Source organism: Plecotus auritus (assembly GCF_963455305.1).
Source record: "Plecotus auritus genome assembly, chromosome: 5".
NCBI lineage: Eukaryota > Metazoa > Chordata > Mammalia > Chiroptera > Vespertilionidae > Plecotus > Plecotus auritus.
Genome location: NC_137776.1, coordinates 111,500,669 through 111,644,847, shown reverse-complemented (window position 1 = coordinate 111,644,847; position 144,179 = coordinate 111,500,669). Strand labels below are relative to the sequence as shown.

The 144,179-nt window shown below is 43.1% G+C and overlaps 1 protein-coding gene and 1 pseudogene across 5 annotated transcripts; one reads left to right on the top strand and one right to left on the bottom strand.

Moving 5' to 3' along the window:
• Positions 1-44,994: 44,994 nt before the first annotated feature.
• On the top strand, positions 44,995-117,488 carry ACO1 (aconitase 1). Of its 4 annotated transcripts, XM_080668769.1 has the most exons (23): positions 45,025-45,132; positions 60,720-60,879; positions 61,344-61,399; positions 66,535-66,653; positions 76,276-76,444; positions 77,501-77,638; positions 89,299-89,368; positions 89,496-89,679; positions 90,186-90,325; positions 92,216-92,387; positions 94,400-94,500; positions 96,018-96,134; positions 96,915-97,074; positions 98,323-98,458; positions 99,190-99,274; positions 100,086-100,242; positions 101,420-101,544; positions 103,103-103,207; positions 103,904-104,046; positions 105,776-105,923; positions 110,828-110,950; positions 113,842-114,027; positions 114,851-117,488. In XM_080668769.1, exons 4-23 carry the CDS (start codon positions 66,557-66,559, stop codon positions 114,962-114,964), a joined length of 2,670 nt encoding a protein of 889 aa, XP_080524895.1. In that variant the 5' UTR covers positions 45,025-45,132; positions 60,720-60,879; positions 61,344-61,399; positions 66,535-66,556; the 3' UTR covers positions 114,965-117,488. The 4 variants fall into 4 exon arrangements, with proteins under 4 accessions (XP_080524896.1, XP_080524893.1, XP_080524894.1 ...); XM_080668770.1 differs by lacking the exon at positions 61,344-61,399 and having other exon boundaries at positions 44,995-45,132; XM_080668768.1 differs by lacking the exon at positions 60,720-60,879 and having other exon boundaries at positions 44,999-45,132.
• An 11,572-nt stretch (positions 117,489-129,060) lies between these two features.
• Positions 129,061-132,114, bottom strand: LOC308248297 (procathepsin L-like; annotated as a pseudogene). Its single transcript has 6 exons — positions 131,989-132,114; positions 131,555-131,668; positions 131,334-131,456; positions 129,737-129,859; positions 129,508-129,637; positions 129,061-129,330 (listed from the first exon to the last, which is right to left on the bottom strand). The product of its transcript is annotated as a procathepsin L-like (transcript).
• Between the last annotated feature and the right edge of the window lie 12,065 nt (positions 132,115-144,179).

Below are 144,179 nucleotides of genomic sequence, written 5' to 3'. Positions count from 1 at the left end.
TGCAGCCAGGAGCCTCCGACTCCCTTCCACTAGGGAAAGCTTGTGGCAACCTCCGCAGCCTTTGTGCGCACTGACACGCGTGCGCCTTCAGACCTCTGCCTTCCCCAGCTCCCAAGTCTCCGCCCGAGAATCCAGACTCCCCCCGTAAGAGCGTGGGTCCCCAGGGGCTCGCCTGGAACTGGGGTTCAGTGCAGTCAGAACTGGGGTTCAGTGCGGTCAGGGGCTTCCTTCCCCCTTCTGCCAGAGAAAGTCAGCCAGGTTCTCAGCCGTCCTTCCTGTCTGCGCGCACAAAGCCCCTTTGCCGTACCTCCAATTCTCTGTGAGCTTTTCTCTTTCCTTCTAGTTGTAGAATTTTCACTCAGCCAGCTTTCCTGTGGTTCTGGATGGTGTCCATTCTGTCTTTTAGTTGTAGTTTTGAAATTGTTGTGCGAGGCAGCAGTTTAGGTGCTTACCTATGCTGCCATCTTGGTTTCTCCTCTGCCTCCACACTCTTTATCTTTTCTTCCAAACAGCAAGAGCAAGGTCGCTTTCCATATGAGAATAAATGAAATGCAGCAAGTTTCTCTTCTCTTCTCAGCTTCCCTCCCATCCCTCTGCCCTCTGTGCATGGACTACCTGCTCTCTGTGTCTCTCCAAGATGTGCTAGCTTGAGACTCTGTCCAGAACAGAGAGCAGTGAATCAAGTCCACTTCCAAAGCCACGCGGAAGACTGAAACCAAGTCAGATGACTGTGGATGACTGAGGACTGCCAGCCCATCAGATAAGGTAAGACTGACTGATGCCTTTCCGAGAAATGTCACATGGGTTTCATTTCTCAGCTTGACCCAGTACCCAACAGTTGGCTTTTTTCATGTATTTCTGACATTTATACATAGGAATAAAATGGATTGTTTGATCTTTCTGGATTTCCCTTTCAATGACTAACCAAGGAAAAAAAATTTTAAATACATAATTTTAAGCCACCGGTTGCAACTGCAAAGAATGATAAGAAATGAACAGACTCTATTCTTTAACCAGCCAACATGTGACCATTTACTATGTCTTATATGCTTAGCTGCATGCTCTCTGACCTCAAGCCTCATGGACTAGGGCAGGGTTTCTCAACATCAGCAACTCTGGCATTTGGGTGGGACAATCCTTTGTTCTGGGAGCTGCCCTGTCCATTGTACAATGTTATAATACCCATAGCCTCTACACACTAGATGTCAGTAGCACACCCCACCGCAGTGGTGCCAACCAAAAATATTTCCAAACATTACCAAGTGTCCCTTGGGGGATAAAATTGGCCCTGGTTGAGAACCACTGGGGTAGACAGAAATGTGAATAAATACCTATAATTAAGTGAGAAGGTGGTGAAAGGCAGAAACGTATCCCATGCTACAGTAAGAAAAGCTCACTCCACCAAGAAAATGAGGAAAACAGAAGAGATGACAAGTGAGCTAGATTTAAAGCCTTTGTTATCAGAAGTAACTCCTTATTTTGAACTCAAATTGGCCTGCTTACACAACTAATATTCTTTGCTCTAGACTCTCTCACCTGATGCTTTGAAGTTAATAAATATAAAAACTAGTTGTCGACACAAGTATTTCCTAGCTCACAAAATACCAGCTGACTTCACCACTCTGGACTCTAGCCATGAAGGAGAGAAGGTGGGGGACAAGAACACTAGCGGAGCCTCAGACACTGTCAAATAAGAGAGCAGGTCCCGGGAGAAAACGAGGAAACATAAATGGGTGGCGTATCACTAAGCATAAGAATCCAAGTTTACACAAAGAGCAAAAGTCTGGACAAGAACTTTAACAGTCTGATATATTTTTCTGCTGTGAAATGAAACAAAAGTGAGCTGTAGCCATGGAGTGGTTTGCATGCAACACTTACCCAGCAGCCCTCTGCATGTGACACCGCTGTTTGCTAGGGGTATTCCCCTGGCTCTCCTTCCAGGTTTTAACTGTTTGCTCCTCTCCAGGTAAAAGAGCAGGTGCTCAGCCCTGGCTGGTGTGGCTCAGTTGGTTGAGTGTTCTCCTGGGCACCAAAAGGTCGCCAGTTCAATTTCTGGTCAGGGCACATGCCCAGGTTGTGGACTCAGTCCCAGCAGCTGCTCAGACACTCACTGCTGCAGGCCATTCATGCAGGACAGCCAAATGGTGTCACTGTGCACTGTGTGCAGTTGTGTGAGTCCACAGGAGCCTATTTAATTCATTGACTTTTAATACTAATAAATGTACAAAGCATCAATAAAGGAATAGAAGCACTTGGAGAATGGTGGAGTAGAACCTCCAAAAACCCATTCCTCCATAAAAGCAATGAGAGCATTGGCCAGAAAAAGTCAATATTAATATTTTCAGAGCTCTATAAATTAACTAAGGGTACAATGATCCAAGAAGTATTTATTCAAGAAAAGTGGCTGATTCTCAGTAAAAAGGGTGCTCTTTGTGATGCCCAAACTTGACCTATTACCAGCCTGCTTTGAACAGAAAGTTTGCATCATTATTTGTTGAACACACGAGTGCAGTCTACTCTGATTGATTAAGCATCAATTGGTTTGTATGGTAAGTTCAGCTTACAAGCACCGTTAGGAATTTTTTATGTAATTTTTTTCTCATAAAAACCCCTTGTAATCAGGACACTTTTGGAGTTTCTTCCTGAATCTGTGCTCCCTTAATAGCACTTCTTTGATCCCAAATTAATGCTTGTTCCCTCTCATTTTACTTTTTAACTTCAGGTTAACATACCGAAAGATGCTTTTATCATCCTATCACTTAGAAAATTCCAAGTTTCAGAAGCTCTGTGCTAGGATTTGGGAGCAAAGATCGAACATATGTTTTTTATTATATCACAGTATCACAGAGGCACACCAATCCTTTCACTGAAGAGAGAAATTAAATTCCATGAAGGCAAACTGCACCTGGCCAGGTCACCCTGACTCTCTGCTCAGGGTTTGGTGCATAGTAGGCATGCAATGGATCTTTTATAGAGATTATCAATCAGTCAACACAGAGCACATTGAAAGAGCCTTTGCAAAAATCAAAGTGGAAAAACACTGAGTGGACAAACTGCTCATTGACCCCAATGGATATGCAAATGAATCAATGCAAATATTCTACATCAAATATATAATTCAAGGCTCCAGGCCCAAAGCCTCATGTATGGAAAGGTGTTCATTGGTACTAGCAATAAGTCATAGAGGAAATGAAGGTAGAGAGGTCATTTAATACCCAAAAGTATCCAACAACTGTTTATTCCTACCTTCAGTTTCCCTACCACCACCATACCTCTTAATAGAAACACTGATAAAGAAGGAACAAAACCAGGCCCTGACTCTCCTCTCCCCGCTCTGCTGCCTTCTGGGAGCCTCCAGAGTGAGCTGGCAATAGCAGAAGAAGAATGAGGAATAAAGGGAGTGAGTAATCGCTGTGCCTCAGCTTCCAGTTGTCATGCACTGTCAGTTTCTGACAAAAGATCAGAGTCATGCCCAAGGCTTAGGCAACATGGGGTGCCAGGATTCAGGATTCTGTATCCCCAGTCCTGGCCCCCTGCTCAGGAGGCGTCTCAATACAGGCTGCCTGTTCACCTAAGAACCAGGCGATCATGGGAGGTTGGGCCCAACTGTCATCCACCTGGACAGCTGCTGAACGTGACCCTGAGCATTAGGATGCAGAAACCAACCCATACTGCACTTTTCCATGGAAATGCTCCTGTTTGATCTGCTTCAGTGCAGACTGCCTTTCCTATGAGCCTGTCATGGCGTGTGATGCCTCTATTACATACACAGCCTCTGGCACCATGGACAAGGCTGAATCCCTGCCCAGCATCGAAACGTGCCAGAGCAGATCAAAATATGAAGCAGTGCTTAAGCTGAGGCGGAGAGCAACTCAAAGGCACGGAAACCTAATTCTTAACTCTTTCCCTGCTTCTATCCTTAATGTCCATTGTACTGTAGCAGCCTAACTGGATGCAACATCACCACCATCGTCCCTGCTTCTCAAAACCCTTATCATCACTACAGCTCACCCAGATTCCACGACATCCTACAGGGCTACCCATCGGATCCTAGCAGAGAGGCATTTCCAGAGTCCAGGGAAGGCATCGCTCCTCTGGCACTCCCAACTCTCCCCGGGTGGTTCACAGGCACACCCCTTGGAGAGGGCACTTTCCAGCCTACAGCAGCTGCTCCACGGAGCCACCTCAGAGGTTGCCTCAGCTAAAAGCCAAGGCGCATGACAATGCCCACAGATTAATAAAGCACGGGCAAAGAGACAACCCTCTTAGGAATTAGCCTTCCGATTGTAGATCTTGGAAAGTCATGCCTGATCCAAGCTTGCCTGCAAGTCTGGCTCCTTTAATGAGTACAGGTGTGAGCAAATAAGGTATGCTGTTACAAATGTTAGGTGCTTGCCCTAGCTGATTTGGCTCAGTGGATAGAGCATCAGCCTGCAGACTGAAGAGTCCTGGGTTCAATTCCAGTCAAGGTACATGCCTGGGTTGTAGGCTCGATCCCCAGTGCAGGGAGTGCAGGAGGCAGCCGGTCAATGATTCTCATCATTTATGTTTCCATCTCTCTCTCCCCTCACCCTTCCTCGCTGAAATAAATAAATTAAAAATGTTAAAAAAAAACACACAAAAACAAGAAGGTTAAGTGCCTTTCTTAAAGCACAGGTGAGAAGCACAGGAAAGTCACTTCTCCCTGCTCTTCCCTAAATGCGAGTGTACTTCTCTGTCCCAGCTGGGAGGCACCAGGGGGTGGCCATCAAAGCTCCCAACTAGAATGAACCCTCATCTGGGGAGAGGTAAGACCAAGGAGTAACGTTAGACTGTCTTGAATCCATACGTGAGGAAGCGTCAGAAAAAGGATTGATAATGGACCTTGTTGGCATTGATACTTGCAGCTGTTTAAAAAATAATGTGTTTCTTATTACAAAGTTATTAATGTTTACTGTAGAAATGCAGACAAGCATAGGAAGAAAAATAAATTAGCAATAATCCACTTACCAAAGGTAAATCACTTTTACTTTCCATTCATGCCTTTATGTGTGTATATTTTCTGTTGTGATACTATTCTATAACTTGTGTTTTTGCTTAATAAAACTTCTCGCCCTAGCTGGTTGGGCTCAGTGGATAGAGTGTCAGCCTGCAGACCAAAGGGTCCTGGGTTTGATTCCAGTCAAGAACAAGGACCTTGGTTGCAGGCTCCTCCCCAGCCTGGGCCCTGGTCAGGGCACATGCAGGGAGGCAATCAATCAATGTTTCTCTCTGTCTTTCCCTCTTTCTTATCAATGGAAAAATATCTCCCTAAAAATCAATGGAAGAACATCTGGGAAAGCAGAATGATGGTCCTTCAGACTACCCTTGCCTCGCTCTAAACTGCTCACAGTGTTCTGACTCTGAAGCCCAGTAAACCCCATGAAACAGGTCACCAGGCAGTTCTTCCAGGACCATCTCTGCCAGGGCAGAGCACATGTGCGGGCAACACAGACCTGGCTTGCTTCTCCGCCCTGCTCCCATGCAGTGTTGGACCTGGACTCATTTTCACTGTTCCTGTGGGTGACACACGGCACCATTTCCTGTACCGTGTTCCCTGCGTATCATGTTTAAGGCATGTTTCATGGCCTCTGCTTCAGTCTTGCCGGGACCAGAGCACATTCACCATGTTTTCTCTGTTTCTATCACCTCTTACTGAAGAAGGTGTTGAATTCCTCATCTCTCACCTTGAATTATTTGTCCTCCAGTTCTGTTCTCTCTCACCCTGATTTCGTTACTGCTGTGTCTTTGTACAACACAGTGCATTCCCCCTTTCTTTGTTCCCTTTGCTCACTGCACCTCTCCCCATCTCACCGGGCCCCTTCCACCAACTGCTGGTTCCCCACCTTCATTTTCTGTAGATATCACTCTGGTACAGAAGGGGCCCTTCTTTTTGCCCTCAGTCAAGCCTGCTCATTCAAGGCTGCTCTCGCCATATGGAGGAGCTGGTGGACAAATTCTCCTCCACAAAATGGACAAATCCCCCTCCACATAATAAAGAGAACGTGGGAAATCATCCTGTCCAGGAGAACCTGCCAGCTGCTGCCACACACAAGCATACTCCCCTGACCACGGGGAGTGAAAGCTGGGTCTGCATTCCAGCTCCCATTTGTTCCCCATACGACCAAAACCACTACGACATTGTTATGCTAAGGGTCTTTCCTGGAGCCTCTCCTCTCGGTCAGCATTTGGCTTCACCATGGGTTACACCTCACAAAAGCAAATGCAGGTAATGTGTGCAGGAAGGTTCCCATGCACCCTACAAGGGCCATCTGGAGTCAGCCCTGCTCTGCTTTCTGACAAAGGCCAAGGTTCTTTCGCTGCAGCCCATCCTGCTAGCTAGAAAGCAGGCTGCCCAATTTCCTGTGTCACCAATAACTCAGGCTTAGGAGTCAGAACACTGTGAGCAGTTTAGAGCGAGGCAGGGGTCGTCTGAAGGGCCATCATTCTGCTTTCCCAGCTGACTCTCCAGCAAGGCTTTAGGGAGCACTTCATTTTCTGTTTGATTATATTCTCTTCCCACTCCAGGGTCTCCAGCTCATACTGTCTCTTCTCTGTGATCCTGCCTAACCCTCCACCTACACACACACACACACACACACACACACACACACACACACACATGAAAATACATATACACCCAAGAGTACAAGGATTTTCAAAACATACTCACTGGTAGGAACCAAGAGCTGTTTATAACAGTTCTTTCGCTGTTGTTGCTTTTCATTTGTACCACATTAGAAAATAAAGAAGAGAATTAAGACAAGTAGAGCTCATTATGAGAACAGATCCCTACCGATCTGGTGAGACGTGACCACTGCAAGTCTCAGAGCGCTGGGCAGCCCGTGGAACTGGTCTCCACAGGCTCCTGCCTCAGTGTCTCCAGGTGTTGGCAACATCACCTGCAAATAATGAATGAACCAAGACTGCATGTTGTGGCTACTCACTGGGTTTGCTTTCTAGAAGTAAATCCAGTCCTGACCTGTCCTCCAGGGGTAACACTGGAGAGCTCTTTCACAGACACTAGTGCTTACAGTGAATGGTAAAAGGCTCCCATTTGGACAATATAAGATCAAAACAGTGGTGCTGCTTTATCTCCACACAGTCCGACTCGGAGCTAAATGGTGGTGGCGCAGCTCTGCTTTTCCCTGAGCTGGGAAAGAATCTGCATGATTTTCTCAAGGATGACAGGAACATGAAAAATAAGTCAGAATATAAATATCTCACGTAAGACCCAGGGAAGAGGATTAAGACAAAGTCTATGGAGAAATCAGAAAAAAGCATTGATCTGGGGAGATCTCAAGCAGTTAGGAGGCAAGGTTTTAAATAGCGACTGCTAGCTATAAAAACAAGGGAACTGTAAATTCTTCTGATTGTGGGTTTCCTAAAACAGCAGCGATAGAAATATTCCTAAAACTGAAATACAGGGAAAGTCACTGCAATACATACCTCTTAAGGGAATCGATGCATTAAGAGGAAGCGTTTGCAGACTAAAAGCCGCATAATACACAGAGGTTGCATCCTGACAGCTTACTTGTTAAAAGAATCCATTTGCGGCTCCAATATTTGGGGTCAGCCATTTCTCAGAAAAAGGTTAATGGAAACAAAATGGAACTCTGGCACATTCTCCCAATTGCTGTGCAGAAATATAAGCAAAAATACTCCCTTAGCATATCCTAAGGCTATAGAATGCAAAATTATTGCAACTTCTATTGAGTAGAATTTGCAGTCAGTACAATGGAGAAAAGAGGGAGGCTAGATGCAGGGAGGCATTTGTGTGGTGATTGGGCAGGTGGACTAAATGTCCGCTGGTCACCTCCAGCCTGGGGTGGCAATGCTTCCATGTTTGAAGGCAGAGAGTATGGAATAAGCCAAGTGGTGACTGGATGGAGCCATAGAAACTTTCTCAAGTCAGCTTCCAACCGAGAAGCTGCCCTGAAAATGTTTATAAATGTGTCACAGGCTCACAGATTTTAGGGAAAGTTGATAGGAAATGAAGTTGTAAAGCCTAATGGCTGTGGTCTAATCTTTCTGTCTGGGCAGCTGTTTTCTAGAAAGGTGGGGATCCGGCTTGGGTTGCAGCATCTAGAACATCTGTGCTCTCTGGAATGTCACCAACAGTGAAGGTCCCAACAGACGAAGAGAAGAATCAAGCAAGAGATGTTCAAGAGGCAGTCTAGAAACCCGAGGTGGACATAGGAGCCTTGTGCACAGAGGTTTGGAACAGGATGGATGAGCATGCATGAGGCTGGAGGGAATCCTCCCAGAGGGGATGTCAAGGCTATTCTAGTTCAAATGACTTATGGAAAATACACCACTGCCTTTAACCGGCCACACAGCTATCCACAGGAGGCAGCCACAACAGGTGTTTTGCATTCTTTAGCTGGGATTTGCATGATCCAGGCTGGTCATGAATGGCTTTTAGGGAGGCCTCACTACCTGCCAGGCTCAGGGCCTAGAGTTCTGCACGCAACACCTTGGTTAGTCTTCACAGCAACACTCCATCCTTATCAAACCACTCAGAGAAATCATATTTATTGAGGATTGATGGATTCTAAATTGTATTGTTCAATTAAATTACAAAATCATAAAGCTACACTACAGGAATGTTTTGGGGTATATGGTGCTTAGCCCTCTCCCCACCTCAAAATCCTTTAATTCTATGGTTTTCAATTGGTGTGCCACAATACCTATTTAGTCGGGGGCATTGAGCCCTTTTCCCTCACATTAAAAAATGACAAGAGCCAACACAATAGCCATCTGGTGTGACTGAATCAAAATGATACCTAATTGATTTTGTCAGATCAGCAATATAAATTTTTTGGTGTGCTGTAGAATTTTAATAATTAGTCTACGTGTGCCCTGAGATAAAGGTTGAAAATCACTACTTTAATTGAATAGTACTGTGGAATTACCCACTAGCTGATACAGTAAGAAGCAATCATGTGAAATGTCTCAACGTGTTTGATGTAAGGATATTATCTATTGCATTACATAGCATCCTCTTCATGAGTCCCCAAGAGACTTAACTCCTGATCTCAGCATAAGAATTATTATAGCTTTCCTAGCACCTGGCATGTTTTTAAATTATAGGTACCAGATCATGCAACTGATCCTCTTTCCCTCCTTACAATAGCTGCTAGCAAGTTCCAGGCCAGATTTGTGGCCCAACTCAGGACATGCTCTTACCTTGACTTCATTCCATTCTTTCTTACTCCATTTTTTCAATTTAGTTATGCTTTGTTCTTTTATCCTATAAAATTGTGCACATTGTTTAAAACCCTCTTTGTACAAGATCAGGTATAAACATGTACATCAATACAGTCATGTGTACAGATCTAAAAGTGCTATGGCCAAATTGCAAATACAGTGCGGGTAATAATGGTTTCATGTACATATAATGGAAATTAGTGAAATTCCTCTCCTCTGTTAAAATTATTTCTTGTTAATATTTATAAGTAACCCAGTTTTCCTGCTTTACATTCTTATTGAATAAAGCCATTTTCAACTTGCCAGAATCCTGAATTTCTTTATTACTCATGGAGGAGCCAAGTCTTCTGATTTATATGGAACAACTTCTCCATCTATTGGCACAATTTAATATTGCGAATGATATCTTTTTTTTTTTTTTTGCAAATAGTATCTTGAAATCAATGTTTCCTTATTACTCTGAAGATTTTTTCCTGTTTAAGTATCTTAGAAAGTTCCCACTATCAAATATTAAAAAGATCTCTGCTGCAGTAAGCTCTTTGCCTTCAGGGGTTAAAAATCCTATAGAAATTAAATTCATGGTATTACCACTGGGCTGAGAGGCCTCCTGGACCACAATCTCTACCTCCTAAAGGGAATCAAGCTAAAGTTTCCAAAATAAGAGATAAAAAGGAGAGAACCAAGATGGCGGCATAGGTAAATACCTAAACTGCTGCCTCGCATAACAATTTCAAAACTACAACTAAAAGACAAAATGTCTATCACCCAGAACCATGGGAAAGCTGGCTGAGTGGAAGTTCTACAACTAGAAGGAAAGAGAAAAGAGCATTGAGACGTGCACAAGTGCTGAAAAGCTGAGGTACAGAGGCACGTGAATCGGGCTGGCGGAGGGTGTCTCAGTGCGCTGCTTTTTTCAACCCGAAGGGAGACAAGCTCCTGATTACTCTGAACTCCAGTTTCTGGGGAGACGCTGGGGACCCAAACTCCTACGGGGAGAAGCTGGACTGTCTGCCATCGGGTCAGAAAGTGTGGGTGGCTTTCTTGCAGAGGTGTACGCAGCAATCATTGTTTACTGCGCTGGAGCGCGGGACGCAGGGACTTGGAAACACGGAGACGCAGAGACAGCTGACTGGCAGCCATCGCTGTTTGCCACACCCTAGCCTAGTGACTCCCTGAGACCCCGCCCCCCACAATCTACAAACCCACCCAAGCTCCATGCAGCAGCTTTTGCATATAAATTGTCTGCTCTATCGCAGCTTAACCTAACAAACTGCAGCTCTGGTTAGACAGTTCCAAAACCTTCAAACCCCAAGCAAAGAGGAGAAAACTGTAGTTCTCGCTGTAGCTCCTGCTGGGTGGCCTCAGACAGTAGCTGACCTGCACCCCATTGGAGATCCAGAAGCTAGTGTATCTAGTGGTCAGTGTGAGATGACACCAGATTTCAACTACTCACATCCATAAATGGCACATTCAAGAGGCAGACTCAGTGAGCACCAAAGCCGCACTGAAGCAAGTCCTGCCCCATATGCGTGTCTCCAGCACAGCAGTTCTTCCATTATAGACACAGCAGGTCCTCACCGCCAATTGGTCTGGAGGTCAATTCCTCCCAGTGTACCAATAGCAATCAAGGCTTAACTACACCAAGACTTTGCACTCAGCTCACAAAGGGGTGCACCAAGAGTGTCCACCTCAGGTGATAGGCTGAACCACTGGTCACCTACCACAGAAAACCACTCCATGAACACAGGGTAGCAGCAAAATGCGGAGACAAAGAAACATGTCACGAATGAAAGAAATGGAGGAAAACAAACTACTGGACATAGAGTTTAAAACCACATTTATAAGGTTACTCAAGAATCTTCTAAAAACCACCAAGAAACTTGATGAGACCTCCGAGGAGCTTAGTGATACCTTCAAGGATCTGAATGAGAATGCCAAAAAAATGGAAAAGGATTAGTCAGAAATTAAGCATACACTGTCTGAAATAAAGAATATACAGAAATTCAACTATAGATCAAAGGACCCCAAGAATCAAACCAAAGATCTGAAATATGAGAAAACAAAAAACACCCAACCAGAAAAACAAAAAGATAAAAGAATTGGGAGAGGGAATAATGGCGGCGGAATAGACAGACGTGTTCCGAGCCTTGTCCCGGAGCAGAAAGAAAGAACAGCTGAGGGTCGCACAAGGAGTGTTTGTTGGCTGGTTGGGAGACAGCTGAATTCCAGAAGGAGGTGGGGGACTGCTGAACGGGGTTCCCCTGACCTGGCAGCACCAACTGTGGCTGGGTCCCCTCCCGGAGCTGCGGGGTTGGACGCGGAGTCTGCGCCATCTTGATCCGGAAAGTGGAGCTTATCTGAAGCCTGAGAATCCACAACGGCGGCACCCCAGGAACAGCTGCGAGCCCCAGAACAACGCTCCCCAACTGGCGCAAGCACACGGGTTCAGAGGAGCTCTACACTCCACCACGGAAAGGTCAGATTTCGCCTGGGATAAGGTGAGGTCTCTGGTCCCGGCGGGAGAGAGGAACGCGCGTTTTGCGGGAGCTGGAGGACCAGGGAAGTCTGTGCCTAGAAAAATCCGTGGCTGTAGGGGCTGGCGTGATCTGTGATTGTGGAAAGGGGTCCTCAGAGCTGCTAAGAGAAGGGCACTCTAAAAAGCAACCCATTTTGATCTGAAGTGCAGGGACACCCTAAGAATTTCAGGCAGTCCAGACTTACGCGCAGCCCCTGCGTACCCTGGGTGCCTGGGCTTACGCGGAGTCCCGGAGTACGCACAACTGGGCTTTTTCCTCTTGAAATTCTTGCTTCTGATTACTAAGCCCAATACATAGGATCACCCAGTTGGGGACACCCTGGGAGACTGCAGGGGAAGGTTGTTTTTCTGGAACCTGGGGATCGGAGCGGGGAGTGACCATCAGAGAGTCAGCTCTGAGGCAGACCACTCCCACAGGCCGGTGACGAGTGCCACAGGGAAAGAAGGCTCTAACACTGCCTAGAGAGGCCATAGATAGACCCGGAAGTTAATCCAGAAACACTGCCACCCAGGGGCTGAATCACAAATCGACTCTTGTGTAATCAAAAATAAAGGAATACGAGAAATTAAGACACACCGCCTGCTTAAAATCAGGACTGGCTTACAACACCGAAGAGCAGTGGATCGCAGGGAACTGCAATACTGTCTGGACTGAGAAACAGGCGTGCCAAACAGAAAAACAGAGGAAGTGAATGACCTTCACTACTTCACATTTTATTTTTACCTTTTATTTTTTTATTTTTTTTATTTTTTTTTTATTTTCATTTTTTGCATCTTTTAATCAAGAAACTTTTTTTTCTTTTTTCATCACTTGATTTTACCTTTTTAATGATTACATTTTTATTTTCAATCCGTATTATTACTACTGCTATTTTATCTTTTTTTTTTTTTTAAAGTGTCATTTTATTTTCTCTTCATTTTATTTTGGGATTAGGGTTCTACATTCTATTTTTATCTTTCCTTTAGCATCGTTTTACTCTATCTCAACTCTACCTTTAGGCCATCACTCTCTTCCTAACCTCCCCCTTTTCAGTGTCCTGTTTATATTACCCTTTTACTGCTTTAGATTTTCCCTATTCTTTTTGTTTACCCCTTGTTAAAATTTCACCCTACTTACATATCTAATCTCCAATCCTCTGCTCCAAGTCCACATACACCTCTCCCTTCGCTGTCTGAGCTATCCATAAACTTGTCCTTCTCTCTGTCCTTTTGTTGTTGTTTGCTTGAATGTAGATTATATCCAATTTTTATGCTTTTTTGTGAGATTGTTTTGCTTATTCTTCTTTTGTTTATTTTTTTGTTTGTTTTGTGCTTCAGCTTTCCCTTGCCTCACTCCATATTAGTTGGTGTGGTAGTTTGTACTAATCCCCAGGCACTTGTTGCTGGCATTTGCTGGGATTAGTGATTGTTCTATTGGAGTTTTATCCCCAATATATATAGTATGTTCCCCTTTCTCTCTTAGTCACTTTCTTATCTCTCTTACTTTTTTTTTTCTTTCTCTTTACTTTCCCTTTTCCCAATTTCATTTTCTCACTCCTTTTTTCTTTTTTTCTTTCTTTCTTTCTTTCCTTTTTCCTCTTCTTCTTTCTCTCCTATCACCTAATTTGCCTTTCTCTGGTGGTCACCTTTATTGGAGGTTATTAATATCGTGAATACATTCCTGTTCAGTGCCTTGTGAGTTGTACCTGGTAGTGCTGTATTTTGTGCCTTTAAATCAACCCAGGAGAGAGAGAACTACATAACCAGACACCCAGAGAAGAGAGACCATGGGGAGACAAAGAAGCAGTCCGCATATGAAAGAAAAGCAGGCATCACCAGAAAAGGAAGTAAACGAAATGGAGGCAAGCAACCTTCCAGAAAAAGAATTCAGAGAAATGGTCATAAGGTGGCTGAAAAGAATGGAAGACAAATTCGACAATATGAGCAAGAACCAAGAGGAAATGAAGAAGAACCAAGAAGAAATGAAAAATGACATCGCTGCTGTAAAGAACTCAATAGAAAGCATCAAGAGTAGACTAGAAGAAGCAGAGGACCGCATCAGTGAGCTAGAAGACAAGATGGAAAAAAATACCCAAGAAAAGCAACTTCTAGAAAAAAAAATTAAAAGGCAGGAGGAGAGTCTAAGGGAACTTTGGGACAACACGAAACAAAACAACATCCGCATAATAGGGGTTCCAGAAGGAAAGGAAGCTGAGCAAGGAATAGAAAACCTCTTTGAAGAAATAATGACAGAAAATTTCCCAGATATAGGGAAGAAAAAACACACACAAATCCAAGAAGCTCACAGAGTCCCAAGCAAAATGAACCCCAAAAGACCGACACCAAGGCACATTATAATTAAATTGGCAAACACCAATGACAAAGTAAGAATCTTAAAAGCAGCAAGAGAGAGACAGAAAGTTACATACAAAGGAACCCCCATCAGACTAGCAACTGATTTCTCAACAGAAACTCATCAGGCCAGAAGGGAATGGAATGAAATATACAAAGTCATGCAAAGGAAGGGGCTGAATCCAAGAATACTGTACCCAGCAAGGCTGTCAATCAAAATTGAAGGTGAAATCAGGAGCTTCACAGACAAAAAAGGACTAAGGGAATTTATTACCACCAAACCAGCAATGCAAGAAATGCTAAAGGGTCTGCTGTAAAAAAAAAAAAAGAAAGAAAGAAAGAAACAGGAAGCGAAGAAGTAACACAGGGGTAAAGAATAGGAATGGCGACAAATAAGTACCTATCAATAATAACTTTAAATGTAAATGGATTAAATGCCCCAATCAAAAGACATAGGGTAACGGATTGGATAAGAAAACACGACCCATATATCTGCTGTCTACAAGAAACCCACCTCAGAAAAAAAGACACACACAGACTGAGGGTGAAGGGATGGAAAAAGGTTTTCCAGGCAAATGGAACTGAAAAAAAAGCTGGGGTAGCAATACTTAATTCTGACAAATTAGATCTCAAACTGAAGGACATAACAAGAGATAAGGAAGGCCATTTCATAATACTAAAGGGAGCAATCCAACAAGAAGAAATAACTCTGGTAAACATATATGCACCCAATACAGGAGCACCCAAATACATAAAAAACTCCTGGAGGATATCAAGGGAGAGATTGACAGCAATACAATCATAGTAGGGGACTTTAATACCCCACTATCACCATTGGACAAATCCTCTAAACAAAACATCAGCAAAGAAACATCAATCCTAAATGACTCACTAGACCAGATGGAATTAATTGACATCTTCAGAACATTTCACCCCAAAGCCACAGAATATACATTCTTCTCAAGTGCACATGGGTCATTTTCAAAGATAGACCATATGTTGGGACATAGGCAAAGTCTCTTCAAATTCAAGAAGATAGAAATCATATCAAGCATCTTCTCAGACCACAGTGGCATAAAACTGGAAATCAACTACAATAAAAACAACCCAAAGAAATCAAACACATGGAGACTAAACAACATGCTATTAAACCATGACTGGGTTACCAGAGAGATCAAAGAAGAAATAAAAAACATCATGACAACAAATGACAATGAAAACACTACAATCCAAAATCTATGGGACACAGCGAAAGCAGTCCTGAGAGGGAAGTTCATAGCTCTACAAGCCTACTGCAAAAAACAAGAAACAGGGGTAATAAATTACCTAACCCAACAACTCAAAGAGTTAGAAAAAGACCAACAAGAAAAGCCCAGTGTAAGCAGAAGGAAGGAAATAATAAAGATCAGAGCACAGATAAACGACATAGAGACCAAAGAAACAATACAAAAGATCAACAAAACCAAGAGCTGGTTCTTTGAAAGGATAAACAAGATTGATGAACCTCTAGCCAGGCTCACCAAGAAGCAAAGAGAGAGGACCCAAATAAACAAGATCAGAAATGAAAGAGGTGAAATAACAACAGATCCCGCCGAAATACAAAGGATTGTTAAAAAATACTACGAACAACTCTATTCCAACAAACTGGACAACCTGGAGGAAATGGACATATTCCTAGAAAAATATAACCTTCCAAAACTCAATCAGGAAGAAACTAAACAGCTCAACATGCCAGTAACTATGGAAGAAATTGAAGCAGTCATCAAAGAGCTTCCAGCAAACAAAAGCCCGGGGCCAGACGGCTTCACAGGAGAGTTCTACCAAACATTCAAGGAAGAACTAAAACCTATCCTCCTCAGACTATTCCAAAAAATTCAAGAGGAAGGAACACTTCCAAGCTCCTTCTATGAAGCCAGCATCACCCTAATACCAAAACCAGATAAAGACAACACAATGAAGGAGAATTACAGGCCAATATCCCTCATGAATGTAGATGCCAAAATCCTCAATAAAATTCTAGCAAATAGGATCCAGCAGTACATCAGAAAGATCATACACCATGACCAAGTAGGATTTATCCCAGGAATGCAAGGATGGTTCAATATCCGCAAATCAATAAATGTGATACATCACATAAACAAATTGAGAGATAAAAATCACATAGTCATATCAATTGATGCAGAAAAAGCATTTGACAAAATCCAACACCCTTTCTTGATAAAAACTCTCAACAAGGTGGGAATAGAAGGATCATACCTCAACATAATAAAAGCTATATATGATAAACCCACAGCTAACATCATACTCAATGGGCAAAAACTAAAACCATTTCCCCTAAGAACAGAAACAAGACAGGGATGCCCACTCTCACCACTCCTGTTTGACATAGTACTGGAAATATTAGCCACTGCAATTAGACAAGAAGAAGAAATAAAAGGCATCCAAATTGGAAAAGAAGAAGTAAAGCTGTCCTTATTTGCAGATGACATGATATTGTACATAAAAAACACGAAAGACTCCATCAAAAAACTAACAGACTTAATAAATGAATTTGGCAATGTAGCAGGATACAAAATTAACACCAAGAAATCTATGGCATTTCTATACACCAACAATGAACTTACAGAAAGAGAGACTAAAAAAGCAATCCCATTCTCCATCGCACCAAAAAAATTAAGATACTTAGGAATAAACCTAACCAAGGAGGTAAAAGACCTATATGCGGAAAACTACAGGACACTGAAAAAAGAGATAGAGGAAGATGTAAACAGATGGAAGAACATACCATGTTCATGGATTGGTAGAATCAACATCATTAAAATGTCCATACTACCCAAAGCAATCTATAGATTCAATGCACTCCCCATTAAAATACCAACGGCGTATTTCACAGACCTAGAAAGAACTCTCCAAAAATTCATCTGGAATAAAAAAAGACCCCGAATAGCCACAGCAATCCTGAGAAAGAAGAATAAAGTAGGAGGGATCTCAATACCAGATTTCAAGCTGTATTACAAAGCCACTGTCCTCAAAACAGCCTGGTACTGGCACAAGAACAGACATATAGATCAATGGAACAGAATAGAGAATCCAGATATCGACCCAAACCAATATGCGCATTTAATATTTGACAAAGGAGGCATGAGCATACAATGGAGTCAAGACAGTCTCTTTAATAAATGGTGTTGGGAAAATTGGACAGATACATGCAAAAAAATGAAACTAGATCACCAACTTACACCATACACAAAAATAAACTCAAAATGGGTACAGGACTTAAATATAAGACGGGAAACCATAAAAATACTAGAGGAATCCACAGGCAGCAAAATCTCAGACATATGCCAAAAGAACTTTTTCAGTGATACTGCCCCTAGGGCAATGGAAGCCAAACAGAAAATAAACAAATGGGACTACATCAAAATAAAAAGCTTTTGCACAGCAAAAGAAAACAACAAGAAACCCCACTGTATGGGAGAACATATTTGCAAATGGTATCACTGATAAAGGTTTAATTTCCAACATCTACAGGCAGCTTATACAACTTAATAAAAGGAAGATAAAGGATCCAATAAAAAAATGGGCAATGGACCTAAATAGAATCTTTTCGAAAGAAGACAGAAGGAAGGCCAAGAGACACATGAAAACATGCTCAAAATCACTAATTATCCGAGAGATGCAAATCAAAACAACAATGCGATACCATCTCACACCTGTCAGAATGGCTATCATCAACAAATCAACAAACGACAAGTGTTGGCGAGGATGCGGAGAAAAAGGAACCCTCGTGCACTGCTGGTGGGAATGCAGACTGGTGCAGCCACTGTGGAGAACAGTATGGAGTTTCCTCAAAAAACTGAAAATGGAACTCCCATTTGACCCAGTAATCCCACTCCTAGGAATATATCCTAAGAAACCAGAAACACCAATCAGAAAGGATATATGCACCCCTATGTTCATAGCAGCACAATTTACAATAGCTAAGATTTGGAAACAGCCTAGGTGCCCATCAGCAGATGACTGGATCAGAAAACTATGGTACATCTACACAATGGAATACTATGCTGCCGTAAAAAAGAAGGAATTACTACCATTTGTAGGCACTTGGATGGAATTAGAGAACATTATGCTAAGTGAAATAAGCCAGTCAATGAAAGAAAAATACCACATGATCCCACTCATTTGGGGATAATGAAAAACATTATAAACTGATGAACAAAAAGATAGTTACAGAGGCAGTAAAGCATCAAACAGACTGTCAAATTACAGGGGTAAGGTTAGGGAGAGGTGGGGGAAATAAGAAATCAACTGAAGGACTTATATGCATGTATATAAGAGTAACCAACGGATGCAAAACATTGGGGGGTGAGGGCATGTATGGGAGTGGGGTGGGGGTGGGGGGCAATGGTAAGATATGTACACATATAATACCTTAATAAAAATTTGAAAAAAAAAAAAAAAGATAAAAGAATCCAAAAATATGAAGATAGTGTAAGGAGCCTCTGGGACAACTTCAAGTGTACCAACATCCAAATTATTGGGGTGCCAGAAGAAGAGAGAGAGCAAAATATTGAAAACATATTAGAAGAAATAATGACAGAAAACTTTCCCTACCTGGTGAAAGAAATAGACTTACAAGTCCAGGAAGCGCACAGAACCCCAAACAAGAAGAATCCAAAGAGGACCACACCAAGACACATCAAAATTAAAATGCCAAGGGCAAAAGACAAAGAGAGAATCTTGAGAGCAGCAAGAGAAAAACAGTTAGTTACCTACAAGGGAGCACCCATACGACTGTCAGCTGATTTCTCAACAGAAACTATGCAGGCCAGAAGGGAGTGGCAAGAAATATTCAAAGTGATGGACAGCAAGAACCTACAACCAAGATTACTCTACCCAGCAAAGTTATCATTCAGAATTGAAGGTCAGATAAAGAGCTTCACAGACATTAAAAAGCTAAAGGAGTTCATCACCGCCAAACCAAGATTATATGAAATGCTGAAGGGTATTCTTTAAGAAGAGGAAGAAGAAGAAAAAGGTAAAGATAAAAATTATGAACAACAAAATGACAATAAATACATACCTACCAACAAGTGAATCTAAAAATCAAGTGAATAAAAAATCTGATGAACAGAATGGACTGATGAATATAATAGAATCAGGGACATAGAAAGGGAGTGGACTGACAATTCTCAGGGGAAAGGGGGTGTGGGAAGAGATTGGACAAAAATCTTACACCAATGGATGAAGACAGTGGCGGGAGGTAAGGGCATGGGGTGGGGGATCAGGTGGAGGGGAGCTATGGGGGGGGGGGGAGAGGAACACCTGTAATAATCTGAACAATAAAGATTTATTTAGAATGTAAAAAAAAAGAGAGATAAAAAATGAAGAGATACTAAGCATATATAATCTAAGTCAGGTTAAGATGTGATAATCATTTTTAAATCAGGTTTAAGGGCTGCGTAAAACATTGGACATGCCAACATTTCAATACTCATTGGGAATAGCTTATAAGTGATAAAACATATGGGCATTCAGAAGGACCAATCAATTGTATAAATATGTATCATAATATTAACTTTTGAGATGGATCCAGTCTTACCACTCCTCACCTACCAACAAAGCTCTATCCTTTTTTTTTTTTTTTTTTTTTTTGTAGTATTGGTTTAGTGATGGTGATCTCCTTCAGCATTTCTTGTCTGAGAATCTCTTTATCCCTCTTTCTATTCTAAACAATAGCCTTGCTGGGTAATCTTGGTTGTAGGCCCTTGCTCTTCATCATTTTAAGTATTTTGTGCCAATCTCTTCTGGCCTGCGAAAGTTTCTGTTAAGAAATCATCTGACGATCTGATGGTCTTTTTTTGTTGTTGTTGTTTAGTATTTTTTAATTAAATGTATTGGGGTGACATTGGTTAATAAAAGTATATAGGTTTCAAGTGTATGATTCTATGACACATCATCTGTATATTGCATTGTGTGCCCGCCACCCAAAGTCAAATCATCTGCTGTCGCCATATATTTGACTCCCTTTACCCCTTACTACCCCTACCCCTTCCTTCTGGTAACCACCAAAAAAAGAAAGAAATCAATTGATAGTCTTATGGAGCTCCCTTGTAGGTAACTAACTGCTTTCCTCTTGCTGTTTTTAAGATATCTCCCTTTTCCCCCCATTGACCTTTTCTAGCCTGCTCACACCCCCACTCCAGGCCTTCACCACACTAAGATTCTCTACTTTTGAGTAAAGCATTGCCTTTACCTGACTAGGAAATTCCAACTTCTTGTAAACAAAATACATCAGCTTTGAAGAGTTTAAAGGCATAAAATGTTCTCAAAATCCCTGTAATGTTGCAATCTCTATGTGATTCTGTATGTCTGCTGTGAATTTATTTATATGTACACCTCTTGAATTATTACCCTACAGATCTGAGCTTAAAACCCCTTTCTTCCATTAATACAAAGAGTACAGCCTTGAACAAGTTGCTTTTACCTTCAAAACCTTCTTTTCTTGTGTGGACATTAAAACAATACTGATTACCTTGTAGGACTGTAGTGAGCATTACATAGTATTTTTAAAAATATGTAGCACTGAGATGTCCAGGCAAGATGGTAACGTAGGTGCTCACCTCCTCCCACAACCACATTAAAATTACAACTAAACTACAAAACAGTCACCACTGAGAACTTCCTAAAGTCTAGCTGAACAGACTTCCTATAACTAAGAATGTGTGTGTTTTTTTAAAGCCACATTGAAACTGGTAGGAGGGGTAAGATGCTGAATGGGCTGATCCCACACCCACGTGTGGGGTTTAAAAATTGGGAAGACATCTCCACTACAGAGGTCTCCCCTGAGGAACAAGGGGTCCCAGCCCACAACAGGCTCCCTAGCCCAGTGTTCCAGTGCCAGGAAGAGAAGTCCCTATAACTTCTGACTGTGAATACCAGACAGGAAAAGGCAAATGGGAGAAGGAAAAAGTAAGAATTAAATCAGAAATCAATGAAATTAAAAATAGGAAATCAATAGAGAAAAATCAATAAAACACAAAGTTGGCTCTTTGGAAAAATTCAGTCTTTAAGCCTCTATCCAGGCTACCTACACTAAAAACAGAAGAGCCATGGAAATAAAAGAGATGAGAGGATATCACTATAGATCTCATGGGTATTAAAAGATAATAAAAGAATATTATGCCCAGAAATTTGTTAACCTCGGTGAAAGCAGCCAATTCCTTGAATGACACAATATGCCAAAATTCACACACATAAAAAATAGATTATCTGACTATGTCTATAGATGTTAAAGGAATTAAATTTAAAAATTGAATAACCTTCCAAGATAGAAAGCACTAGGTTCAGATGGGTCCACTGGTGAAATCCACTAAACATTTAAGAAAAAAATTTTACCAATCGTCTACAATCTCTTTCAGGAGATAGAAGTAGAGGGTATACTTCCTAACTTATTACATGAGGCCAGCATTCTCCTAACACCAAACCTAGACAAAGAAATTACAAGAAAACTATCAACCAATATCTCTCATGAACAAGATACAAAAATCCTCAACAAAATATTAGCAAATTGACTCCAACAAGTTATAAAGAGAATTATACACCATGACCAATTGGGATTTATCCCAGGTATGCAAAGTTGGTTCAACATTCTAAAATCAATTATATAATCCATCACATCAACAGGCTAAAGAAGAAAAATCACATGATTACAGGAATAGATGCAGACAAAGCATTTGACAAAATCCAACACCCATTTGTGATAAAACTCTCAGCAAATTAGGAATAAAGGGTAACTTCCTCAACTCAACAAATATCTACAGAAGAACCTCTAGCTAACAGCATACTTAATAATGAAGAGTTCAACACTTTTGCACTAAGGTTAGGAACAAGGCAAGGATGTAATCTCTCACCACGGTTTTAACATCTTACTGGAAGTTCTAGCTAATTCAATAAGACAAGAAAAGGAAATAAAAAGTATACAAATTGAGAAGGAAAAAATAAAAGTCTTTGTTTGCAAATGGCATGGCTGTCTACACAGAAAATCTGAAGGAATCAACAACAACAATAAACCATTCTGGAACTAATAAGTCATTGTAGCAAGGTTGCAGGGCACAGTTAATATATGAAAGTCAATCACTTTCCTATACACAAGCAAAGAACACGTGGAATTGGAAATTAAAAACATATTACCATTTGCATTAGCACTCGAAAAAATGAAATGCATAGGTAAAAATCTAACAAAATATGTGTAAGGCTTATATGAGGAAAACTATAAAACTCTTATGAAAGAAATTAAAGCAGTATATAAACAGAGAGATAGTCCATGTTCATAGATAGTAAGACTAAATATTGTCAAGGTTTCCATTTTTCCCAACTTGATTCACAGAATCCCAGCAAGTTATTTTGTGGGTGTCAACAAGCTGATTTTAAAGTTTATATGGAAAGGCAAAAGACCCAAATTAGCCAATTCAATATTAAAGGAGAAAAACAAATTCAGAGAACTGACTACTCTACTTTAAGACTTACTGTAGCTTACTATGAAGGTACAGTAATCTAGACAGTGATATTAATCAAAGAATAGACAAATAGGTCAATTGAACACAATGGAGAGCCCAGAGGAGACTCACATACAGTTAACTGATCTTTGACAAGAAAGCCAAGACAATACAATGAAGCAAAGATAGTCTTTTCAATAAACACTGCTGAAACAGCTGGACATCCACATGAAACAAAAATGAATCGAGACACAAACCTCACACCCTCCACAAAAATTAACTCCATAAGAATCATGGACCTAAATGTAAAATCAGAACTATAAAACTCATGAAAGACAGCATAGAAAAAACCTAAATAACTTCAAGTATGGCAATGATTCTTTTTTTTAATTAAATTTTATTAGGGTGACAGTCAACATAAACATATAGGTTTCAAGTGTGGATTACTAATTTACAAAATCTGTATATAGGATCATGTGCCCACCACCCAAAGGCAAATCTTCTCCTGTCATGGGGGAGAAAGGGGTTCTAATGTGAGCAATGACTCTTCAGATAGAACACCAAAGGCTTGATCCATGAAAGAAAAAAGCGATAAACTGGACTTTGTTAAATTAAAATGTCTGCTCTGTAAAGAAAATGTCAAGAGAATGAGAAAACAAACTAGGAGAAAATGATTGCAAAAAAAAAAAAACTTATCTGATAAAGGACTGTCATTCAAAATGTACAAAGAATACTTCAAATTCAACAATAAGAAAATGAACAGCCTGAATACACACCTTACCAAGGAAGATATACAAATGACAAGTAAGCACATGAAAAGATGTTCAGCATCATATGTCATTGGAGAATTAGAAATTGACACAGCAATGAGTTACCATGACCTGTTGTGCACTCTCCAGGTATTGAGACAGGACAGACTGATAGAACTAAACATATTAACAGTAATGTCATCCAGGGGTGGTAAGATTATGGGTAGTTTTTAATGGAGTGTGAATATGTGCATGTGTGTGTTAATATGCACACATGCATGCATAAACATGGGTATATTTTGATATTTTTGCAGTGACTGTGCTTTGCTTTTATAATAATAATGAAAGTGATGTAGAGAAATATTCTTAATGTCACCTCTGTTTAAAACCACTTTTTTATTTTGCTGCACAGCAATAAATGTCTCCTATAAGAATACTTCATTTTGCTCTCTCCCAAAGTTGCAAAAACAACTCTGATAATGAGTAGTTTATTTTCAGAAATAACATATTGGCTCTACTTAGGGAACTAGCTCACAGAACTTTTCCCTATGGCAAAACAGAAATGTCATACACAGAGTTATTACAGGGTTTATGCTAACTCTGGCATTTTACATGCTTAAGCTCATTATTATTCTAATTAATTTTATGACTATTAATAGCAATGCTATTTATAGGATGACTTAACCTTTACAGATTTCAATCAAAGATTTGAAAACTCATTGAAGGATGTGTCTAGAATGTAAGAGGATGTATTTCTGAGTGATTTTCCCTAGTGGGGAGCATCCTTTGATCCTCAATGTATTTAAATGATTGGATTGCCTAACCAGAGAAAAATCAAGAAATGATTATCAGTAAAGGTATAAAACTCATGAATGAATAATTGGTTTTCATAAGAATATGTATGAATGTCAAGTATGCATATGAAATGAAAATACCTATGGGGATATTTTTTAGATATTCCCTTTTATATATGTAATCTTAAACTAGGCAAGGCATAAGAACTTTTGAACAAGAGCCTTATTTTATAGCTAGAGCTGCTCTGGGATTAAATCTGAGCAGTTAAACTATAAAAATTCAGAGGGATAAAAATATAGAAAACACTCTATTTTAATCATGAAGAATACAGCAAGGACACCACTGTTCACTTTTGCCAACAGACAGTTTCAGCTCTCCAGCCCAGTCATTATATTCTTCATTATAGAGTTGTTCATTAGTCTGTGTCAGCTGTGTTTCTGCATAATTGTGAAGTGTTTTACAAGAATTTTTAAAGCCATAAAACCAATAAGGACTAACATATCTTCCATCATTTTATGAACTTCAGAACAGTTTATAAAGCATGACAATTACCTGTTGTTTAAAAGAACCATCTGATGGCAGAGACTTTAAGTTTGACAGGTCATCTTTTCTGGGGATGTGATGAAATAGCTGCAGTGGTACTCAGTGGTGGAAATGCCTAATAGTCATACCACACCCATGGAGATGGGACCCACAGAGATGATTAAAGTATGGTCTCTCCGCTCTAAATCTACCCACTTACACTCTGCTTCTTGATGCTGGGACCAAGACTCTCCAGCCACTCTTCTGTTTGTCAGGTGGCTCTAGGTTAGGATATGTCAACAGAGGCACCAGAGGGAGTCTGAGATGCTAGAGAAGGAGGGAGGGACTTGCTCCTTCCTGTCAGTTTCATGGAGGCTTCCTGTCTGTTTTCAGTTTTCCTCCTACTTGCAAACTCCTGTTCCCCACAGAGACATCACCTCCTTCTTCAAGATCTGGGTGGCAAGCCCACAGGGCTCCCCATTTCAAACTCAGAAACACCAGTCAGGCAGTACCATCTCCTCACATGTCTGAATTATAATTCCGTAAGACCCTTTCTCTAGGTTTTCTCCGCTGAGGGCTGATAGTCACTTCCTACATTTGCTGACTTTTTGATACCTTAAAAGCTCTCTTTTTTACCTTCTCATTGATTCATAACCCTAGTGAACAACTCTATCAGATTGTACTGATTCAAATAAATTGTGTGGTTTCTGTTTCCAATTTAAACCTTGACTTAGTTAGTTGGGCTGCTTTGACAAATTACCGTAGTCTGGGGGCTTAAAAATAAACATGCATTTCTCACAGTTTTGGAAGCGGGAAGTCCAAGATAAAGGTTCCAGCATGGCCAAGTTCTCATGAGGACCATCTTCTAGGTTGTAGACTCCTGATATTGCATCCTCACATGGCAGAAAGAGATCAAGCCAGCTCTCTACACTTTTAAAAAAGCACTAATCCCATTCATAAGAGCTCCACCTTCATGACCTAATCAACTTCCAAAGGCCACACCTCCCAAAACCATCACTTTAGGGGTCAGGATTTCAACATATGAATTTTGGGGGACATATTCAGTCCATTGCAGACCCTAACTGATACAAAAAAGAATTTGGCGATATCTAGCAAACATAACATGATTTTACCCTTCGACCCATCAATATCACGTCTAGTACTCTGGGCAAAAAGACCATATGGCCTAGCATTTTCCTTGAAGTGCTATTTATAAGAGTGATTATTGAAAACAAAAAAGTCTATAAATCATACATGCACATAACAGAGTATCATAAAGTTACAGAAAGGAATGGGACAAGGCTCTATATATTTCTATGGTGTGATCACTATGATATGTGGCTAGGAAAACAAAACACAAAAAGTAACAGGGAGAAAATATATGTAAGATGCTGCTATTTGTTTACAAAAGAATAAAGTAAGAGCATGTGCAGCCAGGGTAAAATAGACTGTTACCTCCTAAGGAACCCCATTAAATTATCATCAGATTTCTCAATAGAAACATTACAAGACAAGAGAGAGGCAAAGGAAATATTCAAAATACTGAAAGAGAAAAACCACTAACCAAGAGTAATATATCCAGCACAGTCACCCTTTAGCTATGAGGGAGTAATAAAGGCTTTCACACACACACACACACACACACACACACACACACACACACACAGCTGAGGAAATTAGCCACCACGACACCTGCATTACAACAGATGTTGAAAGGAGATCTCCATTGAGTAGGAAAATTAACTGACAGACAGAAGCAAGAAACCACAAATCTACTACAGAATAGGTTATTAAACACTTAATTATAACATTAATGTTAAAGGGATAAAAGAGGGCATTAAATATAACTACAGACCTGTTTCTCTGAAAAGATAGCAAAAATTGACAAACCTCTTAGTGCCTAGACACTCTAAGGAAAAAAAGAGAAAAGACAAACAAGTAAAATCAGAAATGAATGAAAAGTTACAACAGACACCACAGGGGGGAAAAAGGACAATGTAAGAATACTACAGAATACTATAGACCATCAAATTTCAGAATTTAGAGGAAATGGAAAAATTCTTAGAAATACATAACCTTTCTAGAGTGAACCATGAGGAACTAAAAAACTTAAACAGACCAATCACTGACAAGTAAATTGAAAGAGTAATCATAAACCTCCCAAAAAACAAAAGTCTTCTAAACATGCAAAGAAGCTTTAATACCCACTCTTCTCAAAATCTTCCAAAAAATAGAAGAAGAGGGGACACTTTCTAATTCATTTTTATGAGGCCAAATTACCCCTATACCAAAAACAGAAAAAGACAACATACACAAAAAAAAGAAAATTACAGGCCAATATCTCGGTAATTTACACACACACACACACACAAAAATACTAGCAAAGGAATACAACAATACATTAAAAGGATTACACATCACTGTCAAGTGGGGCTCATTCCAGGGATGCAAGGATGGTTCAGCATCTGCAAATCGATCAATGTGATACTACACATTGACAAAATAAAAGATAAAAATCATTGGATTATATCAATAGATGCAGAGAGAAGCATTTGACAATCTACAACATCAATTTAATATTTAAAAACATTCAACAAAATGGGTATAGAATGTAAGTACCTCAACTTAATAAAGACCATATATGACAAAACCTCAGCTGATGAAAAAGTCAGTGTTGAAAAACTGAAAGCTTTTCCTCTAATATCAGGAACAAGACAAAGATGCTTACTCTCCTCACTGTTATTCAAGATAGCACTGAAATCCTAGTCAGAACAATTAGACTCAAAAAAGAAATGAAAGATATCCAAACAGAGAATGAATAAGTCCCTATTTGCAGATGGCATGATTCTATATATATAAAACCCTAAAGACTACACTAAAGATTATTTGAAATAATTAACAAATACAATATAGTTGCAGGACACAAAATCAACAATCAAAAATCTTTTTTTTCCTATATAGAAACAACAAAATATCAGAAAAAAAATTGAGAAAACAGTCTCATTTACAATTTCAAGAAAAAAGATAAAATACCTAAGAATAAACATAACAAAGGAGATGAAGGACCTGTACACTGAAAGCTATAAGGTTTGTTGAAAGAAACTGAAAACATAAAGAATCAGAAAGATACTCCATGCGCATGGATTGGAAGAATTAACATTGTTAAAAAGACCATATTACCTAAAGCAATATACAGATTTACCGGTAATGCAACCCCCATCAAAAGCCCAATGACCTTTTTTCATGGAAATAGAAAAAAAAATCCTCAAATTCATATAGAACCAAAGACATACAACAGAATAGCCAAAGCAATCCTCAGAAAAAGAGCAAAGCTGTAGTATCACACTCCCAACTTCCAACTATACAAAGCCAGAATATCCAAAACAGTCTTGTATTGTCAGAAAGAGACACAGACCAATGGAACAGAATTGAGAGCCCAGAGATAAACCCACACATACTAGTATATGGGCAACCAATTTTCAATACAACAGAGAAAAGTATCTTCAATAAATGATGCTGGGAAAACCGGAAAGCCATATGAATGAAACGAGACTGATACCTGATACCATACACAAAAATTAACTCAAATTGAATTACAGATTTGAATTTAAGACTTGAAACAATAAAATACATAAAAGAAAACATATGCCCTAGCCGTTTTGGCTCAATGGATAGAGCATTGGCCTTTGGATCAAAGGGTCCCGGGTTCGATTCCAGCCAATGGCACGTACCTTGGTTGCAGGGTCCTCACTGGTTGGGCTCCTGCAGGAGGCAACAAATCGATGTGTTTCTCTCACATCGATGTTTCTCTGTCTTTCCTTCTCTCTTCTACTCTCTCTAAAAAATCAATGGAAAAATATCCTCCAGTGAGGACCAAAAGTTTCAATCCTCATCTCATGGTTGGCTGCTCTGGCAAACAGCCCCCATCCCAAGGTGCTTTCCAAAATCTCCTTCATTTAACAAAGATACCTTGATGGTACTTCATGATTCTCTTAGTACTCAGGAAATTCCAAGGGTTTTAGGAGCTTTGTGTCAGAAAAGGGAGGAAAACCAAATACGCATTTCCTATTACCAATCACAATATCACAACTTTGAAATAATGAAAAGAATTTACATAATCATTAATAAAATTAAAGTTTACAAACATATAAAAACTCTCTCCACTGACATTGTTTCTACAAATACCAGCCCAACAGCAGTGAGTGTCCAGATCACGTCTCTAAATACTGTTTACCACTAAGTTGAACCAGAACTCCTGTTATGAAATGGCAGGTATAGGTCTGGGGAAGAACATGTACAAAGTGAGTGAAGAACCTCTTGTTATACCAGAAAGCAAAGAAGCTATTAAGGACAGCTGGGCTATCTCAAAAGGAACCAAGAGCCAACCTGAAGAGACTCCATTAGAACATTTTCACTTGACTTATAATTGATGAGTCCAGGCAATGATCATCAGCACCTGGTCACATCACACCACACAAAAATGGCAACCAGATATTAGGTACCTCCTGGTAAAAGCAGACATCATCTACAAAGTATTCTTGTGCAAAACATGGAAACATAATCAAGCTTCAAGTAAAACGTGGAAACATAATCAAGCTTCAAGATATATGTATTGTCCCAGCCAGTTTGGCTCAGTGATTGAGCATCGACCTATGAACCAGAAAATCATGGTTCAATTCCTGGTTGTGGGCTCAATGCCCAATAAGGAGCATGCAAGAGGCAGCCAATCAATGATTCTCTCTCATCATTGATGTTTCTATCTCTCTCTCCCTCTCCCTCACTCAAATCAATAATATATATATATATATATATATATATATATATATATATATGTGTGTGTGTGTGTGTATATATATATATATATATATATATATATATATATTATTTTTTTTTTTTAAAGATACATGTACTGTACCTGAAAACAAAACCAGCAGCAGGCATTCAACGGGTGGAGTCAGACGCGACCTTGGTATAGCAACCTCAGTACTTAAGTTCTGGCTAATAAGGAATTCAGAGACAAGACTCAAACTATATAAGAGAATGTTTATTTAGAAAGTCACAGAACTAGAAGTGAGCTGAAATGGTCTCAGTGTTATCTGTGGAAGTGGGATGTCCACCAGTAGAAATGGGAGATCCCTTTCCCCACTGGGTGCTGGGGATCGGATTCTTATGATACCTTGAGAAAAAGAATTTTCTAAGACTAGAATGGGATAAGGAGTGATTTTTATTTGCATGGAGTCATAACCCTCTGTCTCAAAAGTCCCATTTCCCTTACACCAGTCCTGGAAAAGGCTCAGCTGGAGATTCAGCAGAGCTAAAAGCAAAGCCAGTGTCCAGAGTTGCAGTTCCATGGAGGAGCTGGGTCCAATGCAGCATCAGGCTAGTTTCAATCCATTAGTCCATTGTGTGGGGTCCACAGGGCCATGAGCAAAGTGGGCAAATGCAGGGGAGTGAGCCCCCTGCAATAAGAGAGCTAGGAGTGCGGGCAAGAAGAGTGCAATAGAGGGAACCCCTTTGTTCAGATGCTTAAATATAAAATCGCCCTGTGCTTGCAGTGACCACACCTACATGCCTCCTCTGGCCAATGCCCTGTTCCCAAGTATGACTGACAGGCAAGCACCCTCCATATGTCACCTAGACTTTTCTAGGCGTGCATCTATTCTTTCTTTGTCTAGTTCCCAACATGGGCACACACCCGCCCCCACAGGGAGCAATTTGATTTTTAAGGGGCCAGTTAGAGAATGAGTTATTAACAGTGAATTTTTTGTATTTCTTATGGTTCTAGGGGCCTCATATACAGTATATAAATATATATAGTGACATATTTATGCATTTCAGTTCTCTATTATATGTTTTGAAACTTTATTTGCTATTTTTTCATATCACTTCATATTATTATTATTTTTTAACCATTTCTTAGTAATTTATTCCACAGTACTTCAACTGTCCTTTCCTTCTTTTATTTTTCTCTTTTACGGATGCCATGTTCTTTGGAAGCTTGTTTAAACCAAGTTAATGGCCTTGTAGGCTTCCTCCACATGAATAGGAGTTCACTTTGTGAATAATAAGAATTCTATGTCAGGGGGTGGGGGGCGGCTGGGATCAGGATTTGAGAGACGCTTATGTGGGGCATGGCCAAGACACCGGTCTAGTCCCTTCCCCCAGGATCTGCAGGGAACAGACCTGGAGAGTGTTAAACTGCAGCTTCCTGGCACAAATGGCATGCCCATATTATCCAGCCCTCCCTTCACTCCTTTCCTGGTAATTACTTAATCACTGGGTATAATACAATGGTATCATCAGAAAACAGGTTCAGAGGCAAAAGAAGGGGCCCTTGAGCTTAGGAGGGAAAAGGATAAAGGTCACGTGCCTGGGGGAAAAGGACAGGGTGGGGAAAAGCGTGCAGTGCTCCCAGGAATAAGAGGCACTGGGTACTTGTCTTGAGGATATTCCTCTGGAGGTCTCAGGGGAGGATCCCAATAGATAATTCATCACCATTCCAGGCATGTCCTTTCAGGGTCAAGGTCTCTGTTGATTGGCTGGCACCAGGGCAGGGGGTCATTAGTCATTGCAGCTGGTCCCGATGTCAGCCAGGACATTGCTCATCTGGTTTTGCTGCTTTTCTGGGCCGGAAGCTAAACACACTTAGATGTTATCCTTAGGGGTGAATGCTGAAGGGATGGTCATGCAAGGGCCCATGAGGAGTTGCATGAGGCCACTTTTCGGCCCCTTGTACCTCCTACAGGGGGTCTACCCCAAGATTGGCAACATGACAGGGGAGGTAAGGTCAGGGGAGGGCCCGAGCAGAATGACCAGCGATACGAAAGGTCAGGGCCTCTAAACTGAATGACCAGTGATATGCTGGGGGAGGAAAGGTCACCCTGGGGTCAAGGTCCTTGTTTTCCCAGTTTTGCCCAATGTTCACCCTGGTGACCTTCTGTACCTGGCCCATCGTCCTACTCTGCTCATGTTTGTCTCCCTGCCTACCACATATCTATTTTGCAAGAACAGAGGAACATATTGTGACATCATGGAAATGCAATTAACAATACAGGTGTTGGGACATTATGGAACAAACAATTATTTCCCCAACAAATAAACTGCAAGAAAAAAATAGAGTGTACAGATCTGTAAATTAACAGCAAAAAGGTTATGGGCCTAAATTAAACAAACAAATTGTAAGACAACTGGAGAAATTTGAACACAGATGTGATATTTTATGACATTTGGGAATTATTTTTAACTTTCTTAATATGAAAATGATATTGTGGTTATATTTTTAAAACAAAATATATGATACATGAAATTGTATAAACTTGGGTATTTTCTTTGAAATTATCAGGTGTGGGGAAGAACTGAGTGAGGATATAGAAGAAATAATATTGTCCAAGACTTTATAATTGCAGAGTCTGGGTCATGAGTCCCAGGGGGGTTTATTATAGAATTCTTTTTCCTTTTTTATATGTTTATATTTTCATAATGAAAAGCCCACTTTTAAAAGTCAAAATCATCTGAGTTAGTGTTTTTGGATGTAATTATTTGATAACTTTTCCTATTACTTATGTTATTATTGCACTAGCCAAAATTCCATTTCTTCTAGAGCCAACTTTTGTTAATTATATGTAACTAGAGGCCCAGTGCACGAAATCGTGTGTGGCTATGGTCCCTACGCCTAGCCTGCGATCAGGGCCATCTTCTGCCCGCTCGCCTGTCCCCAGTCCTGTCCCCACCGCCACCCACCCTGGTTCCCTGTTCTCCATCCAGCAATCAGAACTTGTGGATAGGAGGCGGGGGAGAGGGGCCAAGAGGTGGTCAATGCAGCTCATAGCGACTGTTCGAGCAGTTGTTCTGGTCGTTACACTGTTATGGTCACTGGGCTTTTATTATATAGGATGCTGTGAAGAAACAATGTATTCATCAGACTTTTTCTTAGATAAAAAATAAATAAGTCCACTATCTATAGAATATTAGCAAACATGACTGTGGGAAAAACAATGCCTGATAAAATAAAAATTTTAAAATGAGAAATTTCTTGGCTATATCTGAAAGGAAATGAGAAGAAAGAGAGAGAGGGAGAGAGAGAGAAAGGGTGAGAAAGAGAAATATGGCTGCTGGCTATGCTATGTAATGAAACCATTCCCCATTACTCTTGAATTGAACAGAAATCATCCATATGAAATAAAAGGCTTGCTAATTCTATATAATAAAAGGCTAATATGCAAATCAACTGAACAGCAGAACGATGGGTCGCTATGATGCGCACTGACTACCAGGGGCAGATGCTTAATGCAGGAGCTGCCCCTGGTGGTCAGTGTGCTCCCACAGGGGGAGTGCCACTCAGCCAGAAGTCAGGCTCACAGCTGCCGAGTGCAGTGGTGGTGGCGGGAGCCCCTCCTGCCTCCATGGCAGCGCTAAGGATGTCCAACTGCCAGCTTAGGCCCACTATCGGACATCCCCCAAGGGCTCCTGGACTGCGAGATGGTTCAGGCCAGGCTGAGGGACCCCACAACTGCACAAATTTCATGCACCAGGCCTCTAGTTATACTAGTAGATAACATCTAGTGAGCATTTACAATAAGCTTTGCTAAGCACTGTATACACATTAGCTCATTCACTCTTCATCACAACTGTATGAGGTAAGAATCATTACCACTGTTTTCAAATGAGGAAACTGAGGCACCGAAAGGTGAAATATTTTTCCCATGTGACACAACCACAGCAGTAAAACGTGGAGTCAGGGCTAAAACCCAGGATGGAAGGCAAATGTCTTCAGGAACTTCATTCTTCAGCCTTTATACTGCAGGGCAGAGTTCAGAAAACTGTCCACAGGCCCAGCACAGCCAGGAGCCTATTTTAGTACCTTGTTCCAGTGTGGGGTGTGTGATGGCTGTTCTGCTTGGGGTTGTGGGGCTTACGGGGGTCCAGGGCCTGCTAGGCAGCCAGCGCCGCACAGCCAGCACTGCAGGACCAGGCCGCGCTGCTGGCTGTGTATCCAGGCGACAGAAGGGCCAGCTTTGCCCGCCGGTAGCTGTCAGATCCTCGGTGGGTGTCAGCTGTGGATGTCAGCTGCCTGCAGCGGGAGAAAGACCAGGAAGCCGCCCTGGCCTTGGAGGACAATGAGGAGGAGGAAGGAAAGGTGGTGCCCCCTGCGGAGCCTTTGCCCATGGGGAACCGGTGCGAATGCACAGCAAATGCCAGGGATGTGTACCTGTTCAGCACCTCGTCCCTCAGGGCAGCCTTCTATAACCTCAGCCCCACTTTTATTCTTGAGAGCTAAGAAAAGTTGTTACATTTTTAAAAGGTTGTAAAAAAGCATATGCTCCAACAAAACTTTAAAAAGCTGACCGGACGGTGCTCTAGTACCTTGCTAGAGTTTCCACGCGGAAAATGGAAAAGGGGAGCACATTGACGCCTACTTTGAGTTGCTGGAAGTTAAGGTCAGCCACAGGATGCGGGAGCATGGATGCTATGAAAAAGATGAACAAGTCACAGAATCTCGAAGCATGAGAAGGTCTTTGGATTGTCACAAGAAAATAGAAGAAGCATTTGAACCAAAATCAACCGAATCTCTGAGAGGTGAAAGCTACAGCAGATGTTGCTTGGATGGATGGATGGATGGATGGATGGATGAATGGATGGAAGACAGGTATTTGTCAGACTATTTGGTTTGGGTCAGGCACAGGCACCCAGGCAGTGTCACTGGGTGGCTCTAGCCGCCTTTTCCATTCACGGCATAACCTAAGACCTCTCAAGCCACAGAGATGCATATGCATTTGTAAGTCACCATGAAACAAGGTTGTGCTGGTCCATGTGTTTGCACCTGTTTAATGGGGGTCCTAGTTGGGAACTGCTATTGATGGCATCAGACAGAGCAGAATAATTCGGGTTCAGGCCACTGATGGTCGGGTGCAGTTCCTACTTGACAAGTGGCAGTGTTGGGTCTAGGCAACAAAGAGATTGCTAACTGTACATCTGGGGTAAGGTGTTCCCACCACAGGTGCCAGGGTTGTTAGTCTATCAGCCTACAGTCTTCCCAGCTGGACCAGATAGCAGGCCAGACAGCTATGTCATTGACAATATCCCAAGAATCAGTAAAAACATATATGCGTTTCATCATAGGGAGTATTGGCCAGAGTGATAAGAATGGCCTTGTGCCCACTGAGTGGACAGCCGCAGCAGTTTTCAGGGTGGCATCCCAGTAGGCACTGAGAGGTTTCAGCTCACTGAACTATCATTAACCAGGCCCAGGCGCTAAGGTGAACCTCTGTGAATGGGGCCCTATTGAGCCAGTGGCTTTATTGCAGGCGGCATAATGCAAATAAAGTTTCCCCTTTAGCTGCCACTTTTTCATATATACTGAGATGCTGCTGGGACCAGGCCACTGCATGCTTGAATATTCAATTTCCATTTGACAAGGGAGGTATATTGAGCCTTTTCCTTATTAGTTATCAAGTCTAAGTTGACACACCCCAAAACGGGGACATCAGACTGCAGTGCAGAGCTGGGTAAAGAGGTGTAGTTGGTGCCTAATTCCAGAAGGTGGCGGTGTTGTATTAGAAAATTGCCTCTGCGTTTTACAACATTACTAAAGCTCTGATTTTCATTTCTTCTCAGATTTTACTTATTTTCCCTAAACCGCTGGGAAGAGGGCCGAGGTTACCTCTCTACATGCCATAGTCCCTGAATGCAAGAAAACCTTCTGGACTTCACGAGCATTCACAGTACAAACACGTACAACGTAAGTATCGGTCATATATTCGGCGCTGACAGTCACAATGATACTGACTCTACCCAAAAGGTCCTCCCTACAAGGTCACTTTAACTTTCCTTTACCAGACACATCAGTTTCAATGTGGACCCGCCCCCCACAGCAGGGTGCTGAACCTCGGCATCAGAGACATTTGGGGCTGGATAACTATTTGCTCGTGGAAACATTCTGTTTACTCTAAAATGTTTAGCAGCATTCCTACTTCTACCCAATAAATGCCAGTAGTACACACATACACCCTCCAGTTGGGACAATTCAGGATGGATCCAGACATTGTCAAATGAGGGGGTTGGAGGGATTAAATTGGCCTGATTGAGAACCACTGCCTTTTGGGATCATGGACCAATGGACCAAGAAGTCTAACAGGCATATTAAGGGCTACAGCTGCTGAAAGTCCAGAAAGTAGAAGGGAAGATGATAGGCTGTGGAGGATGGCCTTTCTTTTTACATTCAATATTACTTCAATATAGCTTCAGGTGTACTGCACAGTGATCAGACAATTATACATTTCACAGAGTGTTCCCCTCCCTTGATCTTTCCAGTACCCACCTGGCACCACACACAGCTATTACAACATTATTGAATATACTAGGGGCCCCAGTGCACAAATTCGTGCACCTTGAAAGAAACTGTGGGCCCCTAATCAGTTTGGCTCAGTGGGTAGAGCATCGGCCTGCGGACTGAAGGGTCCCAGGTTTGATTCCGGTCAGGGGCATGTACCTTGGTTGCGGGCACATCCCCAGTAGGGGGTGTGCAGGAGGCAGCTGATCGATGTTTCTCTCTCATCAATGTTTCTAACTCTCTATCCCTCTCCCTTCCTTTCTAAAAAAAAAAAAAAAAAAAAAAAAAAAAAAAAAATCAATAAAATATATTTAAAAACCCTAGCCAGCTTGGCTCAGTGGATAGAGCATCAGCCTGCGGACTGAAGGGTCCCAGGTTCAATTCCAGCCAAGGGCACATGCCTGGGTTGTGGGCTTGATCCCCAGTTGAGGGTGTACAGGAGGCAGCCAATTAATGATTCTCTCTCATCATTGATGTTCCTATCTCTCTCTCCTTCTCCCTTCCTGAAATCAATAAAGAAATATGTTAAAAATATATAATTTTTTTAAAAAAAGAAAGAAAAGAAACTGTGGGCCGTGAGGCTGCAGTAGGCATAGGGGCAGGTCTCAGCCCATCCTCCCCGCCCTGGCCTGGCCCCTCCCGCTTTCCCTCTTTCCTCCTCACCACCCCCGTACCCCCCTCCCCATCCCTGTCCCCTGTCTGCCAGCAGCCCCACTGTGACTGCGCAGGTCCGCTTGCACCTGCTGGTTGCTGCCGCCCCAATCACCCCTTAGGAGCAGGGGGAGGTAGAGAAGCCCTCAGGGGCGATCAGGGCAGGCAGCCTCCGCTCACACCCACTGATGGCACCGAGTGATCGGGACCAGCGCCAGGCACCGGCAGCAGGTGTGAGCACCAGGCAGGACTGCAGCGCATGGGAGCAAATAATTTTCAGTAACCACCTGAGGCTTGCCCTGATGACAGCAACTGGCACTCTACCTTGATCTGACACCCCCACTCACCTGCTCCATCATCCCGCCTCAGCCAATGCCCGCCATGTTCCGCACACACCCCCTGGTAGTCAGCGCATGTCATAGCGACCGGTTGTTCAGTTGTTCACTTGTTCCCTTTGTTCTGCCATTCGGTCTATTTGCATATTAGCCTTTTATTATATAGGATTCCCTATACTGTACTTTACACACTGTGACTATTTTGTAATTATCAATTTGTACTCCTTAATCCTTTCACTTACTTCACCCAGTACCTTAACCCCCCAGGCAACCATCAGTCTGTTCTCTGTATCTATGAGTCTGTTTCAATTTTGTTTGTTTGTCTTTTTGTTTTGTCGATGGTTTCCTTTGCTATACACAAACTTTTTATAGAGGTAATTTGATATAGATTCATTGGTTTATTTTTTCTTTTGTTTCTCTTGCCCAAGGAGATATATCAGGAAAAAAAATATCACTAAGAGAAATGTCAGAGATTTCACTGCCTGTTTTTGGTTTTTTTTCTAGGAGTTTTATGGTTTCAAGTCTTGTATTTAAATCTTTAATCCATTTTTTGTATGTGGTGTAAGAAAGTGGTCTAGTTTCTCATTTGTGTTTATGTGTATCTGTCCAATGTCCCAACTGCAATTATTGAACAGACTACACCATTGTATATTCTTGCCTCCTTTTCAAATATGAATTGCTCATAGAGTTGTGTGTTTACTTCTGGGATCTCTATTTTGTTCCTTTGATCCATATGTCTGTTTTTATGCCAGTATCATGCTATTTTGATTACTATAGCCTTGTAGTACAGGTTGATATCAAGTAGCATGATGCCTCCAACTTTGTTCTTTCTCAAGATTGATGTGACAATTCAGGGTCATTTGTGGTTCCATATAAATTTTTGGATTATTCTAGTTCTGTGAAATATGCCATTGGTATTTTGATAGAAAGTGCATCAAGTATAAAAGTTGCTTTGGGTAATATGGACATTTTAATTATGTTAATTCTGCCTACTTGCTGGGGCTGACCGGCAGACCCTGAATGACAGATGAATGATTGACACATGTTTCTGTGAAAGAGAAGCTAAGGGACTACTTGGCTATAGCCACCAAGTAGCCCTGTTTGCCTGCCTCCTTAGGCTTTTATTGTAACAACAGCTTGAACTAAAATTAACTATTAGATACTATCAGCAGGGTAAGCATCCTTGAGAAAACACCTGCATCCACAGTGTCTTTCAAACAGGGATGTTTCGAAGTCTAAACATAAAGATTCTAGCATAACCCTCTGGGGGCTCAGACTTGTTTGGAAAAGTCAAGGCAGGTTCTGCCGCCTTCGGCAAGGTCCCCCAGAGGCCTCTGACCTTTCAGAGAATCCTCCTTACAGACTTTCCAACCAAGTCCCATGCTTCTCCACACCTACCCATTAACATGGTATATTAGTCCAGGACATGAGATTTCACTCTACAAAAGCTAACAATTTAACCTGTTACCATTTCATGGATGTTGGCAGAAGACATAAGATTCTTGGGTCAGAGATAAAGTGCTTTATTACTCATACACAACCAGTAGCATGAACATAATGTTGCATCCGTTCACAATAGGTACAACAGGTAGAGGCCCAGGTGGGTGCTATGCTTATAGTGAGTTTACCTTGGAGCTGAAGGAAAAAAAGCTCAGTGAATCCACTGCTTTCACAGTAAATGGAAGACAGGTCCCAGAATGAAGGACAAAGAGACTAAAGCGTGGGAAAGAGTCAAGAGAGCATATGAGACACAGATGCTATAGGGAGACTTTAAAAATTACACTAATATGCGAAAGCAGTCTCTTCATAAACTGGGGATGGAAATGAGCCCAGTAAGTGACAAATGTGCTATCTGTTTAAACTCTCATTTGTCAATGTTATCAAGTCATTGTCTGAAAAAAAAAAAAAAAAAAAAACTAGTGAGGAGCAGCAGCCTCTGAACAATGACATCACGGCATCCCAGGATGAGGAGCATTTGCCTGTGCACCTACAGGGCAGGGCTGCACTCTGCTGTGCTGTTATCAAGGAGAAGACATCCGCAATAAATGAATAAGGAATCCTAGACTCCATGACAGGCCAGAGTTTCCTCCCAGAACTTGCAAGTTCCTCTTCTTTCGTGCAGAGGCAAGTAATGTGTAACCTTAGGGTATACGGTGATTTCACTTCAATAAAATCACATGTGGTTGCAGAGAGGTTAAAAACACAAGCTCTGGAGTTGGAACAGCCTTTGTTCAAACCCCAGCATCACCATTTATAAGTTAAGTGACCGGAAGCAAATTATGTGAAGCAAGTTCCGAATCTCATTTGTGAAGTGGCAACAGTGTCACCAGCCTCAAAAGGTTGTTGTGAAGATGTCATCAGACATTTAGTCACACTTGGCTTTTATTATTAGCCAAGGTCAAGGGAGTGGCACTTAATTGTTAAGAAAGTGGTCAAATGACCCTGGTTTCCCAGAAAGGCAGCTCAGGACTTTAGGCACTTGGACAGTAAAAAAGAGAGTACAAAATTAAGACTATTACAGGTGTGGAGGGGGTGGCAATTACATATTTTGGGGGGTCAATATGAGCCTAAGAACTACCTTTTCTTATAGCACTTTTTTTGAGGAGCAAAACATTTATTTCAAACTTCCTCGGGTATGAGGCAGACATCATTCAGTGAGGAGCTTTGGTATTCTAGAGTCCCTTTACACAAACATTTCAGGAAAGACTACCTCATACTTCATGTATTGCCAAAAAGATATCTCCCTCTGTGTTATGAAAATACTGCACAGCACACAGGCCAACAGAGAGCAATAAAGGAGGGGGCAGAAGAAACTGGCTGTAAGTCAGTCAACAAACCAGTATTTAGCACCTACTATGTGCCAGGTTCCTGTTAGGGGTGAACAAACTGACATGGTCATGCTCTCATGGAGCGTGTATTTCCTGGTGCTGATCTTGGACATGCTAGAGCAGAGTCACCTACAGCACTTGTATTCCTCTGACTCAGTGCAATCCTGCCTGGCCAAATGAATCAGGGGTTCTAGGAGGTGGGGGACACAGGAGGCTGTATTTTCATGTTTTTTAAATCTGCCTCCAAGTATATGTTTTTATTGATCTGGGAGAGAGAGAGAGAGAGAAACATCCACTGGTTGCCTCACAATTGCACCCCAACCGGGGGTCGAACCCGAAACCTGGGTATGGAATTGAAACCGTGACCTTTCTCTAAGGCACAATGCTCCAACCGACTGAGACACACTGGCCAGGGCAAAGAGGCTATATTTTCAAACATATTTTTTATTGATGTCAGAGAGAGGAAGGAAGAGGGAGAGAGAGATAGAAACATCAATGATGAGAGGGAATCATTGATCAGCTGCTTCCTGCATGCCTCCTACTGGGGATCAAGCCTGCAACACGGACATGTGCCCTGACTGGGAATTGAACTGGTGACCTCCTGGTTCATGGGTCGATGCTCAACCACTGAGCTACACCGGCCAGAGAAGGAGGCTGTATTTTTAATAGGTGCCCCCTGGTGATTCTACGAAACACCCAGTCTGGGACCCACCACTGGTGTCTCTCAAAGGGTGGTCAGCCTCTCAAACGTGGTCTTTGTAAGAGTGCAGCATGGGATGTATGTTTCCAGGGCACCAAGAGGTTTGGGAACTGTTCCTCTCCAGCCGTGGGCAAACTACGGCCCGCGGGCCGGATCTGGCTTGTTCGGCTGTTCTATCCAGCCCGCGGAGCCGAAAGAGCGGAGGGTTCTCTTGCTCTCCCCTCCGCTCCTTTACTTTGAATTTATATTAGTTCACACAAACACTCCATCCATGCTTTTGTTCCGGCCCTCCAGTCCAGTTTAAGAACCCATTGTGGCCCTCAAGTCAAAAAGTTTGCCCACCCCTGCTCTAGACGGCCTTTCTCTTACATCACTTCCTTTCCATTAAGTAATATGTCTGAACGTGCATGATAAACTGCAAAGCTGTGGAGGGCAGATGGTTCCATGACGTGACCGCTGCTGGGACCCTCCAGCTGGACCTGGACCAAACAGAGATTGCTTACCAAGACCCCCCTAGACACTGTGTGATTGTAAACGATGTTCATTCTGACATACATCACCCATCGCCTGCCTCTGTCTATGCGCTGGTTCCTAGAACAGGCCATTATCCTAACCTGGCCCAGCCTGTGAAGCAATTTCCTGTACCTGGTAGCAGTCACAGACTAGTATCTCCGATGATCTCCATCCCCGTTCACCTGGTGTAATTCCCTGGCACCTGTCGAGCAGTGTGGAGTATCCACTTTGTCTTGCAGCTGCTCAAGATGCACCTGCTACATATGTTTCCCTTAATTGGCCCGCTACTTGCCAGACTCGAGTGGCCCACCTCTCTCTTCAGTCTTTTCCTGGCCTCCACTGACAGAGGCAGCTTTTCAGTCTCAGGGCTTTTCCCTGGGTCTGTGTGTAAAAACAAAAGCATGAAACAAAGTTAGCTGGGGCCAGTGTTTTGGATCCTTCTATAAACTGAGTCAGTCTCATTTACATAAGTAACTGAAGTCAGTTGGAGTGCAATGAGACATTCCTGGGATTGTAACGGGTCTCTGGCCAAATGCTCATGGTTCTTCCTACAGTAGCTGGAGCTCCTGGTGGTAAGGCAGCTAGAAAGAGCAATGCTGGTACCTCCTCCTGCCACTGGGCACAGATCTGTGGTGCATGAGCAGTCACCTCTCCCTGGTGGCTTCCTCTCAGAAGGTCCACGAAGCATATGCACTCCTCTGGGCCACATGCAGAATCTTTCATTATGACAGGAATATTTCTCAGGCAGACCCTGCATGAGCATATTAATATGACTCTGAACCCCTTAGACGTTTAGCTTTCTTAGCACACCGTGAGATCCCAGTTCAAAAGTGGTGTTCAGAACCAGGAAACAACTGCAGGGCTAGGAGGGACGGACAGGTAGTTAGAGGAGATATCGAAGTCCCACTTCACACGGGAAGGATGCCAGGTGCCTTTGGAAAATCTTGTTGCAGCCGATGCCCCACAAATGGCTGGAAATAAAGAGCATAGAGATCTGAAGGGAGTTAAGATCAAAGAAGGCGATGTAGCAGTTCAGTGACAGTGGCAGGAAGTTTGCCTTGGAGAGATGAAGAAAGCCCCTCCGTCTATGAAGTCACAGGAAAAGGGAGAGTACAGAGTGCAGTGAAGGAGCCGAAGGAAAAGTAAGCCAGGAGAACAGTGGGCTCTAAGGCCAACAGGAGGTTAACATTTCAAAGAAAGACTAGTCACTGGTATCAAATACCACAGAGCAGTCAGCAAGGCAGGCACAGAAGAGAGGCCATTGGAATCGCATGCAGTATGCAGGCCACTGGGACAGTCCCGAGGGCAGCAGGGTGGAATGATGTGGGAACGATTCCTTATGGTTTTGCCAGAGTGTTTCCTAATACATCTCAATTCCCTTTATAGTTCTGATCTAATTACTTCCTGTCAAGGATTACCAGTTATCATATTATATGTCTGTTATTATTAACATTAAGACATCTTGCTTTCTGAAGGGCTGCCTCCATAAGAATCAAAATTTAGCTGGAAAATGTTCTCTCCCTACCTCCCCGCCTCACCCTCCTGCTGTCCCCCTGCTCTCCCTGACTTCTACGGAGGGGGCTCTAGCATTATTTTTTCTGGGTTAGTCCTGAACCTCTGGCATACAGTGGACACTCAAGGAAAGTTTGTTCAATTAATGTTAATGGAAGGAATTTAGAAACTGGGTGAGAAGTCTTCTCCGATATAGGAAATATCACCTTTCGAAATTAAATATAATTCTTTATGTTGAAAAATTAAATGTAACTAGGGGATAACTGTACTCTGTGGTGTAGCATGATGAAAACCGTGTGGCCTTCAGAGTCAGATAGGCCTGAGGGCTGTATCCCGGCTATGGGACATTTCATATTTGCAAAATGGGGTGCTATTCCTCACTGCATAGGGCAGTCGGAAGAGTCGAAGCACATAACCTGTAAAGCTCCAACCATAGGGCTCTGCAGACTCCGAGCATAGTAACTGGTAGCAGTTGGCATTAGTATTAGCTATTATTCATCTTATCGCTGATTTATTCAGATACTCAAGACAGAAAACTACATTGTCTATGCGTGTTCGCCTGGAACTAATCCCATCTAATAAAGGAGTAATATGCTAATTAACCATATCTCCACTACACCCACAAGCCACACCCACCAGCCAATCAGGAGTGAGTATGCAAATTAACCCAACCAAGATGGCTGCAGCCACGGAGAGAGCAGGAGGCTTGGGTTTCCCAGGCAATGGAGGAAGCCAAGCTTTCCGCCTGCCCTGGCCTGCCTTGGCCTCCGCTCCAGGCTACAAAGTTTCAATTGTAGAAGATAAATAAATCCCAGATCCCAGGGTCTCCACTTGGGCCACTGGGGGGCGTGGCCAGCCTGCAAACCACCACAGGCCCCTCGCCCAGGCCACCCCACACTCCAAGGGAACCCCCACCCTGATCTGGGACACCCTTCAGGGCAAACCAGGCGGCCCCCACCTGTGCACCAGGCCTCTATCCTATCTAATCCTGTCTAATAAAAGAATAATATGCAAATTGACTGTCATTCCAACACACAAGATGGCTGCCCCCATGTGGTCAAAGATGACTGCCCCTATGTAGACACAAGATGACTGCCACAAGATGGCCAGCAGGGGAGGGAAGTTGGGAAGGACCAGGCCTGCAAGGGAGGGCAGTTGTGGGTGATCAGGCCAGCAGGGAAGGGAAGTTGGGAGGGACCAGGCCAGCAAGGAAGGGAAGTTGGGGGCAATCAAGCCTGCAGGGGAGGGCAGTTAGGAGTGACCAGGCCAGCAGAGGAGGGAAGTTGGGGGCAACCGGGCCTGTAGGGAAGGGCAGTTGAGGGGACCAGGCCTGCAGGGGAGGGCAGTTAGGGGTGACCAGGCCTGCAGGGGAAGGCAGTTAGGGGTGACCAGGCCTGCAGGGGAGGGTAGTTAGGGGCAAACAGGCTGGCAGGGGAGCAGTTAGTCATCAATCAGGCTGGCAGGGGAGTGATTAGGGGGTGATCAGGCTGGGAGGCAGAAGTGGTTAGGGGCAATCAGGAAGGCAGGCAGGCGAGCAGTTGGGAGCCAACAGTCCTGGATTGTGAGAGGGATGTCCGACTGCCCTTTTAGGCCCAGTCCTACCTGGACATTCCTTGAGGGGTCCCAGATTGGAGAGGGTGCAGGCTGGGCTGAGGGACACACACCCCCGTGCACGAATTTTGTGCACCGTGCCTCTAGTATAAAATAATATGGACAACTTTCCATCTAATTAGGCAGGAAAACCTCACCACTTTTCATCCAGAAGGATCTAATCATTTTGTTGGACTTACAATTGCCTGAGAGGGCAAAATTCCAACCAACATCCTGAAAGCAGGTCCGGTGGAGAAGGCCAGTGCCACTCTCAGCCACTTCTCCTGGGGCCCAGCCTGAGTTATAAAGTTTCCACACGTTTTTTAAAAAGTCACACCCAGAAACTTTGCGTTTGTAACCATGGAAACCTTGAAGTCTCCCTATCATTCAGCATGACCCCGAGGCCCACTTGGCATGCTTGGCAAGGAATTAAGGCGTGTGGGTGAGAGAGAGGCGGAGTGGGGTGGGGGACGGGGGAGGAGCGAGAAGATCACACCTACCCAGCAGCCAAATAATGGAGCCTTAGGGTGGCCTTGCAGCCAAATCTTTTTTAAAAGCTGCATTTCTGCCGCCCCCCCACCCCCTCGCCTGCCCCCCTTGGCTCACTTCCCAGCGCAAGCCTAGCAGTCGCCCTCCAGGCCCCAAAGTGACTAAAGTCGCCCTGGGCGCAGGCCCTGGGCACGCACGAGTGGACCCGGGCCCCAGGGACAGTGGGTCCCCAGCTGCGGCTGCCTATCAGCTACCCACTCCCAGGGCCAAGTCCCTCCCGCGGGGCGGGGCGGGGAGCCGGGCAGACTCCGGCCCGCCCCTCCGGCCCCGCTCGGACCACCCGGCCGCGCTCTGGCCCCGCCCCTACCCCGCCCCCTGGCGGCCGGCCGGGTGGCGCGGGGAGGGGCCCGGGGGAGGTGGCAACGGGTGGACCTGTGCAGCTCGCGGAAGCGCTCCCCGCAGGGCCCTGGAACGGTCCTGGAGCAGCGTGAGTCCGCCTGGCCCCCAAGCCCTCGGTGCAGCCCCGGTGAGTACCAACCGGGCCGGCCCGACGTTGCCAGCGGGAGCGCGGCCGCCCTGTCCCGGAGGAGCCGCGCGAGCTTCTTTCGCGGCGTCCGGGCCACGTTCCCGAGCGCGACTCGGAGCTGGGCGGCCCAGGGCGGGGAGAGTCCGAGAGGCCGCGGGGAGAATCGGGGACTAGTCCTCCTTGGAGACTAACCTCCTCACCTTGTCCCCAGCCCGTGCCGCGCGGGGAGCAGGGGTCGGGGCTGGAATGGCTCTCCTCGCCCCCGGTGCCTGGGTGCCTGGGTGTGCGTGCCGCCGGGGAATCCTCGCCGCGGTGCGGGCCTGGCTGGCGAGCCCTCCCCAGGCTACGCCGGCCGAGCTGGCAGTCCTGACTCCAAGGAGGGTGTGCGGGCCTCCCGGGTAGGCCTCGCCGGGCCCGGACTGGCCGGACCGGGAAATCCTCACTGGGTGCCGGCCGATCGGCAGTCCACACCAAAATGCAAGAGGAAAATGGGCGAGGGGAAAGCACCCCTCGGTGGAAGATGGAAGGGCTGGCACAGAGCACATCCTGATAGATTCAGAGACCAGGAGGGAGCATGGGCTGCCTTCCTAAGTCAGCCAGCACGTAGAATGGCATGTCTTCCTTCCTGCACCGTGCAGAACTCCTGGGGGTAAGGGCCGTGGGGCACAGCTTATGGGACAGCAGTTCTCAAACTTTTGGGGAGACTCAAAACCCCCTTTACACTGTTAAATACTAGTATGAGTGTACTAAGGAGCTTTTGTTTATATGGGTTATATCTTTCGATATTTACCATCTAGAACAGAAATTTTTACTTTATTTTAAAATAATAGTGGTCCCGTTATAGTTAGCCTAACATGTTTTTTGAAAGTAGCCATGTTGTCCAAAACAGAATGTTACTGAGAAGAGTGGCATGTTACATTTTTGCAAATCTCTTTTATGTCAGGTTTCATAGTAGGCAGCTGGATTCTTCTATCCGCTTCTGCATTCAGTCTGTTGCAATATCATGTGTCATGTAGCCTTGGAAAACTTCCCTGTGTGTACTCCTGAAAACGTGAGAGTGAAAAAGCAAATAGCCTCTTGGTGTTATTACAAAACTGGTGTTGACCTTGTGGATTCCTAGACTGCCCGGTTCCGCACCACACTCTGAGAACCACTGGTGTGGGAAATGCTTCCGAGGCTTCAATCATTGGCCCGGCTTCTTGTTTGCGATCCTTCCTCTGAATGCAATGCACGCCAGCCCATGCCATGGGCAGCATTAACTTCTGCTATTTGCCACCAAGTGCTGGGGCCCCACATCAGCGATGATGAGCCCTGCTGGCCTCCTGAAGACTCAGCAAGGCCCACAGGTGGCTCAAAACTTGGCCTTTGAGTATGGGAGGCAACTGATCGATGGTTCTCTCTCTCTCTTTCTCCCCCCCCCTCCTCCTTTCTCTCTAAAAGTCAATAAAAGCATATCGTTGGATGAGGATTAAAAAAAGAAAACAAAAAGAAAAACTCTCATTATATGTTATACACTGTAAATGTACATTGTGTGTATGTATGTGTATGTGGGCATTTGTGTGTCTATATATGTACCTAAGTCATATGGGTGTATGCTTACATATTCCATCTATTTTAAATTGCCTTATAGATGTTTGGGAGACAGTTACCGAACTATGAAAGTTATAGTGAGTGTGGAATGGGTGGAAGAAGACAATGGACTTTTACTTGGTTGTTTCTGTGCCTGCAGAGTGAGCTGTCTGCATCCAGATGGCAGCAGTCTGGGTCAGACAGGACCTGGGGTCCAGAGAAGAGCCCACCGGGAGCTTGTGTCGAGTGTGCAGGGGTCTGTGTGACTGTTATCAGAAGTTCTTTCTGAAAGAACAGGAATGCTCACGTGCTTTTGTCTTTCCTTTCTCCGTGTTCATTTCTGTTTGCCGTTGCATGGCCTTGAGTTTGTTGGAAACTCACTCCCCAGTCTCGGTGCTCTTGCACTTTCCACTTGCAGAGGTGTGTCCCTGAGTGGCCCTTCCTGCATCCTTCCTGGTGCGTGGTAGGTGGGACCCCTCTCTGGGTTACTTCCTCCACGTCAAATTCGGTCAGCACAAGTTCAGGTAGAAGTTCCATACATCATAGACAAGTAGTTCTCTAAGTCTGTCCTTCCTTCCGCTCCTGCATCCACAGGGCCTCTGTGCTCCATGCTGCAGCCTCCCCTTTGGAAATGTTGCAGGCACACCACGTGTTGCATCTGTAGTTACACTCTCCACAGATGGGAGCAGCCAGTGGATTCACCTCTGAGCGCCTGCTCTGTTCTTGGTATAAAGATATTTATTGACCTTCTTACCTTGCCCCAGCCCGTGCCCAGCTCTGCACTGGATACTGGAAAAAGTAGGAGCAAAAACAGATGTGGGCCCCGTCTTACCAGAGCTTCCTGTCTGGTGGTCCTTTAGGGAACTACTGGTTCATAGAGACAGAGTGTCCACATGAACCATGGTCCCGTGTGAAGAACAGTACCCCTTCCAGGTGTGTGCCTCAGAGCAGGTGCTGAGAAAGCCAGGCCCCGAACGGTGAAGATACTAATAAAACCAACGTTTATGGCCACGCGCCTAGCCAAGAACTTCCTTTGCCTTCCTTCCTCCACTCTTTTATGGAGGAAGTCACCCGCTATGAGGCAGCCAGACTGGACTAGTGACTGAGACCAGGCTGGAGCTCATTTCCTCGTCTCAGTCACTAGCCCAGTCCCGGTCAAGGCCCTTTCTCTCTCGGGCCTCAGTCCCCTCGCCTTTGAAGTGAGGGCTTGGGCCATTGGTGTCCCAGGTTGGGACCCTGCAGATTCTGGAGGAGCCAGTGTTTTGCTGGAGCTGGTTGGCACTAGTGTTTGTATGCATTTCTTCCAGTTCCGTTCCAGTGGCATCACATGTTTTAGCGTGCAGTATGCCATCATCTGTGTATTTACACCAGGGAAATCTGCTCTAAAGCCAGCGCTCCCCCACTCTGCAAGTTGTTAAAGGTTTACCAGCTCACGGTTGCTGTGTCAGAGCCGGGTGATTTTCCTCTGTATTTTAATAGAAACCAGACTCTTTAGCCAGGACAAAAACACTGGACATGGGGTGCATGGTTCAAGTTCTCCAAATTTTTGATAGGGAAAAAATAGTGTGGGTTCACTATATTCTAGAATACGGGTCAGCAGACTTTTCTGTAAAGGGTCAGATAGCATTTTACACTTTGTGGGCTCCCCTGTCTCTGTTGCAACTATTCAGCTCTGCTGTTGTAGTGTGAAAACAGCCAGAGACAATATGTGAATGAATGGCCACAGCTGAGTTCCAATAAAACTTTATTTATAAAAACAGGTGCTAAGCTTCAGTTTGCTGACCCCTGTGCTAGAATGCCGAAACAGGAGCCATGCTTCAAGGGGGTATTTTTATGAAAAAGGAAATTCTTTAGGACTTTATGCATGGATACTAGGGACTTGATATTCCAAGATAGACATGGCTAGAGTGACAACTGCAAAGGACTTGGAATCAAAGAAGAATCCACAATAGGTTATTTAAAGGGAGGCCAAGTATGTTCAAGTTTTGAGGACACAGCCATGGGTGGAGGAGGGAAGGGGGTGTCTTTGTTCCCAACTGTCTCTCTGGAGCCATCTTGGACATGCTGGGATGGTGGGACCTGCAGTGTAGTCCAGTGTGAGTTTTGGGTGTTCATTGGCTGGAGCATCATCCTGTACACCAAAAGGTTACAGGGGTTCGATTCCCAGCCAGGGCACATACCTAGGATGTGAGTTCGATCCCCATTCAGGACGCATGCGTATGGGAGTCAACTGATGGATGTTTCTCTCTCTCTCTCTCTTTCTCTCTCCCCCACTTCCTTTCTCTCTAAAAGTCAATAAAAGCATATCCTCGGGTGAGGATTAAAAAAGAAAACAAAAAGAAAAACTCTCGTTATATGTACATATGTTAGACACTGTAAATGTACATTGTGTGTATGTATGTGTATATGGGCATTTGTGTGTCTATATATGTACCTAAGTCATGGATGTGTGCTTACATATTCCATCTATTTAAAATTGTCTTATAGATGTTTGGGAGACAGATATACCGAACTATGAAAGTTATAGTGAGTGTGGAATGGGTGGAAGAAGACAGTGGGCTTTTACTTGTTGCATTTGGTGATACCATATGTCTGCCTGCCCTGCAGCATTCGTGTATTGCTTTTACAGCCTGAAAACAAAACTAAAAACGAAAATCCCAACAACCTGTATTTTAAAAAAGAAGATAATTATTTCTCTAGTAAAAATGTTACTGCAGCCTCCTCTCCCCTGATAAAGAAAATCATGTTAATTGTCACATCATGGTTCTGAACAAGTGTGTATGGTACGGGTATATATTAATGCAAAATAATCTTGAGAGACAGCCCTCTCAGATCGGAATATTTCGTTAAACAGCAATGTTAGATTTAAGCCCCTGATCAAAGTGTTCTTTACTGAACTATCGCGCAGCCTTCACAATGGTGTTGTAAAATGCTATTTCACGGAGTAGCCAGAAGTACAGTTTAATGAAAAAACGTATTACCCAAGAATATTTCCCTGTGATCCTGTTTTTCAGGGAGGGGAAGCATGTGCCTGTATGTGTGGGTGTGCACACGCATGGACTGAGGCAAAGGCTCTGCCACTCACCGAGGGCTTTTCTTTGCATTCTGGAGTACAGCTGGCTTTAAATTGTCTTCACTTTTCTTATCAATATTTTCTAGCTAGTATTAAAAAAGTATTAAATTTGATATGACAAGTATTAAATTGGACATGACCAAAAATACGCCCTATAGTTACTTGTACACCTAGTAGGAGAACAACCCGGTAGCCTTCATTTGTCTTAGACAGACTTACCACCCCTTTCTCCCAGTGGGAAGTGGGGAACAAGGGCTGAGTGACAGGCGTGGGGAACCAAAAACAGACCCGCTGCCAGGCCGCCGTCACGTTGTGCTGTTAACTTCCCCGTGGAGTGGGCTCCAACCTCGGCCCACCCTCTCCCTCCAGCTGACCCAGAAGTTGGGAAGTTCTTCATAAACACCATCATCTGAGAAGCCATCAGCTGACCATCTCCCTAGGTCGCCTGGCCTTTCTTTCTTGGCCATTTTTAATGGAAAATGTCAGACATAAGAAGTGGAGAGTTGCCAAAACCGGTTTGGCTCAGTGGATAGAGCGTTGGCCTGCGGACTGAAAGGTCCCGGGTTCGATTCCGGTCAAGGGCATGTACCTTGGTTGCGGGCACATCCTCAGTGGGAGGTGTGCAGGAGGCAGCTGATCGATGTTTCTCTCTCATCGATGTTTCTAGCTCTCTATCCCTCTCCCTTCCTCTCTGTGAAATATCAATAAAATATATTTAAAAAAAAAAAAAAAAGAAGTGGAGAGTAGAAACATCCAGCTTCAACCAATAGGAACGTTAACATTTGGCCAATCTTATTTCATATACACTGAGTTGCCAGATTATTATGATATCTGAACGCATAATAATCTGGCCACTCAGTGTATATCCTATATAATAAAAGGCTAATATGCAAATTGTCCCCTCGACCAGTAGTTCGACCAGCAGGCAGGCTGGCCAACCTCCCATGCCCCCTCCCCCTGGCCAGGACCTTACCCATGCACGAGTTCATGCACCGGGCCTCTAATATAAACACACACACACACACACACACACACACACACACACACACTCTGAGTGGCCAGATTATTATGCGTTCAGAGATCATAATAATCTGGCCACTCAGTATATACTCCTTTTTCTCTCTGACATCTTCATTTTCACCTGTATAAATTAACAAAAAATATTCTTCTTTGCTGTGTCTTTTTAGTAACAAGCATGGGCTGACTGCTGTAGCCAAATCTTTAAACTCCTCTGCCCCAGTGTCAGCACCGCTCAATCACCGAGTGGACCTTGAACACTTGCTATGCTGTCCCGCTCTCTGTGGCTGCGTTTGCTCTTCCGTGTAAATGTGTCTTTCCTCTTTCTTTCTCCACTTCTCTGCAAAGCCTTTCTCCCCTCGTTACAGCTGTCTCTCAGGTGACCTTTCTTATAATCCTTATCCTACTATAGTGATTTGTGTGCTGATCTTAGTCTCCTGGTTAGATTTATTTGTATAAAGCAAATAAGTGTTTTCCTTATCTTCTGTATTACTTAGCAATGCTTAATGCAAAGGAGATGCTCAAAGAATAGATGCTACATTAATTTGAATCAAGTTCACTGAAGGGAAAATTTTTTTTTTTTTAATTCTTACCCAAGGATATATTTTTTCCATTGATTTTTAGGGAGAGTGGAAAGGAGAGGGAGAGACAGAGAGAAACACTGATGTGAGAGAGACACATCGATTGGTTGCCTCCCGCATGCCCCTGACCAGGGCCAGGAGCTGGCAACCAAAGTATGAGCCCTTGACCAGAGTTGAACCAGGGACCCTTCAATCCTCAGGCCGATGCTCTATCCACTGAGCCAAACCAGCTAGGGTGGGAAATTTTTTATTATAAAAGAAATGCATCACATTGAAAGAAAAATTCACAGACCCTGCCTAGTACCAAGAACATTTAATGTCACCTGATTTTAAAACATTTTAAAGAATTGTGATGAAAAGACTTCAATTTGGTCTGTTACCATTTTTTCAAATACACATCCAGAGCCTTTAGGTCTTTTCTGATTTTATAATTTCCCCCCCAGTAGATAAGAATGGCTCTGGCTAGATTTTAGAGTATCCATCGTGTTTTAAAATGTAGATTTAAATCTTCAGTAAAGGCCATATTTAGAATCCCCCTGTCCCATGAAGTAAGTGGAGAGCAATCTCATGAATAATGGTAAGTCACAGGTATAGAGTTCCCAGCGTGCACTGTGCTTCCCTCTGTTGCCTTGTTTCGTTACACAGCAGCCACTGTGAGCTGGGCAGAGCAGTGCAGGCCAGGTATCATTACCTTAAATCTGCAAAGAAGTAACTGAGGTTTAGGGAGGTAAGTGAATCTTGAATACTTACCTCCAGAAAATGGCAGTCTGATTTTTGGTGTTGATTGGAAACCAGAGGGCTTTGAGATTATATGTTGCAAACATGCAAAGACAGGGAACTATCTTTCTGAGCATTGTACGTCTTTGGGAGACATACCCGGCTCTTGAGGTAAGTAAGTATGTGTCCCTTAATGCCATCAAACTACTAAAGGGATATCACACTCTCTGAGCCAATCGTTTCTCAGATTCCTTGTGTTCTGCTTTAGTCTTTGCTTTAAAAGTTATCCACCTTCTGATGAGTTAGCAAGGCCAGTGCATGAGTGCTGTTGTGAGTCTCATTCTGTTCTTGACCTAAGATGACTCTGGGCAAGCCCATGTTTGCATAATGTGATTTGCTCAAGCAGATGTTTACGGAGCACTTAATTATTCCTTATCCTCATCATTCTTTTAAGACAATTATTGTGACATTACAAAGCACAGTTCACGCCATGGCATCGTTCACAAAGAAGCTGTGTCAGTGTAAGACAGTGCCCTCCTACCTAATCGCCAGGTTTGAATTTTTAGTTGGGGAGGGGTGAAAATCACTGATGACCGTCTGTTATATGCAAGAGCTGTGCCAGGGCAGATGTACCGAAAGTACAGTTGTGCAATAGTGGTGGGGCCTGACCTGCCTCAGGGTTAGTCTTCAGGATGCTGTTTTATAAAACCCCTGTTTGCTCAGGTAAGGAATGAGTTGCTTTATTTGTGCTGGTGACACCTATACTTTTAAGGGGTGTGTTGCTGTCAACAACCCACCCTTTAAAAGTTATCTATTATATAAATGTTGCCAAAGTTAAGGGTATTTTATGGGAAATTGAGGTGACTAGCTAGTCCTCACATGTGTACCTTTGAGTTTGAAGATTGTTGTAATGTGAAATTTAATTTTTTAAATCCATTTGGTTAATTTGAGTCCTTATGTGAAGAGTGACTATAAAATGCTGTCACTTGTGCAGCCCTGGCACCAGGGGGCCTAGGTCTGACTCCCAGCTTGGCCAGGTACCAGTCACAAGACCTTGGCAAGTTACTGAACCCCTCTGATCCTCAGTAACGTGGGATGGTGATGCCTTTCTCACGCAGTTGTTGAGAGACCACATTACACAATGTGGGTGAGGTGTCTGGCACCCCACAGGCACCCAGCACATGCCATCGGGCCCAGTGCTGGTGGAATGATGTGGCGCTCATGGCATAATGCCTGGTGATTGCTGCTGTTCTTCTGAATTTCCGTTCCAGCCCAGAGCTCCTGAGCTCCAGGCACAGGTATGCAGCTGCCTGCTGGATGTCATCACCCCAAATCCACCCCAACATCCTGGTTCCCATGTTAGTCATTGGTCCTGCCAGCGTGCCCAAGTGAGGGACATAGGTGCTCTCCCAGACTGCTCTGTCTTCAGTGCTCACCCTGTGTCCATCCTGCTTTCCTCACTCTTCCTGGGATTCTTGAACTTGTCTAACTCAAAAAGAGAGCCTCTGGCCCTAGCTGCTTTGGCTCAGTGTATAGCGCATCAGCCTGGGGACAAAAGGGTCCTGGGTTTGATTCCAGTCAAGGGCACACACCCCGGGTTGCGGGCTCAGATCCTTATTGGGGGGCGTGCAGGAGGCAATCAATAATGCTCTCTCATCATTGATGTTTCTCTCTCTCTCCCTTCCTCTCTGAAATTAGCAGAAATATTTTTTAAAAGAGAAAGAGAGAGGGCCTCTGTTCTTTTTTCCTGATGTGACTGTAGTAGCACCATAACCTGGCTTCCTGCCACCTGGCCCTGAGTCAGTCCCCACCACTACCAGGCTGATCTCTGACAGTCACATCAGGTCTTGGAGACTCCAGCTTAGAATCCTTTACTGTGCATCCTTGTCTTCCGGATGAATCTGAACTGTCTGTGAAGTCCCTTGTGATGTGGACCCTGCCCTCCTTTTCCTCTCCACCCTGCCCAGCATGCACCCTATAGGACTCCCACAGGGGCCCACCTCCGGGGCCTATGCATGTACTGTTTTCTGCCCGCAGTTTCTCTTCCTGACTCCGTCCCGCTGTGTCCTTCTGGAAGGCTCCTGCAAGGTGTTTCCTGTACCTAGAGACCTTCCTCACACCTCCCATGCAGGTTAAGGTCTCCCTGGAGGCTTCTTTGTCACCCTCCATCTGCCACTAACTACCTCCCGACCAGTCTGTGTGTGACCGAAGCGCGAGGGGTCTTTTATCCCTTTATCCTGGTGGTCCATAAATGTCCTCATTAAGCTCATGAATCTACACCAGTCCCTTCTCTTGAACAGTTCAGCTACCAGATGTGTCATGGCCTAATGCCACTCTATTACTTGTCACATCATTGACCCAATGAAGTGGCCTCTGCATGTGGATATCATGCCTCTGTGTGGTGTGTACACTGAGATGGACCAGAGCACAGTGCTTAAGAGCTGGGCCTTAGAGTCGGGTGGACTTGGCTTTGAGTTCCATTCTCCCTGCAGCACGCCTGCACTCTGGTTCCGATCTCAGCTCCTGACCACACAGCTACGCTGCTGTGGGCCAGCAAGTGTGGGTCAGAAGCCAGGAGCATCGGGTGCTCCCGGCAGCTGCCTTTCTTCTGGAAAACCAATAAACATACGGGTTTATACCTCAAGCTTCTGGGAGCTTGACTATCTATCGTGAGTCATCATTCTTGAGTCCAAGCAGTTCTGAGGTGGGTGGGGGTAGATGACTTCTGAAACTGGGTGAAGTCATGGAGATAAATGCTGCCCTGGGGAACCTGTGGCAGCCCTGCACCCAGCCTCTAAAGTCTGAGTTAGACAAGTTTAAGAATCTATGAAATGAGTTTGGGAGCTTGAGGACGTCAGGCTGCTTTCGTAAAGAAAGGGTGTCGACTAAGCGTGCTCTGTAATGCTCTAACGCAGCACAGCTGCCTGCCCCCTACTCCTGCTCTCAGGACTGGGGTGTCGTAGGCCTTGGTTGGGGTCTCTGCACATGTCAATTTGGAAGCCCCACTGATGATGGGGGTTGCTGCAGGGTAGGGGACCCACATTCTAGGAAGGGCTGAAGAGTGACCTTAACGAGGAAAGGAGGAGGTCGGGAGCGGAGCTCGGGCTGGGTCAGGACCCCTGGTTCTGAGGAGGCCTGTCCAGCTTCTTCCTTTATTTCCCGGCCAAATGTTTCCTGACCCCAAGATGCCTTTCTTTTCTCAGTGCATCTCTGGAATTATAAATGCTCAAGTTCACCAAGACTTTTTGGGGAAACTCTGCTTATATTAGCCCACTATTTCGTTCTTTTGAGTTAGTGCTAATGCAGTTGATATAAAGTGAACTTCAAGGATGTGTCGGGCTAGCCTTTCTCCTTTGGGAATCGCGTATGATATTGTGCCGCCTTGGTCGCTACCTAGAACTCGGGAGCCTCGAAGAGGCAGGAATTTTACTTTCTGGCCAAAAAGTAAAGAGCAGGGGCTGCTGGATTAGGCAGTGCAGCGGCCATGGCCTGGCCCCCCAAATCCTGACCCTTGCCTTTGGCAGTGGCTGTGCACATCTGCCGAGTGAGTCACGATCATTTTAGGATACGTCCTGGAAATTTCCAATGTTACTTAATAATGAAGTTCAGAAACAGAAGAGTTAGTTTTGAGGAAGTAGCCACTTTTTAAATGCAATTTTTATATTACAAGCTAACTTCTTACCCAACTTTAACAAATTCAGATGTTGGAAATCTACAGTTTAAGCCAAACGTAAAGCTAGGATAGTACTCTATAGATTGTGTTTAGTCAAAATCACTAGAGTGGCCTACTCTGCTCTCCTCTTGTCCTCTTTTTTTGCACTCATTCTTGCCTTTCTCAGACCTCCCTCAGGGCCTTTGCACATGATCTTACCCCTCCTCCAGATTGCATGTAATTTGTTCTCTCTTCCTTCAAGGCTCTGCTCAAGTGGCTCCAGGTCAATGAGGCCTGCTTTAATCTCCTGACATCCTTCAAGGCCCCAACACTCCCCACTGCTCTCATGCTGCTTTATCCACACAGCTGCTCACTGTCTGACTTTGTTTGTATATTTATTTATTTGTTTAGTCTTTCTCTCTCCACTAAAGTGGGAGCACCGTGAGGGCAGGAACTTTGTCAGTTTTGTTCCTGGGTGTATCCCTACTGCCTAAAACAGTCCTTGGCCTATGGATAATATAAATATGTATTGAATAAATGAATGAATGAATAAGTCAGAATTTTTTTCACTTGGTAGGCCCTTTTAGATCATTGACTAACCTTATGTTACAGATTAGGAAACTGAGGCACAGAAAGGTAATATGGCTTATTTGAAATGAAACGGAATCATTTAAAAGCTGCTATAACTCTTTAAAAGACCTAGGAATATATGTGGAACATTCTGGGTGATTGTCAAGTAGAAAACAGATTAACTTAAAATTTAGCAAAAGGAGACAAGTCGTTGTGTGATGGCAAAGCTTTCTGTCTGATCTAGAAGGCAGACTCTTATTCATTTCTAAAGTGTAAAGTGCACTTTGCATGTAAATAGAGAAGAAAACTATGTCGATGGATTTGGTTATATTGTTATAAAGCCATTTCTTTCTCCAACTCCCTCCTTCTGCACTACTTTTTCTCTTTTTCATTCTCTACCAAAACAGGCAGTGGCTCTTATCACTTCTCTTGCAAAATTCTTTTGATTACAAGTATCACATTTAAGAGATCTTTGTTTTGTTTTTTTTAATTACTTTTTATGATTCTAAGAGGATCAAAGAGGTAATCTGGTCTTGGAAAAATTCAGAGCTACTTGGGCTACTCCAGTTTCCTAGATGCATCTGCAAACAAGTGATTTCCAGCTCCCTGCTTGGCGGTTTGCTGGCCTGAGCGGTCCTGACCTCAGTCTTGTTTATGCTCGCATAGACATCCTTGGAATCTCACTTTTGTCAAAAGTTGTTTATAAGTAGAATGACGTTCAGATACATAACCGTCAGTTTAGGAGTGGGACCAATTAATTTCTCTTTAAACAAACAGAGCAGCATATCTGATTTTTATAGTGAACGGAATTGAACTCTAGAGATGTAATGATATTTGGCTTGGGAGTTGGAAGCCATGATAATTCAGATGGGTGTTTTTAGGAAAGTGAGAAGAGAGGAAGAGAGGTGGATAAACCACATGAAATACAGAAGGAACTCTTTTTGTTGTTTGCATAAATATTAAAAATCTACTCTCCTGGAAACCGACACATATGCACAATCTGTACTCCCTAAGTCCCCTGCCCCCCAGTTAGCTCTATCCTCCCATCCCTTGCTGACCCAGGTCCTGCTGCTCAGGGTCACTCCTCTCTCTGCTTCTTCCCACAGGTGCATGGAAAGCCTAGGGTTGGCTGTAGGGCCCACTCATCTCTGTGCCTCTTTCTATGACCCTGGGCAACATAAGAGGATCCAACTCTTAAAAGCAGAGGCAGCTAAGCCTTGGACTTATATTCTCTAAAAGCAGGAAATGATCTGAAGAAGTGAATCTTATTTTAAGTGAATCTGATCACTGGAGTTTGGCTAAAGTCAACCGACTGTTCCAAACATCTCTACAGATCAGGCTGTGCCAACACGCATCACTGTGTGGCATTCACTGAGGCCTGGGTGTAGGGTCTGAGATGGTCTTCTAGCAAGCGTGATGGTGTAGCAGTGTTCTGCCCATATACTGTACTCAGGCTCCCTCCGAAGGCCCATGGGCAAGATTGCTGCCTGGGCTTGGATGTTCAGTTTGGGTTACAGATGGCAAAGCCTGCTGATCAAAGAGGGATTTTGCCAGTGACTTAAGCTAATTGACCACTTACCTTGCTCTTCCCATCTAGGTTCACGATATACCCAAGCATGGGCTGAAATTGTACATCGGATTTTAGGGCCTACTCTTCATGTAAAGGGGAATCTTGTAAACTGCAAGACTGAAGATCAGAGAGAGGCCAAGGGCAGTCCTTGCTTCTCCAGGGTTAGAGTCTCATCCACATTGTAAGCTCAGTCAAGTCCTCTCCGGAGGCCATCTCAGTGTCACTCAATTTGGCCTGTCTGGCAGAAACGCAGTTTACGAGAGAAGAAATTCAGATGTCTAACAGACAGATGGAAAAGTATTCATCTTCACTAGCAATTAAAGAAATACCCAAGATTAGCTTTTTAATCCCTCAATTTGGCAAATGGCAAAAAGGAAAATTATGTTGCCTGGTTTAGGCAACTCCAGTCACGGCCTCAGACAAGGGTCACAAACCTGGAACAGCCTTCCGCAGCACCCTGGTGCTGTGTGGCAGGTGGAGATGGGCAGAGCCTCTCTCCCGCCGTCCTACTTCTAGGAGCTGAAAGCTTGGAGTTTATTTTAAGGAAATGGATTAAGAACCTGTTCAAAGAAATGTATACAGAGACTGTAGCATTGTTTGAATGTAAATATTTGGAAACAACCTATGTACAGATGGTCCCCAGCTCATGATGGTGCGAAAGTCATACACATTCAGTAGAAACTGTACTTTGAATTTTTAATTTTGATCTTTTTCTTAGCTAGCAATATGCAATATGATACTGTCTCATGATGCTGGGCAGCAGTAAGTGTAATGATTTTGCCCAACTGTAGGCGAATGTGTGTGTTCTGAGCATGTTCTGTAGTCCTGGCTAAGCTATGTTATTCAGTAGGTTAGATATATAAGTACATTTTCGACTTAGGATTTTTTCAACTTACAATGGTTTTATCAGGATGTAACCCCAACATAAGTTGAGGAGCATGTATATTTTATTAAGGATTTAAATAAATTGTTATATATCTGAATGACAGATTTTTATGGTATAGTTAAAAGTGATATTAAATATCATATGATTGCCCTATAAAGATGTCTATGGTCTATTGCTGAGTGAGAAAAGCAATTTACAGAACAATGTGAAGTTTATAAAATGTCATATGATTGCCCTATAAAGATGTTTGTGGTCTATTGCTGAGTAAGAAATGCAACTTACAGAACAATGTGAATTGAAGTCTGATCCATTTTAAGAAATTCAAATACATGATTTTAAAATCATGTTCAATGAAACCGAAACCATAATACAGATTCACTTTTCTTTTTGTTCACCTGCATTTTTTAGCATTTCTACGATGAGCATCTATTTCTCAGTGTAATATTTTTAAAGTTATCACCACCTACCAAGATGTAGTTCAACAACAAGCTTGATACCTACTAGGATTCCATAGGAAAGAGAGGGGGCAGGGCTGGGGTGAGAGGAAGGGGTGCAGCTTGGATTGACTTGTGTGAGTATGGAGTTGTCCATCTAAAGTTAAACATGAGCCGAAACCGGTTTGGCTCAGTGGATAGAGCGTCGGCCTGCGGACTGAAGGGTCCCGGGTTCGATTCCGGTCAAGGGCATGTACCTTGGTTGCGGGCACATCCCCAGTAGGGGGTGTGCAGGAGGCAGCTCATCGATGTTTCTAGCTCTCTATCCCTCTCCCTTCCTCTCTGTAAAATATCAATAAAATATATTAAAAAAAATAAAAATAAAGTTAAACATGAGCCACTTCACTTCGTTGGTGGATAATGGACGACACATTTTGGGGAGCAAGGGGGTTTATCTAAAAAGTAATAGTCATAGGTTTACTTTTAAAGATATCCTCATCAGACATTATTAAAGAAAGAACTACATATTGTAGTTCCAGAAATGTTGTGGACTGTTTTATCTTCTTTTCAAAAGACATAGCTGTCAAATTCTCATTTTATAGAGACTATGTCTTCCTGTGTGAAATATCCTCTGAAGATATTTATGTGAAAATTGAAAATGGCTGCTTCAGCTTTTAAGCTAGTAAATAGTAAATGAACCCATGCTTATGGAAAATAGAATTTGGGTTATATTCAGCAGTGTATAACATAAAAAGTTAAAGCCCCTTCCCCTTATGCAATGTATTCTTCTACTTAGGGATAATCAATGTTAACTTTAATCTTTCTTTTTTGTATGCATTTTCAATACAGTGGTATATGTGTGTGAATGAATATATACTAAGAGTCTTGAACGTTTTTATTTTTTTATTATTATTTTTTAAATATATTTTATTGATATTTTACAGCGAGGAAGGGAGAGGGAAAGAGAGCTAGAAACATCGATGAGAGAGAAACATCGATCAGCTGCCTCCTGCACACCCCCCACTGGGGATGTGCCCGCAACCAAGGTACATACATGCCCTTGACCGGAATCGAACCCGGGACCCTTCGGTCCGCAGGCCGACGCTCTATCCACTGAGCCAAACCGGTTTCGGCAAGTCTTGAACGTTTTTAAACTTAAACTTGATTCTAGTATATATACCTTTTCTGTAACTTTCTCTATTTCACTTACTATCACTAAGTGTGAGTCTGGGCTCACATGTCTTATGTTGAATCTGAGTAAGGAGTTGTATGTTTGATGTTTTATTGATAAAGTTGATTTGCCCTTATTCTTGGGAATAAACTGTTCACTCAGGGCAGACTGTCAAAACTTAACCATAAGCTGTTTTCCCAAAGCTTAGCTATCCGTCAGTTCTCTGGAATTCTGAACCCCATGGAAGGTTCAGTAAATGATTATAGAACTAAAAGTGCCAGAGGACTGTGATATGCCTACGTAGTACATTTTTCAACTCTACTCTAAAGGACTTGTTTTTTCTGCAGGAAATCTTTATTTCATTGGAGGGAAAGTCAGTTCTAATTTCTGCCATATTCCTGTGGCCCCAGGCAGCCACTGTCCTCAGGGCCTGGCTTTCCTCATCAGGGGAATCTTCGCAGAAGACAACATTCTCTGATTCCCACTCACACGTCCTTATCATCTAAGGTCAGCAAATCCCTAGGGTGGGTGGTGGGTTAATGCCTATCCACATATGCGCAGGTGAAGGTGCCTCTGCAGGTCACAAGGTCAGTTGGCTGCAAGACTGGATGTAGTTGGGGAGGAACCCCAGCTCTGGACTCTCTCCACCTTTTTGCTGGGAGCATGGCTCATTTGTTAAATATCTCAGATCTGCCTCCCTGTGCCTGATATTTAATATTTTCCATGATTTAACTTAAAAATTTGGTGTTTGACACTCTCTTTCCCATACCCACTCTTCCAGGCACAAAATGCACCTGTGATGATCATGATATTTTATCAGTCACCTAGCTGGTGGTGTTTCAGGAAGGCTTAGCTTTGAAAGACACTGTTTCTCGACCAGTTGACAAATTGTCTTGACTTTCGAAGGTGAACTAGATATGGCGAAGGGCTTGCAACGCAGTCATGTGTCTCTTTTTGGATTCCTTTCATAGAAGAACCGTTCGCCTGTCCCACGTGACTGTCTGGTCAGCAGCCCAGCATTCTGAAGGCAAGTGTTCAGGAAGGACAGGTCCTGAATGAGCTCCAACCTCAGATCTGAAAAGATGCCATTTCCTCAGCTCTCCTTTCCTCTTCCTGTTTCCTTTTCTCTCTTTACCTTCAGGCAGTGCCATCTCATTCTGCGGAACAGGAGAGGCAGCAACCCAAACATATTTCCATGCCTACTACCTCGTCCCCTTCCAAAAGGATAGGGTAACACTCCACCCTCTCCTAAAAAATTCACACGGACTCTCTTTTACTAGATTGAATGGGGAGAAGGTAAAACTGAAAAATGTAGGACAAAGCAGAGCAGAGGAGGATGGGAGATAAGAAAAGAAAGGAAGTGAAACCGGATCGGTGCTTAATGTGAATGTGGAAAGTAGGCAGGGCTCCCTGGCCAGTTGGTAGGGTTCCTAGACAAACCCCCAATCTTGGGACAATTTGGGAGTCAGCAGGAGCACAGTATTACTCAAGTTTGGGATGGGGTAGGATTCTGGGCAGGGGAGGAGACCGAGGAGCACTGGGTTCTACTCTGGATCTGATGGTTCCCAAGCGAAGGTCTTTCCCCTCCAAGCCTCCTTGGAATGCTGCTGTGTGTTGGCTTTCTCTTGGGATTGCTCAGCACTGGGAATTCTGTACGGGGATTTGAGACAAGGGTCACAGAATGAGGGGGACCTTGGAGTGGCTCTGATTTCCAGAGCTCTCCAGGCTCGTGTGGAGGGGTGGTTTCCCAGCTTCCAAGCAAATCCATTTTGGGGGGTTGCCAAAACACAGCTGCTGCTCTTTCCCCCCGACTGTGGCTCAGTAAACGGTGGCAGGGACAGGTAACAATGGCTGCGCAGACCAAGGCACTGGGTGATCCCTGAAAAGAAGTGAAGGCGACTCCAGGCAGGCAAAACAACAGTCCTACCATTTCAGCTGCTAGTTTTCGGGGCGGGAAAGTTAAGTCTGGGGCAGAAGCATCCGTGACAGATCAAAGGGATAGCAGCATGACTGCCTTTTTAAATTCTCCAGAACTCCGTCAATGGAATGGTTAACCCGTGTCTGAGCCCACAGGTTTGTAAACTTCTCCTGGAGACAAGCTAGCCTGTTTCTCCTATGTATCCATATGGTTTTATCCCTCCTGTCGGGCTCCTCATTTAGTGGGGATAAATGGCAAGTCTCTTGGATTTGTTCCACTTCATCTTAAATGCGCTCTCTCCTCAAACACTAAAGTCACAGTCTCTCCTTGGCATCCGGAGTTCAGTAGTATTTTTTCTCCTCCCTGAGATTCCCATTCACTTAGCCATTTTCTCTACCTTTTGCCTCTTTAGCTTTTGCTCCATCCACTACTCTTCCATTTCAGCTGCCCGCCGTCCAGTGCCCACCCAGGTTCCATCTCACCTTCACCTGAGTTTCCTGCCTGACTTTTCTCTGTCTAGTTACCCTACCACTTCTCCTGGCCAGTACACCTGCCAGTTTAGGTTGGGACACAGGTTACAGATGGACCAGCAGTCAAATAGGGCCCACAGGCGTGTTTGGTTGGCTATGATGGTGCACAGCCACACAGTAGTTTACAAAACGTTACGTACCAACGTTTATAAGTCAAGAGAGTGCATGTAAAAATCCAGATGGCCAGCCTTCCTACCTCAGACATTGGCTGGAGCCAAAAGGCTGCCGCCCCTTAGACGGGTACACACTGCCCAGGCTGCCTGGTCCCTCTGCTGCCCGCTCTGTGTAGGTTCCCTGCCTGGGCCTTGTAGGCATTTTGGTTGTGACCCCCTCTCTCCTTTGAACATGGCCCTCCTTTTTTCATACACTTACACACCTTTCCATCGCTGCCTTCTGAATTAAGTGTAAGCTCCTTACTCCACAGTGTCCACCAGTAATTCTCAAACTGAAAATGTGTCTGAAACATTTGGGAGATTAAAGACTGATTTCTGCTATACCCCCCAACTCCCAGTCAATTATGATTTGGTATATCGGGGGGGGGGGGATACTCAGAAATACTCATTTTTAACAAGAAAGATCCCAGGTAATTCTATGCAGATCCTAGGGCACATCTATAATAATAAAAGCATAATATGCTAATTAGACTGGACAGCCGAACAACCTTCCGGACATCATTCTGGATATCTTCCTGACGAAGTCGCTGTGGCAGGGGCCGAGGCATAGGCAGTTAGGGGCGATGAGGCAGGAAGGCAGAGTGGTTAGTGGCGATGAGGCAGGCAGGCGAGTGGTTAGGGGTGATGAGGCAGGCAGGCAGAGTGGTTAGGGTCGATCAGGCAGGCAGGCAGAGTGGTTAGAGGCAATGAGACAGGCAGGCAGAGTGGTAAGGGGCGATGAGGCAGGCAGGCGAGTGGTTGGGGTGATGAGGCAGGCAGGCAGAGTGGTGAGGGGTGATGAGGCAGGCACGCAGGAGAGCGGTTAGGAGCCAGCAGTCCCAGATTGTGAGAGGGATGTCCCACTGCCGGTTTAGGCCCGATCCTGCAGGGACTCCTGCAGGATCGGGCCTAAACTGTCAGTCAGACATCTTTCGAGGGGTCCCGGATTGTGAGAGGGTGCAGGCAGGGCTGAGGGACACCCCCTCCCCCCCCCCCCATGCACAAATTTCATGCACTGGGCCTCTAGTACTTTTATAAGCACAGTTCCAGTATGTTCCATTGTCCCTTGCTAACTTTCTTAGTTTCATTTCCAGAATTCTTAAAGAAGGAAGTGGATTGGCCCAAATTGAAGCAGATACCTTTCCTCCCCCCCACAATGGCAGCTCCTACAAAACCCACATGGGACCAGGGGACAGAAGCCATTCCCAGCAGAGGTGCTGGCACCCAACCCACTCTTTCCTCCAGCTTCTCTTGCCCCATCGGGTGTCTGGCTTGTCACCCATGCTGGTGGCCCCAGGAGGGCAGGGGCTGCTTTTCAGCCAGCTGCCTCTCTCCAGAACTAACTAGTATTGGACTTTAAACACAGTAGATGTACAAAGCCCTATTTCAAAGTTATATGTGTACACAATTAAAAATGCAAACCATGCAAAGGGGTAAATGGTAAGACTGAGTCCTCCTTCCTGACCTAATTTGGAAACCTCTGTCCCTCTTAAAGGATCCAGTCCCTTTTATGTCTTGATGAAGATAGGGACCTGTCTTTGGAGAAAAGGCCCATTTGTAACTTTTTATCTCCACAAAGAGTTGTTTCCTATACATGATTTTTCCATTTTACAGCAATATGTTGATCATTCCGTATTAGTCATCTCAAAATTATGTTGAATATTTACTCATGAAAATCTTGGATTAATTAGGGAAATGTTACTATTCTTATCTTAAAATTAAGACTGTTGGGAATGGATTCATTAAAGGATTTTTGCCCAAGGGGTAGGAATAGAGAGTAAGTCTTTGTCGCCCACCCCAAAGTGTTCTGCTCTAAGTTGTACATATATGATTTGAAATCGCTGTTTATCTGTGTGGAGGCCACAAACAATGTCCTCCTTTGTTCACTGCTTATCCTATCTAATAAAAGAGTAATATGCAAATTGACTGTACCTCCACTACACCCACAAGCCATGCCCACCAGCCAATCAGGAGTGCATATGCAAATTAACCCAACCAAGATGGCTGCAGCCACGGAGCGAGCAGGAGGCTTGGGTTTCCCCAACAATGGAGGAAGCCAAGCTTCCTGCACACCCTGGCCGGCCCTGGACTCCACTTAAGGCTACAAAGTTTCAATTATAGAAGATAAATAAATCCCAACAAAAATGGCGGCAGCCACGGAGCTGGAGAGAGCAGGAGGCTTGAGTTGTCCCCGGCGATGAAGGAAGCCAAGCTTCCTCGCAGGCCCAGGCCTCCGCTCAAGGCTACAAAGTTTAAATTATAGAAGATTAATAAATCCCAGATACCAGGGCCTCCGCTTGGGTCGCCGGGGGGAAATGGCCGGCCTGCACACCACCACAGGCCCCTCGCCCAGACCACCCCACGCCCCAAGGGAACCCCCACCCTGATCCAGGACACCCTTGAAGGCAAACCAGCTCACCCCCACCCATGCACCAGGCCTCTATCCTATCTAATAAAAGAGTAATATGCAAATTGACCATCACTCCAACACACAAGATGGCTGCCCCCATGTGGACACAAGATGGCCAGCAGGGGAGGGCAGTTGGGGGCGATCAAGCCTGCAGGGGAGGGCAGTTAGGGGCAAACAGGCTGTCAGGGGAGCAGTTAGGCATCAATCAGGCTGGCAGGGGAGTGGTTAGGGGGTGATCAAGCTGGCAGGGAGAAGCGGTTAGGGGCAATCAGGAAGGCAGGCAGGTGAGCAGTTGGGAGCCAGCAGTCCTGGATTGTGAGAGGGATGTCCAGCTGCCCATTTAGGCCCGATCCTGGTAGGATCGGGCCTAAACGGGCAGTCGGACATCCCTCAAGGGGTCCCAGATTGGAGAGGGTGCAGGCTGGGCTGAGGGACACACACCCCCATGCATGAATTTCGTGCACCGGGCCTCTAGTAATTTATAAAAAGAGAAATGCTGCCCAGTGCTGGGTAGAGGGTCTCCTGCAAACCTATCATGGAAGTTTGGGCCTTGATGCCACCACAGTGTTACCTTAAAGATTCTCTGCTGTGAACACTCCATTGTTGTCAGATAAAAAAGTGAGTCAGGAACACTTCTGACCAACATGTTTATCATTTACTTACATTGATGCAGAGACTTACAACAGAAAGCAGTGGCTTTTAAATCCCCATTTCCAAAGTCCAAGTTTTATACAGTTGCATAATATCACTTGCTATAAGCCTCTTACCTCCTGTCAAGTAAGTCATGGGTCCAGCTCAAAGGTCTGTTCAAATATACAGGATTTACCATGAGACACATCCTTCATTTCACTTCTTCCTATTTCTTATCATTGGGAAAATGTTGGAAAATTGTAGAAAGAAGACAAAAGAAGTTTGGGACTTTATGCTGTCTTCAGAGTTGAATGCTATATTTCACAGTAGCTTCACAAAAACCCATTTTATTTGCTAAGATCATTCTTGTATTCATTTATGCCCCACCTCCCTCTCTGAAAAGATAATGAATGATTTCTTGAAGTAAATGTGTACCATAATTGTTATAGAAAGCAAACACTCATCAAAATAATTGAGGTCCAGCTTTGAGAGTAGAAATTAAATGTTCTTGCTCCTTTTCAGGGACACATAACCATCAGGAACCATGAGCAACCCATTTGCACACCTTGCTGAGCCTTTGGATCCTGCACAACCAGGAAAGAAATTCTTCAATTTGAATAAATTGGACGAGTCAAGATATGGTAGGTAAATGGCTCTATGAAGTAAGTGCTTTGGCAGCAGTTGGTATCTCATTTGCATAATAATTATGCTATGTAATTAATTAGCTTTTAGGAGAGTTGAAAAAGGCATAGCAGAGAACAGGTCTTGGATTAAGCTTTATAAACACGCACACACCTTGCATTGCTCATTTTTAAGTAGTGATGATATCCATGTAGCATTTATATAGCATTTTATAGGTTATAGAGTGTTTGCACATATGTATTATATCATTTAATCTGAGTAACAACTCTAGAGATCATGTTTATAAGGTGCAACAAGTGCTGAGGAATCTGTATTCCCAGAGAGTCAATGACATGGTCAAATAACAACTTTGTGGTTATGCAAAATAGGACAAAAACACGTCTTTTAATTCCAAATCCTGTGCTTTTCTATCTTTATACTCTTGTCTTTTCCAGATAATATTGGGGAATAATTTCATATATCAGGATGGAACATTTCCTTTTTAAATGAGCAAAGTAGTTTTTCTTATGAATTACCATTGTTTTATCCTAGAAATCCCTGTTACCACACTATATGCTGTTTGGGATTTTATTTCCTTGGAGAGATGTATGTTACTATACTTGGGTCTTAATTACAATAATTGTAAAAGAGTTATTTTCTCATTTCTTAGACATTAGTTTTCTTTTTTTTATTAATTTCTTTATTGATTAAGGTATCACATATTTGTCCTCAACCACCCCATTCCCATCCCAAACCCCTCCCCACGCATGCCCCCACCCCCCTGTTGTCCGTGACCATTGGTTAGGCTTACATGCATGCATACAAGTCCTTTGGTTGATCTCTCCCCCTTACCCCCACCCTCCCCTACCTTCCCTCTGAGGTTTGACAGTTTGATCAATGCTTCCCTGTCTCCAGGTCTGTTTTTGTTCATCAGTTTATGTTGTTCATTATTTCCCCTAGATGAGTGAGATCATGTGATACTAGAAATACACTTATTAGAACTGAAAATGAGACAAGCAATAATGGTTATGCTAAGAGGCAAATGAATCAGTCTGTAGTGAGTTTCTTTCTGGGCCAACAGTTCTTTTGAGTCCCAATTTCAATGTCAAACAGTTCCTTATGTGTACATGTCAGCAATGATATTTCAGTTCTGGATGGTGGACACATGGTGGTAATGCAGGTCCGACCCTCTCTGGTTTGGCCCTGGGCAACCTGCCGCGATGCACAGCTGCTGACTGCTAGTATGGCAAGGCGTCATCATCATCTTCCTTCTCTGGACTGTTTCTCTTCTGTCTTCATGGCTGAAGCAGTCCTATCAATTCCTCTCTGTTGCAGGAATCCACATGGTCTTGGAGTTGTTTTCTGAAAATATACAAACATATTCTCGACCAAAAGTTAATAAAGGAATCTTTTCTATAAATTTGACTTAGGATCCGTTTTCATTTTTTGCCCAAACGATTTTCCTTTGGCTTGTTTTGACACCATGTGTGTTTTTCATGGGTGTCTTGCTGTTAGCATTACAAATGAAAGTTAATTTTCTAAAGTAAAAATTTTCTAGATGTAATTTACTTACAGGATATTTTTCCTTACATGATATTCTTCTACTATCCCCCCTTTTTTGATTTAAATATTAGGAGGCTTTTGGAAATTTTATAATGTAGTCTTGATAGATTTTAAATTTTAATTTTTTGCACTAAAATATGACTGTTTTAGGTTCATTACATGTTATGCAATTTTATCATGAGATGAACTACCAATAAAAATGTTAGTTAACATTTTAGGAACAGCTTTTTGTCCAGTACCATTAATTTTTCTAGAATATTCGCTTATTTCACTTAGCCAATTTAAATTAGTCTGAGGACTTGACTACTATTTTACTGTCAAATTTAGTACTCTTAACAACAATCTTATTTTACCCTGTAAATATTAGTGGAAAGGATTATTTGCCTTCTTGAGTAGGCCCTGAGCATTCCTGGTGCTAGGCTGGATTTAGATATCAAAAACCCACTTCCCCACACCAGGGGTACAAGACAACTCAAACAAGTCTTGTTGCAGTGAGAGGGCAGCTGCTGTTGGCCAAGTCTCTGTCTGTTACCTGGGTCCCGATTTGAGCTGGGCATGGGAAGTGAAGCAGCCATGGGGGCAGGAGACCTCCCTCAGAAGGGGTGAGGGTTCAGGCCCCTACAAAGTTGGGGGAGTGAGGGTCTGTGCCCCACCTCTGTTGACCCCCAAGTTCTCTCCTGATGGCCCCTCTGCGACTGTGCCTGTCTTAGGTGGTTCCTTCCCTGAGGAATCTTACCCGTCTCTGGCTAACCAGCCATCCTCCGGGGCCAAGCAGGGTGATGTGAGGTTCAGTTCTGTCTCCTTGGTTGCCTATGCCCCTGTGGCCTCCACGCCCAGCACCTGCCTTGGGATCCCCTGGCCTGCTGGCGGGGCCCCGGCACTAATCACATATCTTGGGGAACCCATGTTTCTTCTCCAGGGAGGGCCCAGCTCACCCCACTGGGCGAGAGACAGATCCATGGTACCAGCCACCACAAGGCTTCAACCTCAGCATGAACGGAAAGCACAGGCAACAGCTGTAGGCAATTGGATTGTGAGAAGAGGGTTCCTCTTGGCTAAAGGGGCAAGAGGGGCCAATATAGAATGCTCTGGTGCCTTCCCAGGCGGCCCTCTACACAGTGGAAGGGATTAAATCCTTTCATGTCCTTTTTAAATTGCTGCCAGACATTCAAAGAATTAGTTTGTTTGTTTGGGATAATTGTACATTATGCTGTTGTAATTCTAAAATATCAAGAGATGTATTACCTTTGTCTCCAAGCACCAAAAGATGATTTTTTATTGACTTCCAAGGGTGCAAGGTACTATTATAGGTAATGGGGGTAAAACAAATCTGGGAAAAATTGTAATGATATTGTAGAATAATATCATCTAAGGATATTGTTTGCTCTAGGCCATGGCAATTCCATTTCAAACTGGTTGTCAATTTCTTTTTGTATAGACAAGGTCTTAGTTACATTTTCTGCACGTCTCCCAGGAGCAAGTAGTGATAGTCCCTTCCTTTGATGTCCACGCAAGCCAGAAACCTCTCTTTAATTTTACACACAAAGGAGCAGTGGTTTGATTTTTTGTCATACAAAAGGGAAGCTGGGTGGCGACCCCTGTATAATTATACTTCCTTGCCCCACCCATGGTCCTCCTGGATGACCAAGGTGTTTGGTATTATTGGTGACTGTATTAGGCGGGGAATCAGCCCACGTAAGGGCTCTTACCCATGAAGGGTCAGGAGCATAAGTCCAAAATACTTCCCCATTTTCCCCAGGTAATATTACCGTACAGCTGATGACTGCTAGCATGGCAAGAAAGACGTTCTCAGGCATTCTTGGGATTCTGGTTACCTCACAATTTCTTTTCTATTTTTATTTTATTTTATTTTATTTTATTTTATTATTACTTTTTTACATATGTGTCTTTATTCCCCCATTACCTCCCACCCCCCACTCATGCCCCACCCCCCTGTTGTCTGCGTCCATTGATTAGGCTCATATGCATGCACACAAATCCCTTGGTTGATCTCTCCCCCTTACTCCCACCGACCCCCTCCTTCCCTGAGGTTTGAGGTTCTGATCGACGTTTCTCAGTCTCTGGATCTGTTCTTGTTCATCAGTCTATGCTGTTCATTATATTCCACAAATGAGTGAGATCGTGTGATATTTATCTTTCTCTGCCTGGCTTATTTCACTTAGCATAATGCTCTCCATCTCCATCCATGTTGTTGCAAATGGTAGGAACTCCTTCTTTTTTACCGCAGCGTAGTATTCCATTGTGTAGATGTACCACAGTTTTTTAATCCACTCATCTGCTGATGGGCATTTAGGCTGTTTCCAAATCTTAGCTATGGTGAATTGTGGTGCTAAGAACATAGGGGTGCATATATCCTTTCTGATTCGTGTTTCTAGTTTCTTGGGATATATTCCTAGAAGTGGGATCACTGGGTCAAATGGGAGTTCCATTTTTAGTTTTTTGAGGAAACTCCACACTGTTCTCCACAGTGGCTGCAGCAGTCTGCATTCCCACCAGCAGTGCAAAAGAGTTCCTTTTTCTCTGCATCCTCTCCAACACTTGTCATTTGTTGATTTGTTGATGATAGCCATTCTGACAGGTGTAAGATGGTACCGCATTGTTGTTTTGATTTGCATCTCTCTGATGATTAGTGACTTTGAGCAGGTTTTCATATGTCTCTTGGCCTTCCTTCTGTCTTCTTTCGAAAAGTGTCTATTTAGATTAGTTGCCCATTTTTTGATTGGGTTGTTTATCTTCTTTTTGTTAAGTTGTATGAGTTCTCTGTAAATGTTGGAGACTAAACCCTTATCGTTGATATCATTGGCAAATATGTTCTCCCATGCAGTGGGCTTTCTTGTTGTTTTATTGATGGTTTCCTTTGTTGTGCAAAAGCTTTTTATTTTGATGTAGTCCCATTTGTTTATTTTCTCTTTAGTTTCCATTGCCCTAGGAGCAGTATCAGTGAAGAAGTTCCTTCGGCATATGTCTGAGATTTTTCTGCCTGTGGATTCCTCTAGTATTTTTATGGTTTCCCATCTTATGTTTAAGTCCTTTATCCATTTTGAGGTTTTTTTGTGTGTATGGTGAAAGTTGGTGATCTAGTTTCATTTTTTTGCATGTATCTGTCCAATTTTCCCAACACCATTTGTTGAAGAGACTGTCTTGACTCCATTGTATGTTCATGCCTCCTTTGTCAAATATTAATTGGGCATAGTGGTTTGGGTTGATTTCTGGGTTCTCTATTCTATTCCATTGATCTATATGTCTGTTCTTGTGCCAGTACCAGGCTGTTTTAAGAACAGTGGCTTTGTAATACAGCTTGTTATCTGGTATTGAGATCCCCCCTACTTTGTTCTTCTTTCTCAGGATTGCTGCAGCTATTCGGGGTCTTTTTTTTTATTATTATTCTAGATGAATTTTTTGAAGGTTCATTCTAGGTCTGTGAAATATGCTGTTGGTATTTTAATGGGAAGTGCATTGAATTTATAGATTGCTTTGGGTAGTATGGACATTTTGATGATGTTGATTCTACCAATCCATGAACATGGTATGTTCTTCCATCTGTTTATGTCTTCCTCTATCTCTTTTTTCAGTGTTGTGTAGTTTTCCACGTATAGGCCTTTTACCTCCTTAGTTAATTTTATTCCTAGGTATCTTAATTTTTTTGGTGCGATGGTAAATGGGATTGCTTTTTTAGTCTCTCTTTCTGTAAGTTCATTATTGGTGTATAGAAATGCCATAGATTTCTTGGCATTAATTTTGTATCCTGCTACATTGCCGAATTCATTTATTAAGTCTAATAATTTTTTGATGGAGTCTTTAGGGTTTTCTATGTACAGTATCATGTCATCTGTAAATAAGGACAGTTTTACTTCTTCTTTTCCAATTTGGATGCCATTTATTTCCTCTTCTTGTCTGATCGCAATGGCTAGTACTTCCAGCACTTTATTGAACAGGAGTGGTGAGAGTGGGCATCCCTGTCTTGTTCCTGTTCTTAGGGGAAATGGTTTTAGTTTTTGCCCATTGAGTATGATGTTGGCTGTAGGGTTTGTCATATATGGCTCTTATTATGTTGAGGTATGATCCTTCTATTCCCACCTTGCTGAGAGTTTTTATCAAGAAAGGGTGTTGGATTTTGTCAAATGCTTTTTCTGAATCAATTGATATGACTATATGATTTTTATCTCTCAATTTGTTTATGTGATGTATCACGTTTATTGATTTGTGAATATTGTACCATCCTTGCATCCCCAGGATAAATCCTACTTGGTCATAGTGTATGATCTTTCTGATGTACTGCTGGATTCGATTTGCTAGAATTTTGTTGAGGATTTTGGCATCTATATTCATGAGGGATATTGGCCTGTAATTCTCTTTCATTGTGTTATCTTTATCTGGTTTTGGTATTAGGGTGATGCTGGCTTCATAGAAGGAGCTTGGAAGTGTTCCCTCCTCTTGAATTTTCTGGAATAGTCTGAGGAGGATATATTTTAGTTCTTCCTTGAATGTTTGATATAACTCCCCTGTGAAGCTGTCTGGCCCTGGGCTTTTGTTTGCTGGAAGCTTTTTGATGACTGCTTCAATTTCTTCCATAGTTATCAGCCTATTGAGATTTTTAGAATCTTCCTGAGTAAGTTTTGGAAGGTTGTATTTTTCTAGGAATGTGTCCATTTCCTCCAGGTTGTCTACTTTGTTAGAATAGAGTTGTTCATAGTATTTTTTAACAATCCTTTGTATTTCGGCGGGGTCTGTTGTTATTTCACCTCTTTCATTTCCGATTTTGTTTATTTGGGTCCTCTCTCTTTGCTTCTTGGTGAGCCTGGCTAGAGGTTCATCAATCTTGTTTATCCTTTTGAAGAACCAGCTCTTGGTTTCATTGATATTTTGTATTGTTTTTTTGGTCTCTATGTCATTCATTTCTGCTCTGATCTTTATTATGTCCTTCCTTCTGCTCACTGTGGGCTTTTCTTGTTGCTCTCTTTCTAATTCTTTGAGTTGTTGAGTTAGATGATTTATTACAGCTGTGGGCAAACTACGGCCCGCGGGCTGGATCCAGCTGTTCTATCCGGTTCTCTTGCTCTCCCCTCCGCTCCTTTACTTTGAATTTATATTAGTTCACACAAACCCTCCATCCATGCTTTTGTTCCGGCCCTCCGGTCCAGTTTAAGAACCCATTGTGGCCCTCGAGTCAAAAAGTTTGCCCACCTTATTTATTACCATTTTTTCTTGTTTTTTGAGGTAGTCCTGTAGAGCTATAAACTTCCCTCTCAGGACTGCTTTCATTGTGTCCCATAGGATTTGCAACATTGTGTTTTTATTGTCATTAGTCTCCAGGATGTTTTTAATTTCTTCTTTGATCTCATTGATAACCCAGTCATTGTTTAGTAGCATGCTATTCAGCTTCCAAGTGTTTGAATTTTTTGGAATGTTTTTATTGTAGTTTATTTCTAATATTATACCATTGTGGTCTGAGAAAATGCTTGATATTATTTCAGTCTTTTTGAATTTAGGGAGACTTTGCTTGTGACCCAATATGTGGTCTATTTTTGAAAATGTCCCATGTGCACTTGAGAAGAACATATATTCCATGGCTTTGGGGTGAAATGCTCTGAAGATGTCAATTAGGTCCATCTGATCTAGTGTGTCATTTAGAATTGCTGTTTCTTTGCTGAATTTTTGTCTAAATCAGGCATCCTCAAACTATGGCCCGCAGGCCACACGCGGCCCCCCAGGACATTTATCCGGCCCACCGGGTGCCGCTGTCTGTCCTGCTTAGCAGCCGACTCGTCCCGGGCCCGCAGTGCACATAGGAATTTGTTCATAGTTTTTTTTTTTTAAACTATAGTCCGGCCCTCCAATGGTCTGATGGACAGTGAACTGGACCCCTGTTTAAAAAGTTTGGGGACCCCTGGTCTAGAGGATTTATCCAGTGATGTCAGTGGTGTATTAAAGTCTCCTACTATGATGGTATTGTTGTCGATCTCTCCCTTGTATCTTCCAGGAGATTTTTTATGTATTTGGGTGCTCCTGCATTGGGTGCATATATGTTTACCAGAGTTATATCTTCTTGTTGAATTGCTCCCTTTAGTATTATGTAGTGGCCTTCCTTATCTCTTATTGTGGCCTTTACTTTGAGGTCTATTTTATCAGATATAAGTATCGCAACCCTAGCTTTTTTTCTCATTTCCATTTGCCTGAAAAATGTTTTTCCATCCCTTTGCTCTCAGTCTGTATGAACCCTTTGCTCTGAGATGGGTCTCTTGTAGGCAGCAAATATATGGGTCATGTTTTCTTATCCATTCAGCTACCCTATGTCTTTTGATTGGTGCATTTAATCCATTTACATTTAATGTTATTATTGACAAGTACATGTTTGTTGTCATATTTTTCCTTAGTGTTTGTGTTTCTTCTTTCCTTTCTCTTTCTTCTTTTTACAGCAGTCCCTTTAGCATTTCTTGCATTGCTGGCTTGGTAGTGATAAACTCTCTCAGCCCTTTTTTGTCTTTGAAGCTCCTGATTCCACCTTCAATTTTGAATGATAGCCTTGCTGGGTATCGTATTCTTGGATTCAGACCCTTGCTTTGCATCACTTTGTATATTTCATTCCATTCCCTTCTGGCCTGGTGTGTTTCTGTTGAGAAATCAGTTGATATTCTGATAGGAGACCCCTTGTAAGTAACTTTCTGTCTCTCTCTGGCAGGCTTTAAAATTCTTACTTTGTCATTGGTGTTCGCCAGTCTAATTATGATGTGTCTTGGTGTCGGTCTTTTGGGGTTAAGCTTGTTTGGGACTCTGTGTACTTCTTGGACTTGTATAGTTTTTTTCTTGCCTATATCAGGGAAGTTTTCTGTCATTATTTCTTCAAACAGGTTTGCTATTCCTTGCTTCTCTTCCTCTCCTTCTGGTATCCCTATGAAGCAAATGTTGTTTCGTTTTGTGTTGTCCCAAAACTCCCTTAGGCTCTCCTTTTGCTTTTTAAGTCTTCTTTCCAGTTGCTGCTGTGTTTGTGTGTGTTTTCCTACCTTGTCTTCTAATTCGCTGATACGGTCCTCAGCCTCTTCTAGTCTACTGTTTAGGCCTTCCATTGTGTTCTTTATTGCAGCTATGTTGTTCTTCATCTCCTCTTGGTTTCTTTTCATGTTGGTGACATTCTCATTCAGCTCCTTATAGTTCTCATTGAGTTGTGTGTATTTGTCATTGAGTTGTGTGTATTTGTCATCCATCCATTTAAACATCCTTATAACCATTACTCTGAATTCTATCTCTGATAAGCTGCTAGCCTCGAGTTCATTTAACTCCCTTTCTGGTGGTTCCTCTTTTTCTTTCCTTTGGGGATTGCTTTTTTGTCTTCCCATGTTTTCCTGTAATGTTTTAATTGTAGATCCAATTGCTTTGCTACCCAGGTTCTTTTGGGGATGGTGCTACTGGCGTAATCTCTCAGTTCTCCTGGCCTTATTAATCTAGTGTAGCTCCCTACTTGAGCTATTTGGGTTCTCTTGATGTAGGCCTGCGAGCTTGAGAGGCACAACTGCGGTGTCTAAAAGTCAGCTGCATGGAGGGGAATGTCCCAATTTTTGCTGTCTTGCACCCTTAATTGAAATCACGCATGCCCAGCAGGGACTCACAGTGGCACCCAGGAACCGTCTGTTGGGGTGATGGGGCTCAAGGGGCCTGCTCTCTGGAAAGGCGTGACTGTGGTGCCCAGAGTTCTGCAGTATTGGGGTGAGCAGACCCAGCTTTTGCTGTTGCACCTGTGGTGGATATGCGCTTACTCCCAGTGGTGGCTCACAGGAACACCCGCGGTACGTTTGCCAGCGAGGCACACTGAAGGACTCTGAAGGGCCCTGGCAGTGTAGCCACGCAATTGAGGTGCCTGTGGGCCGGTATCCAGGATGAGTGAATTCAAAACTTCTACTGCTGGGGGGGAGTGTGCCCCCGCTTATTCAAACTCACAAGGGGACACTTTGCATATTAGCCTTTTATATATATAGATTATATAGTGATGGGCTTTAAAGATCTCTTATGATAAAAAGTATCATGATTTTTGTTTGTTTTGTTATGCTTTCTCCTTTATCCTAGGACGCTTACCATTTTCTATCAGAGTTCTCCTGGAGGCAGCCATTCGGAACTGTGATCAATTTCTGGTGAAGAAAGATGACATTGAAAATATCCTAAATTGGAATGTCATGCAGCACAAGAACATAGAAGTGCCATTTAAGCCTGCTCGGGTCATCCTGCAGGACTTCACGTGAGCCTAATGTCACTTTGCTCTCTTCTTCTCTGCCTCTCTCATCAGACTTTAAAGAAAGCTTTAAATAAAAAGCCAACCACAGTGACTATATAATTTATCACCCAATACCCAGACACTTTTGAAAACTAAAGGGAGCAATTGATCCCAGACAGCAAGAGATTGTTTCAGGCAGGCTGGGATGTGTTCCCTCCACCTCTTCCAGTGACAAAGGTCATTGTCTTGGTCTTGAAGACTGCAGTCTTAAACGTACCAGCAAAGGGGGAAAGACATAGGAGTGGAGCTATCTTGGAATCTTTTCCCCCCACGTCCTGCACTCAGGGAGACAAGTTTCAAACAACAGTACTTGAACATTGATGTGCAGTTGAACACTGACATGCAGTCCCTTGAGGGGTGATAAGGAGTTCACAAGGCCTGACCTATTGCCGTTAAGCCCCAGTTCACATCCTGTTGTTCCCAGAAATCTTTGCTCCCCATCGGCCTCTTTTTTGAGATAGCACTCACTACCTTTCTATTTTTAAATGGTATTAATTTACTCCTTCTGGAGGCCCAATTTTATTTTTCTAAAGGGATATACCCAAATTTTATACTCTAGTATTACTGAAAGGAAGGATTTACTTATACATTTGATATATAACCTATTTCTCTGAATTATATTCATTCCTTTAAGTTTGGTCTGACGTTGAATCTGTGTTCATATGTTTTCTCTAGGTCTTTGTCAGCCCACCATGTGAATGGGAAACAGTCATGGCAATAAAAGTTCCAGAGTTTTTAAGCACCAGCTTTCCCAAAGTTTCTCTACTTAGACCATGTTGGTTATTAACTTTAATGCAGTGGTAAAACTGCACATAGAGATACGGCTCAGCCATAGCACTTACTACTTATGTGATTTGTGCTCAAGGAAATGTGGTCAGAAACTTTCACTTTTATAAGTCATCGTTAGCTCCACTGATGAGAGTTTCTTTGCCAATTTTTTGTCAGTGGAGACAAAAGCTAAATAACTCAATGACACATGCTTGACAGATTTATCTTCTGCTCAATTCCTTCTTTTCTCAGGGGTGTGCCAGCCGTGGTAGACTTTGCTGCAATGCGTGACGCTGTGAAAAAGTTAGGAGGAGATCCAGAGAAAATAAACCCCATCTGCCCTGCTGACCTTGTGATTGATCATTCCATCCAAGTTGATTTCAACAGAAGGTGAGAGATTAAAACAAATACCTGGGTTTTCTGCTCTGTGCAAAATATTGGAGTGTAAGTCTAGTGTGTGTGTGTGTGTGTGTAATTAAATAAATGAAGAAATTATTTAAAATGAGTATTTAGGAAAACTCAAATTTAATATAGATTTTTGCTGTGAAGCTTTTTATTTGGGGGGTGAGGGTAAATTTTTAAAAATCCTTTTTCTTTTTTCTTTTTTCTTTTTTTTTTTTTTTTTTTTTTTTTTACCTTTTTTCTGTTTACTTCTTGGGGTGAGCAGCCTGTGTTTAAATCTAGCTTGAAGTCTGAGTGAAAAACATTCACGTGAATTTCTGCCATGAGAGTTTGTCAATGCAAGTACTCATTTGACTTTAAGAGTTTGGTTTTTAGGTTTCTTGTTGTTTTTAACCACTGGATCCTTATCCCTTTTTTTATTTTTTAATCCCAAGTAACTATTTTATATCTAGCTATCTCCCCCTCTCCGTGTCTGTTTCTATAATGCCTATGCCTTTTTTCTCCTTTGTTCTTTCTTCTATTGTTTGTGGTACTCCTTTCACTTTTCCCCAAAATTCTTCCAATAATGCTAACATCTCCGTGGCAGTCAACAATGAGAATTTATTTCTTACACATCTACAAGTTGACTGGGAGGTCAGCTGATCTAAGCTGAGTGCAGTGGGGCAGCTCTGCTTCATCCAGCCCTGGCTGGGGCAGCTGCTGACACTGCACTGCACATCTGCGGAGCAGCTGGGACAGCACCACTCCCTATGTGCTTCTATTAGGGCCCAGGTTGAAGGAGAAAGCGACTCTTCACAGGCTCACGAAGGCAAGCAGGAACCCACAATATATTGAGGCCTAGATCAGGACTGGCATAAGTTCACTTCTAGTCACAAGGACATTAATCAAAGCAAGTTACACAATTAAGTCCAAAGTCATAGAAGTAATTGCAAGATTACACGAGGGAGGGCAGCCAGGTCCTGCTAGAAGGCTGGTATCTTAACCTAGAAGTATAGCTAGATAAAGTTCTTATCACTTATCAGAGAGGAAAGAAAGAATTGTTTTGCATATAATGCTGGGAAATTAATTATTTGATAGACGTAGCAGTTCATATGAATTAAAGCATTAATATTAAAAAATTAAATCAAAATTTAGAAGAAAATTCAAGAACATATGTGTCAAATATCTTTATGAGAAATACCTTTCTAAATTTTGAAGCAATGAATAAAACAAAAAAAGGGGGGAGAAATCTGTAGATTTAATGACTTCAAAGTTAACAGGAAATAACTTGAAAAATATTTGCAACAAATATGGCAAAGTGTTAATACTCTTAATATATAAAGGGGGGTGTGGAAGGTGATGTCAGCAGCATGGCATTGTGAGAGGTCCTTCTGATCCCTTGAAGTTAGAAGTTGAACAGCTGTAATTCAACAAAGGATTCCCTGCTTAACACACAAACACGTCTGAGAGATTCACGCATTGAAGCTTCTGAAGGTGGGTGAATCAGAGCTAACGGGAAGGGGGAAGGGGAAGGAACAAAGATAGGGGTCACAGTGGGCACACTGCCGTCCTGAGGAGTAGAGGGGTAGAGTCAACATTCCTGCCTGAGTGGCCAGCACATATGACAGCTGAACCCAGTAATGGGCAGACACAAAACAGTTGCAGCAGCTGTGGATCAGCAGCTGCCATTACCAGGCACTAAACAAAGCCATAGAGGCTCCCTCCCTCCTTCCCAGAGCTTGCCTTCCTTCATCCTCCCAAAGCTCACATCTGCCCCCAGCAAAAGCTCTAGCAGCAAGTGTCGGTTACAGAGCACAGTATCTGCAGCCCTGAGAACTGGAGAAGCAGAAACATTCCTCCCTGAGCAGCAGGGACACACTGGCTAATCCCAGTGACGAGTAGAAATACAGAAGTCTGGCATTAGAGGTGTGACAGCTACTATTAGTGGGAGGAGAACAAAGCCATAAATGCATGAATTGGCCTCTTCCAGCCCATCCCATCCCAACGCATTGCAGCTGAGCCCAGCAGCGGCTTAGCTGGTACAGCATGGCCAGCAGCATCTAGTTGCAGGATGCAGTGCTGGGATTCCACCAGCTTGGAGCACCATTGCCCACCACATTTACCCCTTGAGGGTGGTGCCCTGAGACCCAGGTGGCCTGGTGAGGGGACACTCACCTTCCCAGGGAATACAGGGCATTTTCCACTGCCCTGCAGAAAGCTGAGAAGCCAGAGCAGTTCAAGATAAAATAAAAACATGCCTCAGTGCCTCCTACTGGAAACCAAAAGAAAGACCTCTTCCTATCAACCTGTTGATAGAGATGCGCTAAACACTCTTTAAAAGGCAGATTTCATTCCCATAAATGCCTCGACAGAGAAACTGTTTATCCAATACCATGAATAACCAGGGTAACAAGGCAGCTCAGAAAGGAAATTAAAAATCTCCAGCAAATAGACATAGGGAAATGTGTGACTTAAATGACAGAGAATTCTAGATTGCAGTTGTGAAAAAAAACCTCAGTGAGATACAAGAAAACTCAGGCAGTTTAATGAACTCAGAAATAAAATACATGAACCAAAGAGATTGAAATTTTAAAAAAGAACCAAATAGAAATTTTGGAACTGAAGAGCTAAATAAAAGAGATGAAGAATGAACTAAAGAGCTTAGGAAAAACAGCTGACTAGATGGAGGAAACATTAGTGATTTTGGAGATAGGAATCTAGAAATGGTACAGATGGAAGAAGAAAGAGATTTGGGAAAAAAAATAAAAATGGAAGAACTCTAGAGAACTATTGGTCTCCATCAGAAAGAGCAATATAAGAATAGTGGGTATGCCAGAGGGAGAAGAGAAGGAGAAGGGAACAGAGAGCCTATTCAAACAAATAGTCAGCGAGAACTTCCCAAACCTATGGGAAGATGGATCCTCAAATCCAAAAAGCTAACAGAACACCTAAGTATCTCAATCCAAAAAGGCCTTCTCTAAGGCATATATTAAAACTGTCAAAAATTAATGACAAAGAAATAATTCTCATGGCAGCCAGAGAAAAGAAGATAATAAACTATAAAGGAAATCTCATTAAAGTATAGGATTTTTCAGCAGAAACCCTACAAGCTAGGAGAGAGTGGAATAAAATAATCAAACTATTGAAAGAGAGAAATTGCCAGGCAAGAATAATTTATCCAACAAAGTTGTCCTTTAGATATGAAGAAGAAATAAAGACTTTTCTATACACAGGAGCTGAGGGAATTTATCACAAGTCCTGCATTACAGGAAATCCTGAAGGAGGTTACCTGAAACAGACATGTCTAAGATGATTCATGGACAGACAGAAACAGGAAATGGCAATCCTTTATTTAGAATAGAATATTATACCCTTAAATGTAGTGTATAGATTAAAAGAGGTAAAAAACATTTTTTAAAAAGAAAAGACATAGCTACTGCAATTTGGAAATGCACTCACAGCATAAGAAGATAATTTGTGACAACAAAAATATAAAAGGAGGGGGGTAAATGTCTGAATTTGCACAGGGAAATAGAGATAAGATACAATCAGAAGCAAAATGACTGCTGCCTATATGAAACTTTCTATTACATAAACCTAATGGTTACAACAACAACAAAAATCTAACATAAAAAAAAAAAAACACAGGAAAACATTATAGAATGCTACCAAACTAAAATAATAGACAGAAGCCTCAGGGAAAAACAATAGAGACACAGAGCTACCCAAAAGCAAAAGGTTTAAATGGCTATAGGAAATACTCAGACATCAATAATCACCCTAAATGGAAATGCTCTGAATTCATCAAGAAAAAGGCACTGGGTGGCAGATTGGATCAAAAACAAAATCCAACCATATGCTGCCTTCAAGAGATACATCTCAGCTGCAAAGACAAAGATAGGCTCAGAGTGAAAAGGTAGAAAATGATGGTCCAAGCAAATGGCATCCAAAGAAAAGCAGGTGTAGCCATGCTTATGTAGGATAAGTAGATATCAAAATAAAAAGTAAGCAGACAAAGATGGACATTTTATAATGATAAAGGGGAAAATACATCAAGAAGATACAACATTTATCCATAAGTATGCACCCAGTAAGGGAGTACCAAGATATCTAAAGCAACTACTAACAGAACTTAAGGGAGAAACTGACAAAAACATGATTATTGTAGCAGGCCTAAATATCCTATTGATAGCTATGGATAGATCATCCAAACAGAAAATCAAAAAGAAAGTATTGGTCTTACACCACACTTAGACTAAATGGGCATAATCTCATTTGCCAAGTATTTCATCCCAGAACACCAGACCATATATTATTCTCTATTGCACATGGAACATTCTCAAGGGTAGACCATATGATGGGACACAAAACTAGCCTCAACAATTTTTTAAAAAATATATATTATTGTTGATTTCAGAGAGGAAGGGATAGGGAAAGAGAGATAGAAACATCAATGATGAGAGATAATCATTGATCAGCTGCCTCCTGCCTGCCCCCAGGTGGCAACCAAGACAGCAATCCAGGTATGTGCCCTGACTGGGAATTGAACTGTGATCTCCAGGTTGATGTTCAACCACGGAACCACACTTGGCCAGGCTTGCCTCAACAAATTTAAGATTGAAATCTCATCAAGTATATTCTCTGACCACTATGCATTGGAATTGGAAATCAACTGCAAAAGGAAAATGGAAAAAGCTATGAATATGTGGAGATTAAGCAACATGCTACTAAACAATGACTGGGTCAAAGAAGAAATAAAAGGAGAGATCAAAAGACACATAGACAAATGAGAATAACAGTATGACATATCAAAACTTTAGGGATAGAGCAAAAGTGGTGACAAGAGGGAAGTTTATATCATTACAGGTCTATCTTAAGAAAAAAGAGAAATTCCAAGTAAACAATCTAATATCAATAATAGTAAAAGCATAATATGCTAATTAGACCAGACAGCCAAACACCTTCTGGACGAAGCCCAGGCTGCGAGGGCTGAGGCAAGCCGCCGCAGTTGCGAGGGCCAAGCCCCTTGCACGGATTTCGTGCATTGGGCCTCTAGTTTCAACATAAGGATCTAGGAAAAGAAGAACAAACAAAGCCCAGTCAGCAGAAGGAAGGGAATAATAGAAATTAGAGCAGAACTAAATGAAATAGAAAAAAAGACAACAGAAAAATTAATGCAAGAACTAGTTTTTAAAAAGATTAATAAAATTGACAAACTGGCTAGACTCACTAAGAAAAAAAAGAAATAGACAAAATCAGACATGAAAGAAGAGAAGTTACGGTGGACACCACAGAAATACAAAGAACCATACAAGAATAGTAGGAAAGACTATATGCTACCAAATTTAATAACCTAGAAGAAATGGAAAAATTCTTAGAAATATATAACCTTTCTCCACTGAATCATAAAGATCTGGAAAATCTGTCCAGATGGTGTTGATCAGTAGTTGAGCATCGACCCATGAACCAGGAGGTCACTGTTCAATTCCCGGTCAGGGCACATGCCCGGGTTGTGGCTAAATCCCCGGTAGGGGACATGCAGGAGGCAGCCAATCAGTGATTCTCATCATTGATGTTTCTATATCACTCTCACTCTCCCCCTCTAAAATTAATAAAAAATATTTTTAAAAAAAGAACTGGAAAATCTAAATAGACCAATCAACAGTAAGGAAATTGAGACTATCAAAAACTTCCAAAGACATAAAAACCCAGGACTGGGTGGCTTCACTAGTGAATTCTAATCAAACATTCAAAAAAGATTTAATACCTATTTTTCTCAAAGTCTTTCAAAAAAGTTGGAGGAGATGCAATACTTCATAACTCATTTTTATGAGGCTAATACTACCCTGATACCAAAACCTAGCAGGGATAACACACAAAAAGGAAATCTACAGACCAATATCTCTGATCAATACAGATGCAAAAATCTTAACCAAAATACTAGCAAATCAAATACAACAATACATTAAAAAATAATACATCATGATCAAGTGGGGTTCATTCCAGAGGCACAGTGATAGTTCAACATAGTGAATTGATTAAAGTGGTACATCACATTCACAAAAGGAAATCAATATACTCAAGCTTATAAACATTATTAATTATAAAGGTGTAATGAAGGAGGCATTTTTATGCACTGCTGATAGCACTATAATTTAGAAATGATGAAAACAGTATGTATCAAGATCCTTAAAAACTGTGATAACCTTTGTCCTGGAATTTCCAAGCTTAACTGGTACAGATACAGAAAAAGCTTAATGACTTAATAGTGTTCATTAAAGTATTATTTATAATAATGAAAATCTAGAAGCGTTCTAAATATACAATAAAAGAGAATGATTTATTAATTATTGTGTGTCCTTAAAGTAAATTATAAGATAACTTTTACAGTTATAATGTGCTACATAACACTCGGAACCTGCTTATGTCATACAGCTCCATGAGCCAGGTGTAAATTGCATATATAGAATGATCTCAGCTAGATGAAAAGTTATGCAGAGATTACAATATTAGAAAGTGAGGTGCAGTTATTTCTAGGATCGTAATTGCTTTTTATTTTTGCAATAAGAAGCTATTATTTTATAATGAAATATCATTTAAGAATATGAAACAATCCATTCAAAGGGAAAAAGGAAAACCATTATTTGCTTCTTTGGGGATTTAAGCAGGTTCTATACAGCCTCGAGAGAAATGTAGAAACTGATCATTCTGCAGTTGGTGTTGCCAATATCCAAACCAAATAAATCCAAGATAAAGAGAAATCTGCTTTGTAACTGACAGTTCTTGGAACAAACAGACTGGATGCTTGCCAGCTCTTCCTTTCCTTTGGACTCTAAACCCATCCTTAGGCAACATGTCTCTCCCCCTACCCCCTCCTCTTACATCACATGAGCTTAATTTAATGTTTGATTTCAAAGGAAGAGTTAAAAATACATACACAAAATATCCTATTTGAGATTAATGATGTTTTCCTAAAGTCCTACTTCAGAAGCCATAAAAAGTGGCCTCACAAAATCATGGCCAACTTGATGTTTCTTGGAAACTCTCATTGTGGATGGATTTACTTCATTTTGCTGGCCTGGTGGAGACAGAATTGCAATTGTTTTAATGTCTGAAGTCTTTTCTCACTTCTCACCATTCATAGAGCTCCTGACTTAAGCAATTAATTATTTTTTGTTATCACCAAGTTCAGTGTGATTTTTTTAACCCTTTAAACCTTGACATCATCAACTCTGATTTTAATTTTTTAAATATATTTTATTGATTTTTTGCAGAGAGGAAGGGAGAGGGATAGAGAGTCAGAAACATCAGTGAGAGAAAAACATCAATCAGCTGCCTCCTGCACACCCCCTACTGGGGATGTGCCCGCAACCAAGGTACGTGCCCCGACCCGAATCGAACCTGGGACCCTTCAGTCCGCAGGCCGATGCTCTATTCACTGAGCCAAACCGGTTAGGGCTGATTTTAATTTTTTATGGACTTTTCCATTTACACTGTAGCACAAAAATATTTTTATGAAAACAGCAAATCTAAGGTGAACTTTGATTCTAAATTGATACCCAAATCTAGCAGATCAGTGTTGTTGTTTTTTTGTAATTAAACAGAACATTTCTGTTAGAAGTGTTTTCATTGGTGTTGTTTTGTTTTATTTCTTGAGTTTGGTTTTGCAATTTGACCTCCTAGTCTCTTTCCTCATGTTTGTAAGGAATCGAATGGGATATGTCTCAATCTTTGTGGAACTGTGTGCTGTGGGCATATTTCCAGCTGTTTCCAGAAATGAAGTAGAAAATGGGGTAGAGGTGGTAGGGTGGTAAGTTTTCTCAGTTAAATACTTCCAAGCTCTTTGCCTGGTTTGAATAATATTAATTCGCCTCACATCATCTTTAGGCATTGAGGATCTAACTAACACATTATTGTAAGGCTTTACAAAGTTATCTCAGAAATAACCATTTTTTAAATCCCAACAAGAATATCGTAACAATTTCCAGCCAGGTTTTGTGAGTGTGAAAACTTATCTCCACTGTTTGTGAATTTCTAGAGTACCATCTATAATAATAAAAGCGTAATATGCTAATTAGATGACATCCTTCTGGACGACCTTCCAGATGACCTTCTGGATGAAGCTGGGGCTTCGAGGGAAGCCAGGGTCCTGGGTGCCAGAGGGAAGCCGATGCCGGCAGCAGGGGGTAGAAAGGCCTACTCTTGCACGAATTTTGTGCATCGGGGTCTCTAGTTAAATATAATCCTCAGACACTTTGAAGGCCATCCAAATCTGAATTTAAATTCTGTAACTAATGAGAATTTCCTCTTTAATCTGTTAGGCCACCACATTCAGAGACCTTACTAAAAGCTCACTAAGATTGGGTGAATTTAGGAACATTCTGAGTGGTGCAAAAATCTGAATTCTAGGCCTGTTTATTCGTGTAAATAGAACTAAGTTACTTGAGCCAAGGTTAGCACAATTGATGTTTTGTTTTCAGGAGTAAATAGGGTTTTACCTGGAATTAATATATCATAAAATAGCCTAAGCATTTCTGACTTCCCTTGTCCTATAAATGTGTCGTTTATCTCAAACTGACGTTCCCAGTATTCTCTGGGGTGAATATTCTGCTCCATCCCTGCTTCTGCTGTGAGGAGCTCTGATACCCTCAGGTGCTGCAGACGGGAGGACAAGGCTAATGACTGGGAGTTACGTCACAGGTGTTCAGAGAGCAGAGGTGACGGGGTGCCAGAGGCAGGGGGGTGCCACGTTTCAGAATAATGTTCCAAGGTGTGTTTTTTTTTTTTTTTTTAGGTAAACCCATTTAACAGGCCTACTATGTATCAGTGTTCAAGAAACAGGTTAGCTTGGAAGAGGAGATTAGTAAACACACAACTTTAATGCAGTTAGTAAATGTAGCTGGGGTAGGTCATCCTGACTTGGGCTGGCAGAAGGTCCTTCAAGCAGTGTCCCTAGTCGGGTCCTGCAGGGTGATTATCACAGAGAAATGCCAGGAAAGGCAGTCTACTCTGAAATAAGGGAGTGGGCAAAGGCGTGAGGACAGGGGTTGGGGAGAAGGTGAGGGCTCCGGTGCGTGTGAAGCTTGAAGTTTGCACTGCAGGATAGGAGAGGGCTCACAAAGGAAGGCTGAGGACAGATTGAAGTATTTTTTCAAAGCACGAAATTTGTATATTATTTAAAAGATGGGAAGCCATTGGCAGATTCAAGATGGGCATGATCTATTTTAGGAAACATTCGGGTGACGTTACAAGAGGTACAGTGACTAGGCTGACCGAGAAACCAGCAAAGAGGCTATTTCTGGAATACAGACTTTGGTAGCCATAGCTGCTAAGTGGCAGGACAGGCGGGCGTTAGTCGGCACAGACAGATGAGGACAAGATTTAGGGAAAAGGCCAAGCGTTAGGGTTTGCGCATTAAGTCTGTATTCCTGACACAGATGACCCAGATAAGTTGGGCATGTGGGTCTGGACCGGAAGAGAAGGTGGGAATTGGAAGGACGGAGCCCTCGGTGTGCTAGTGAGAAGGGCATGAGTACCCTGGGGAATAGCTGCCCCGGCCAGCAGCGGTGTCCTGCCTTGTTGCACTGTACTGGGTCTCCTGTCTCCATTGTTTTCTCCTGCCTTCCTCTAACACACACACACCTTCACAGACATTCATCCCTCTGTCAGCAATCAGCAAACTTCTGTAAAGGGCCAGTAGTTCAGGCTTTGCTGGCCACATACTGTCTCTGCTCACATGTTGTTGTTTTTCAACCTTTAAAAATGTAAAAATGATTTTTTGCTTGAAGGCCAAACACACAAGTGTTGGACTGCATTTGGCCTATGGGCTGTGGTTTGTGGACCCCTGAGGTAAGGCTCTCCAGGGATTAATTCCATTAAAGCCACCAGCACTATTCTTGAAGGATATTCACATCAAGAGAAAAAGAGGGGGTAACTGAATGTGGTTTTTGTAGAGTAAATAAGTGCCTCCAGTTCTTTTCTTCCCAAAGAATGCCTGCCCGTTTGTATCAGATTGACTGTCTCTCCCCCCCCCCCCCCCCCCTCAGACTACATTGATGACATTTCCTTTGGAAGACATTTCCGTTTGGAAGGCATTTTTGAGCCCAGTCTGAGTGCTCATGGCATGGCGGGTGTATTCCCTGGATCACAACACTGATGGCCACTCCTGTCAGCACCTGGTTGAGTTCTGTCTCTGCCCAGGCTCTGAGCTTCCAGTGGCAGTGCACATGCTGCCTTTGCATTGTGTTCCGTGTGGCACGAGGTGGGCTCTGCAGAGCACCAATAAGTGAAGGAAAAGGGCGGATGAGGAGTGTGGGGGTTAAAGTAGAGGCCCCAGGACCATCAGACCTGGTTCAGCTCTGTGACTTACATGCACCTGACCTTGGACCAGTTACCTAAACTTCCTGTGCCTCAGCTTCCTCTTCTTCACGTTGGGGTGACAGTAGCACCTGTGCCAAGCGATTGAGTTCACACTTGGCACCGGGGACATAATCCTAGACTTTAGCTCCTGCTGTTACTGTGCTGGCTGCGGTCATTCCCACGACCACTGTGACATGACGGCTCCTGTTTCTGCAGCAGCAGCTACAGGAAGGCAGCACGGCATAGGGATTTAGAGCCTCAATACTGGAGTCGGACTCTCGGGTTTGAGTTCCAGTTCCACCCTTTACTAGCTGTGTGGTCCTGAGCAAGCTTTTACCCTCCCTGTGTCTCAGTTTCCTCTTGAAAAATGTGGATATTAGTTGGGCCCAACTCAAAGGGTCATTATAGAGACTAAGTGAGAAAAATAAAACATTTAGAATAGTTTTATTTTCATGTCATGAGGTTGTGGATGAGAAGGGAGTAGAGAAGGGCTGGTTCCTGGGAATATCAGTAAGTGTTAACTATTAATGAAGTCATCCTTGGGTCTTAGCTACTAATTTTACTACCCTTTCCCATGTTCCCGCAATCCAGGATATACAGTGTATGAGCGCCCCCTGTGTGCCGAACCCGCAAAGTTGCAAACGTTGAGTTACTCTACCTTGACTCAACACAATGTAGTTTGATTACAAAAATACTGGGAAAGTTTCTTGATGCCCTGAGTGGCGGGTGTCATTCCTGAAGGACTGAGTGACTTTGAATAAACCTCGGCATGTAGCCTAAGCTTTACAGACATTCTTGGGTGGCCCCATCCTCTTCACGGACCTCTGTTCGATAGAGAAGGGGTTATGATTCTGTAAATGCCTGTCCCTCCCGGCACCGGTTGCTCCCTATCTCCCAACATAAACAAATGGAAATGCCAGCCCAGCCATGGCTCAGCCCAGACAGGAGTTGTCATGAGGTTGTGGATGAGCAGGGAATAGAGAAATAAGGGTTCTTTAAGCTGCTGGTATCATCAGAAATGCCTTAAGTCTGTTCCTATGGGTCACACATTGTGATTGAATTAGTTTAAACTTAAATTCACTTAACATTTTCTACCCACCATGTTTAAAGGGATTGTAGGAATCACTTTAATCAAATGATTATTCTTTTTACTTTTGCTGATTACCTTTCCTTTCCCATATGAATGAATGTATAATACTATCCAGCGGGCCCGCAGATAAAATTACCATTTTGTTTATTCATCTCCAATAAATTTGACAAGTAACATTCTAACTCTTAAATTCTATACATTTGGTTTTTCTTTCTGATAGGGTAGACAGTTTACAGAAGAATCAAGACCTGGAATTTGAAAGGAATCGAGAACGATTTGAATTTTTAAAGGTATGGGCAGAGTTTGGCCCACGGTTGATCCTTTCCGTATGTGGGTACGAGGGAGAGGTGCCCAGGAGCTGGGCTGTACAGGAGCGCCTCGGGCAGTCAGAGTGTTCTCCCTGTTTTTCAATCCTAGTGGGGCTCTCAGGCTTTTCGCAACATGCGGATCATTCCCCCCGGCTCGGGAATCATCCATCAGGTGAATCTGGAGTATTTGGCCAGAGTGGTATTTGATCAGGATGGATATTACTACCCAGACAGCCTTGTGGGCACGGACTCACACACGACCATGATTGATGGTTTGGGCGTTCTCGGATGGGGTGAGTGTTCTCCATGTGTTCTGTACTGTAGCTGTGCGTTAGTTTATGTTGATGCCATTGCTCCCAGGAGCATGAGTTTGTGTGACCACAAGAATCGGAGAGGCATTTGTGTCTGCTTTGTGGGCTGCTGTATTTCCAGTACCCAGAAAAATGCCTCCTGCCTTTGTTTGGAAGCGTGAACCTGAATAGGGGTCGGGGTCATTTAGAATAAGTGAAATCACCTGGGTGTGTGTTGCAAGTGGAGGTTCCTGAACTCCCCCAACCCCGGCCACTTGGTGTGGAATCAAAGGGATTTTGATACAGGTGTTCGGGGAACCACACTTGGAGTAACACTCATTAAAAAGTCTGTGGAGGGAGATAGAAGGTCATTGCTCCTTTTAGAAGCATAACTCTATACTAGTAACTAGTAATGTAACTGGGTTTATTGCCTGTTAATGACACTAAATTCTGCCTGGGGATACGGTGAGAAGTAATGAAACATTGTTTTATCATGCCACTCCTTGCAGGTGTGGGTGGCATCGAAGCAGAAGCTGTCATGCTGGGTCAGCCAATCAGCATGGTGCTTCCCCAGGTGATTGGCTACAGGCTGATGGGAAATCCCCACCCTCTGGTCACATCCACTGACATTGTGCTAACCATTACGAAGGTAACAGACGCTGCCTCTTCTGTGGTCTTGGAGAGTCACAGTGACAAACGGGGAAATACGGGTCCCTCTTGGCCTCCGAGTGTTCTGGAAATGCTAGATAACCATATGTTGATGATTTTAAAATGCATTGGCTGGGATAAGGGATAGTTCTGTGGTTAAGTCTTAGGTAATTATGTTCATTTTACTGTTCTATTGCCTCATGGATCTTTTCCTTTTTTAAAAAAAAATAGATTTTTATTGATTTCAAAGAGGAAGAAGAAAGGAGAGAGAGAGATAGAAACATCAATGATGAAAGATAATCATTGATTAGCTGCCTACTGCACGCCCCCTACTGGGGATCAATCCTGAAACCCAGGCATGTGTCCTGACAAGGAATCAAACTGTGACCTCCTGGTTCATAGGTGGGTGCCCAACCACTGAGCAACACCGGCCGGCTTGATCTTCTTCTTTTGAAATTGTGAAATAGTTCAAATACACAGAAGTGAACATGATATTCATATGCCTACCACATAGACTTAACAGATGATAACATTTTGCTTCAGAGCTCTCTCTGTATATTTTTTACGAAATGAAGTGTAATACATATGCTTTAAGCTATCTTCTCTGTTCCCAGAAATAACCACTATCCTGAGGCTGTAAGAATCATTCCTTTGCATCTGATTACACTTTTACTACATTTTCCCCATGGTTCTTCCTTAAATGTAAATAACAAACTTTTCCTGTGACTAATGTTGGACTTTTTAAATTCCTTTCTCTGTACTGTAAGTTACATTACTGTAAAGATGTTTTTCTAAACTGGAAAATACTGTTTTTTTCCTTTTTTTCTTTTAGCCCTTTTAGGAAATAATCTTTTTTTATGTGATTTGCTTGCTTTGCAAAAAGAAAGCAGTTTTATTTTGAAAGATTATTGAAAAAATAATTGACTTATTATCACAAACATAATTTTTTCTGATTATGAGTTTGGAGGCTTGGGGTATTTGGGATGGACACTATACCGGGAAAGGCCCAGAAAAGTTCCCCTTTGATGGAATCTCTATGGAATTTGGAATTGGATTTATTTGAACACACTAGCTAATCATAGATGTATGTGCATTGCTCTTCAAATGTGGACTAATATAAGGCTTGCACACAAAATTTGGCAAAATTTCATGTCACCAAAAGAGCTTGTGCCTGTGTTTGTCCACAGTTCCTGGAACTGGCTTGCTGTAGGGCCAGTGGCTCGCTTGGAAAAGATAGGGGAATCAGACTGGATCTTTTGGTTACATTTGACTTGTGCCTGTGTTTAGGAAATTTGTCCATTATACACTTGAAAATAGCCATTTACTTACTCAAGCCATCAATTATTTTTAGCACTTCCAGGCATTTCCAATGATCTCATTGCAGAAAAAGTGTTCCACATTTTTAAACCCTTTTCTTAATATTTTTCTTTGTGTTTATGGCATTACTTTTTTTTTTTTTTTTTTTTAAGAACGGTTTTGACATCATTTTAGATTTACAGGAGAGTTTATGTAAAGATGATACGGAAAGCTCCTGTTACCTTTCTCCCGGCTCCCCCAAATGCTACCTGGCATAACCATAGTGCATTTATCAAAATAAAGATGCTGGCATTGTTATGAATGGCACTGTTAGCCAAGCAGAAACTTTGCCGGTGTTTTTACTAGTAGTAATGTCCCTTTTCTGTTTCAGCTTCCAGTCAGGATACCGAGTTATATTTAGTGGGCATTAGTTTTCAAGGTTTGTTTTTTAAAGTAATCAAAAACATGTTGAGCTAACTTATTGTTTCTGTTTATTCATGCGAGTTTGTAGGAATTGTAAGGTGATGATAAGGTGATAGTTCTGCATTTCAGATGTGGTCTATCCACTCTGACACCTTTCCATTCTGCCACTCAGCACCTCCGCCAGGTTGGGGTAGTGGGAAAATTTGTCGAGTTCTTCGGGCCAGGAGTAGCCCAGTTGTCCATTGCTGACCGAGCTACGATTGCCAACATGTGTCCAGAGTATGGAGCAACCGCTGCCTTTTTCCCGGTCGATGAAGTTAGTATCAAGTACCTGGTGCAGACAGGTGAGTGTAACACCGCAAGCGAGAAGCAGGGGCCCTTCATAACGTTTCCTAGAGCACAGAATCGGGGCACAGCCTTCTGCTGCCAGCCCTTGAAGGGCACTGGGTCAGAGTTGCAGACGTCTTCCTTCTCTCTGTGGAGTCACAATAATTGCTGGGATATCACCAGATGTGAAGTAGATAGGGTACAGCCATCAGGAAGAGCTCAGCTTTTCTGGAAGCCTAGGGTTGAGGCCGTGGGAGGTGAGGTTAGGGGGTGGGCAGGTAGGAACCAGATCCACACAGGCTCGGAGGCCACAGTGATCAGTGAGGATTTTATTCCACACGTTCTAGGAAGCTTAGCCTTTAGTCCTTCTGGTGAAGTCCCTCCCCAAGCTCCTCTACTAATTTTCTTCTTGCTTCATATTGAGCAAGAAGGTAACATGAAATAATTTTATTTTTACTACCTCATTCTATGTGACAAAAATAGAGGAGACCTTTTAGTTCCCATATGACTCTTAAAATTGTAACTAAGGCATTAAGGAGAAAGGAGCAAACTTCAGCGTTCTCATCCATGTCCCGTGTAGTGGGCAAAGTAAGAGCTGGGTGCCCATTTCTGAATGGGTCTCATAAGGCCCATTCAGACTCTGACTCTCAGCTTCTCCCTGACTTTCCCAAGGAGAAGTTTCCTGGTAGAGTTACAATTGTCATGAAAAGTTCATTTTTTTTTTTTTAAAAAAAAGGGTTTTTATTATAAATACAGTCACATCAAAATTGATTAATTGCTACCTCCCTTGATTTCCAAAGGACTTGAAGTGAAAAAGATATAGAAATTAAAGGACAGAATAAATAACTGAGGAAATCAAGCTAAAGAAGAGCAGGGAAGGAATGGCGGGGAGGGGAGCGGAAGGAAAGCTGTAGAATCATCCAGAGCGAAGATTAGTGTCTGCGGCTCGAGGAGGGCCACTTGAGTAGTGATCTGGCACCAAATTTGAAGCATCTATTAAATTGAAACAAACATACACCTTAGAGAAGTGGAACTCTTTCTCACTCCAAAGAGAAATTTCTCCTGCACATCTTTATGAAGGGATTGCGTGCAATGTAATCAACAGTGGGCTCAACAACAGGTCAGGATAAGTACCTTAATGAAGCTTGGACAGTCGGCTTTTGTGAGGCCGGTGCTAGAAGCTGATGACCTTGACAATTCATGTCAAAAAAACAGGCAAACAAAAAATGCTGCTGTGTGGTGGGTCCAAGAATCAGGCTTTCAAACAGTTTTATTCAGAGACATGGGTGGACTGCACGTCCTTTGGGCATACTTCCTGAGTATTATTTCCTATAGCCAGGGTCTCGTGATTAAGTGCTGAGCGTTCAGGGTCATATTCCTGGTGATGAGTTAAGACTTTGGACTTTGGAGTCAAACTCAGGTTTGGATCCTGGTTCTGGCATTTACTGGCTGTATTCCATGGTAAAGTTACTTCATCTTGAGCCACCATTTCCTCATCTGTGAATGAGAATAATAACAGTAGTTGTCTCCTAAGGTCATGATAAAGGATTAGAGATTGAGATAATGCATTCAAGATGTGTAGCACACAGTGCCGGGCATACAGGAAGTGCTCCTAGCTGGTGACTTACGGGATCGGGATGGACTATTATGTTAGCAATAATAATGTGGGATGCTGGGAGTCTGGCCAGGTGAAGACAGAGGCAAGATGTGCCGAGGCCTAGGATGCTTCTAATTGAGGAGCATAAGAAAGAGAAGGGGGAGTGCTTATAGGTACGAGGAGCCTCTCATAGCCTCTTCCCTAGGAACCACGGGTCAGTTAATAGTCCGCAGGGAACAGCAGATCAGCTAGAGTCAGACTAGTGGCCTGAGTGCCGTGGCATTAGCAGTGTCAGTATATTTTTTACGAAATGCCTATCGTGTGAAAGTGAAGTGCTGTCATTGTATAATCGCTGGTGGAGGTAGTAGCTTATAGTCTTTAACCAGAAGTATTAACATCTATCTCTTGTTTCCTCTTAAAATGCCCCCCTAGGTCGTGATGAAGAGAAGGTCAAGTACATTAAGAGGTATCTGCAGGCTGTAGGAATGTTTCGGGATTTCAGTGACTCCTCCCAGGACCCAGACTTTGCCCAGGTATAAGAGCGCCTTCACAGACTTGTGTTTCCTCTTCCTGTGGCGTGATTTTAGTGCTGGTTTTTCTTGGGGGGTGTACTTGTAGAAAATTAGTAGAGGAGCTTGGGGAAGGACTTCACCAGAAGGACTAAAGGCTAAGCTCATCCTTATTAAAGACTAGTGGTCTGGTGCACAAATTCGTGCACATTGAAAGGAAATTAATTAGAAGAAATATTTTAACATTGCTATTCACCCTTTCTCTATCATGTTGATCAAGCCAAATTCACGATCGACAATGATAGATGGAAACACACACACGTGCAATTGGTGCCAGCAAGAGCTTTATATGTATCGTGATGTGCGAGTCAACTTAGCCTTTTATAGATATAGAATAAACTTGCTTAATTAGACCTGCTTTCTGATTTAGCTAAACTTTTTCCAGCCCAGTAAAGCACCCCAGCTTCTCTTTCAGGTAATTGTCAGCAACACAGCAGTAAATATCAACATGAAGCAGATTATTATTGTAAATCACACAGGGAGAGCAAGGGGTAAAATATTTAACTGCAGCAGTGTTTGACTATATTCTGCACAGTGAGAAAACCTGAAGTCATTTTCAAAGTCCGCCATTTCTTACTTCTTTTCAGTCAGGTCAAGTTTCTAAACTTTCCAAATCTCCATTTTCTGGCTAATGAAAAGAAAATAGGATTCTACCGAGTCTCCTATCTATCTACTCCAGGACTTCTGTGAGGATCAAATAAGATGAGGCACAGGAAAATGCTTCCACCTAGCTGTAAAGCAAGTTGTGTTCCTGGGCTGAAGAAACTCCAAGGAAGCTAGTCGCTAGGGAGAGGAAGCCAGGCATTGCTACGTGACATCATTACCCAGACAGACACTTAGCATATTAGCCTTTTATATATATAGATGGGAAAGAAATGGAGGTGCGAACAGGTCAGCTAGTTCTGATTTATCCAATGACTAAGCCTTCATTCATTTCTAGGGTGCTAACTGAATCCACACTTTTCTCAGCAGCCAGGAGCAGAGGGCACACTAGGTGGGGCCCTCATTTTCCTTCATATGACACTAAGGGAAGGAAGTGAAGTTCTGCATTAGACTAGGGCCCACTTCCTGGCATTGATGACTTGATGGCTGCATCCCTCCCAAATCATCTTAGAAAAGTATAATGGGTTATGTATCATTTCAATAGAAAACCCATCCCAGATCAACTTAAAATAAAAAGGATGTAGGAGCTGCTTTTCAAAGATGGCTGGCTGGAAGGCGCTAGGCAGCAGCCACATGCCCACCCTGCTCTTCCTGAGAGCGGCACGGCTGCCTGCTGTCCCACGCTGCCTACGTGACCATCTTCATCTTTGGAGATTCATCCCTTAGGAGTTAAAACGAACACTGACCTCCTTGGCTTTGAATGTGGTGGTGTAGTTGGTTTTTATTATTGCAGTGCTTTGAGATCTCTGACATGGCTTATGTGGTTTCTGTGTGGGTATAACACCAGTTCCACATTTCCTTTCCTTCCTGGGCGGCAGGTGGTGGAATTAGATTTGAAAACGGTAGTGCCTTGCTGCAGTGGACCCAAGCGGCCTCAGGACAAAGTCGCCGTGTCCGACATGAGAAAGGACTTTGAGAGCTGCCTCGGAGCCAAGGTCAGTGCCTGGAGCAGGTGAAGGCCCTTCCGCAACACGGCCTGCCCCACGCTCGCTCACCTAGTGCCAGGCTTCAGTCCACCCCATTCTGAGATGACTCCTCCAGAAGCCTGGCCAGCAGGGCATGTCTTCTCCATCCTGACTTCCTCAATGCCTCCCCACCAGCCAGGAGCCAAGCAGCCTCATGAGAGCACTTGGCCATATGTAAGCATGATCCATTCCACCTTTTAGAGCATATCTGCTTTCACATGCCGCTCCCCACATCCTTCCCTCTACTCGCCACGCTTGGCTGGCCCTTGTGCTACTGTTCATTCCTTTCCCCTGCTCACAAGGCGGCCTCCGGCTCAGAGCAGACAGGCATCTCTCCTTCTTTGGAACCTTCATGGCACTTGCTTGGCTGAATCTGACCCAAATGGCCCCTTTTTCTAAATTTCCATCTAGTTAGAATCCGTGACCTCATTAAACTATAATAATGCCATTGAATTCTACTGAGACTAACTTTAAACTAAATTTGTAGTTTTAACATTTCTGGTCTTTAGGTAGAAAGGAAGTAATTGCTAATTTCAAAGCAAGAGTAAGATTTAGAATTATGGCTGCTGATTGTAAAGATTTTAAAAGACTAAAGAAAACTTTAATTTAACTGTAGCATTTTGGATTTCATTGGCCAAGATATTTATGTTTTGTTAAGAATTGCCCTTTAATGTTACAGTTCCCAAAGTATTTCTTCATCTTTTAAAGTGAGAAGTTTTGAAAAAAATATCTATTTTTTTCTTCCTGTAGCAAGGGTTTAAAGGGTTCCAGGTTGCTCCGGACCATCATGACGACCGTAAGACGTTTATCTACAACAACAGCGAATTCACCCTCGCTCATGGCTCCGTGGTCATCGCCGCCATCACTAGCTGCACGAACACCAGCAATCCGTCCGTGATGTTAGGGGCAGGTGAGTGCATTTGAAACCCGCCTCGTGGCATGTGGAGGACATGAGGGTGGAAATCCCCCAAGACATGACCCAGGGGCTCAGCATGTGGTTCCCTGAACCTTGTCTTTCCCAAATGTAGGAATTTCTGGGCCCAGAAATGTTTACACAATAAATAGCGTCCAAAGCAAAGTACTTAAAGTAGAACAAATAATGCATAACCGTGGTTAGAATAAGCCAGAAAATAAGTAGAAGAAAGCAAAGGAAGATGAATTTCTGGTAAAGCCCAGAACCTTATGTTAGACTTTAGAAGAAAAAAACTAATTTCCCATCCAAGGTGGTTCTCTGTACCACCCCTGCTGGGCCCTTTTGTTCAGTGGAATTCAGGCTTAGATTTGTTGTCACACACACCTGAGTTAGGGCACAGGCCTTGTCTGCAGTTCTGATTAAGTAGCTAACATTTGCGTACAGACTTTTGGTACTATAAGGTCTCTTTAAGTTTCCACATTTCTGAGCATCCCTCACAGTTCCTCTTGAGCTGCATGTCCAGAGATGATGGAGTTACAATAGCCCTTTCCCTACGAGCTGGACAGTGCACAGGAAAACCAAGGAGTCAGCTGCTGCCAGCTAACTTTTTTTTCTGGCACAGACCAGGTTCCTTAAGAGCAGTCACCAGCGTGTCTGTAGCTTTCTGTGTCTCAACACCCCCTCTCCTCATTTCTTTCTGCCTCTGTGATACAGCCTCAGAGAGAGCACCCAGAGCCTCAGGGCCCCTGGATGGGCTGTGTTTGTGGAAGTCTTGTGGCCCACGAGCTCCTGATCTTCCACCTTAAGACATTTTTACATCTAGACTGACTGTATTCCTCACCAGCCAGTGCACCATTCAGATGCTTTAAGAAGGGGCCCTTCCGATTAGAATTTTCATCCAAATAAAACATAGTTAGAAAGATTGCTCTCGCTTCCCAAATTAAAAACTCATTCTATAACATAGCCCTAAACATTTTATCTCTTAAAATACACACACACGCACACGCATATCTCTTTCTTCACTTTCGTGGCTGCTTTTGAGCTTACTGCACACCTGTGAGTGACTTGGGCCAGTGAGCTTTGCGTTTCTAATAAGCAGCAGAAATAGCCGAAAGTGCCCACATGAACAGGGCTTGATCTGGCAGGGGCCGGAAATGCAGACTGAAGAGCCAGTGTCTTTCTTGAATGTCCCTGGTACCTAGAGTAGGCGGCCACCCACAGTGTGCCTGTGTTTACCATCCGCAGGCTTGTTAGCCAAGAAAGCCGTGGACGCCGGCCTGACCGTGAAGCCTTACATCAAAACAAGCCTGTCTCCTGGGAGCGGGGTGGTCACCTACTACCTGCGGGAGAGCGGAGTCATGCCTTACCTGTCTCAGCTGGGGTGAGGGAGAGTTCTTTTATGCTGTTGCCTTTGTTGTATTGTCTTCCACATGTATCTTGCTGTGTCACCTGTAACAGATGTAAGGTCATCTGATGGTGTCCAATTCCGTAGTATTTTGTCAGATGGTGAGTAACCTTTAACCCTCACATTCTCACAGAGTAGGACCCTCAATTTCGCTAGTTGTTCATCATACGAAGGTGCCCGTGAAGGTCAGCGCTGGGCATGGATCCAGCCTGTGCATTGGGTGCTGCTCCCTCCCTTTGCCGTGGGCCAGCGTTGGCTCTGCCCCGAGAGCTGCCCTCTGGTGTGAAAGCATTCTTTACCCTGGCTAAGATGTTCTCATTCCTCAGGTACTTTAGTTATTTGTTTCCAGATACAGTTTCCCCAGCTTCCCCATTATTCCTAATTCAGATGACAGAGGTTTTATTCATGTGCATCATAATAGTCAGAAACCCTTAGGAATATATGATAAAAATAGTGAATAGAGACAATAAGTGGCATATCCAATTTTAACTTTCACTTAGACTTATTTTTATAATTTGCTCAAAAAGGAGTCTAATGGAATGATCTGGAATGGATGAGTAATGTATCAAAATGCTCCGGGAATGAACGCTTTAAAGGAACGGCGCTGTCCCAGGCTCATTTCATGGGCAGCTCTCCTCTTGAAGGCAGCGCTCTCCGGGAGCTGTTCCAGCAGAGGGCGCACTGAGCATTCCGTCTTGTGCTTCTAGGTTTGATGTCGTGGGCTATGGGTGCATGACCTGCATTGGCAACAGCGGGCCCTTGCCTGAACCTGTGGTGGAAGCCATCACACAGGTAATTCCAGGGGCCTGTGGGTCTTCAGAGCTGTGGCCTCTTCTCATATGATGTGTGACCAAAAATACTGGTAATTTCAAAGAAGGTTTAGGGAAGCAGGGGATGTGATTAGATGTATGGCCCTTGAAGTCAAACTAAACTTACTCGTTAGATAACCTGGGGCAAGTTAATGAACCTCTCTTCACCTGAGTGGTCATGACTGTAAACTGGAGGTGATAAATAGTACCTGTTTCAGAGCCTGTGAGCATTGAGATGAGAATGGACATCAAAGACAGTGTGGCGCCTGGACACAAGTGGGAATGAATGCAAGTTCTGACTCCAGAGGGCTCCAGATTGTTTCATCTGAAAACTGGTTCCAAGTCAGAGAAGTCTTCACCCACATGAATCTAAACTGACTTGCATTGGCTTAGGTTTTGTCCCATAAGTTCTGTAGCGTTGACAAATACTATTAGGTTTGCTTTGCATGAACTACAGAATCCATGTAAGTCAGTGTGGCTGCCTGTAGCTTTCAACTTTTAGTCATCCCCACCTGTTCTTAGGCCCCAGGCAGCAAAATAACTAGGATGTTGCCTCTGACCTACCTGGCATCTTCTCATGAGCAGAAACCAGTGACCATGTCTTTCTGTGTCTTTTGACACAGATGGTCTCCCCCAGGGACACCCCTGTGTGCTCTCCTATAGAGGAGAGGACCAGTGCAAGGGAAGCTTAGAGAGCTGCGTCCTGGTGATGGGAAAACTCGGCAAATGGCCTAAAACGAGCCGCCAGAGCGATCTCGTTTCCTGTGACCTGATTCCTCTCTCGCCTCTCACAGGGAGACCTTGTCGCTGTCGGAGTCCTATCGGGAAACAGGAATTTTGAAGGTCGAGTCCACCCCAATACCCGGGCCAACTATTTAGCCTCTCCGCCCTTGGTGATAGCGTATGCAATTGCTGGGACCATCAAGATCGACTTTGAGAAAGAGCCACTGGGTAAGACTTTGTTTATGGGGTTATAATTTCCCCCCAATGAATTTGAAAATGTAATTGGAAGAGAACTAGTGCTTTCCTTAATAAATAATGAAGCCTAGAACTTCCAGAGGTAAGATGAAAAGGGAGGAGAGTCTTTTCTTTATTCCTCAATACACAGCCAGATGTAACTGAAAGAAATAAGGATTTCTGTAAGAGCACGGGATGACAGAAAAGAAATAAGTACAGAGAGTAATAGAGAGCTTGCTCTTCTGACAGCTTCTCCAGTTCCCTTTTCCGTCTCCTGCTCTAACCTAATGATAGGCATTGCTTAAATATGCCCTCTGTGGGAACACCTTCAAGTAGTGTAACCTCCCCAAATTCAGAGAAAAGGATGCTTTGTCTCCTTACCTCTGGTTTTCTTGCTTCCTATCCCCTCCTCAATTCACTCTAAGCAAATTAGATTATATGAAAACAATGCCCTTTCAATTCGCATCTAGGAAATTATAACTTAGATGTACAGTTGGGACTCATTATATGTGTATTCCATATTTGCAAATTTGCCTGTTCACTAAAATGTATTTTATCCCCCAAGTCAGTGCTCATCATGCTTCTGAGGTCATTCACAGGCACGCACAGAGCGGGGAAACGGAGTCATGCCAGGTACACCTTCTCAGCTGCAGGCACACGAGGCAGCCCCCTGCCTTCTTATCTCAGCTATCGCCCTGTAAATGAGTGACCTGTTCATGGTCTACTCGTGCCTGGGTGTTTGCATTGTTGTGCTGCTTGCAGGTGATGTCACTGTTTCAGACGGCCCCCAGGAGAGTGCGGAAGTGCTGTCCAGTGTCCCTAAGCCCAGGGAGCCTGTGAGGTGTCTCGTGCTAAGTAGGCTTCCTCAGGCACGGGTCATCGTGCCATTGGCAGGGAGTTCAATGTTAATGCATCAACAACATGTGCTAACTAAGTCCTGTAAACGAAACGCATAAAGCCAGGCTATATACTGATCAGCTGACCGAAATGTTGTGGCCAGAGGCTCAGACACCTGCCCTGTGTTTCCTCAGGGCGTGATTTAGGATTCACCCTGCAGTGTTGGCATGGATTTGATAGATATAACTACCGCCAAGAACAAGACTCGACTGTATGGAATAAAGAAAAAGGGTGTTAAATGAAGTTTTCTCATTAATAAACATTTCTCCCCCAGGGGTAAATGCAAAGGGACAGCAGGTATTTCTGAAGGATATCTGGCCAACGAGAGAAGAGATCCAGGCGGTGGAGCGTCAGTACGTCATTCCTGGGATGTTCAAGGAGGTCTATCAGAAAATAGAGGTGAGGGCCCCCCCGCCTGCCCCGCCCAGAGAATCTGAGGGACAACTGCTCCTTAGTGTCATCTCTGCAGACCTGGAGGCTAATAGGGGCAGAACCGGTTCATTACTCCCTCTTCAGAGAATAGGGAAGTGGCTCTCAGTCATTTCTCCCTGTGACTCACAGTTTTACAAACCCCACACCCCCTAGATGTTCCATATTTAGACAGGTGGACGGGAAGAAAGGCCTCAGGTTGTGTGTGGTTCCCAGCCAGACCTCCATCACTCTCTCTTTCTCAGACCCCTGGGCTGTGGCATCCCTGTGGGTGAGGACCCTCCCCCAGGTGTCACTGAGGTGGAGTCGGTTAGGGGAGTGCACCTCTCACAATTAATTGGATGCTTAAGAATAAATAATCAAACAAGCAAACAAATAAATAAAAGCCACTCAGTAGAAAGCACCAAACTGCTTCAATAAATAAAACTTTTTGAGCATTTTACAAGTAGGGATAAAGTGTATGAGGCTTAGTATTATTTGTTGAGACCCTTGGATGTTATTTCTTTCCCTGCTTTCTGTGTTAGGCTGACTCACAGCCTGCTGACAAGGGCTTGGGTTTGAAACAAGACGGCAGGCTGTCTGGGGTCGGGGGGGCTGTGCCCTCCCCCCAGCAGCCCTTGGGAAATGAATGGTCTGAGGGAGTTTGGTGGGCATTGCATTAAATGCATGCATTCAAAGGCTGAGCTAATGGACCTGTGGAGAGATTTCAAGCTAATTTGTATGCCAAGCAGCTGTGATTGGCTATCCAATGATCATATGACCTGGAAGTCTACTTCCCCAGATCTTCAGAGAGTAAATGATTTCCCTTTGGTACATATCTGGATTATTTTTTCTTAAATTACATTTGTAAGTATGTGGATTAGTTATCTCTTGCTGTACAACAAATTACCCCAAAACTTAGTGGGTTAAAACAGCAAGCACTTATTATCTCACAGTCTGTGGGTCCAAGGGTGGCTTAAACGGGGGGGGGGGGGGGGGGGGAGGGGGGGTGTGCTCTGCCTGCGCAAGGCTTCAGTCAGCTGTCAGCTGGGGAGCTGCACTTGTAAGGGCACTCATGCGGTGTGGCGGGACCAGCGCCTCAGGGCTGCTGGGCCAGGGGCCTCAGTTCCTCATGACCATCAGCCATAGGCCTTGCTGGTGGTCTCCACACAGCTCACGGCATGGCAGCTGACACTATCAGGGCAAGAGAGGCTGAGGGACATAGAAGGCAGAGTCTCTTTATAACCCAACCTTGGAAATGAGTCAGTAAGTTCAGCCCACACTCAGCAGGAGGGGCTCCCTTTAGGGTGTGAATCCAGGGGTGGGGGCAGCTGGGGTCCTTGGGGGCTGCCTGTCATAGTGCATATGTATTGTTAAGTTATTTAGCATGGCACTGTCTTAGTATAAAGGAATTCTTTTGTATGACTAGAATAAGAAGGGTTTTTATTGTACTTGTAGCTCGAATATGTGTTATATGTTTATGTGTTAAATTTTCCTTGTAATAGAATGTAGTTGGATTGGCCCTTTTTTTTTCTTTTTTTTTCTAAAGACTGTGAATGAAAGTTGGAATGCCTTAGCAGCCCCATCAGATACGCTGTATTACTGGAATCCCAAATCTACATACATTAAGTCACCACCATTCTTTGAAAACCTGGTATGACTTTTTATTTTTAACAAACTGAATTCTTCAAAAAGTTTCTTTCCTTATAACATCTACTTTATTACCCCTTACCCTTGTTTTCACCACCTATTTCGTTCAAACCTCCACAAACCCAAGCAAATGCCACTAGGGAGGGTTAGGGGAATCTGGGAGAGTGGCTGGAGTTCTGTGCACGTGGGGAAAGAGAAGGCCGTTTGCAGCTGCATCCCTGTTGCTTTGGAGGGGACAGGGCCATTCTTTCTCCTTCCTTCCAAGGGTGATATGTAAATGTTTGGAGTAAATTCGCCTTACTTTTCTAAGCACCCCTGATAAAACTGAAAAGAAAGAAAAAAAACACCCTAGAATTTCCTGTGCACTGTTTAGGGCTGTCACCTGGTTCAGTCCACAGAGCACCACCGTTGAGACTTCCCGTGTGACTTGTTGGAAGAAACCTGGGCCAACACTACTTGTTGTGTTCTTTTTTTTTTTTTTTTTTTTTTAATATATTTCTATTGATTTTTAGGGAGAGAAGAAAGAGAGAGAGATAAAAATATCAATGAGAGAGAATCATTGATCGGCTGCCTCCTGCACACCCCCCACCAGGGATCAAGCACAAAATCCCGCGCATGTGCCCTGACCGGGAATTACACCAGCTACCTGTTGGTGCATGGGGCCACACTGGCTGGGCTGACTTGTTGTGTTCTTCGCTAGACTTTGGAGCTGCAGCCCGCTAAATCTATTGTGGATGCCTATGTACTGCTAAATTTGGGAGATTCAGTAACAACTGACCATATCTCTCCGGCTGGGAACATTGCAAGAAACAGCCCTGCTGCTCGCTACTTGACTAACAGAGGGTAAGTGTGAGTGAGGTGTGAGCTGAGGACCTACTGAGGGCAGCAGGAGTGACTAGGTCGGCATCGCTCTTCCGCCTAGTCCTGTTGGAAGCAGACTGTGGCTCTTCACCGAACCCTGGTGCTTGGAAACCAGTCAGTCTTTCTGTTTGCTGCTTTGAAGCTTCTATGGGTGAATCCATCATCATGTGAGCCCTGTCAGGGGGAGAGGGGACATTCTTTGAGCAAGTGTTGTACGCATTCAGCTCAACTATCATTTCTGCCCCCGGTTTGCCAAGCAGATAAAGCACAAGGGTCTGCTTTTAACTCGTGGCAGAGCCTGGCTGCACTTGAACCACACAGCGGGAACGTAACGTGAACTGCATTGCCATTCCCAGTGGAGACACTCTTTACAGAGAACTGTTTCTAGACTGGCAGTTCACGCACGCACTCAGCAATCCTTCGGTCATGTACCGATTTTGACAGGTACTATACCAGCGTTATCTGCTGTTAGCTAGTAGACCCGTATTAGTCAAAGTCGGTCCCGACTCTCACTTTGCATGAGAATCATCTGGGGAGATAAAGACTCCTGGTTCCCATCCCCACCTCCCGAATCAGCTTCCTCTGGGAGGGGGCCCAGAGCCAATTCAAGGAGCAAAATCCAACACCTTATTTTGATTGGTGATTGTTGACCTCTTTTGAGACATGGACTCTTTAGGGAATTGAGTAAAAGCAAATATAATACCTTCCCAGAAAAATGCACGTATCATAACATTTTGGGTATAATTTTAGTTGCTTCTGAAACCCATTTATAGGTTCTCTCAATCCTCAATTAGATCTAACCTTTAAATCTCATTAACACTCACACATTTCCTAGCCTTTTAAGGAACAGCCCAGTGAAGGGGTCACTGTGTTTGTGGTAAAATGTTGCCTCTGACGTTCTCACGTCCCCCTGACCAGGTTTTTCTCTGACCTCAGGACCAGGAGGAATAGCTGTTCTGCCTCCTTGGCACTGCTCTGACTTTTATCTTATGAAATTGTAAATCCTGTTGCCAGTTGTGTCTTCCCTTTCAGTTCAGTTCCTGATAACTGGGGGACAAATCTGAACCCCCTTCTGGTTAGCTTATGGGACATAGTTTGTTTCCCCCATTTTGGGCTCCACCTGACCAACTTACTTTGATTATTTGTCTTTACTTTTTCTTACCCATTTATTTTTAAGCCTCACCCAAGGCTATGTTTATCGATTTTAGAGAGAAAGGATAAAAAGGGAGAGAGAGAAAGAAACATCGATGTGAGAGAGAAGCATCGACTGTTCACCTTCTGGGTGTGCCCGGAGTGGGGATTGAACCCACGGCCTTTTGTTATACAGGACAACACTCTAACCAACCGAGCCACCTGGCCAGGGCTTTCTTACCCATTTTTTATATTTTAATTTTTGTGAAACTTTATAGGCTTCCTTACTGAATAAATGAAATAAATACTCTTATTAGAGTTCCTCCTACTTTTCTACCCAGATTTGTAAGACGGAGGTTGGCCTGGGATAATATTTAGTTCCACCTTCCCACCCCAGAGTGGAGGTTGGAGATTGCACCCCCAGCTGCCTCAGTTGAGGCCGTGGGAACAGTTTGCTGCCTGGGAGGGCATTCTTGGTAGATGAGAGGAATACCTTGGTTTCTGTTTTTCCCTCTCTTGGTGTAAGCGAAGGCCATCTTCACCCGTTCACTGATGGCTCCCCTCCCTCTTGCCTTGGCAGCCTGACTCCACGGGAATTCAACTCCTACGGCTCCCGCCGGGGCAACGATGCCATCATGGCCCGGGGCACATTTGCCAACATTCGCTTACTAAACAAATTTTTGAACAAGCAGGCACCACAGACGATACACCTGCCTTCTGGAGAAGTGGTGAGTATGGTGACCTCCTCCGGCCCTGGCTGGTTGGGTGTCTACCCGGTACTTTCCTTCACTCTTAGCTCCTTCCCTGCCCCTCCTGCCTCTGGCTTCCTGCGGTTTCGCCAGGTGTCCATGTGGAGTTCATCAGTGATGGGGAGGCCCTTTAACCTGGGGAACCTCCTTGTCCTGCTCAGAGGTGCTGCCTTTGGCTTAGCTAAATCCGCTTTCCTGGAGTTGAGCTTTCAGAGCCTCTGATTGAAATGCTCCGAGTTCAGAGTATTGGAGGGGAAATTCAGGTTAAGGTAGAGGGTGTTTATCCAGAAGTGCTCTTTTAGGACTGTATTGGCATTTAATTGAGTTCACCATCCCAGGAGGAAAGAAGGAATGTGGAGGCCTGCTCGGGTCCTACAGGGAACCCGTATGTGGACCTGTGACGGTGGAATTGTCTGCTAGGAGGCATGAGAGAGGCCGGGAAAGCCTGCCCTTTGAGTCGAACAAGCCCGGGTTCAAGTCCCAGCTCCACCTCAGACCAGCAGTGCATTTCCCTCTGAGCCTGAGCGTTCTTACCTGTGAAGCAGAAATACTGTACTATCTCCCTTGGCAGGCTCTGAGGCTGAGACGTCAACAGAGGGACATGTAAAACAGCTAGTCTGGTGTCTAGACCACAGTGTCACTTCCCTTCCCAGTGAATGTGGCGAAGCTGCTGGAAACGGGCTAGGCCACAGGGGAAATAACCTTCCCAACCTATTTTAAAGCAATAACAGCTAATATTTATGTAGAACTTACTATGTCTCAGGTACTGTTCTAAGCTGTTTGCATGCATTGTCTAATTTAATACTCGTAACAACACTTTGAAGTGGGTACCATAGTTACCCACATTTTAAATTGGGAACCCATGGCATCGAGAGCTCATATATCCCTCAGGCTACAAGTAGAGAAACTGAGTTTAAACCCAGGGAGTCTGGCTTCGAAGCCAGTGCTGTTTACCACCATGCCCCCTGCCTCACCTGCAGCTGATTATGTTTTTGTAAAGTCTCTTCATAGATAGTCACTGGTCACCAGGACCAGCACAGAGCCAGTGCCCAGGAATGTTCAGTGAATCAGGGATAATGAGCAAACTATTAGATGAAAAAGATACAGTTAAATGGTGGGATGCGCAAGAGACCGAGGGGAGGCCTTGCAGCGGCAGACATCAGGGCCTCCGGGTGCTGTCGCAGCGAACGTCACTTATTTGCGAGCCCACCATAACAGAACTTCTAGTCAGATGTTTGGTGCTTCTTAAATAAGGAGACAGAAGCAGCGAAGGACAGACATTTGAGCCAATCCTTGAACTCGAAAGATAGACCTAGGCCAAGGACAGGGAGGAAGGGAGAGAAAACAGATAACGCAAAGAATAGAAGAAAACAGAAAAAAAAAAAACACGTTGTTTCTTCAGAGTGATGAGATGGTTTTCTGTTGCTGTAAAGCAGGGGTGGGGAACCTTTTTTCTGCCCAGGGCCATTTGGATACTTATAACATCATTTGCGGGGGCAGGCCATGCGAAATTATCAACTTAAAAAGTAGCCTGCTATATTTGTCAAACATCTAATTAACTCACCCTAATGCCTTGGCAGGGCCAGACCAAATGATTTTGTGGGCCTTATATATCGCCCATGGGCCAGATGTTCCCCACCCCTCCTGTAAAGTAATTAGAGGGCAAGAAAGAGCTCTTTGAATTAAAAATAAAAATTAAAAAAATCCTTAAAAATTTCACAGGAAAAGTTGGTTAGTTGAAAAAAAATCTCTCAAAATATAGAACAGAAATTAAAGAGAAACTAAGAGAAGTAAAGACTGAACTGAGAAAGCCCAACATCTGACTGAATAGAGATGCTGAAAAGAGAAGAGTGGAAATTGTCACACACTAACATAAGGGAAGACCGAAGACTCCAGATTGAAAGGGCCACTGAGTGCCCAGCAGAGTGCCTGAAGATGACCTGTGCCAATCACATCCCTGGGAAGTTAAGATCAGCAGGGTTCTGGCCACACATCCCTGGGAAGTTAAGATCAGCAGGGTTCTGGCCAGTGTAACTCAGTTCATTAGAGCGTCATCCCTTGCATGGAAGGGTCACGGGTTCCATCCCTGGTCAGGGCACATGCCTAGGTTTCGGATTCCATCCCTGGCCCCAGTCAAGGAGGCAACTGATCGATGTTTCTCTCTCACATCAGTTTCTCTCTCCCTTTCTCTCTCTCTAAAAAATCAATGAACATATCTTCAGGTGAGGATTAAAAAAAGGAGATCTAGAAACTCCCGGAGAAGCTAAAACAGGTTATATACAATATGCTGGAGATCAGAGGTGCCGAGGCAACACTGGGAACTTAGACTGATTTCTCCCTTACAATTCTGTCCTTCATACTCCAGTCAAATGAAATTAAAGTAATAACACATTCAAATACTCAAAAACTTTAAAAATATCCCTCAATTCCTGTCGCGGGAAGCTGCTTGCTGAAAGTGTTCCACCAAAATAGAGGAAGGTGTCGGGTCCAGGAGAAGGCAGGCCTGGGAATCCCCAGGATGCGGGTGGAGGAGGGCTCCTCCGTCCTGGGAGGCGCCTCCAGAGCGCCGTCAGCCCACACTGGAGCCGTGTCGGCTCAGGGAGCGTAGCCCCATGAAAAAGACTTTCAGTGATAGATTGCCTGATACGACTGAGTGTCTTTAGAGGAGATTTGTGCTTTAGGCAGATCGTTTGGGGATTAATTAATGGATAGGAACATAGAAACAGGTGAGCACACACACACAAAATGAAAATTATTAATTTCAGTGAAAATTGTTTTTAAATTGTCAAGAAAGGGAAGTCATAGTACATTACATGACTCAGCAGTAAATAGCATTTACATAATCATAATGCAAATACCAAATACTGACATACCAACCATCTGACATCACTCTATCGGGAGGTTGGCGGGAGGAGAGGTGCAGAGGAATTCTTTGGAATGGTGCTTAGGAGAATCAAATCCTCATCAAACTAGTGAATGTGATAAAATTGGAGAAATGAAGAATGGACTGTTCAAACCTAATACCTAGGAGTTATAGAGGCACAGAAGCATGAGAAACTTCCTAGGAGAGGGAGAGTGCAGAGCTCCCACTCTAGCCTGGTTAGCATGCAGCATGGCTCCCGTCACAGCATTCAGGAGACGGAATCCGGAGCTGCTTGGTCCCCCTGACCTGGGGTTTCATGACCTGCTTTGCCGTGGGGTGCTCAGCTTTGCAGTAGTTCTGAAAGCACATTAAAACTCAACTCCCACATTCTTAATACCCAACACTGGTAACAGATATCTCTGAAAGTATCAGGCAGAATGTTTATTTTTGGTCTTTGAAACAGTCTGGACCAGTGGTCTTAGGCTCTACAGCAGCGGTTCTCAACCTGTGGGTCGCGACCATCGGAAAACACAGATATTTACATTACGATTCATAACAGTAGCAAGATTACAGTTATGAAGTAGCAACGAAAACAATTTTATGGTTGGGGGTCACCACAACATGAGGAACTGTATTAAAGGGTCGCGGCATTAGAAAGGTTGAGAACCACTGGTCTAGACTATTTGGTTGGACAGAGAGGCTTTTACTGTTTTTGTAAGTTTCTCTATTCATGAGCTCTGTCCAGCTGCACACATACAGACTTCCACCCAGATTTAGCTAAGGCCCTGGGGAATTAACCACAGGCTCTGGCGGTCCATCAAAACAGTAGTTTTGTCAAAGCTGGCTTGAAGGTTTGATTAAACACCTTCCAAAGGGAGCACTCTCTAGAGGGATTTTATTTTCCGACTTAGTAGCTGGGAAAAAACAGCTGTTGCATTGCTCCACCACCAGCAATGGCATCAGATGTGTTTATGAAGCCTCAGATCAATATTCAGAGTTCCTGTGAGAACAAATGAATCCATTTGTGTAAGGTGTTTCTCATATGTACTAAAATATTCATCTTATCCTGTCCTTTAATGCTGGGCATTAATCCATCATTATTTCTACTCTCTCTACCTTAACCTCCATGCAGAAGGGTGACTAATAAAAGTTTGCATTTTAAATGATTTCAGAACCTTACCTTCTTTTGTTTTGCTACCCTTCACAATTGACCATCACTGAGTCTCTGATACTGGGTTGAAACCCAGGTTTAGGTGGGATTCTCTGTTTTTTAAAAGTTTAAAAATAGTTCAGTCAATGGAAGAGGAAAAAACAATCTAATCTACTTTCCTTTTTCCCTTGATGCCATAGGATTTGAATGTTTTTCTAAAACCCTCACAATCAGCCATTTCAGTTAAGAGAATATCTGTATATATAAAAGGCTAAGCAACCAGTGGACCGGTCAATATGGATGACGTTCACTGACCACCAGGGGCAGACATTCACGCAGGAGCTGCTGAGCTGCAGCAACTTTGCAGAATGCCCTCTCGCACTCTGGGACCCCTCAGGGGATGTCGGACTGCTGGTTTTGGCCTGATCCCCGCAGGCTAGGCCAAGGGACCCCACCTGCCAGAGGGACTCCGCTCACTCCGCAGACACCCTTCAAGCCCCGGTGCCGCCCCAGGTGCTGCTGGCCGGGGAGGGACTGCAGGAGTTGGCTCCAGGGCATGTCCAGCCTCTCTAGCCCAGTCCCGCCCCGCCGGCCACCTTCTAATTAATTTCCTTTCAATGTACACAAATCTGTGCACCGGGCCTCTAGTAAAATATAATTTGGTCAGTGTAAATAGATGGAGCTCATTGGGAATCTGTAGACCAGGCATCTGTAGACCAACCTGTAGACTGGCTGAGTTTTCCATTGGCTTTGCACTGACCTGGCTCACTGCAGACCTCTGACCCTGCACACCCTACCAGGTCTCCCTGGCCTGTGTCTGCACTCTGTGCCTTTACTACATCTGTAAAACCTTCCGTTTCTCTTCCTCAGCTTGATGTGTTTGATGCTGCTGAGCGGTACCAGCAGGCGGGCCTTCCCCTGATTGTTCTGGCCGGCAAAGAGTACGGCTCGGGCAGCTCCCGGGACTGGGCAGCCAAGGGCCCTTTCCTCCTGGTGAGTATGACATAGGGACATCCCCGTGGGCAGCTGCCCCTGTGGACTGGAAGGGACCCTGGGAGAGGCCAGGAATCCATTCTGGTGCTTTACTCTCCACGATGTGGAAGACAGCTCAGAAAAGCAAGTGGTATTTGTTCCTCCCCATGCTTCTTGGTGGACTGGCTTCCCTTCTCTCAGTGAGGAGTAATCTGGAGGTGAAATGGTTCCCTCAGACCAGACATATCCCGGAACCATGGTCTTTGGGGGTCACAAAGAACAGCTGGGCAGAAGGTCTGTTCAGTCTCTGAAATCATATCCAAAAGTTTGTATGTTTTTTTCTAAGGGGAAAATTCCATGGTTTTCATAATGTTCTCAGAGGTTGAGGACCCAAAATTTGTTTAAAGCCATTGTCCCAGGTGAACTTGAGGAATAAGCCAGGGCTGCTGCTGCTGACCTGTCTGCCAGGTTCCTGGAAGGGAAACAGTCAGGAGCCTGAGCTTTGGGTAAACTCAGGGAAAGTGCTTCCTACGATGCTTTTTCCTGCCTGTGAAAGTCTCTTTAGACTCAGCAGGAAGAACGCTCTCTATATGCGAACAGGACACTCTGTAGACCCTTCAGCCTTTCAGGGCTTGACCTGGAGGTTTCGCCAGAGGTGGGGCCACACAAGGCAGCAGAGAGCTCTCACCTCTTCAGCATCCTGCTGCCGGCTTTAATCCTTAGGGCAGGTAAAAGGGCTTAGTTGATGTCAATGTAGACAATGTGTGGCTCGAGCCAATCAATGCACTTGGGAAACCCTAAATAGGTGGTATCCACAAGTACAGTAAAACATGTGGCTATCCGGCAGGCAGCCCCAGACATCCAGGCTTCTGAAAATCTTTGACTATCCCACACCTATTTTTTTTGTCTTGTTTTGTTTTTTTTAATCAATCATTTTGCTCTGTCTGGGAAAAAAAAAAAAAAAAGGTTATCTGATTATTTGGTAGTATGTCAGGGGTCTGCTCTTTTAGAATCTGCTGAAAAGAACCAGAGAAAAGAAAGAAGAGGTTTGAGGAAGGGAGCTGGTCACTAACAGTAGTGCCAGTCAGTTGGGTGGGGAACTGTAAGACAGTCAGTTGGGTGGGAGGGAAGGAGAACTGGCACCCAGGGGGGCACTCCAGAGTCTAGACTTCGCTGTAGAGCTGCTCTGAGTCCTGGCTGCCCAGACACAATGTACTTCAATCTGTAGCTGCCCAGTTAGGGCCACTCAGCAGTCTCCTGGGCTGAATTCATGCAGAGAGGGTCATACAGTTGTGATCTGTGGCATTTACAGACCTGCACAGCCATTTATACAGAACTAGAGACATGAATAATATGCATTTACAAAGATTCATACCCCCCCCCCAAAATAACTACGTAATACATGTGTAAAAAAATCCGTACAAAATATCTGCTATCCTGAAGAATCTGCCCTTCCTCCATAAATTTGTTTTTAAATTTGGAAACAGTCTTGGCCAGGTAGCTCAGTTGGTTAGAGCATGGTCCCGATACACCAAAATTGCAGGTTCAATCCCCAATCAGGGAACATACAAGAATCAACCAATGAATGCATAAATAGGTGGAACAACAAATCGATGTTTCTCTCTATATATATTTCTCTCTCTCTCTCTCTCTCTCTCTCTAAAGTCAATAAATAAATTTTTAAAAATTTGGAAGCACCTGTGAGATTTTTAAAAATACCTGTGCCTGGATCTCATCTTAAGAGATTATGGTTTAACAGGTAAGGAAAAGGACCTTGATGTCAGATTTTAAAAGCCTCCCGTGGTGATTCTAATATGCAGCAAATTTGAGAGCCACTGCTCCATAGCCATGGTTTCCATGACTTGCAAGAATCACTCTCTTCCTCCTGCCCACACTCCCTGCGTGAGAACCTGTGCAGTAGATCGGGGATAGTGGCTGAGATTCTACATTTTTAAAACATGTTCGTTTATTTATTTATTTATTTATTTATTTATTTATTTATCTGTATTGACTGATTAGAGACAGAGAGAGAAATGTCGATTGGTTGCTTTCTGTATGTGCACTGACTGAGGATCCAGCACAACCTTGGCGAATCGAATTGGGGCAACTTTACCCAACTGAGCTATCCGGCCAAGGCTCTAAGATTCTACATTCTTAACAAGCTCCCTCAGGGACCCTTATGCAGGGATGTTCTTAAAAGTGTACCCTAGATTTCAAGAGACCTTTTAGGGGTACCTAAATATTCTATTACGGTTAACTAATATTTGGGAATAGGGTGTTTTAGTTAATCAAGTATCCTGGTTTATCGATCATTGCTGTATAGTATTGCCAGTAAAATGTACTTTATAGATAGCTTAATCTCAAGATTATATTTCATAGAATTTGATCCTTGAAGCAGGAAGTACAAAAGCACACAGTAGGTAATTCTTTACTCTCTTGATAGTATGTTCTATAAGTTGCTTCTCTGATTAAATCTTCCATGTCTGCCAATGGACCTACCATCATAGCAGAATTGAAGGGAAATAAATGATTTTCTTTATGTTGTTTTGTGATGTGGATTCCAGTGACAGTGGAAGTTTGCTAAGAGGTGTTGCATCACACAGTGGCTCAGTGTGTGTTCATACTGCATGGGTTCAGAATACTAGATACTCCCCTGACGGCCTGGCTTGGTGGAGGGGGAATGAGAGCAGCCATTTAAGGGCTCACACAGTGCCTTTACTGTGTAGACACTCATTTAGCACTGACTACTGTGTTATTTATAGCGAGGGGGTAGCTTTCTGTGTAAATGATTACTTCGTACATATAAAGAATGCAGGTGTGAGAAGAGTTTTGACTTAGGAAGCCTTTTGCTAAGTTTCTGTGTGTCTAAGGAAAACCTGGGACTGTGTCCAAACGCCTCTCTTGGTCCTCAGGGAATCAAGGCTGTCCTGGCAGAGAGCTACGAGCGCATTCACCGCAGTAACCTGGTTGGAATGGGAGTGATCCCCCTCGAGTACCTCCCCGGGGAGACGGCAGACACCCTGGGACTCACGGGGCGGGAACGATACACCATCAGCATCCCAGAGAACCTCAAACCACGAATGAAAGTCCAGGTCAAGGTGAGCTGGGGCCTCTCCATGCCAGGGCCAGCTCACAGGGACCCTGTGTTTGTAATCAATCTTGTTAGAAGGAAATCAGTGGGATTTGGAAGAAGAAAAAACAAAGGGTAGGACTAAATTAGACTTAAGAGTTTTTACTAGTCCCTTTTCTACCTGCCTCACAACATATCACTTATTTCTGTTTATTCATAGAGTATCAGTTCCATTCATACCTCCAAGCCTTTCCCATTCCTCCCAGTTTCACTTAGCCCGGAGACTAGTGGTGAAAGCTCAGAGGTAGGACAACAGATGCTGTCTCCATCCCTGAGTCTTACCCCAAATGACACCTCCCTGGGAGGGGAAAGGAGGAAGTACCCAGGCTAAGGTCCCAGGGGGGCTTAGACTCCCAGGCAGAGGCAGCTGCTGAGGTCTGTGTCCTGGGTGAGGAGCTGGGCCCAGTGCCTAAGGGACCCCAACAAAACCTCTGCTGACCTGAGGCACCTCCCTCTGCAGGGAGCCCTGAGAGAGGCTTGGAAACACCGTGCCCCAGGTCACAGTGACTACTGCCAGAGAGGCCCTTTCGAACTCTCAGATGCCTCTCACGTCTATCACTCACACCCGCAGTGCCTTCCCATGCGGATGAGTCGCTGGGGATCTTTAAAATGCAGCGTCTGAATCAGGGTCTGGGCAGGGCCTGAGGCCGCACATGTCCCCAGGCGCTGCCAATGGTGCTGGTGTGCGGTCCACTCCCCGTGGCTGACCCGGGGCCTGGCACAAGCTCCTCCCGACTGAGCTGCCTCTCCTGCTCCCCCAGTGACTCTTCTCCGCTTCTTTGTTGTCGCAGCTGGATACCGGGAAGACCTTTCAGGCGGTCATGAGGTTTGACACCGACGTGGAGCTCACTTATTTCCACAACGGCGGCATCCTCAACTACATGATCCGCAAGATGGCCCAGTAGGCCCTGGTTTCCTGGGAGACCTGTTCCGGGGAGCGTGTGCGGAGCCCCGGCCGCCGAGCCCCGGGTGCAGAAGTGAGTCCCCTGCCTCCGCGCGGGGTGCTGCCTGGCAGAGGGAGCCCGGAGCACTGCGTTCCGGTGCCCTTCCTCCAGGCACAGGCAGCAGTTCCTACATTCTCTGTTTTTAATCTTTTTACCTTTTTCTAGAATTTGGAAGCTAGCATAGTGGAATGTCAGTAGTGCCAGAAAGAACGGAGCTTGTCTTTAAAGTGACTGATCACAGAATGTTGATTTTTTTACTCTCGGCCTGTTAGTGTTCAGCTGAACACAAATAAGTGTTCTCAGAAGGAACTCCCTGTCCTCTGTTTCTCGGTTCTCCTTGGCTCACCTGTTACACCAGTGTTAACTGACATGGGTAGATGTGAACTTCTGCACACTTCAAATCACAATGGTGATTGCGACTTTCCCCCGCCCCCTTTCCTTCCTAGTGAATGGTCCAGACACCTTGTGGACAGGTTAGAGGTTAAAACTTTTTGATTATGTAACTTTTGATCGATCACCATTAAAGAAATGTGAAGTTTTCTTTTACTATCTTTAAAATTTTTACCTGGAAAATTTTTTTCATTTGTCCAGAGGATAACTTTGGAGGTGGTTTGGCAGAGAAACAGATATTTCTAATTTGAATAAAATTAAATCTATTTTCAAGGAAAACCTTTTGACTTTGGGATTGAATTCTGCTGTGTGTGTGGCTAAAGTTTTGGGCTATTTAGAACAGAGCGAATCTCAGACATTAGCTTCCCACAGCCTGGCTGACCTTCAGGTTCTCCTGTTTTCACAGCCACGGCAGTGATCTGCAGGTAACATGGAGGGTCTGAGGAGCCAGCATGTTCTCTGCCCTGTTTGGGAGCAGACAAGCAGGTAGCAGGCAGTGTAGTGAGCAGGTCATAACTTTGATTTTTGTGTCCTCTAGTTTATCTGCTCATTTTCATTTCTGAAGTTGTTTCAGGGCACGTGTCTCTTATTCTGTGCCAGCAGCAATAATAAAATATAGACTTAAGTGGCTCAAACATCAGAAACTTATTTCCTTCTAGTTCTGGAGGCTAGAAGCCCAAGGTCAATGTTCCAGCCATTTCATTTTTCTGGTAAGTGCTCTTTCCTGGCTCGAAGACAGCCACCTTCTGCTGTGTGCTCCCATGGCCTTTCCTTAGGGCAGTCACAGAGAAAGAAAGAACTAGCTCTCTGGTGTCTCTTCTTATAAGGGCACTAATCTTATCAGATTAGGGCCCCAACCTTACAATGTCATTAAACCTTAATTACTTCCTTAGAGCTCCAATCTCCACAGAGGCACACTGTGGGGTAAGGGCTTCAACATATGAAATTTGGAGGTACACAAACATTCAATCTATAACAGGGTAAACACAGTCTAAAAGGGCCATTTTCAGCAGAAAAATCACCCAAATTGGAGCTAAAAGGGCCTATTACAGCTAAAGGAGCAGACTTAGAAAGGTCTAGTAACTTAGCAGTATTCCCCCTAATATGCTTCCTGGTCAAACAAATTGGGCTGATTAGAGACTTCAGCTTTCTGAAAACCAGAGAAAACTCTAAAGTCCTGTCATCATCTGAACCAAACCAAGCACTCCACCCTCCCCTCCATCAGCAGTAACAGAGTTACATGTAATTACTGTCTTTGGAGATACAGGTTTCAGGTGCACAGTTCTGGCAGCCGTCTCTTTTGAATGCCCATAAAAGGTTTTACGAAAAAAAATATATATAGAAGATTAACCTGAGGGTCTTTTCTTTTTAAACTAAGGAAATAGTTTGATTTCATTGTAAAACTGACCCATAGCCCCAAAAGAAAGTTGGGAAAATATAAAACAGTACCAAGAGAGAAAAATGGGAAGGTGCTCACTTAAAAACATCTACCCTCAGTAAAATTGAGGAGGAGAATTAAGAAGTGCTAAAAATTTTTTTCTCACTGAAAATGTGGAATAGGTGTTTTGAAATACCTTGGTCTCCAAACTTGAGGAAGTAATGTTTCTTAAAATGAGTCAACACTGATGTAATGTAATTCTGTCCTAAAGTAATTTGTTGGTCTGCTGAATTGTAAGGTTCATCTTTTTGAGTTAAAATATTCCTCACACCTCTGTCCAATAACAACTCTCATTTTCTGAGCACTTGTTTTATACATCTCATTTTATCCCCCAAACTTCCCTGCAAGTTAAATACCATTATTTCCCCAACTTTGCAAATGGGGAGACTGATCATTTAAAAGACAGAGTAACTCTCTGAGGTCACACATCTTAAATGTGGCAGAACTGGTATTGGAACCACTGATTCTAATGTTAAAGCTCTCCCGCAGCTCTGCAGTGCTCAGTGCTTCCAGAGACTCTGAGGTGCCATCTCTGCAAAGGCTCTGGAGAAAGTGTGGTGTGTATGCATGTGTGCCTGCAGCTGTGTGTCTTGACTTTCCCCAATCTGGTTCCACACTTCTGTGTTACAAAGGAAATTACAATAAAATGATGGTCACTATCAAGAGGCTGAACTGAACAGGTGGCCACTCCAAACTCTACGTTGTTACCCATCCCAACACCTGCACAGCACAATGGGAGCTTTTCGCAGAGGACTCCAGATGTTAGAGATCTGAGAGAAAGACTAAGGGTGTTGTCCACAAGATGAACTGTCAACTAAAGAGCAATTTTAGCTCACTTTGCCTTTAAATCTGAAAACATAACTCCAGGTATTAGCACTAATAAATTATATTTTAATCTCACTGAGACTTAAAGCAGAATGAATGTGAAGTTTACTGCAGGACAAAATTTTAAGCATAAATGTACTGTTCTAATGCAACCCTCAGGGCGATATGATAACAGGTACCAACCATGCTCACGTGTTACTTATGGTCAGATTCTGACAGTAATCCTATATAATAAAAGGGTAATATGCAAATTGACCAAACGGCAGAACGACCGGTCACTATGATGCGCACTGACCACCAGGGGGGCAGATGCTCAACACAGGAGCTGCCCCCTGGTGGTCAGTGCACTCCCACAGGGGGAGTGCCACTCAGCCAGAAGCCAGGCTGACAGCTGGTTAGCACTAAGCCATCAGTTGAACATCCCCCGAGGACTCCCGGACTGTGAAAGGGCGCAGGCTAGCCTTAGGGGTCCCCACCCCCACCCCAAGTGAACGAAAGTCGTGCACCGGACCTCTAGTACAGGTAGAAAGACTTAACCTTTTCTTTACATGCTTCATCCCATGTCTAAGGCTACAAATGGAGTCATTCATCATTTTTTTCTTTGTATAGGTTTATTTTTTCTTTTTCAATTACAGAATTATTACTAGTCAGAAGAAAGCCCTTGCTACCTTTTGTTCTTCCCCTGCCTATCAGAAAGTAGAGGGGGAATAAATGGTGATGGATGAAGACTTGACTCGGGGTGGTAAACACACAATGCAGTGTACAGATGATGTGTTGTCGAACTGTGCACCTGAAACCTGTATCATTTTGTTAACCAGTGTCACCCCAACAAACACAACAAAAAGGAGAAAAAACCAGCAAATGAAAAAAGAAAATAAATATTTGATATCTTTGACTTAAAACTGTAATAAGTCTGAGAATATGTAAACAAAGAGATTGGTGTGTTCCTAAAATTCAACTTTGGTTCACTGAATCCTGCTCCCTTAGGAAGCAGAGCGGCTGGAGCATGGACTCAAATGCAGGTGTTCACCTGCCCATTAAACATGTAGGAGCTCATCTCAGCCTGGCCTCCTTGGGGTCTCCACGGTGCAAGATGATTGGTGCCACATTATCAGAAATGCTGTTTTCAAGACAAACATGAACCTCAGGATGCCACTGGGAGTGATTTAAACAGGTCCTTAAGAGGTCTCTAGGAAATGGAAAGTGAGGTGGAAATGAGAAGTAGGTGGAAATGAGAAGTGCTATAAGGAAGAGAGCTACAAAGGGTTGTGGGCATTCAAAAGAGACGGCTGCCAGCTGGGGGAATTCGGGGCAGGTGGTATGGAGGCAGCGGAAGAGGGTAAACAGATCATCAGTTGCAGCACATGAACAACTCCCCCAATAGGAAAAAAATTATCAAGTCAGGTTGGTTGAAGTGAATAATGAACAAAGGGGAAGAATGGGAAATAAGGTTGGAAAAATAAGTGGGTGCTATATTTGAAAACTCTTTAACATCAAGAAAATTAGGGGCTTGGCCAGCATGGCTCAGTGGTTGAGTGTTGACCTATGAACCAAGAGGTAATGGTTTGATTCTTGGTCAGGGCACACGCCAGGTTGTGGGCTCAATCCTCAGTGTGGGGTGTTCAGGAGGCAGCCGATTCAATGATTCTCTCTCATCATTGATGTTTCTATCTCCCTCTCTCCTTTCTTCTCTGAAATCAATAAAAAATATTTTTTAAGAAGAAAGAAAATTGGGGAACCATTGGAGTTTCTACACAGGGAAGTGACATTCTCAGAGCTGCTTCCCAAAAAAAGTAATGTAGCAGCTGTTGCTATGGCAATTGGAAGAAGAAAGAGAGACTGGTTAGGAGCCTGTCTAGTTCAAGTGGGACAGAAGAGCTCCTTTGAGTTTCCCTTCTGGAATACAGGGGCCCAGCAGCACCATAAGCACAACTGGGAAAGGTTTACCTGTTGACTACCCAAACCTCCATCCAGTGGGAATTCCCCCTCCGTAAATATCAGTCAATGTTGGTCAAGGTACACAGAACTAAAATGGGGTATATGTTAGGGGACAAATATGTTAGTAGCCACCCAATCTGGACCAATTAAGCCACCTTTAGGGCCAATGACACAGAGCCCTCTGTGCCGTTGGTCACACACCCAGCTATGTCTCGGTGAAGGAGAAAGGCCAGAATGACAGACACACAAATCAGACAAATTGGCAGCCATTGAAGAATGGCATCAAAACTCTCACCTACAGTTTGGATCATTGTGATGACCTTGCCCACATCCTCATACAGGATAACCGCGTTGCTTTGGACAACATTGATGCCTTCATCAACACCCAAAGTGGTGATCAGAATCCTGTTATCTCCATTGCTTCTGAATGCATCTAATACACATTCTGTTCTGAGAGAGTCATTCCTGGTCAGAGTCAGGGGGCATTACCCAACTCACCAGGGGGAATTTTACCCTTAAAAAGTAGCTATTAATTATGGGATACTTACTACATACCAGGCACTGTGGTATGTACTTTGTATCCATGATATCACACCAACCTTAGGTGGCAGAGCCTATTCCTATCCTTGTTTTAGAGAATGCATCTAGGGTGGAGTCTAAGAGCTTGAACTCAGCCATAAGATGTCAGTGTTCAAATTCCAGCTACAGCACATACTAGCTATGTGGCTCCAATCATGTTATCTCAAAACAAATTGATTTATTTTACAAAAATATTAACTAATCATAATGCCCTTGCATGTGTATAGGATTTATAACTGACAACACATTTTCATATCTACTTACTCACTGGAACTTCACAAAGCCTGTCTAGGTCAATGTGGCAAGTGCTATAATTCCACTTTATGGATAACGAGCTTGAAGTTGTGGAGGCATGGTAAACTGACAGGCTAGCTGGTGACAGAACCGGGCTTTGCATTTAAGTCTAGGACCCTAACAGTGTGCAGTTCTCAGCTGTGACACATTGAAGGGGGAAAAAAGTTCAGTGGTCTACACGTCAGTGAACAGAATTTATAAAAGTTCCAATTTTTTTCCAAGTGCATTCAGAATCCAAATCTTGAGATATATTTTGTGAAGGCCAGAATAATTTCCTTTCATCAGTGTTTTCTACCGCACAATGAGCTTGCCCAAGACAGGCACCATACTTCATTAATTTCTGAACGTATTCATTCATGTGTTCATCAAACATTAATTCAGCAATTATGGTTTATCAGATAAGGGTGGTTAAAAGGTGCAGTTTCATCTACAAGGAGCTCAGAGTTTGTGGAAGAAGGATATACACAGGAAGCTCTAATTCAATGCGATGAGCAATGAGATATGGCACTGTGATATGTACTTTGTATCCATGATATCACACCAGCCTTAGGTGGCATGAGATGGAGGCAGAACTGGATGCTGTGGGGATGTGGAAGAGGGATCCTTAGCCAGCCTTTGGAGGTTGGGAGAAGGCTGCACAATGACTGCCACAGAGTAAGTTCTGAACAAGTGTGGAGGGATGGATGGATGGATGGATGGATGGATGGATGGACGGATCAATAGTGAACAAACAAATAAGAAAATATTTTCTGAATGCTTATTTATGGAGGAATAACAAAGCTTGAAAATCAAATTGGATTCATGTTGGAGTCAGACTGCAGAAAACTTTAAATTCCAAGCACAATAACCTGGTGTTGGACTTCATTTGGTAAACCAAATTTTCAAAATGTACATGTTTTTAGATTCCTGAAATTTAAATTTTGCAAAAAGAGAAAGTGCAAGGGTGATCACTGAAGACTGGCAGAAGTGGGAACAGAGTGAGGACCTGCCATAGCTGGTCGCTGAGGCATGAGAATGTCAGAGAGGAGTGGCCTCCTGGCTGGGACAGAGGCGACCTTTCATCTTTGACCATTCTCGCTAGATTTCAGGATTGTCTGCGTGGACTGTTTTTTAAATTGTAAAATGTGTAACACACACGAAAGTATCTACAGTTTAAAGAATAACAATAAAATAGAAACAAACCTTTCTATTTCCAGTTCATCTTAATCTATTGGTTGAGAATTTGAGCAGGAGAGTAACATTCTCAAACAAAATTTTTTATTAAATATATTGGGGTTACATTGGTTAATAAAATGATGTAAGTTTCAATTGTACAATTATTTGATACATCACCTGTATATTGCATTGTGTGTTCACCACCCAAAGTCAAATTTCCTTCTGTCACCATACACTTAACCCTCCTACTCTTTTACAAAGGTGCATATATTCTTCTTGATTGGGGTTTTGAGATTTTTTTAGGTGCTTCTGTGATGGGAATTTGCAGATGTAATAAAAGAGGGCTTAGGCTATCCCTTACCTCAGAGACTCCAAAGAGCTCATACCTGTGGGATTCCAGCCTGCTTCTGACCACCTGCCCTACAGAACTCAGACTTGCTTTGCCAATCGAATTGTGATGCCAATTCTTGTAATAAATCCCTGTGTGTACACACAAGCACATAAACAACATGTATGTACATGTGTATATATGTATTGTTACTTACCTAATTTGGGCTGGAAACGCCAAGAGGGCAGGGGCTGTGGTCCAGGATCCATGCTGTGTTCCCATCACCCAGCACACTGCCTAGCACTGAATGAATGAACATGTTCAAGAAACAGCTAAACCAAAGGGTCCAAGTAGGGAAGGAGTGGAAGGTAAAACTGGAAAAAGAGTTCAGGTAGGATTCAGATGTCAGGTAGGAGGCATGAATCCCTGTAAGGCAAAGGGATTCAAGCAGGATATTGACATGATAATACTGACATTTCAGGAAGATTACTCAGGTAACAGAGGTTGGAAGGAAAAAAGAATGGAGCTAGAAGGCTGTTAGGTAAGTCCTAAGTCCAGCTGTGAAAGTAAAGTAAAGACAAAAGCAAAATAAGTGTGAGAGAAGACCAGACACCATAAGGTGTCTTACAGACATCACAGATTTAACATCGCTAAAATTCTGAACTCATACTGTTTCTGCCAAAGTGATCCTAGTTCTGGAACCAGTACTACCCATTGGCTAAGGACAGTCTTCCTCCTTATTCACCAATTCGTTAACCATTCAATGATATACTTCTGAATTGGTTACCTTGTGGAGATAATGAAAGTTCATTGAAATGGAAATAATGCAGCAAAGAGAAACTACCTTCTGTTTCATTTACCCTCCCAGATAGGACAAGTATGAAATTTTGAAATTTGCTCAGATGGCTCTTGCTCAGGGCCTTCCCTGACCTCCAGAGGGCGCCAAGTCCCTGCCTTTGGCCCTGATTGTCCTCTCTGCTCCCCCTGCAGAGCCCCATCACCAATGCAGTGGGGTAAGGGGGGAGGGGGGGGGCGGTGCCAGGCTTTGATTTGCTACGTCTGCCGTTAGAATGTGAACTCCACAAGGGGGACTGTGGTGATTTGCCTCCTTCATGTGGCCTGAAACCCAGCACAGTGATGCTGCATGGAAGGTGCTCAATATACTTGTTGAAAGAATAATGAGAAAAAATAACTTCAGGTATATAAACTATACAATTTTTTAATATAATTGGGGAGGGGAAGATGTAATGTTTTTACTTTTAAATCCATTTACAAAAACATAATCTTGAACATTTGTGAAGTTCAATGTTTAAAGTGAAGCAACTTTACTTGGAGTATATATACAGGGTGGGGTAAAAGTAGGTTTACAGTTGTTCATATGCAAAATCAATACATAATAATACAAGAATAAACTCTATGGTTTGCATACTTACAACTGTAAATCTACTTTGCCCCACCCTGTATTATATCACAATTATTTACTCTTTGAAATACAAAGAAGTGTTTGCTTTGCTTTGTAGACTCTCACTTCAGTCTGAAGGGAAATGGATTAAGAAAACACAACCAGTTTTAATTTCTATAGAAAAACACACAAATGGGCCTAATTACCATTAATGCTTTATTCCATCACATGACCTTGGAACACAAAGAGCTTCAATTGCCTCTTTCTCATTGACAATGATAGAAATACAAATGCTGCTTTGAAAAGTTTCCTATTCTGAGTCCTTGTCCTCTCCGATAAAATACCCGAGATTATAGCTACACACCCACATACCTGAGTTACTCTTCATAATGTTCTGAATCACCTGCCTCTTAATTTAAATCTGATAGAAGTTATGAAGATATGGAATATGAGAAGTACTGGTAGTTTATGCTACAGGTCAGTCTTTTGTACTAATCAAAATTTGTTTTCAGCTTTATTTATTTGATGTCTGTTGGCTTGTTTTAAAATAAGTGGAGCTTGGAACTTTTCAAAAGTGGAAATAAATATAAATCTCTGAAAGTTACAGAAGCTTCTAATATCCGCTTGATTGTTTAGACACCAGAGAGGCCTTCACTCCTTCACCCATGTCAGCACCTCGGCATTGCCTTCGAGTCTCGGATGAACTTCCAGGTGCCGTGGACAGACCCTGAGCTAGCCTGCCATGGGACGCAAGGTGACAGTCACAAAAGAGTCATTTCTGGAGGATTTTCAGAGACTGATTGTGGCAGATTGCATTTTCCAAAGATAGCTTCCATGTCACATGCTCTTCTGCTAGTGACCTCGCCCAGCCCCCTCCCTGGAACGCAGGCTCTCTCTGTGACATCCTCTAATACAATACAGCAGCAGAGACCACACTGGGGACTAGACAAGGTCCTAAGTAGCCTGGCAGGTCCTCCCTGGGCGTCCTGGCACCTGCCTCCAGGGACAGCCCTCTCAGAGGCAGTCTCTGTGCTGTGGAGCCCACGCCATGCAGCGGCCGGTGCGCGTGCTCTGGTCAGCAGCATCCAGGACAGTCACGTGAGTCCGCTTGGCTGTGAGCCCCGCCAGACCTACAGACAATTCAGACGCGCAGGAAAGACTTCCAGTGGTAACCCCCAGCTAAGCCAGACGGGAAATGGGAAAGATGGTTACTGTTAAGCTGCGATGTTTGGGGTAGATTTTTACAGAAACAGATACCAGAACAGTCTTTTCACCACACTCCCAGTGGCCCCTGGATCTATAAAACCCACCTGTGGACCCGGCCTCATCTCCCACACCTCAGCTCACTCTCTCCCCACTTCCCCTAAAGGTGGTTTCTCTTTTCTCAGGGATGCTGACCACAAGTCTCTGCTCAGACACCACCTTTATCCTGTCTCATTGCCTGGCTCCCCTGGGTTCCTGTCAGATTCCTCCTCCTGCTGGTGTTCCCAGGCCTCCCTCTCCCTAAAGCACCAGCTTCTACATGAGGTTGGAAATGTCACTTTCACCAGGTGATGACTGGGACACAGTGGGGGCACATCAATTCCAGATGTTTCAAACTGGCAGAAGGGATTCAGCTCCGAAACCCCTGAAGTCATCCTGTGACCGCACTTGATGCTCCATACTCGCTGCCTCCCACAACCACATCACAATTCCAAATAAAATACAGAACAACCATCATTCAGAACTGCCTGAAAGCTGGCTGAAGAGAAGTAACAAAGAAAGCACAATGAGACTGGTAGAAGGGGCAGAGGTGTGGAACAGGCTGGTCCGACACCCACGTGTGCTGTGTTTTTAATCGGGAGGAATATCTATCAATGGTCATATAAAATGCAGAAAAAGCCTACAGTAAAATCCAACACCTTCAGCAAAGTGGGAATAGAGGGGACATACTTCAACATAATGAAAGCCATTATATGACAAAGCTACAGCCAACATCATACTCAATGGGCAAAAACTAAAACAGTTTCCCCTAAGAATGGGAACAAGACAGGAATGCCCACTTTCACTACTCTTGTTTAACATAGTTCTGGAAGTCCTGGTCACTGTATTCAAAACAGCCTGGTACTGGCACAAGAACAGGCATATAGATCAGTGGAACAGAACAGAGGCCCCAGAAATCAACCCAAGCCACTGTGCTCAATTAATATTTGACAAAGGAGGCAAAAGCATATATCAGAGCAGAAACAGTCTCTTCAATAAATGCTGTTGGGAAAATTGGACAGGTACATACAAAATAATGAAACTAGACCACCAACTTATACCAGACACAAGAATAAATGCAAAATGGATAACAGACCTAAATGTAAGGCATGAAACCATAAAAGTCCTAGAAGAAACAATAGGCACCAAAATCTCAGACATCTCTCATAGCAATATATTTACTGATACATCTCCTAGGACAATGGAAACTAAGGGAAAATAAACAAATGAGACTACATCAAAATAAAAAGCTTCTGCACAGCAAAAGAAACCATCAATAAACTAACAAGAGAGCCCACTACATGGAACAACTTATTTGCCAATGATATGTCTGATAAGGGGTTAATCTCCAATAGGGAACTCATACAACTTAACAAAAGAAAGACAATCGAATTAAAAGATGGGCAAAGTACCTAAACAGACACTTCTCCAAAGAGGACATACAGGAAGCCAAGAGACATATGAAAAAATGCTCCAAGTCACTAATCATACAAGAGATGCAAATCAAAATGACAATGAGATATTACCTCACACCTGTCAGAATGACTGTCATCAACAAATCAACCAAGGACAAGTGTTGGCAAGGTTGTGGAAAAAAGGGAACCCTAGTATACCGCTGTTGGGAATGCAGACTGGTACAGCCACTGTGGAAGAAAGTATGGAGTTTCCTCAAAAAATTAAAAATGGAACTTCCATTTGACCCAGTCATCCCACTTCCAGGAATCTATCCTAAGAAGCCTAAAACACCAAGGATATATGCACCCCTAGGTTCATAGCAGCACAATAGCTGAGACTTGGAAACAGCCCAAGTGCCCATCACAGATGAGTGGTTAAAAAAAACTATGATGCAGTTACACAATGGAATACTACACAGCAATAAAAAAGAAAGAACTCGTATCATTTGCAACAAAAAGGATGGACCTGGAGAGTATTATGCTGAGCAAAATAAGCCAGTCAGAGAAAGATAAGTATCACATGATCTCACTCATATGTGGAATCTAATGAACCAAACAAACTGATGATCAAAAGTAGACCCAGAGTCATAGAAGCATGAACAGACTGTTGAACCTCAGAGGGAAGGCAGAGGAGAGTAGGTGGGAAGAGATCAGCCAATGAATTTATGGGCATATATGCATAACCTGGGGACACAGACAATGGGGTGGTGAGGGCCTTGCGGGGAGCGGGGGGAGATGGGAGTGGGCTAAAAGAGATTTATGGGGGGGGGAAGAAGGGCCTATGTAATACTTTCAACAATAAAGATTTTTTTAAAAATAAAACATAATGCTTCTTAATATATATGCACCCAACCAGGGAGCACCAAAATATATAAAACTACTCACAGAACTAAAGGAAGAAACAGATAAAAACACAATCATAGTTGGAGATCTTAATACTCCATTGACAGCTTTAGACAGATCAACCAAACAGAAAATCAATATAGACATATGGGCCTTAAATGAAACATTAGACCAAATGGACATAATTGACATTTACAGAGCCTTTCATCCCAGAACACCAGATTATACATTCTTCTCCAGTGCACATGGATCACTCTCAAATAGACCATATGTCGGGTCACAAAATTAGCATCAACAAATTCAAGAAAATTGAAATAATACCAAGCATATTCTCTGACTATGATGCCTTGATATTACAAATCAACTGCAAAAAGGAAGTAAAGAAACCCACAAATACCTGGAGATTAAACAATATACTACTAAAAAATGACTGGGTCAAAAAAGAAATAAAAAGTGAGATCAAAAGATATCAAATGAGAATGACAATACAATATAACAAACCCTCTTGGATGCTTTGAAAGGGAAGTTTATATCATTACAGGCCAATCTCAAGAAACAAGAGAAATCCCAAGTAGAAAACCTAACATCACATCTTAAAGTACTAGGGAAAAGAAGAACATAAGCAACCCAAAGTCAGCAGAAGAAAGGAAATAATAAAAATTATAGCAGAATTAAATGAAATAGAGAACAAAAAAACTACACAAAAAATCAATAAAACAAAGAGCTGGTCCTTTGAAAAGATTAATAAAATTGACAAACCCCTGGATAGACTCACTGAGAAAAGGAAAAGACCCATATGAACAAAATCAGAAATGAGAGAGAAGACACCACAGACGTCACAGAGATAGCAAGGATCATACTAGAATATTATAAAAGACTACATGCCACCAAATTAAATAAACTAGAAGAAATGGATAAGTTCCTAGAAATACCAGTATATAACCTTTCTAGACTAAATCATGAAGAAATGGAAAATCTAAATAGTCGGGTCAGCAGTGAGGAGATTGAAACAACCATGAAAATCCTCCCAAAAAACAAAAGTCCAGTGAGTTCTACCGAACGTTCAAAGAAGATTGAAAACTTATCCTTCTCAAACTCTTCCAAACAATTGAAAAGGAGGCAATACTTTCTAACATAGTCTATGAGGCCAATATAACCCTGATACCAAAACCTGGCAAACATAACACATTCATCTCTGATGAATACAGATGCAAAGATCCCGGTAGCAGGAGGTCAAGACAGTTTGCAGCTTAATAGTTTTCAAGTCAAGTTTGTTATAAAGTGGAAAAGAGTATGAAATTTCCTCAAACAATTAAAAGTGGAACTCCCATTTGACCCAGTAATCCCACTTCCATGAATATATCCCAAGAAATCAGAAACACCAGTCAGAAAGGATATATGCACCCCTATGTTCATAGCAGCACAATTTACAATAGCTAAGATTTGGAAACAGCCTACGTGCCCATCAGCAGATGAGTGGATTAGAAAACTATGGTACATCTACACAATGGAATACTATGCTGTTATGAAAAAGAAGGAATTCTTACCATTTGCAACAGCATGGATGGACCTGGAGAGCATTGTGCTAAGCAAAATAAGCCAGTCAAAGAAAGATAAATATCACATGATCTCACTCATATGTGGAATATAATGAATACAAACTGATGAACAAAAATAGGTCCAGAGACATAGAAGCATTGAACAAACCATCAAACCTCAGAGGGAAAGTTAGGGGCGGGGAGGGATAAGAGACCAATGGATTTGTATTCATGAGTATAAGCAAAACCAATGGACACAGACAGTAAGGGGGTGAGGGCATGTGCTGGGGTTGGGAGCGGCTGGGGAGAGGTCAATGGGGGGAAAAGGAGACATATGTAATACTTTAAACAATAAAAAATTTAAATTAAAAAAGTTTGATATAAAACATCTCAGGAGGAGACATGCAATTAGTTGTTTTGAAATTAAAAAAACAAGCTGGTGTGTCTACTCAGTAAGGCACTACATGTATCTGCTCATAAGATACATGGAGAAATTTGTACAATATATAGAATGGTAAGTACATCTCCATGTAACTTGGTAGTAGAAAAACTATCTTAACCATATCAACAGAGAACTGTGCAAAGCTAATAGAGTTTGCAGAAATAGATTGTTCCCTAAAGTGTTGAATTTCTAAAGTAGAGCTGGAATAATAACAGGATAACAAGCACCTTTTATCTTTGTGAGATATGGATAGGATTCCTCTGTGTCCAGGCCTTTGTTGTCCTTGACATACTGGAAGGCATTATCCATTAGGCCACCCCTGCAGCCCTCATTGCCCTGAGCGCGAGAGCAGTCCCCCAGGTTCCGCTCACTCAGCGAGGCAAGTTGGCCAGTTTTCCGGAACATCTGTCCTTCAAGGGCACCAGTTGCACTAAAAGTTCAACAAGAACCACACAGACGCTGAAAATAAAATTCAAAAGCTCTCAGTCTACAAAACAAATAGCAAGACTGACAATAGCCCCTGTATTTGAAAACTTTTTAAAATAAAGAACTGCACATTGATATATATTCTACATAAAAAGGCCACGAATTCATTTTGGGCTTTACTCTTGGAGAGACCGCTGGACACCAGCACACCTGATTCTTCACAGGAGTCACACAGCCTTTCTCTCTCCAACCCACAGTCAAGTGGGGTCCTTGAACACTTTCCCCTTCCAGGGCCCTGGTTTTGAAAGTCATTTGCCATCCTCCTGAATTTTCTGTTGGTCTTTAAGGAAAAGGAAATAGAGTGTGGCAAAGCAAGATAATTTTTGCTAACATACTAGGAGGAGAACAAAAAAAGGGAAGCCTCCGATGCCACACTCACCATGTCAGCAAAGGCATTCATTGCCATGGCGAAGCGGCATCTCCCTCGGCTGTGTTCCTGATTGTGCAGTTCAGTCATTTTCATGCTCTTCTCCCACTCTGCTCTTCTACACCTTTCTTCATTCTAGAGGCAAAGGAATTAGCCATGGCCTTTATTTCCATTGAAGACAGGGATGCACGTCCTATTGAGTCAGGACAGCATGTCATGAAGTGAAGGCCTTGGTCAGAGCCGGCCTCAGGAAGCTACTCTGTGCCATAAACTCCCAACAGCATGGACCTCTGTGGGGCCTCCAGGTGAGTGTCAAGGCTCAGTTAGTTGACCCTAACTTGTCCCAGCGCAGGTCATATCTACCTCAGTGAACCTGGGGGGAAGGCAAATCCCTTACAGGAATCTCTCCACCCACCTCAGTGGATTAACCCCTAGTGTGATTTAGTCCTATGCTTGGTTAAAATCCCAGGAGGGCTGAGAACAGTACAATCTAGGCTAGTGGTTCCTGTTTATTCTGCGGCAAAGGAGGGGTGGGTGGGGGAAGGCGGGGTTCACAGGCACATGTGCTCACTGTCTCAGGAAGGGTGCAGCTGGGTTTGGGAAGAATGGGGAGTGGGATGGCCATGCACAGAGCACAGACATGGAGGTCCAGGCCCTGGTGCTGGGATGACTGGGACAGACTGGGAGGGCTCCAGGGAAGGCGGGCACTCCTAGTGCTCCTGTCCTGTCCCCCAGCAGGGAATCTCCTCCCTCCCAGGCCTTTCTCCAGGTCCCCAGGAAGGACTCATTTACAGACAAACGTGGCTTAGTAATGGAGGAGAGGGGGGAAGCAAAAACGGCTTTTACCTTGCCACTCTGTGCATCATGAACCATTATGTCTTCCTCATTGTCCAACCGGCTGTTCTTGAGATTTTACTCAAGAAACTTACTTTGGACTTCTATTCAGTGATTTTTTTTTATTTTGATTTACATTTCATGTCAGCATTTAAAGGATATTTTGCAAAAAAGTTTTAAATGGAGGAAAATATATGTCTGTATTAAATATTAGTGTATGTAATTAAGAATTTAGGAAACACAAACCAGAAGAATTGTACATTTATTACCTAAAAGTGTGTACTTATTATAGAAAATACATTTAGAAAAAAAATCTTTTTATCTCACATCCCTTCCCACATCAGATTTTTCTATGCATATTTTAATTTTTTTATAAAAATGGAGTCACAGTTCATGAAGTCTAGTAACTACTTTCTACTTACAATTAAATTGACAAACTTTTTAGAACCACAATGAGATACATTTTTAAAATTTTTTTTTATTGTGGGGACATAGACATAACATAAAAATACTGTCTTGGGGAGAGCTGGCCCCAAGAAGCTACTTTGTGCAATAAACTGCCAACAGCATGGGCATCTGTGGGGTCCCTCTGGACAGTTTCCGGTGTTATCGACCTTGATATACAGTCTCTTGTGCATTGTCTTCCCCTGGATCCATGGTGCATCTTAACTTCCATCAAGTTTTGGAGGCTCCTTATCTCACATCCTGGGTGTGAGCAGGGTGGCCACGCTGTAAATTCCCAAGCAGGAGGTCCAAACAGCTATTTCCTCATCACAGGAGTTCCATAGCCGTCCTCTCCCAAACCCACAGACAAGGGGGTCTCCACAGCGGCTCTTCCCACTTTCTGTGCCTCTGGCTTTGGGATCAGTACATCTCCTGCCTGGAATTCTGCAGCGATCTTCAAGGAAAAGGAGCAAGAGTGTTGAGAAGCAAGAGATGATTTTGCTAATAAACTAGGAGAGGACACAAGAGTCCAGCCATCCATGTCACACTCACCTCATTAGCAGGGGCATTTACTACTGTCTCCAAGCTCAGTGCTTTTCCCTCAACCAATGTTTTAACCACGCTGCCAATGACCGACTGGAGTACACCTGTGACTATACCTTTAAGCTAAAAGCAAAAACATATAATATGTTTATTTCTATTTCAAACTAACTCACCTTCCCCAAGGGAATTTGCAGACAGAGAGGATGAGACACCAGGACCAGGGAAGGGTTTAATATGTCTGGGAGCTGTTCTCAGGCACCCACACAACAGGGATGCATGCCCTATTGTGTCAGTAAAGGGGGGCGGGGGGAGGACAAGGTGAGGGACATGAAGTTATGGCCTTCGGGAGAGCTTGTCTGAAGAAGCTACTCTCTGCTGTAAACCCCCAACAGCATGGACCCTTCCCTTCAGGGTCCCTATGGACAGTTTCACATGGTACCTACCGCGCCAAGTATAGCTCCGGGTATTGCGATCAATTCATTTGCTTCTGCATGCAAACTGTGATCAACTGTTGGAGCAGCGGAGGCTATTCCCAAGCAAAGAAGTACCAGGAAGATTGAAGCATTCATGGTTCAAAAACCTAGGGAGAAAAAATTAATGAGTCTGATGAGAGCGATCCTTCTAAAATACCATCATACTTTCTTCTGAAGAAAGTAGGTGAGACAAAAAAATTGAATTCACTCTCCCAAGAACTTAGCCAAGGCCTATGGAGGAAGGATGAGGATTTGTGTGGAGAAAATCAGTCCAGATGGAGGTATGTGATTCAGTCACTGAAGGAAAAGCAGCGGAGAAGGACTCTAGGTTTGAAACATGATGTGCAAAGATCATTTAGGTTGGGAGAAGATTGTGAGGGTGGCTTATGGGTCAGGATCTTGAGGCTCCAAAGAGGAATCAAGTAAAGGCTGGTCCAGGGATTTAGCAACAGTGCCGAGCTGACCCAGGAGAGCCTCCCTAACGAGGACTCCTGACCCCAGGTAGGGACAGAGGTCCCAGGAGTTAGGTGGCCACTTCCCACTTCCTCCCTGGCAGGATGAGATGTGCCTTCCAACTGCCTCTCCTTGAATTGGAATCTCTCCTAAAGGCCCTGCCAGGGGAAGGTGGGCAGGAGGACAGCCAGGGCTCAGCTGCCCCACCTGGCCCAGGCCACCCATCCTCCCACTCCTCCCCCAACCAGGGAAGTGCTCACCTGGCATGATGGAGCCCAGAGACACCCACCCCACACACACCAGTTCCTGCCTCCTGACAGGGCCCGGCTCTTCTGAGGCTCAGATCACTGGCCAGGGACAAGGGGCAGGAAAGCAGGCAGGACCTGGGGGAACACAGCCCTGCTCCCTGCCCACCCACACTCCTGCCTCTTCCACAGATGCTGAAACAGTCAGGCAGCAGCGGGCCCAGCAGCGGATGGGCTGAGCTCAGGCTGCTGTGTCCTGCCCAGCAATGGAAGAGGATCATTCCCATTGGGGGCCTAGAATCCTGTCCCCCAAGGTGGTGGATGGGCTGGTTCCTGGGGTGGCCTAGCCCAGCCTGGCCTGGCAGAAGCACTCACCTGCGGTGGACACAGCTGAGAAGGTGCAGTCAGCAGTGGCAGGTCCAGGGGTCTCTGATGGATGATTGTGGCCCCAAGGCCTCCCATTTAAGGATCCTGAGCAGCTTGGCCAGCCCCACCCCCATCTCTTACCCATGACTCATTGGCTAGGAAAGCTTGTGGGCGGGGCCATCCAATTCTGTGACTCCAGGTGAGTAACAGAGCTCACTTGGTCCTAACTGGTCCCTGTGCAGATCCTACCTGCCTTGGTGACACCTGAGGGTGACCAGCTAGGTAGAACCAGGAAAACACTGAGAAGCACTCCAGGGAGGAACTGGAACCCATGTCAATCAATTACCTGCAGTTCAGTCCCCGGGCAGGGGTTTCAGGAACAAGAGCTTACAAGGGACCCCAAGTGGTATTTCAGCATAACTCTGCCTTTCCTCTCAGTTCTAGGGGTTCTGGTTAAAACCTCAGGAGGGCTGAGAACAGTGCCATCTATCTGGTGGCTCCTGTTTATTCTGCAGCAAAGGAGGGGTGGGTGGGGGAAGGCAGGGCTCACAGGCACATGTGCTCACTGTCTCAGGAAGGGTGCAGCTGGGCTTGGGAAGAATGGGGAGTGGGATGGCCATGCCCAAAGCACAGACATGGAGGTCCAGGCCTTGGTGCTGGGATGACTGGGATGGACTGGAGGGCTCCAGGGAAGGGGGACACTCCTAGGGCTTCTGTCCTATCCCCCCAGGCAGGGCGTCTCCTCCCTCCCAGGCCTTTCTCCAGGTCCCCAGGAAGGACTCATTTACAGACAAACGTGGTCTAGTTATGGAGGAGAGGGAGAAGCAAATGGCTTTTACCTGACCACTCTGTACATCATGAGTCATTATGTCTTCCTCATTGTCCAACCGGCTGCTCTTGAGATTTCACTCAAGAAACTTACGTTAGACTTTTATTCAATTAAGTTTTACTTTGATTTACATTTAATGTCAGCATTTTAATGACATTTGGTGAAAATGTTTTAAATGAAGAAAGTGTATTTCTATATTACATATTAATTTCTATAGTTAAGTATTTAGGGAACACAAACCAGAAATGTTGTATGTTTTTTGTATTCATTATAGAAAATACCTGTGAGACAATATTATTCTTATCTCACATCCCTTCCCACATCAGTGTTTTCTATGCATATTTTCATTTTTTAAAATAAAGATGGAGTCACCGTTCATGAAGACTAGTAACTATTTTCTACTTACAATTAGATTGACAAACTTTCTAGAGCCACGATGACACATATAATTTTGTTTTTTACTCTGGCGATATAGAAATAACATAAAAATAATGATTGCCACCATTTTTAAGCGTACAGTTCAGTGGCATGAAGCTCATTCACATTGTCCTCAGCTGTCACCACCATCCATTCAGAACCTGTTCATCTCCCCAAACTCAAGCTCTGTCCCCTTTAAGCAGTTTTCTGCATTCCTCCCTCCCCCAGTGCCTGGCAATAAAATAGAAATATTTTATTTTCTGTCTCTATGAATTTGACTACTCTATGTATATCACATTAGTGAAGTCATGTAATATTTTCTTTTGTACCTGGTGATTTCACTTAACATAATATCTTCAATGTTCATCTATATTTTAGCACATGTCAGAATTTTCTTTTTTTAAAAGTGAATAATATTTTGTGAGTAAATGTGTTATGTTTGTTTCTCTAGTCATCCCTGGATGGGTATATGGGTTACATCCACATTAGGCTACTGTGAATAATGCTGCTGTCCTCATAGTTGCACAAATGTTTGAGTTCCTCCTTTCAATTCTTTGGGTGCATACCTAGAAGTGAAATGAATTGCTGGGTCTGAAATTTCTATGCTTATTTTCTTCTATGATTGCCACAGGGGCTGCAGAATTTTAAATTCTTACCAGCATTGCACAGGTTTTCAATCTGACATAATTTGCAAGAATTTTCTCAAATCCTCTGATTTGCTATTTTATTAAGTAAATAATGTCCTTGGACGGACATTTAAAAACTTTTAATTAATCATATGAAACCTTTTTTTTTTTGGCTACCTATTCTTTTAACTTTTTTTTTTTTTGCCCAAAATTACTGATACATTTAATATTATGACGTTCTTCCTTTGTGTTTTCATTTTAAGGTTTGTAATTTTAGTGTTCATGCTTGGGTCTTTGATTCATTTTTTGTTTATTTTTGCATAGGTTTTAGGTAAGGGTCTATTTATTCTTTTGCATGTGGATATTTGATTTTCCAAGCATCATTTGTTGAAAAGATCATCCTACCTCTATTGAATAATCCTGGCAACCCCATACAATTTTTTAAAATCAGCTCATTTGAATTTTATTTTAAAATCATTGAGAATACAGAAGCTCCCCTCTCTCAAACACTGGAACCTGAATCTGTTAGGTGATTAAAAAATATGTTGTATTCTAAATCAGTGGAGTTGTATTTTTTGAGAACACCATGCATTTCAACCCAATGCAGTGATCACGGGATGTAAGTAGATATTCTGATATATGGCTTTACAGTTTCCCTGGGGTCACAAATTGATAAGATAGTTAAACCCACTACTGCAGGAACCCCTGCCCCTCAGGCAATTACCTCACAGGAGGCTGTGTGGCAGGTGCTGATCCAAAGAATGGTATCCCCTTTGGGTTTGAGGAAATTCCAGACCACTTTCCTCAGTGGCTCCTCTATTTTACACCCCCCTCCGTTGTGAGGGTCCTGATTCCTGCACATCCTCTCTAATACATCCTACTGTCCATTTTTAAATTGTGTCCCTGCTAATAGGTAGAAGTGTTATCTCATTCTGGATTGGATTTGCATTTCTCTGATGAATGATGATGTTGAATATCTTTACAAGTGCTTACACATATGTGCATATATCCTTTGGGAAATATGTATTCCAATCATTTGCCCATTTTAAAATTGCGTTATTTGTTCTTTTATTGCTGAGTTGTAAGGGTTCTTTATATATTCTGGATATTATGCATTTATGAGACATATGATTTGCAAATACTTTTTCCCACTCTGCTGTTGCATTTTATCTTTTGGCCATGTTTTCTTTTAAACTCGTGGTAAAATAAACATAACATAAAAATTACCACTTAAGCCATTTTTAAGTGTACAGTTCAGTGGCATTAGGCACACTCACATTTTGTGCACCCATCACCGTCATCGAGCGCTAGAATTCTCATTGTGTCAATCTGAAAATATGCACCCATTCAATACCATTTTCCATGTCTCCCTCCCACCAGCCTCTGGCCACCATCATTCCACTTTCTGTGAATATAACCAAACCAGTGGATTGTATATGCTTATCTGGTGAACTTTCTCATATGAGGATCATATCTCAGTTTAAAACTTAAAGAGGGGAATATATTGAAGTCATTAGACACTCTATGATGCCTCATAACATTGCTGTAGTCCAGGCGGTTGATTAACAATTGTCTGCCCCTCTCCCAATACATATCTCCAGGGAACTTCAAGAGAAAGAGGAACAATTTGTGGAGAAGTAGTAAAGACAAGCATGTGGTAAATATACGTGTTAGTCAAATGTCTCCCTTGGTGATTTCCAAGAGTGCCAGCATGTTAAAATCAGGTGGTAACTATTGCTGTGCTCACCACTGTTGAGCACTCTGAAGATGTAGGAGTCACACCCCACAGGCACAAAACCCTTCAGTAAGGGCAATGGAGAACTGCCACCTCAGCATGGATAGTTCGATGGTTCTGCCCAAATGATGAAAGGGGAGGAAATTAGGACTTGACTGAACTTTCTGTTGATGAAAAAGGGGTTCTATGGAAAGTGATCTCACAGGGTGATCTGCTCATAAATTCCTAAGTGGGCATGTCATGGTGGGTAGTCACACCCCAGGTACATACATTTTTATTAAAAGGTTTATCTTTGACTCAAGCAAGCCCTGTCCATTGTTTCCATGCATCTAAATTAACACACCTTAGCAATAAGCTGTAACCAACCTCAAATAGTACATAATCTCATTAAGCATCCTGTAATCCAATCCCTGCCTGGCTTTCCCCAACCTTCATGTAATCTCCCTTACATTCCCTTTTTAATTTCAAATGCATAAAAGAAAGTACACAACTGTTATTATCTGGAACATTTGAGATCTTTCCCTGCCACCATATGTTGCCCATTGGGCTCAAATAAACACCTATGAAAATTATCTACAGCCAGCTGGCTTGGCTCAGTGGTTGAGCGTGGAGCTATGAACTGGGAGGTCATGGTTTGGATTCCTAGTCAGGGCATAAGCCCCAATTGTGGGCTTGATCCCCAGTATGAGGTTTACAGGAGGCAGCTGATCAGAGATTCTGTCTCATCATTGGTGTTTCTATCTCTCTCCCTTCCTCTTTGAAATCAATTAAAAATATATAAAAATATTATCTACTGGTTTGGATTTTTCTTAGGTTGTTGTTTTATTTCTGATTTATCATTTTGCATTTCCTTCTGGATAAGAGAAGCAACGAAAATCATTTTTTCTTTCTCTTCTTGTTTATTATTTTAATTGAACTGGAAGAGAACGTTGATAAACGTCACATCACATGTTTTGCCAAAAATAGTAAGCTTTGGTCAGTAAAATTACAGAATATATCAAAGCTTCTATTTTAAAACCATTGTATGTTACTGCCATGTCTGCGTTAAAATAGTGGATAAATGATACATGAATTGAAACTTTTTTTACCTCTTGATATCAAGGTTTTACCACAGAATTTCATTGTGGTAAATGCAGATAAATCCAAAGTCATCTCTCACAGGAATAAATTTGGGGCAAAGAACCTATCTTCTCCAAGCTACAGACACAGTCACCTACCCCTGAGAAGTTCATCAGTGTGACCTCAAAGCTCATGACAAAATTAAGTTAAGGTGAAAAGAAGACACTCTTTGCTCCATTTCTCTATCAGGTGTCCCTTTGAACATCAAGTACTCATTGGCATGGAGTGTAAATGAGCCTTTTCAGCACAGGTGCCTTGGATGAGCCATCATTCAAATGCACTATACATGTGGTTAACATCAAAGATGTTAAGGGCAACCCTCATATGTTTGGGTTACAAATTAAATGAGGTAACACAGGTGTTGATAAAAACCCATCATATCCAGAATTTCTCCCTTGAAAATGGACATGTCCTTGAGTAAATGACATTTAACCCAAAGGCCCAGTAACATTGCAGTGACTACTGTTGCCGTTAAGTATTGGCTTTTGATCATGCTTATTGTATACTAGAGGCCTGATGCACAAAATTAGTGCAAGAGTAGGCCTTCACAGCCGGGGTGGCTGCCTGGATCCCTCCCTCACAGCCACCGGAAGAATGCCCGGTCTAATTAGCATATTCTGCTTTTATTATTATAGATATGTACCACATCTTCTTTATCACTTGTCTATTGATTATAATGGTTTTCTTAACATATCTTGGCTATTGTAAATAGTGCAACAACAAACATAGAGGCCCACATATCTTTTAGAATATGTGTTTTGAATAAGAAACAGCTTTTTTATCCATTTATTGATTCATGAACAATTAAGTTGTTACCATACCTTGACTATCCCATAATACACACACATGCACACACACACAAAAACACATACACGCACACACACACAATGTGATAATGCTAACCATTAGAAAAATGAAATCTTACAATTTTCTACAATATGGATGGACCTTGATGGTATTACTGCAAGTGAAATAAGTTTTACCAAGAAAATTAAATACCATATTGTCTCTCTCTAATACATGGATCTTTAAAACAAAACAAATAAAAAACAAACAAACAGAAAATAAGCTAATAGATATAAGAACAGATTGGCAGTAGCCAGAGACAGGTGGGAAGTGGGAGAAATAGATGGAGTTCAAAATGTAAAAAAATAAATAAACTAAATTAAATTTGTAAAGCCTGAGGTAAAGAAAAAAGAAAAACTATTGTTTCTTCCCCGTATCTTATCACCTGTACTACTTTATTCTCAATTCCCCCTTTAGCCAGGGGCAGGGAATTTAGTATCTCAAAATCTGCAAGTAAAAAGATGAACAGAATCTAAAACCTCTTCAATTACTCCCAAAGACTCCCAGAAAGAGTCTTTCAAACAAGTTTTTCTTTCCTTTCCTCTGCTTCCAGGTGTGCTAGCATGCCGAGAATTTTCTCTGTAAAGTAAGTAATTTACTTGCTGGAGCTCAGCGAAGGCTGTAAGAGTCATCAAAATATCCCTACGTTCTACATTTTCTCTGCAGTTTCCTAGTTTTCCAGCCTGGATAGCTGTTTTCTATATCCCAGATACAATAGGTGTTGGGTCAACCACCTAGTAACAAATATTTTCAAATTCTTAGCTTAGTAAGAACAGAAATTTTCTTACTGCCATCCACCATATTACAGCGCTGCCCATTGCCCATTTTATGGACTTTTTTTGATAACACCCTATTTCTAAGGACTGGTTTCTGCATTAGACATACCTTTTCCATGTTTTGGTGATTGACACCTAACTCAATAAGCTTTGAAAGAGCCTTCTGTACGTGACATAGGGTAGTTTTTCTTGAAGTAGAGCTGGATTCCACCAAAAGCTTAGTAGGTTTGGCATTAATCACCTTGGTTGATGTTGTCACATCACATTCAGGTGCCCTTCCTTTTCACCCAGACAATTTTGTTTTTGGCTTTCTTCTCAGAGTTCTTATACCCACATTTGGAGATTATAAACTGACTGCTCTAAGGGCGGTATTCGGAATAGAGAAAGGCTCTTGGCTACTAGCATAACATTGCCAACTAGGTGGCCTGACTGAGACATGAGCTCATCCTGAACAGATGTGGGTTGCAGATGATTGGCAGGTCTGGTATTCATGCTGGAAAAAGGTTTGATCAGCTGCCCCTGAGACACTTTCAAGGCAAAGGAGCTGTTAGAAAAGAAAGAAAGAGTGCAATTGAGAGTTGATATGGTTAGGATGTGTTTAATTTTATGAGAACTGCTTTGGTAGAAAGTGGATAAAGGTGTTTAAAAGGTACAAATCTTAGTTTTAATATAAATAAATTCGGACGATGTAATGGGCAACATGGTGACTATGGTTAATAACACTGTATTGTGTATTTTAAGTTGCTAAGAGAGTAAACTTAAAAGTTTTTATCACAAGGAAAAATGTAACAATGTGAAGAGATGGATGTTAACTAACAGATTGTGTGAGTCATTTTGTAATATATACATATATTAAATTATTATGTTTTATAATTTAAACTAATACAATATTTTTATTTATATGTTAATTATATCTGAATAAAATGAGAAGGAAAAGACTACAAAATTATATTTGAAAATAGCTGTATTATTTTACATTCCTACCAGCCAGGGAGGAGCAATCCAGTTCTCTCTGCATCCTTACCAGCATCTGACAATATTTTTTATTTAAGCCAAACTAATAGGTCTCTAGTAATATATTATTGTGGCTTTAATTTACATTTTTCCTAATGGCTAATGGTGCTGAATGTCTTCTCATGGGCTGATTTGCCATTTGCATACCCTCCTTGGTGAGGATAAACTGTGGGTCAGCACTGCCCCTTTACACATATGGTGCATGGATGTCAGGAACCCAGCTGGTGTCAAACGAATGGCTATGGTTCCTGCATAAGTTTGGATGTTCATTCAAGGCACCTGAGCTGGAAAAGGCTCATTCACACTCCATGCCTATGAGACTTGATGTTCAAAGTCACACCTGATAGAGAAATGGAGCAAAGACTGTCCTCTTTTCATCTTAACTTATCATTCACATGAGCATTGTGGTCACATTGATGAGGTTCTCAGGAGGCGTGTGACGGTGACTGTCTCTGCCGCAGGGAGGCTGTGCCTGTGCCTCTGAAGTTCTGGGCTCTTCTCTGTGTGTAGTGACAGGACTCACTGGGGCTGCACAGGAATGCACGAGGAGTGGTGTTAAATGCTCTCCCAGCTGCTTCACTTTGCTTTATGTGACACAACAAGAAGTCCCACAGCCAAACAGAACACATTGGAGCAGGGAAGTAAACCTACCCGTGTAAGGGAGGAGAGAGAATTTTGCCAACGTTTAACAACATTTTCTAATGAGAAGTGCATTGAGACCACAATGCCAGTGGAGAGCTGATGCTATCAAATCTAATTTCAGATTTCATTCTCACATATTAATTCACATTTTATTTATTTGTCCTTTCATACAATATCACCAACATAATAGATTCACTGAGTTGCCTCAGCATATATCAGTTCACATTCTATTATAATTCTTGAGGCTTATTTATTGTTTAAATACATAATTAAAATTTGATGTGGTGAGAAGCTAAGTGAGATCATTCTTGTTTTCTCCCCAAGTCTAAATTAAGCCCACAGATGGATTCAGATAACCTCTAGCTATGATGTCAGTGCCTTTTTTCTGGGTTTGTCAAGTCAGCAGGACTCAAATATCCCAAACCCCTGTGGCTGTAACATAACATTCTAACACTCTTCCTGAAAAAAAGGGTCATCCACAGGCCTGTGGTTTGCTGCACGTCTTCTGATCCAGGTGATCAGCCAGCTCTCCGCCATGCATCCCTCATCCTCCTTGGATTGGCCAAGTCATGCTCTACGTGTGGCCATGACACAGGTACAAGAGGTGATGGGAAACACATGGACTGATAAGGCCTAGGCTCAGAACTAGCACAATGTCCCTTCCTCATATTCTTTTGTACAAGAGAAGTCACACAGCCAAGCCTAACGTATTGGAGCAGGGAAGTATACCTATCCATGTAAGGGAGCAGAGAGAATGAATATTTCTGAATAAGAATCCATCTACAGCTGGGTGTGAAGATATATGATTGCACACAGCAAGGAGGAAATGTATGGCATTTTATGCCCCAGCCTCAGAAGTCACATCTCATGATTTCCCCCATACTTTATCAGGAGCCATCAGAGGTTCTACCAGGTTCAAGGGGGGGGAGGGGAAACACATAGACCCCATTGTGCAGTGGATGGAGTACAAAGGTCATTTCAATAAAAGGCCACATATAATCGGAGATCTCTATATGGTTATCTCTGGAAAATGCAATCAACCACAGGAACAATGAAATGGTATTTCCAAGGATCAAGCTTCTATGGCAGTTAGTGTTTGGGAAACTAGAGGGCATTTCCTGGACCTCGGGTGGTGGTGGCACCATTTAGTGTCCTGAAGACAGGATTTCCTCAAAAGGAAATGAGCTCCTGTTTTCCAAGTGTAAGTTTCTCCTGAGCTCTCCACTTCCTTTAAGTGACTAAATTTCTTTGTGGAAGCCCTTCACTCTCCACTTCCTTTAAGTGACTAAATTTCTTTGTGAAAGCCCTTCACTCACTGATGTAGAGTGTTCAGTGCTGATGGAACATAGGGCCTCCTGGAGATATTCACAAGACCCACCCACACCTATGGGTGTATCCCCAGGGAGGTGAGAGAGGCCAAGCAGAGAAGGGTGTGCAGATTCTGGATGCAGAGTGCCTCCTTCCAAGTGTATGAATCTGGGACATGCCCTCACCCTCTCTCAGCTGCAGTGTCCCTACACTGTACAACAGGACAAGCAGAAACTTGCTCTGAGGGGTACACTGCATACAAAGTATAGGATTGGCACTAGGCAAGTTCTGGACAAATACACACTGATATAAAGATGGTGGTGACTGATGCTGCCTTGGGTTGGAGGAAGAGCAGAGAAACACTGGGTATTTGCTAGACACTGAATGTTTGCTTTCCCCTCCCTAGTCAAGTCATGTTTTCAATCCCTAACTTCTAGGTGATGGTTTAAGGAAGTGCTGCTTTGGGGAGTTAATTAGGGCAAGAGGTGGTGCCCTCATGAATAGGATTAGTGCCCTTATAAAGAAAGCCCAAGGGGTTCCCTTTCCTCTTCTCCAGTTGAGGACATCCAGAAAAGATAGAGGTCTATGAACCCAGAATAGGCCCTCACCACACTCCAAATTTGCTGGTGCCTTGATCTTGGACTTTCAGGATACAGAGCCGTGGAAAATAAATTTCTGTTGTTTATAAGTCCCCTAGTCCATTTTACTCTCACAGCAGTCAAAGCGACTAAGATGGTGTTGATGTATTGCTATCAGCTGAGTCCTGATTCCCCCACATGGATCAAGTCTCTCTCTGTAGGACTGTGTGGACAAGAAACACGCTCTGTGTTTTCTTTCTAAGATAAAGAAAAGTCTTGTTTTGTTTGAGGAGTCAGATGGCTCCCATCCTCTACCTTACAGGATAGAAGTTAAGGTAAGTGAAAGTGATTCTAGATAGCAAACCTGTATTTTGAGGAGCAGAGGAATTATTGGGAATCAAAAAGATATATTCTGGACAATGTTTCTGAGCCTTCTTTCTATGTAATTTAATAGCGAAGAAAAGCATAAATTAACCAGAGTAATTTATTTTTAAAATGTGTACCAGTTAAAATTTATATGCCACTCAATTTTATTCAAAAATATGTCATGTTCATTTTTTTATGTCAGTACATATAGATCGCTGGCATTCTATATAATGGTCATATAAAATTCTACTTTATAGACATTTCCTTTACTTGATATTTTTGTTTTGTGTTTAAATATTTTTCCTATTGTAAATTTGTACATTGTTATACAAATATTCTAATACATTTACAGGGATATTTTTAGCTCCTTAAAAAGCTTACTACATTAATTAGTATGCCCATTGAAAGTTATGAGGATGTTTTTAAAAATATCCTCCCATAGTATTGAGTTGATTCATACCTGCATAGCCAGTGTGAGAGTCTTCCCCTCCCTTACCCATCTCAGCCAAGACTGGATTTGGATGTATTAGTTGACAATTTAACTATTCATATTGTAATGGGGAGTTTTCTATGGTGAAAGTCAACTCACTATGAGAGCTGATACTTTTGTCTTTATCATTAAAAATAGTTTAGTGGCATCTGTAATGACCTATAGTGGGTAATCAATTCATAGAAATAAAATTATGTAGTATTTCATGTTTATCCATGGGATGGGTATGTACAAATAGGTATATGTGAATAGGATGCTAAATTTCTCCCCTTCCCCTTTTTGTTTTATCTCTATTTTATTGGATATACAGAATAAATAAAGAATAATTCTTGAACAGTCTTAAAAAATATT

Bases quoted from the DNA above. Each gene is read 5' to 3' on its own strand.
- ACO1 (XM_080668767.1), top strand. From the start codon at position 66,557: ATGAGCAACCCATTTGCACACCTTGCTGAGCCTTTGGATCCTGCACAA. The intron at 89,680-90,185 runs GTGAGTGTTCTC...CACTCCTTGCAG, and splicing joins TTTGGGCGTTCTCGGATGGG to GTGTGGGTGGCATCGAAGCA. The intron at 105,924-110,827 runs GTGAGTATGGTG...TCTCTTCCTCAG, and splicing joins ACCTGCCTTCTGGAGAAGTG to CTTGATGTGTTTGATGCTGC.